This window comes from Oncorhynchus kisutch, linkage group LG11 (genome assembly GCF_002021735.2).
Source record: "Oncorhynchus kisutch isolate 150728-3 linkage group LG11, Okis_V2, whole genome shotgun sequence".
Lineage (NCBI taxonomy): Eukaryota > Metazoa > Chordata > Actinopteri > Salmoniformes > Salmonidae > Oncorhynchus > Oncorhynchus kisutch.
In genome coordinates, this window is record NC_034184.2 from 7430047 (window position 1) to 7574225 (window position 144179).

Consider the following 144179-nt stretch of genomic DNA (forward strand, 5'->3'; position numbering starts at 1 on the left):
GTTAGTACAGTGGTGAAACTAAATGCCTTCAGTGTGTGACAGGTTAGTACAGTGGTGAACCTATAGGCCTTCATTATGTGACACTGAAGACCTACAGGTTCACCACTATGTGACAGTGGTGAACCTATAGGCCTTCACTGTGTGACAGGTTAGTACAGTGGTGAACCTATAGGCCTTCACTGTGTGACAGGTTAGTACAGTGGTGAACCTATAGGCCTTCAGTGCGTGACAGGTTAGTACAGTGGTGAACCTATAGGCCTTCAGTGTGTGACAGTGGTGAACCTATAGGCCTTCAGTGTGTGACAGTGGTGAACCTATAGGCCTTCAGTGTGTGACAGTGGTGAACCTATAGGCCTTCAGTGTGTGACAGGTTAGTACAGTGGTGAACCTATAGGCCTTCAGTGTGTGACAGGTTAGTACAGTGGTGAAAATATAGGCCTTCAGTGTGTGACAGTGGTGAACCTATAGGCTTTCAGTGTGTGACAGTGGTGAACCTATAGGCCTTCAGTGTGTGACAGGTTAGTACAGTGGTGAACCTATAGGCCTTCAGTTTGTGACAGGTTAGTACAGTGGTGAACCCAAAGGTCTTCAGTGTGACAGGTTAGTACAGTGGTGAACCTATAGGCCTTCGGTGTGACAGGTTAGTACAGTGGTGAACCGATAGTCCTTCATTATGTGACAGTGGTGAACCTATAGGTCTTCACTGTGTGACAGGTTAGTACAGTGGTGAACCTATAGGACTTCGGTGTGTGACAGGTTAGTACAGTGGTTAACCTATAGGCCTTCAGTATGTGACAGTGGTGAACCTATAGGTCTTCAGTGTGTGACAGGTTAGTACAGTGGTGAACCTATAGGCCTTCAGTTTGTGACAGGTTAGTACAGTGGTGAACACAAAGGTCTTCAGTGTGACAGGTTAGTACAGTGGTGAACCTATATGCCTTCAGTGTGTGACAGGTTAGTACAGTGGTGAACCTATAGGCCTTCAGTGTGTGACAGGTTAGTACAGTGGTGAACCTATAGGCCTTCAGTGTGTGACAGGTTATTACAGTGGTGAACCTATAGGCCTTCAGTGTGTGACAGGTTAGTACAGTGGTGAACCTATAGGTCTTCAGTGTGTGACAGGTTAGTACAGTGGTGAACCTATAGGCCTTCAGTGTGTGACAGTCGTGAACCTATAGGCCTTCAGTGTGTGACAGTCGTGAACCTATAGGCCTTCAGTGTGTGACAGTGGTGAACCTATAGGTCTTCAGTGTGTGACAGGTTAGTACAGTGGTGAACCTATATGCCTTCAGTGTGTGACAGGTTAGTACAGTGGTGAACCTATATGCCTTCAGTGTGTGACAGGTTAGTACAGTGGTGAACCTATAGGCCTTCATTATGTGACACTGAAGACCTACAGGTTCACCACTATGTGACAGTGGTGAACCTATAGGCCTTCACTGTGTGACAGGTTAGTACAGTGGTGAACCTATAGGCCTTCACTGTGTGACAGGTTAGTACAGTGGTGAACCTATAGGCCTTCAGTGTGTGACAGGTTAGTACAGTGGTGAACCTATAGGCCTTCAGTGTGTGACAGGTTAGTACAGTGGTGAACCTATAGGTCTTCAGTGTGACAGGTTAGTACAGTGGTGAACCTATAGGTCTTCAGTGTGACAGGTTAGTACAGTGGTGAACCTATAGGTCTTCAGTGTGTGACAGGTTAGTACAGTGGTGAACCTATAGGCCTTCAGTGTGTGACAGGTTAGTACAGTGGTGAACCTATAGGCCTTCAGTGTGTGACAGTGGTGAACCTATAGGCCTTCAGTGTGTGACTGTGGTGAACCTATAGGCCTTCAGTGTGTGACAGTGGTGAACCTATAGGCCTTCAGTGTGTGACAGTGGTTAACCTATAGGCCTTCAGTGTGTGACAGGTTAGTACAGTGGTGAACCTATAGGCCTTCAGTGTGTGACAGGTTAGTACAGTGGTGAACCTATAGGCCTTCAGTGTGTGACAGTGGTGAACCTATAGGCTTTCAGTGTGTGACAGTGGTGAACCTATAGGCCTTCAGTGTGTGACAGGTTAGTACAGTGGTGAACCTATAGGTCTTCAGTGTGACAGGTTAGTACAGTGGTGAACCTATAGGTCTTCAGTGTGTGACAGGTTAGTACAGTGGTGAACCTATAGGCCTTCAGTGTGTGACAGGTTAGTACAGTGGTGAACCTATAGGCCTTCAGTGTGTGACAGGTTAGTACAGTGGTGAACCTATTGGCCTTCAGTGTGTGACAGGTTAGTACAGTGGTGAACCTATAGGTCTTCAGTGTGTGACAGGTTAGTACAGTGGTGAACCTATTGGCCTTCAGTGTGTGACAGGTTAGTACAGTGGTGAACCTATTGGCCTTCAGTGTGTGACAGGTTAGTACAGTGGTGAACCTATTGGCCTTCAGTGTGTGACAGGTTAGTACAGTGGTGAACCTATTGGCCTTCAGTGTGTGACAGGTTAGTACAGTGGTGAACCTATAGGCCTTCAGTGTGTGACAGTGGTGAACCTATAGGCCTTCAGTGTGTGACAGTGGTGAACCTATAGGCCTTCAGTGTGTGACAGTGGTGAACCTATAGGCCTTCAGTGTGTGACAGTGGTGAACCTATAGGCCTTCAGTGTGTGACAGTGGTGAACCTATAGGCCTTCAGTGTGTGACAGTGGTGAACCTATAGGCCTTCAGTGTGTGACAGTGGTGAACCTATAGGCCTTCAGTGTGTGACAGTGGTGAACCTATAGGCCTTCAGTGTGTGACAGTGGTGAACCTATAGGCCTTCAGTGTGTGACAGGTTAGTACAGTGGTGAACCTATAGGTCTTCAGTGTGTGACAGGTTAGTACAGTGGTGAACCTATTGGCCTTCAGTGTGTGACAGGTTAGTACAGTGGTGAACCTATTGGCCTTCAGTGTGTGACAGTGGTGAACCTATAGGTCTTCAGTGTGACAGGTTAGTACAGTGGTGAACCTATAGGTCTTCAGTGTGACAGGTTAGTACAGTGGTGAACCTATAGGTCTTCAGTGTGTGACAGGTTAGTACAGTGGTGAACCTATAGGCCTTCAGTGTGTGACAGTGGTGAACCTATAGGCTTTCAGTGTGTGACAGTGGTGAACCTATAGGCCTTCAGTGTGTGACAGGTTAGTACAGTGGTGAACCTATAGGCCTTCAGTGTGTGACAGTGGTGAACCTATAGGCCTTCAGTGTGTGACAGTGGTGAACCTATAGGCCTTCAGTGTGTGACAGTGGTGAACCTATAGGCCTTCAGTGTGTGACAGGTTAGTACAGTGGTGAACCTATAGGTCTTCAGTGTGACAGGTTAGTACAGTGGAGAACCTATAGGTATTCAGTGTGACAGGTTAGTACAGTGGTGAACCTATAGGCCTTCGGTGTGACAGGTTAGTACAGTGGTGAACCTATAGGTCTTCAGTGTGACAGGTTAGTACAGTGGTGAACCTATAGGCCTTCAGTGTGTTACAGGTTAGTACAGTGGTGAACCTACAGGTCTTCAGTGTGACAGGTTAGTACAGTGGTGAACCTATAGGTCTTCAGTGTGTGACAGGTTAGTACAGTGGTGAACCTATAGGTCTTCAGTGTTTGACAGGTTAGTACAGTGGTGAACCTATAGGTCTTCAGAATGTGACAGTGGTGAACCTATAGGCCTTCACTGTGTGACAGGTTAGTACAGTGGTGAACCTATAGGTCTTCAGTGTGACAGGTTAGTACAGTGGTGAACCTATAGGCCTTCAGTGTGTGACAGGTTAGTACAGTGGTGAACCTATAGGCCTTCAGTGTGTGACAGGTTAGTACAGTGGTGAACCTATAGGTCTTCAGTGTGTGACAGGTTAGTACAGTGGTGAACCTATAGGCCTTCAGTGTGTGACAGTGGTGAACCTATAGGCCTTCAGTGTGTGACAGTGGTGAACCTATAGGCCTTCAGTGTGTGACAGTGGTGAACCTATAGGCCTTCAGTGTGTGACAGTGGTGAACCTATAGGCCTTCAGTGTGTGACAGTGGTGAACCTATAGGCCTTCAGTGTGTGACAGTGGTGAACCTATAGGCCTTCTGTGTGTGACAGTGGTGAACCTATAGGCCTTCAGTGTGTGACAGTGGTGAACCTATAGGCCTTCAGTGTGTGACAGTGGTGAACCTATAGGCCTTCAGTGTGTGACAGTGGTGAACCTATAGGCCTTCAGTGTGTGACAGTGGTGAACCTATAGGCCTTCAGTGTGTGACAGTGGTGAACCTATAGGCCTTCAGTGTGTGACAGGTTAGTACAGTGGTGATCCTATAGGCCTTCAGTGTGTGACAGGTTAGTACAGTGGTGAACCTATAGGCCTTCAGTGTGTGACAGGTTAGTACAGTGGTGAACCTATAGGTCTTCAGTGTGACAGGTTAGTACAGTGTTGAACCTATAGGCCTTCGGTGTGACAGGTTAGTACAGTGGTGAACCTATAAGTCTTCAGTGTGACAGGTTAGTACAGTGGTGAACCTAAAGGTCTTCAGTGTGTGACAGGTTAGTACAGTGGTGAACCTATAGGCCTTCAGTGTGTGACAGGTTAGTACAGTGGTGAACCTATAGGCCTTCAGTGTGTGACAGGTTAGTACAGTGGTGAACCTACAGGTCTTCAGTGTGTGACAGGTTAGTACAGTGGTGAACCTATAGGCCTTCAGTGTGTGACAGGTTAGTACAGTGGTGAACCTATAGGCCTTCAGTGTGACAGGTTAGTACAGTGGTGAACCTATAGGCCTTCAGTGTGTGACAGGTTAGTACAGTGGTGAACCTATAGGTCTTCAGAATGTGACAGTGGTGAACCTATAGGCCTTCAATGTGTGACAGGTTAGTACAGTGGTGAACCTATAAGTCTTCAGTGTGACAGGTTAGTACAGTGGTGAACCTATAGGCCTTCGGTGTGACAGGTTAGTACAGTGGTGAACCTATAGGTCTTCAGTGTGACAGGTTAGTACAGTGGTGAACCTATAGGCCTTCAGTGTGTTACAGGTTAGTACAGTGGTGAATCTACAGGTCTTCAGTGTGACAGGTTAGTACAGTGGTGAACCTATAGGTCTTCAGTGTGTGACAGGTTAGTACAGTGGTGAACCTATAGGTCTTCAGTGTTTGACAGGTTAGTACAGTGGTGAACCTATAGGTCTTCAGAATGTGACAGTGGTGAACCTATAGGCCTTCACTGTGTGACAGGTTAGTACAGTGGTGAACCTATAGGTCTTCAGTGTGACAGGTTAGTACAGTGGTGAACCTATAGGCCTTCAGTGTGTGACAGGTTAGTACAGTGGTGAACCTATAGGCCTTCAGTGTGTGACAGGTTAGTACAGTGGTGAACCTATAGGTCTTCAGTGTGTGACAGGTTAGTACAGTGGTGAACCTATAGGCCTTCAGTGTGTGACAGTGGTGAACCTATAGGCCTTCAGTGTGTGACAGTGGTGAACCTATAGGCCTTCAGTGTGTGACAGTGGTGAACCTATAGGCCTTCAGTGTGTGACAGTGGTGAACCTATAGGCCTTCAGTGTGTAACAGTGGTGAACCTATAGGCCTTCAGTGTGTGACAGGTTAGTACAGTGGTGAACCTATAGGCCTTCAGTGTGTGAGAGTGGTGATCCTATAGGCCTTCAGTGTGTGACAGGTTAGTACAGTGGTGAACCTATAGGTCTTCAGTGTGACAGGTTAGTACAGTGTTGAACCTATAGGCCTTCGGTGTGACAGGTTAGTACAGTGGTGAACCTATAAGTCTTCAGTGTGACAGGTTAGTACAGTGGTGAACCTACAGGTCTTCAGTGTGTGACAGGTTAGTACAGTGGTGAACCTATAGGCCTTCAGTGTGTGACAGGTTAGTACAGTGGTGAACCTATAGGCCTTCAGTGTGTGACAGGTTAGTACAGTGGTGAACCTATAGGCTTTCAGTGTGTGACAGGTTAGTACAGTGGTGAACCTATAGGCCTTCAGTGTGTGACAGTGGTGAACCTATAGGCCTTCAGTGTGTGACAGTGGTGAACCTATAGGCCTTCAGTGTGTGACAGTGGTGAACCTATAGGCCTTCAGTGTGTGACAGTGGTGAACCTATAGGCCTTCAGTGTGTGACAGGTTAGTACAGTGGTGAACCTATAGGTCTTCAGTGTGTGACAGGTTAGTACAGTGGTGAACCTATAGGCCTTCAGTATGTGGCAGGTTAGTACAGTGGTGTACCTATAGGCCTTCAGTGTGTGAGAGTGGTGAACCTATAGGCCTTCAGTGTGTGACAGTGGTGAACCTATAGGCCTTCAGTGTGTGACAGTGGTGAACCTATAGACCTTCAGTGTGTGACAGTGGTGAACCTATAGGCCTTCAGTGTGTGACAGTGGTGAACCTATAGGCCTTCAGTGTGTGACAGTGGTGAACCTATAGGCCTTCAGTGTGTGACAGGTTAGTACAGTGGTGAACCTATAGGCCTTCAGTGTGTGACAGGTTAGTACAGTGGTGAACCTATAGGCCTTCAGTGTGACAGGTTAGTACAGTGGTGAACCTATAGGCCTTCAGTGTGTGACAGGTTAGTACAGTGGTGAACCTATAGGTCTTCAGAATGTGACAGTGGTGAACCTATAGGCCTTCAATGTGTGACAGGTTAGTACAGTGGTGAACCTATAAGTCTTCAGTGTGACAGGTTAGTACAGTGGTGAACCTATAGGTCTTCAGTGTGACAGGTTAGTACAGTGGTGAACCTATAGGTCTTCAGTGTGTGACAGGTTAGTACAGTGGTGAACCTATAGGTCTTCAGTGTGACAGGTTAGTACAGTGGTGAACCTGTAGGCCTTCAGTGTGTTACAGGTTAGTACAGTGGTGAACCTACAGGTCTTCAGTGTGACAGGTTAGTACAGTGGTGAACCTATAGGTCTTCAGTGTGTGACAGGTTAGTACAGTGGTGAACCTATAGGTCTTCAGAATGTGACAGTGGTGAACCTATAGGCCTTCACTGTGTGACAGGTTAGTACAGTGGTGAACCTATAGGCCTTCAGTATGTGACAGGTTAGTACAGTGGTGAACCTATAGGCCTTCAGTGTGTGACAGGTTAGTACAGTGGTGAACCTATAGGTCTTCAGTGTGTGACAGGTTAGTACAGTGGTGAACCTATAGGCCTTCAGTGTGTGACAGTGGTGAACCTATAGGCCTTCAGTGTGTGACAGTGGTGAACCTATATGCCTTCAGTGTGTGACAGGTTAGTACAGTGGTGAAGCTATATGTCTTCAGTGTGACAGGTTAGTACAGTGGTGAACCTATAGGTCTTCAGTGTGTGACAGGATAGTACAGTGGTGAAACTATAGGACTTCGGTGTGACAGGTTAGTACAGTGGTGAACCTATAGGCCTTCAGTGTGTGACAGGTTAGTACAGTGGTGAACCTATAGGCCTTCAGTGTGTGACAGGTTAGTACAGTGGTGAACCTATAGGTCTTCAGTGTGTGACAGGTTAGCACAGTGGTGAACCTATAGGCCTTCAGTGTGTGACAGGTTAGTACAGTGGTGAACCTATAGGCCTTCAGTGTGTGACAGTGGTGAACCTATAGGCCTTCACTGTGTGACAGGTTAGTACAGTGGTGAACCTATAGGCCTTCAGTGTGTGACAGGTTAGTACAGTGGTGAACCTATAGGCCTTCAGTGTGTGACAGTGGTGAACCTATAGGTCTTCAGTATGTGACAGTGGTGAACCTATAGGCCTTCACTGTGTGACAGGTTAGTACAGTGGTGAACCTATAGGCCTTCAGTGTGTGACAGGTTAGTACAGTGGTGAACCTATAGGTCTTCAGTGTGTGACAGGTTAGTACAGTGGTGAACCTATAGGCCTTCAGTATGTGGCAGGTTAGTACAGTGGTGAACCTATAGGCCTTCAGTGTGTGACAGGTTAGTACAGTGGTGAACCTATTGGCCTTCAGTGTGTGACAGTTGTGAACCTATAGGCCTTCAGTGTGACAGGTTAGTACAGTGGTGAACCTATAGGCCTTCAGTGTGACAGGTTAGTACAGTGGTGAACCTATAGGTCTTCAGTGTGTGACAGGTTAGTACAGTGGTAAACCTATAGGTTGTCACTGTGTGAAAGGTTGGTGATTTTGAAAAGACAACAATGGTAATACCAGCACACTCATGTAGGAGAGTTCACTTTTTGTACAACCCAATGGGCCAGTCAGGGCCGGCCCTGGACGTTCTGTCGCCCTAGGCGAGACAAATATCTCCCACCCCTCTCCTATCCCTGCTAAACTATGTATAGCAGGGGTCAGCAATAGATTTGGCCATAAGCCAATTTTTTCTCACCTGAAAGTTGGAGAAACAGAACATAATTGCAGTCCAATTCTTAGGCCTACACTGCAAATTAAACACAATTTTTAACACATCTCTTTAGTAGGCTATATAATCAGTTCAATGTCAGTATGTGTACATTGATAAAATCACCAATGTCTCTATTATATTCGTTATTTTTGTTTTTCTTGTGTGCGTTGATTGGGGAAAAACATATTGTAATCAAAAGAAAATGTTGGGCTGAAAAAGTCTCCAAAGAAAGTAGGATGATGAAAATAGAAGATTCAGCGAAGAATGGACAGAGAAATAGGCATTCGTACCATATTTATCCAACATCCAACCAGAGTGTCTTGTTTGAAAATAATTCAATCTTAGGCATCCTTGTAATTCTAAGCATGGTACTTTCAAAAGTTACTTTTCCACCCAGACAGATGCTCTACTGGAGAAGAAAAATGTAAGCTTCAACTGCTGGTTACTCATCTATTGCATAACCCTAAAACAGAAGTGCTTCCCTAAGCTGCCTGGGTTTAACCTGTTATGGCTGCAATCCCGATACCGGGATCGATATGACAACTACCAGTGAAAATAGAGGGCGCCAAATTCAAACCACAGAAATCTCATAATTACAATTCCTAAAACATACATGTGTCTTATATCATTTTAAAGTTATTCTCATTGTTAATTCCACCAAAGTGTCCGATTTCAAATAGGCTTTTCAGCGAAAGCACTACAAACGATTATGTTAGGTCTCCACCAAACCACAATAAGCACAGCCATTTTCCAGCAAAATATAGCATTCACAAAAACCAGAAATAAAGATAAAATTAATCACTAACCTTGAATTATCTTCATCAGATGACACTTATAGGCCTTCATGTTAGACAATACATGCATGTATTGTTTGATAAAGTGTTTGATAAAGTTAATATTTATATCAAAAAATCTGAGTTTACATTGGCGCGTTAGATTCACTAGTTCCAAAAACATCAAGTGATTTTGCATAGCCACATCATTCAACAGAAATACTCATCATAAATGTAGATGATAACACAAGTTATACACATGGAATTATAGATATACCTCTCCTTAATGCAACCGCTGTGTCAGATTTCAAAAAACTTTACAGAAAAAGAAACGCATGCAATAATCTGAGACGGCGCTCCAAAGTAAAAACACCACAGCCGCAAAGATGGCGTCAACATAAACAAGAAATTACATGATAAATATTCCCTTACCTTTGATGATCTACATCAGAAACCACTCCAGGAATCCCAGGTCCACAATAAATGTTTATTTTGTTCGAAAATGTCCGTTATTTATGTCCAAATACCTTCTTTTGTTAGCGCGTTTGGTATACATATCCAAACGCTAATTCTGGTCAGCGTTATATCGGACAAAAACTTCAAAAAGTGATATTACCGGTCGAAGAAACATTTCAAACTAAGTACAGAATCAATCATTAGGATGTTTTTAACATATAGCTTCAATAAAGTTCCAACCGGAGTATTCCTTCTTGTCTACGTGAGCAATGGAACGCAAGTGACTACCATGAGGAAAAAGTGTGATCACAAAATGGCTGCTTGATGGATATCTGATATATTCTGCTCTCATTCACTCCCACAACAACATAGAAGCCTCATTATCATTTCTATTGATGTTTGACATCTAGTGGAACCCCTAGGCAGTGCAACATCATTCATATCTCAAGGGGATTTCATTGGGGACTCTGGTGAATACATACAAGCTCAGATTTCTGATTTCCTGTTTTGATTTCAACTCAGGATTTTGCCTGCCAATATGAGTTCTGTTATAGCATTGAAGCATGCATGAGAGCACCTGCTGCTCCACACGACTATGTGATCGCACTCTACGTAGCCGATGTGAACAAGACCTTTAGACAGGTCAACATTCACAATGCCTCGGGCCAGACGGATTACCAGGACGTGTACTTAAAGCATGCGCGGACCAACTGGCAAGTGTCTTCACTGACATTTTTAACCTCTCCCTGACTGAGTCTGTAATACCTACATGTTTCAAGCAGACCACTATAGGCCCCGTGCCCAAAAAAGCGAAGGTAACCTTCCTAAATGATTACCATCCCATAGCACTCACGTCGGTAACCATGAAGTGCTTTGAAAGGCTGGTCATGGCTCACATCAACACCATTATCCCGGAAAACCTATTCCAGCTCCAATTCGCATACCGCCCCTACAGATCCACAGGTGACGCAATCTCAATCTCACTTCACACTGCCCTTTCCCACCTGGAGAAAAGGAACACCTATGTGAGAATGCTGTTCAATGACTACAGCTCAGCGTACAACACCATAGTGGCCTACAAAGCTCATCACTAAGCTAAAGATCCTGGGACTAAACACCTCCCTCTGCAACTGGATCCTGGACTTCCTGATGGGCCGCCCCCAGGTGGTAAGGGTAGGTAGCAACACATCTGCCACACTGATCCTCAACACTCAGGACCCTTAGGGGTGCGTGCTTAGTCCCCTCCTGTACTCCCTGTACCCAAGCACGACTCCAACATGATCATTAAGTTTGCTGACAACACAACCGTGGTTGGTCTGATCACCGACAACGATGAAACAGCCTATAGGGATGAGGTCAGAGACCTGGCAGTGTAATGCCAGGACAACAACCTCTCCCTCAATGTGAGCAATGAACACATGAACTGCTCTTAAACGCTAGTAAAACTAAATGCATGCTTTTCAACCGTTTGCTGCCCGCACCTGCCCGCCCGACTAGCATCACTAATCTGGACGGTTATGACTTAGAATATGTGGACAACTACAAATACCTAGGTGTTATATTAAACATCTTCAATCCAAAATTAAATCTACAATCGGCTTCCTATTTCGCAAAACAAAGCCTCCTTCACTCATGCTGCCAAACATACTTTCATAAAACTGACTACCCACCACTGCGACCTGTATGCTCTCGTTGGCTGGCCCTCGCTACATATTTGTTGCCAGACCCACTGGCTCCAGGTCATCTATATGTCTTTGCTAGGTAAAGTTCCTCCTTATCTTAGCTCACTGGTCACGATAACAACACCCACCCATAGCACACGCTCCAGCAGGTATATCTCACTGGTCATCCCCAAAGCAAACACCTACTTTGGCCACCTTTCCTTCCAGTTATCTGCTGCCAATGACTGGAACGAATTGCAAAAATTGCTGAAGTTGGAGACTTATATTTCCCTCACTAACTTTAAACATCAGCTATCTGAGCAGCTAAACCATCGCTGCAGCTGTACATAGCCCATCTGTAAATAGCCCATCCAATCTACCTACCTCATCCCCATATTGTTTTTTATTTACTTTTATTCTCTTTTGCACACCAGTATTTCTACTTGCACATCATCATCTGCACATCTTTCACTCCTATGTTCATTTGACAAATTGTAAATATGGACTATTTATTGCCTTTACCTCCTCACGCCATTTGCAAACACTGTATATAGACTTAAATAAATATATATATATTGTGTTATTGACTGAACGCTTGTTTATTTAATGTGTAACTCTGTGTTGTTGTTTGTGTCGCACTGCTTTGCTTTATCCTGGCCAGGTCGCAGTTGTAAATGAGAACTTGTTCTCAACTGGCCTACCTGATTAAATTAAATAAAGGTGAAATTATTTTTTAAATTTTATTTAAAAAATAAATAATGTGTAACTGATAGCATTTTAACTACGTTGCAGATATGAAACAAACAGACAATCATAACATCAGTCAAAAATATCAAATTCCCATTTTATAATAAAAAAACAACTTTATAAGAGGTTTTAAAAATAGGTTCAATTTGACTCAACATTCCATGATGTACACTAAGGCATTGTTGGCAGAATAGTGGGATGCAGTTCAATGCATGATTAATATACTGTAATTCACCAACACATTTCTTGGTAGTCCCAAGAATATTGCTATCAGGTTGTAAATCACACCTGGCCTGCTACATTGTTTGCTGCCCCCATTCTTTACGCACTGTTTCAGTTTCAATTACTCAATATTCTGGACAAACATTTATGAATTTAACTATGGCTGGGAATGTCAATACAAATAAACTAGCAAGGGCAATGATCACAAGTCAGTCATAATGTGGCTAATAGGCTAGCTTATCTAATATAGCAAGCTAAAAACATGGAGCCTAAAGTTCGATAGATAGCTAGCCAGCTAGCTACTAGGAGGATGTCATGCCATTGGAGGAGTGGGTGAGTGACTGACTTTTTCCCCTCATATCGTTTTTCAGTGGCTATACACAGATAGAGATGCAGGTGTCATTCGGTTAGCTAGCATGAACTTGAACGACTGTTATTCAGTTAGCATATCTCTTGCATTTGCAAATTCAGATCAATTGATGAATTTCCGAATGTGTAACACCCGCTGAATATGACCGGTGTCAGTAAACGTAGACAAAAAAAGTCCTAGTTAGTCAAGAACGCTCTAGATAACATGTAAACAGCCTAACCAGCTCTGCTACGGCGAGTACAATGGTCAGAGTGAGGTGTTCTCTCATTTATGTCTGGAAGGAGCTAGCTAGCAAGCTAGCCAACTTTAGCCAGTTATCTTGGGTGCTTGGTTGGGACAAGCATGTATTGGCAGGCAAGCTTCAGAAGAACGTGGAGGCTACAATTCCCCATCGTTTATCAGTGCAATTTTGATGGCCAACTAGCTGAAACATTTTGAGATGGTTTTTCTAACGCCATTCATTAGATTTTAGCTCACCTTGATCTGGCTAGCATTAGTTGTTGATCTTGTTGTTGTTCATGTGCATAACTGAGGGAGAGTGAGTGTACCTTTTCATGGTTTTGATCAATAAGACTGTAAAGTACCCAAATGTAAGAGGACTCCCGTGGTGTTTACATATTTGCAGAAATCCATTCAGGTGTATTTTGTGGCTTTTGGTGAATGCGTTCTAATGATCTAAAGTCATCCAAAGTTCAAAGTGAATGATGGCAGGCCCATGTGGCAAATGGCTTGTTTGTATAAAGGCCTACTGTAGCTCTGATTGGCTATAGTGCACCAGTCTGTGTAGACTCCTGTCCCATATATCTTTATTTGGTTGTATCTATTAATTGTCCAAACTCACGGATGCTTTCCCACTCTATATTGCAATAGAATGTCCACAAATGCCTTAGTATACGTAATTCCCAAACATTCTAAGAATTTATGAAAACGTGAAAATGACCATATCTAAGTGGTCACCTCCTGGGGGTGTATATGAACAGATTTCAATAATATTTAATGTTGCTAAAATGCTATCAGTTCTACTTTAAATGCAACAATGTTTCACACACACAAGTTATTTTCAAAGAGATGGCTAACAACAGCAAGCACGCTGCAATAAAAAACCCAGTTCCACTCATCAGATGATGATCATTTAAAACAACTTCTTGTTGAAAGTTATTCTTGAAAAGGGAGAAGCTAACAAATTAGCAACAACATCCTCTTTGATAACACCTGCTGCAGCCGCTGCAAACTAGCCAACAACAAAGGCTAGCTAGCTAGACCGTCGGAAAAACTACAGCTCGCTATTGCACAGTGACCTGTTGGCCTTCAAAAAGGCAGAAGATTCCATACGTTTTTGTAAGAACGGTCCCACCCATTAAGTGAAAATGTTATTGGTTGATTCCACTGTCACTCCAAAAAATGTCCCTTATTCATTTGAATGACAGATGCCTTTATCTAGCTTCTGATAAAACATTGACATTCTGATTAAGTGTTTTAAACTCAGTGTTCTCATTCCATTCACTTATGTTCCAACTGAAAGCAAGACCTCGCCTATTCCTCTGGTCTTAAAATGATAAACTTAGTAAGTGATTTAAACTAACAACAGCTGCTTGATATCACTGTCCAAGTAATAAACATTTCTCTTCAAATGTAATTTGGTAGTTGAGGCAGACATTGGGCAGTTTGAACAAGCCTGATTTCTACTCAAAGATATTGACCGTAGCACTGCAGTAACTGCATATCCCTATTTTCACTTTACACACATCATTACAGGGCAGACACAAACGACTGGAAAGAAAGAGGGCGAAAATGTGTGACTGCATTTTTAAATTATGTTTATTTTACATGGAATACTACGTTCTGAATGGACACACACACACACACACATTATCCCTAATCCCTTCTCTCTTATCAAAGGAGATTCAGGAAGTGAGTGTTCGTGTGTCGTGGCTTGAAGCCCCTGCCTTAGGGCACCATGAACCATCTTCATGGGTTATTATGTGTTCAACGTAAACAACGGTTTTCTACAGTAGGCCTGGCGGAGTGAATTGTCATGTAGATTTACTTTATTTATTTACATTTTAGTCATTTAGCAGATGCTTGTATCCAGAGCGGCTTACAGTTAGTTATGAATTGAAGTTAAGTTATGTGTCATTACATCGCGTATAAAGATTATTCAAAATAATATAAGGACACAGCAAAAATATTACTTTCTTCACCAACGAGCCTCAATAATATCCAGCACACATGTAAATATATATGACACCTAGCAGCATATAAATATATATAATACCCAGAATATATATATATATATAAAACACCAAGCAGCATATAGATATATATATATAACACCCAGTAAATAGATATATATATATATAACACCAAGCAGCATATAGATATATATATATAACACCCAGTAAATAGATATATATATATATAACACCAAGCAGCATATAGATATATATATATAACACCCAGTAAATAGATATATATATATATAACAATCAGCATATGTAACACCCAACATATACAGTACCAGTCAAAAGTTTGGACCCACCTACTCATTAAAGGGGTTTCTTTTTTAAACTATTTTCTACATTGTAGAATAATAGTGAAGACATCAAAACTATGAAATAACACATATGGAATCATGTAGTAACCAAAAAGGTGTTAAACAAATCAAAATATATTTGATATTTGAGATTCTTTAGTAGCCGCCTTGATGACAGCTTTGCACACTCTTGGCATTCTCTCAACCAGCTTCATGAGGTTGTCACCTGGAATGGATTTCAATTAACAGGTGTGCCTTTTTAAAGGTAAATTTGTGGAATTTGTTTCCTCCTTAATGCGTTGTGACAAGTTAGGGGTGGTATACAGAAGATAGCCCTATTTGGTAAAAGAGAAAGTCCATATTATGGCAACAACAGCTCAAATAAGCAAAGAGAAACGACAGTCCATCATTACTTTAAGACATGAAGGTCAGCCAATACGGAACATTTCAGGAACTTTTAAAGTTTCTTCGAGTGCAGTCGCAAAAACCATCAAGCGCTATGATGAAACTAGCTCTCATGAGGACCGCCACAAGAAAGGAAGACGCAGAGTTATCTCTGCTGCAGAGGATAAGTTCATTAGAGTTACCAGCCTCAGACATTGCATCCCAAATCAATTCTTCACAGAGTTCAAGTAACAGACACATCTCAACATCAACTGTTAAGAGGAGACTGCGTGAATCAGGCCTTCATGGTCGAATTGCTGCAAAGAAACCACTACTAAAGGACACCAATAATAAGAAGAGACTTCCTTGGGTCAAGAAACACGAGCAATAGACATTAGACCGGTGGAAATCTGTCCTTTGGTCTGATGAGTCCAAATTTGAGATTTTTGGTTCCAACCGCCGTGCCTTTGTGAGTCACAGAATAGGTGAACGGATGATCTCCACATGTGTGGTTCCCACCATGAAGCATGGAGGAAGAGGTGTGATGGTGTGGGGGTGCTTTGCTGGTGACACTGTCTGTGATTTATTTAGAATTCAAGGCACACTTAACAAGCATGGCTAACACAGCATTCTGCAGCGATACGCCAACCCAACTGGTTTGCACTTAGTGGGACTATAATTTGTTTTTCAACAGGACAATGACCCAACACACCTACAGACTGTGTAATGCTATTTGACCAAGAAATAGAGTGTTGGAACGCTGCATCAAATGACCTGGCCTCCACAATCACCCGACCTCAACCCAATTGAGATGTTTTGGGATGATTTGGACCGCAGAATGAAGGAAAAGCAGCGAACAAGTGCTCAGCATATGTGGGAACTCCTTCAAGATATATATATATATATATATATATATATATATATATATATATATATATATAGTGGGTGTTATAAATACAGTCTATATATATATATATATATATATATATATAGTGGGTGTTATAAATAGAGTACTAGTCAAAAGTTTGGACATACCTACTCATTTAAGGGTTTTTCTTCTTCTTTTTTTTTTTTTTACAATTTTCTACATTGTAGAATAATAGGGAAGACATCAACAATATGTCTTATATATATATATATATATATATATATCTGCATATATATATATTGCAGATACTGTATGTCAAATAAGCCTAGTTAGGTGATCAAAATGTAAGTAATAGCACAGCTCAACACATTTCAGACAATGTTTAGAAGTGTTGATTGTTATTTGTGATGTCCAGTATGAGAGTGTGTACATGAATTTTCAAGGAAAAATATTGCAGTGTCCTAAGTCATTGAGTCCTCTTTCGTTTTTAAACAGTAGGTCATTTAAAAATATAAATGTGATTTCCTCTCTTAGTGATGCTGGAGATACTGTAATTAACATTTTAAAAGTTGAAATAATAATGCTGCAAAACGTGTAATTGTTGCCTCTGATTATTTTCACTCATTGTAATTAGAAAGTCAAATACATGTTTCTAGGTTGATTGCCTCAGTGGCATACAGTATAAAAAAAAAACGAATTGGAGAAGGAAGGATGTCAGATATGGCTACGTTAATAGAAGCTGCAACGTGTCCTCTCACTGAGAGTGCAATGAGAGTGTTTTGTAATACTGCCACATTTTCCTCTCCAGCATCATCTACACATGGGAGGGGCAACCCAGATTTGGAGAAGCTGCATTATGCATGTCATGTAATTACAATGCATTTCATGCCAGAAGTTATTATTGTGCAGGATTGTATGCACCATTCAATTGTCTTTATGAAAGGTGGGTCAACCAAACACTGTGATGACTGAAACAAAATCACAATGAACAAAATCAATAAAAACAGAATGTTGGATGCACATTGTAGGTATATCATTTTAATTGAAGTTTTGTTTGGATGTTGGTGTCAAGTAAACACTTGAATGAGAGTGTAGCCTATACAAGTAATACATGAATTTCAAAATCATCTCAACAACTATAAACTCATGGCACATATCTGTTCAGAGCTCATTACATCAAGACTATCTTAGCACAATGTTATGTCGTCTTCATTCATAAGTGGGCCACTCCATGCCACGTTTCCAATTATTGTCAAGGGTGATTCATTTCCAAACTATTGTGATAGCATCCATCTGTAGGACCCAATAATGAAACCATTATGGCTATCATTGCTATCAATCAATAAAACGACACGAGACCCCGTAAGAAATGTATCAACTGTAGGCTCCCTTGGCCAGCCTTAAATTGCATCTCTATGTGTAAACAGTTAACATATGTGTGTAAAATTGTGCGTAAACGTCAATCAAAGCTTAATTTCTGAAGCTATTTTCATGATCTGTCAGGATCAGATAATTATTCAGATCCTTGCATTCTGATATTCCATGACACGAAGGTGTCTGCTGGAAAACATCCACATGCAACAGCATCATCTGAAATTGCACAACCTAAACCCAGCTGTTACTATTCCACGTAAAATAAAATACTTAGCTTACAACGCAATTGAAATAATGAAACACTTGATTGCATGTTCCAAAATGTTGATTTAAAAACGTTCCTGACAAGTTGCCTCAAGTTGAATAGGCTACTATCAAGATTTAAGTAGGATTGAAAATAGTTCGTTTGAATAAGCCAAAAATATCCATAGAGTCGGAAGATGACAGCCCCGGTGTTTGAATGTCCACGTTTTAACCGAAATGTGAACTTGTTTGACATGTTTTAAATGCCACCCTTCCCCCCTGAACTATGAAGGAGGGACTCCTTTCACTTGAACATGTACAAGTTATCTTCTGCTCCCAGGACCTCCCCAAAAGTGTGGCATATAAAAGCCCAGTTTACTCATTTGTTTGGGCAGTAGGGTGGTTCTGTCAGGGTCTGGATTGGAGTAACAAAGAACCGGACTCTACGTTTTATGGTTGGAGTCTGAGGAGTAAAACCAGGATTCCCATTGCCGCAAAGAGTCTACATGTCTAATATTTAGACATGTTCAGCTTTGTGGATATTCGGTTAGCGCTGTTGCTGAGCGCAACAGTACTATTGGCGAGAGGTCAAGGAGAGGACGATAGTAAGTATCACTTTATATGAGATTATGGGACAGGGACGCTCGCATGAAGAATTGGATAGCGCGTAAAAGGATGCTGCGCACCTTTCTTTTGTGTTTGGGATGTTACAAATTATGCTTAGCTACCCTGTGGGAAACATGGGGTTAAATTGTCAGCAAAAGCGTATACCATTGCTTTTGGAGCTCCGAAGCTCGATGCATTGAACAAGGATTTTATATTGTTCTGCTTCCATGGCTGAGCGTTTCTCTGGCGTGCAGACACATGTTTAGCGCGCCCCTGCCATCGCTGTTCACGCGCTATTCCATGTCCTCGGGGAAGGGAAATTCTAGCTGCTGCTAAAGCTTGGGTGCGCAATGATGACATGATGTTCAGATGGATTTGGAATTAACTAAACATTTACAAACCACTTGAAAAAATATATATTGCTGATGTAAATTAAATACAAATAAGCGATGAGGAAATATTTTTCTGAAAAAAAGCTCAGAACAAAAGTTGATTTGCATCTGAGGCCTATCACCAAAATCTAGGAATTATATTATGGACAACGCAACAACGAATTCTGCCTGGACTGGAAAAAGCTCCTGAAAGATTAGGCAATAGGAAAGCCACGCCTTATTCCCCATTGGCCTACTAGTACACATGGAAGTTTGTAACCTATTTAACAAACACAAATGGAATATGCAATAAGAAGTTTCCATTGCTTGTTTTAGAATAACTTTAAACCAGGGAGTCAAATTAAGTGAAAATAGTTTAACTATGATGTCTTCAATGGAATTGTCTAGACATCAATTGATCAGATTGGATATAGGGAGGGGCATGTGGCTCTGTAGATATTGTCATTGTACAGGCTGGGAGCGCCACTATGTGGTAGATATTAACAATTACAAGTATAGGGACCCACCGGAGCCCCAATCAGAGAGCCAACAGGCCTGTCTGATGTTGGCTATAGCATCGCTTGTAGTTCAAAGTTCAAGCATAGGCCTTGGTAATTGCATTTGGAAACATTTTATGTTTCGAGGGGGCGGCTCCCCCATTTTCACCAACCACATTACAACTCCCATATTAGACACCCCCATGGTCTTTGGCCAATGCTGGTCTACTGCAAAGGCAACAACCAGTGCAACACAATAGGACATTCAGTTCATTTATGCCTATAGTAGGGAGTAGTAGGGTAGTAGGCTACTTTTTCTTTAAAATTCTATAAATAGGCCTACATCTAATGCATATCTAAAGGATTCTCAAGTTGGGCCTTGAGCCTTTGGGATCTTGGTAGGTCTAGGCCTTGCCAATATTAGGCCTATGTCGATTCATTGAGAGTGGCCTCCTAGGATCCTACATTAGGTCTACAGTACCTGTGGCAGGACATCAGTTTCACAGTCATGACTGGTTTGCTCTTTTCTAGTTTTTCCTGCATTGTCACATTTTTATTCAAAGAGGTTTGGGTTATGCCTACACGTTAGAAGTAGGAGGCCTTCTTTTTAAATTATGTCACTTCTGATTTGTCACTTCTGGTTTATTTATTTGCCATGTGACTTACCTTGCGTCTCCAAAACTCCATCTTCCCAGGTGGATTCGGCAGCTGCTCGTTGGACGGCCAACAGTACAACGATAAGGATGTGTGGAAACCTGAACCCTGCCAGATCTGCGTCTGCGACAGCGGAACCGTTATGTGCGACGAAGTGATTTGTGAGGACACAACCGACTGCGCCGACCCTATCATCCCCGACGGCGAATGCTGTCCTATCTGCCCCGATGACTCCGAGACAGAGGGTAGCCTACCTTTGATGACCTTATATTTATTTTTTTACCTTTTTTTAACTAGTCAAGTCAGTTAAGAACACATTTTTATTTACAATGATGGCCTAAGTACAGTGGGTTAACTGCCTTGTTCAGGGGCAGAATGACAGACTTTTACCTTGTCAGCTCAGGGATTCTATCTAGCAACCTTTCGGTTACTGGCCCAACGCTCTAACCACTAGGCTACCTGCCGCCCATCTGTGCTTTGTGGTAGTTTTCTGGCGCCGCCTAGTGGCACCAGTTGGCTGCAATGTTTCCAGTTATAGACAGAGGGGGACAAACCCGAAAAGGAACTGAGCAGCCCTTAGGCTACACTGCCCAGACTGGGCTGGCCATTACTTAGAATGGACTGTGGATACCTTATTGATGAGAAGCAAATCATCCAGTTGGATATTACTATTGCTTTTCTTTTCCCTCCACCTTAATGAATGGATTAACCCTGTTAAATGCTGGAGATGTGGATGTGCATTTTACACTCACATCTCCTCATGTATAGCCCTAATCAGGATTACGCCTGTGATGCCTTCACATTCCTGTATGGGGTCCAGCCATCATGCATTCATTATCAACACAGTATTATTGTACATTGAGAAACATTGTTTTACAGGATAGTACTATGACACAGTTCATGTTTGATATGAGTTTATAAGGGGTAATAATAATATTCTATTTTCCTCTCAATTGATTTCATAGGTCCCCAAGGGCCAGAAGAGGTATTTATGCACATTTTACTCCCAAGATTGATTTATGTCAGTGAAAATGTATTAGTGCATGACACAGGAGGTTGGTTGCACCTTAATTGGGGAGGACGGGCTTAGTGGTAACGGCTGGAGCGGAATCAGTGGAATGGTATCAAATATATAAAACACATGGTTTGATGCCATTCCATTAGCTCTGTTCCAGCCATTATAACGAGCCATCCTTCCCTCTGCAGCCTCCATTGGTGCATGACTGTTATCATATTATTGAATAATGACAGTTCTGGCCTGCTTATAGGCATCATAAATGAGCCCATTATGTTCATTATGGGTAATATTTGTTGAAATATGTGGTGTATGCTATTAATTTTAGTTCATTCAAACTGTGATATCTTTCGAATGTGCTCTAGGCTTACCATTTGACCCTCCACCAAACAAACGTTCAATGCCTTTATTTGTGCTAAGTATACTGCTACCTCAGTAGGACTACACCTCTCTCGTTGGTGCTTCAGTAGGACTACACCTCTCTCATTGGTGCCTCAGTAGGACCTCACCTCTCATTGGTGCCTCAGTAGGACTATACCTCTCTCATTGGTGCCTCAGTAGGAATACACCTCTCTCATTGGTGCCTCAGTAGGACTACACCTCTCGCATTGGTGCCTCAGTAGGACTACACCTCTCTCATTAGTGCCTCAGTAGGACTACACCTCTCTCATTGGTGCCTCAGTAGGACTACACCTCTCTCATTGGTGCCTCAGTAGGATTACACCTCTCTCTTTTGGTGCCTCAGTAGGACTACACCTCTCTCATTGGTGCCTCAGTAGGACTACACCTCTCTCATTGGAGTGCAGTGAAAGGAGCACTGTAGCACAACTGATTCTCTTCCTCTTGTTGTTCTCCCATAGGGACCAGAGGGAGGAGTTGGCCCCAAGGGTGATGATGTAAGTTTCAAGTTCAACTTAGGACATAAGTTTAACTTAAGTTCAACTTCAAGTTGTTTATTTTCTGTAAGTAAATTGTATAGCTTGCTACATGTCCCATGGTTTAGATGTTCCATGAGAGGCCTAAGGAAAAACATATTCTGGTACGGTGGATTTGTGTCATTGATTCTTCTGACGAATCATGGCTTTGCAGAAGTGGTGCTTGAAGTGGACATTTGGACATTTTGGAAGGGGAGCAGCAGGAGACGGTCTTTGGCTTATCTGCTGCTTCTGTTCAGTACAGAATCAAATGGAGTAACTAGACAATGAAATTAGGTTCTGAGTTTACACACCTATTGAATACACCTATTGAACACACCTATAGAACACACCTATGGAACACACCTATGGAACACACCTATGGAACACACCTATTGAACACAGCTATTAAACACAGCTATTAAACACAGCAAAGCTAATTTGCAGTAGAGTTTTTACAGTACAATGTTATTGTAACTGTTCAACTTACAACTTAGTCTGTAAAAGTAAAGGTTGACATTAGTTTCTATTGACAGATATAGTTTTTTCAAATATTAAACAATAATGACCTTTGTTTGAACGTTGACCTTTGCAACACCTTTGCAACACAGGTCAAATGTATGGATCGTTGTTCATTGTAGGTTTGCAGCCCATACTGCAGCCCCTACTTTTTGAGTGGCTCCATCAGCACTTGCAAACCAACTGGTGTGAATGATTTTAAACATTTTAAAGAAAAAAAATCAACAATTCCAGAATTTCTATTTACAGCATTTACTACTTCACCACTTTTAGGTCTATACCAATTATACCAACTATAATATCATTTATCTAATGAAGTGCATTAGAAGATAGACCTGAATTTGTCACAGAACTGTATTTATCTAAGTAACTCAGCCATGGGTTGTTGAAGGCTGAGCTGTTACTGAGTAGCTGTCTGTCAATATATCTGTCTCTGTTACTGACTAGCTGTCTGTGTATCTGTCTGTCCATCTCTTCAGGGTCCTGAGGGTGTTCCCGGTAACGATGGCATGGACGGCCAGCCTGGCCTTCCCGGCCCCCCGGGCCCCCCTGGACCGCCTGGCCTTGGCGGTGGAGTAAGTAACCTCATGACAAGACAATATCCACTGACTATTTCCTGTGGATATTGTCCAGTTACTACCAGTCTTGTACCAGAGTTATTTACATCCATGCTTTTTACCTGAGAGGAAATATCAACCGATATCTGAGTTAGAGAGCAGTGAGTTTACAGTAGCTCCCTGCTCCCTTCAGAGCCAGTGGTGAGTTTACAGTAGCTCCCTGCTCCCTTCAACACCAATGGTGAGTTTATAGTAGCTCCCTGCTCCCTTCAGCACCAGTGGTGAGTGGACAGCTCCCTGGTTCTCTGATCTAAGACAGTGTTATGGAGGAGAGGAGTTAGAGTAGAGGAGGGCTCTCCAAGCTTGTTTTTGGTGAGCTACCCTCCTGTATGTTTTCACTCTAACCCTGTTCCTGGAGAACTACCCTCCTGTAAGTTTTCACTCCAACCCTGTTCCTGGAGAGCTACCCTCCTGTAGGTTTTCGCTCCAACCCCTGTTGAAACCAACCTGATTAATCTTATCAACAAGCTAATTATTAGAATCAGGTCTGCTAGATTAGAGTTGGAGTGAAACCCTACAGGACGGTAGCTCTCCATGAACAGGGTTGTAGTGAAAACCTACAGGAGGATAGCTCTCCAAGAACAGGGTTGTAGTGAAAACCTACAGGAGGGTAGCTCTCCAAGAACGGGGTTGTAGTGAAAACCTACAGGAGGATAGCTCTCCAAGAACAGGGTTGTAGTGAAAACCTACAGGAGGGTAGCTCTCCAGGAACAGGGTTGTAGTGAAAACCTACAGGAGGATAGCTCTCCAAGAACAGGGTTGTAGTGAAAACCTACAGGAGGATAGCTCTCCAAGAACAGGGTTGGAGTGAAAACCTACAGGAGGATAGCTCTCCAAGAACAGGGTTGGAGTGAAAACCTACAAGAGGGTCGCTCTCCAGAATCAGGGTTAGATTGAAAACCTACAGGATGGTAGCTCTCCACGAACAGGGTTAGAGTGAGAACCTACTGTATGGTAGGGTCCATGAACAGGGTTGGAGAGCCCTGGACTAGAAAGAGAAAACAGAGAGGGACACAAATCTGTAATGATAGTAGATAGAAAAGGTTCCTCCTCGTTAATAGTGATACTAGTAGATACTTGCCCCATTTCCTAATGAATTGTTTGATGTAGCAAGCTGTTATTTCACCCTATATGACTAAAGCTACGTCCCAAATGGCACCCTGTTCCCTATATAGTGCACTACCTTTGACCAGAACCCTGGTCAAATGTAGTGTAATTTGTAGGGAATTGGGTACCATTTTGGAGTTTGAATTACAAACAGTGTTATTAACAATTATAACCAATTATAAAGGTGGCTTACGGACAGTGTTATTAACAGTTCTAATCTATTATAAACATGACTTACAGTACAGATAGTGTTATTAACAGTTATAGCAGTTATAAGCACGACTTACAGACAGTGTTAATAACAATTATAACCAATTATAAACATGACTTACAGACAGTGTTATTAACAATTGTAGCCAGTTATAAACATGACTTACAGTACAGATAGTGTTATTAACAATTGTAGCCCGTTATAAACATGACTTACAGACAGTGTTATTAACAGTTGTAACTAGTTATAAACATATTTTATTGTTTTGTCATCTCTATGTTGTATGTACTTAGAAACATCCAAAGCGAAGTATTTTTAGAAACAAATTGATAATTTCTTTCCTTTCCTCCAGAACTTCTCTCCTCAGATGCACCACGGTTATGACGAGAAATCCAGTGGCGGCCAGGCCCAACAGGGACCAATGGTACAAACTGCTTGTTTTCTTCCTCTGTGCTGTTTAGTGTGGAGAGTGAAGCCACATTTCCAGGATAAATGGAATTGAATTTATTTGCGTAAAAAACATATACAGCAAGATATACATGGACATTGTATTCCCAGAGGATAGCACATACAAGGAGTAATTAAAACACTTTTTTCCAAAATGGTCCTCGCTGAGACAAACCCTTTCAGGAACCCTGATAAGAGACAGTATCAAAACAGTGATGTTAACTATATGAAACACAGATAATGTGGACTGCTGCGATGCAAAACTGTCTTCACAAATGGCCAACCATTGTCTATTACCAAACATCTACAAAATTATTAGTCAGAGTTACGCAATCACATAGCCAGACCCCAGGCAGACCAGATTAGTATTGGTGTTTCTGAAGACGATAATGGTTCCTGTCGACACAGTAGAGTTTATACTAAGCTAGTGCTTAAACAGTACGATGCTTTCAGGTTTGCAGTAGTCCTCTGGTAGTGATCGCTCACAATCATCAGCTATTTTATCCTTTAGATAACAATATCTCACAGAATCACCTTATCTCAATCAAAGGAGGTAAAGTACTGCTGCAAATGGATTCATTGATTCATTGGTTGTTGTGTTTCCAACAGGGGCCAATGGGTCCCCGTGGTCTCGCTGGCCCACCAGGAAACACTGTAAGTATCCTCTCATTAGTCATTTGATGTGTTGTCAACAACACCAACCTCACTCATCTAAAACATTTTTTAACAAATAAACATTTATTTGCATCTGTGTTTATTATAGCAGCTACATTCTCATGTTCCCTCTGACCATAACATGTCTATAGTTTGTTTTAGAGACTCTGCATACATTTCTACAGTATACAATGTAGTATATTTATGTCTTAAAACAGTACGTCTTATAGGGCCGGTTTCCCGGACGGAGATTAAGTCTAGTGTGGGACTAAAAAGCATGCTCAATGGAGAATCTCCTTTGAAAAAGCCTTTTAGTACATAAAGGATTAGGATTCATTTCTTTCTGGAAAATGTCCCATAATTTGTTATAATAATACGTCTTATAGCTTATATACCCTGTGTCATATGGTCTGATCTGTGTTCATGTCCAGGGTCCCCCCGGTCATCATGGTCCCCCTGGCGAGCCCGGTGAGCCTGGCGGTGCTGTGAGTATACAAACATTGCAACTTCCTGTGCCCATCAATATCAATTGACACACATTCTGAACGCATCACTTCCTGTCTATGACCATGTTGTAGTAGCCACCTCCCATGCCCACGCCCCCACACACACACACACACACACACACACACACTGACTATTCACACTTGTGTGTATATTATATTTCAATGAGCCCTGTCATTTGTGATCTATAACAGTCATAATAAATGTATACTATACCCCAGTAACCTTTGACGCAGAGCAACACACACACACACACCTCCCTTCATGCTTTTTTCCCCCCCTGTAGGGTCCCATGGGTCAACGTGGTACAATGGGCCCCCCAGGCAAGAACGGAGATAATGTAAGTTGTGTTTTCATGATCTCAACTTTCCTTCTATCTCATTCAATTTGTCAGATATGATATTCACTTTCCTTCTATCTCATTCCATTAGTCAGATCTGATCTCTACTTTCCTTCTATCTCATTCCATTTGTCAGATCTGATCTCCACTTTCCTTCTATCTCATTCCATTTGTCAGATCTGATCTCCACTTTCCTTCTATCTCATTCCATTTGTCAGATCTGATCTCCACTATCCTTCTATCTCATTCCATTTGTCAGATCTGTAGCTCAGAAACAATGATCATTAGTAAAGACAGTAAACTGAATTTAACGTAGACTTCCTCTAGTTTTCCTCCTTTGCAACTTACACCATAATATTTCCCCCCACTGCATATTGACATGTATGATTACATAATGACATACATACTGTATTCATAATATATACAGGACCAGTCAAAAGTTTGGACAAACCTACTCATTCAATGGTTTTTCTTTATTTTTTACTATTTTCTACATTGTAGGAATTATAGTGAAGACATCAACACTATGAAATAACACATATGGAATCATGTAGTAACCAAAAAAGTATTAAACAAATCAAATTGGGTTGAAGTTGGGTGAATGTGGAGGTCAGGTCATCTGATGCAGCACTCCATCACTCTCCTTCTTGGTCAAATAGCCCTTACACAGTCTAGAGGTGTGTTGGATCATTGTCCTGTTGAAAAACAAATGATAATCTCACTACGCGCAAACCAGATGGGATGGTGTATCGCTGCAGAATTTACAGATTTCCACCGGTCTAATGTCCATTGCTCATGTTTCGTGGACTTAAGCAAGTCTCTTCTTCTTATTGGTGTCCTTTAGTAGTGGTTTCTTTGCAGCAATTCGGCCATGAAGGCCTGATTCACGCAGTCTTCTTTGAACAGTTGATGTTGAGATGTGTCTGTTTCTTGAACTCTGTGAAGCATTTATTTGTGCTGCAATTTCTGAGGCTGGTAACTCTAATGAACTTATCCTCTGCAGCAGAGGTGACTCTGGCTCTTCCTTTCCTGTGACGGTCCTCATGAGAGCCAGTTTCATCACAGCGCTTGATGGTTTTTGCGATTGCACTTGAAGAAACTTTCAAAGTTCTTGAAATGTTCTGCATTGACAGACCTTCATGTCTTAAAGTAATGATGGACTGTCATTTCTCTTTGCTTATTTGAGCTGTTCTTGCCATAATATGCACTTGGTCTTTTACCAAATAGGGCTGTCTTCTGTATACCACCCCTACCTTGTCACAACATAACTGATTGGCTAAAACGCATTTAAGAAGGAAAGAAATTCCACAAATTCACTTTTAACAAGGCACACCTGTTAATTGAAATCCATTCCAGGTGACTACCTCATGAAGCTGGTTGAGAGATTGCCAAAAGTGTGAAAAGCTGTCATCATATTTTTGAAGAATCTAAAATATTAAATATATTTTGATTTGTTTAACACTTTTTGGTTACTACATGATTCCATATGTGTTATTTCATAGTTGTGATATATTCACTATTATTCAACAATCTAGAAAATATTTAAAAAATAAGAAAATCTCTGAATGAGTAGTTGTGTCCAAACTTTTGACTGGTACTATGTAATTTAATCATGATATTTGCAATTTTTTCATCACTTTTTGATGCATTTTTGTATGCCACGTTATTGTCACTGTTTGCCACAGCATTGTTCACAGTGAGAGGACCTCTCTGTCTCTCCATCAACCTCGCTCTCCTCTCTCCTCTGCAGGGTGAGCCTGGCAGGTCTGGTCGTCCCGGTGAGCGTGGTTCCGCCGGCCCTCAGGTGAGTGGCCCTCTAACCCCATAGATCAAGGGTCAGATGCTCCTATCCAAACAGACCTGGCTCTGATACCAAGTATGTGTTCTGAAGGGCTCCCTTTTCCCTATGTAGTGCCCACAGGGCTCTGGTCAAAAGTAGTGCACTATATAGTAAATAGGGTGCTATTTGGGATGCAACCAAATATCAGCAGAGTATCTACAGAGTGAGATTTAATGTAGAGTATCTACAGGGTGGGATTTAAAGTAGAGTATCTACAGGGTGGGATTTAAAGTAGAGTATCAACAGGGTGGGATTTAAAGTAGAGTATCTACAGGGTGGGATTTAAAGTAGAGTATCTACAGGGTGGGATTTAAAGTAGAGTATCTACAGGGTGGGATTTAAAGCAGATTATCTACAGGGTGGGATTTAAAGTAGAATATCTACAGGGTGGGATTTAAAGCAGAATATCTACAGGGTGAGATTTAAAGTAGAATATCTACAGGGTGGGATTTAAAGTAGAATATCTACAGGGTGGGATTTAAAGTAGAGGACCTACAGTGTTGGATTTAAAGTAGAGTGTCTACTGGGTGGGATTTAAAGCACAGTATCTACAGGGTGAGATTTAAAGCAGAGTATCTACAGGGTGGGATTTAAAGTAGAGTATCTACAGGGTGGGATTTAAAGCAGAGTATCTACAGGGTGGGATTTAAAGCAGAGTATCTACAGGGTGGGATTTAAAGTAGAGTATCTACAGGGTGGGATTTAAAGCAGAGGACCTACAGTGTTGGATTTAAAGTAGAGTGTCTACTGGGTGGGATTTAAAGCACAGTATCTACAGGGTGAGATTTAAAGCAGAGTATCTACAGGGTGGGATTTAAAGTAGAGTATCTACAGGGTGGGATTTAAAGCAGAGTATCTACAGGGTGGGATTTAAAGTAGAGTATCTACAGGGTGGGATTTAAAGCAGAGTATCTACAGGGTGGGATTTAAAGCAGAGTATCTACAGGGTGGGATTTAAAGTAGAGTATCTACAGGGTGGGATTTAAAGCAGAGGACCTACAGTGTTGGATTTAAAGTAGAGTGTCTACTGGGTGGGATTTAAAGCACAGTATCTACAGGGTGAGATTTAAAGCAGAGTATCTACAGGGTGGGATTTAAAGTAGAGTATCTACAGGGTGGGATTTAAAGCAGAGTATCTACAGGGTGGGATTTAAAGTAGAGTATCTACAGGGTGGGATTTAAAGCAGAGGACCTACAGTGTTGGATTTAAAGTAGAGTGTCTACTGGGTGGGATTTAAAGCACAGTATCTACAGGGTGAGATTTAAAGCAGAGTATCTACAGGGTGGGATTTAAAGTAGATTATCTACAGGGTGAGATTTAAAGTAGAGTATCTACAGGGTGAGATTTAAAGTAGAGTATCTACAGGGTGAGATTTAAAGTAGAGTGTCTACAGGGTGGGATTTAAAGTAGAGTGTCTACTGGGTGGGATTTAAAGTAGAGTGTCTACTGGGTGGGATTTAAAGCAGAGTATCTACAGGGTGAGATTTAAAGCAGAGTATCTACAGGGTGGGATTTAAAGTAGAGTATCTACAGGGTGAGATTTAAAGCAGAGTATCTACAGGGTGCGATTTAAAGTTGAATTAGAACCATTCTAGTATAAGTACATTAAAGTAAATAACCACTAATCCAAATCAAATTAGTTTCAGCACTGAAAGACATACATTACATGAAGAATGAAAACGGTATTGTTTATGTCTGTTATGAAGACCAGTTCACAACATTCCTTTTTTTGCCCTACAGGGTGCTCGTGGAACCCCTGGAACTCCTGGCCTCCCCGGCATCAAGGGACACAGAGTGAGTAATAGGAGGAGTGACATTAGGATGCTCCAGTGTGAAGTTTCCCCTAGGTACAGATCTAGGATCAGCTGGCTCCCGAAATCCTATCCCTAACCATTGGTAGTGGAAATGTATAACTGATCCAAGAACAGCGACTAGGGGCAACTTCACCCTACTCCCATGATGATATGACAGCCATGACACTACTACATTCCTACATTAAACTCCTAATCATACAGAATGTTACCTAACCTAAAAAATGCTCTTTGATTTCCTTCTCAGGGTTTCAATGGAATGGATGGTGCCAAGGGAGACGGTGGCCCAGCCGGCCCTAAGGTTAGAGGTCAATCTAATGATATCTATCATAATGTACGTCTATCGTTATCTGTTCTGGAGAACTCATCTGTTCCCCCTGACCACAGGGAGAGGGTGGAGCCCCTGGATCCAGCGGTAACCCCGGTGCTATGGTGAGTATCCTGTGCATATGACAAAGACACTTTGATTTGAGTAATGCTCTCGTCTCAATAAACATATATTTTTCCCTCTCTTCGTCCTTCTGCTTCCTCCCTATCTTCCTGCCTCTCTTCCTCTCTCTCTTCCTCCTTCTCTTCCTCCCTCTCTTCCTCCCTCTGTTTCCTCCCTCTCTTCCTCCCTCTGTTTCCTCCCTCTCTTCCTCCCTCTGTTTCCTCCCTCTCTTCCTCCCTCTGTTTCCTCCCTCTCTTCCTCCCTCTGTTTCCTCCCTCTATTTCCTCCCTCTCTTCCTCCCTCCCTTCCTCCCTCTGCTTCCTTCCTCTCTTCATCCCTCTCTTTGTCCCTCTGCTTCCTCTCTCTGCTTCCTCCCTTTGCTTCCTCCCTCTCTTCCTCCCTCTGCTCCCTTCCACTCTTCCTCTTCCTAGGGTGCTCGTGGTCTTCCTGGTGAGAGAGGCCGCCCCGGACCCGCTGGCCCTTCTGTAAGTACTGCACAGCACAACCTTCACTGTTCGTTTGAGAGATTGATTGATTGGTTGATTGGTTGGTTGGTTGGTTGATTGGTTGGTTGATTTAATTTATTAATTGAATGTAATTATAAACTGGGTGGTTTGAGCCCTGAATGCTGTTTGGCTGACAGCCGTGGTATATCAGACCATATACCACGGGTATGACAAAACATGTATTTTTACTAAATAGCAGCAATACCGCAAACATTATCTAGAATGACACAGAAAAGTCAGTGACTTGTTGTCATATAGTATAAAGTATTCTTGCAGTACCCCTACAGATGTTCATGCCCATTTCTGTCTTTAGGAATACTTGTTAAAGAATTGTCATAACAGTGTAATACCCTCTTCCTCTAGGGTGGCCGTGGTAATGATGGTAACTCTGGTCCTGCTGGATCCCCTGTAAGTATCTTTATTACTGGTGACTAATCCTGCCTGTCGTAGCAAGTCAGAGTACACCACTCAGTGCCATGTGTTAGTCCTGACTATGTTAGCTAAATAATGTTTATTTGATCTCTTCAGGGACCCACTGGCCCATCTGGTTCCCCTGGATTCCCCGGAGGCGCTGGAGCTAAGGTATGTCATAGCCCCCACCCAAACCCCTACCCCTAAACCTAATCCACATGTTGCTTCCAAATGTTCTCTCAATTGGATAGCATTGGATAGAGCCAGTTTCACCCATATTTCTTACTCCAGTCCTTTCCTCTCAAATCCATGAAGGGAAGTGAACAAGTACAGATTTAGGGCAGAAGGGTAGAGAATTGGGACACAGATTGAGATCCTGATCTGATACAGGTAGTGGCCGCAGATGGCATATGATGACCTCGTGGAACACCTCCGTCCTGTCTCTTTACTGTAGACTACCGTAATGTACAGACCTCTATTAGAGAGGAAACAGTGAGAGACTACTGTAATGTACAGACCTCTATTAGAGAGGAAACAGTGAGAGACTACTGTAATGTACAGACCTCTATTAGAGAGGAAACAGTGAGAGACTACTGTAATGTACAGACCTCTATTAGAGAGGAAACAGTGAGAGACTACTGTAATGTACAGACCTCTATTAGAGAGGAAACAGTGAGAGACTACTGTAATGTACAGACCTCTATTAGAGAGGAAACAGTGAGAGACTACTGTAATGTACAGACCTCTATTAGAGAGGAAACAGTGAGAGACTACTGTAATGTACAGACCTCTATTAGAGAGGAAACAGTGAGAGACTACTGTAATGTACAGACCTCTATTAGAGAGGAAACAGTGAGAGACTACTGTAATGTACAGACCTATATTAGAGTGGGAACAGTGAGAGACTACTGTAATGTACAGACCTCTATTAGAGAGGAAACAGTGAGAGACTACTGTAATGTACAGACCTCTATTAGAGAGGAAACAGTGAGAGACTACTGTAATGTACAGACCTATATTAGAGTGGGAACAGTGAGAGACTACTGTAATGTACAGACCTCTATTAGAGAGGAAACAGTGAGAGACTACTGTAATGTACAGACCTCTATTAGAGAGGAAACAGTGAGAGACTACTGTAATGTACAGACCTCTATTAGAGAGGAAACAGTGAGAGACTACTGTAATGTACAGACCTCTATTAGAGAGGAAACAGTGAGAGACTACTGTAATGTACAGACCTATATTAGAGTGGGAACAGTGAGAGTGAAAAACTTAAATTGTTCTCAATAGAAATAATATAAACATAACACATAAAAATGAACACACACACACACACACACACATACACAAAACCTCCCCCCTCACACACACACACAGAGATGATAATATCAGTTTCAAAGAATGTGATCATCCAGCACCCTCCTAATGTCCTCTCTGCTGCCCCCTTTAGGGTGAGACCGGTCCTCAGGGAGGCCGTGGCTCAGACGGACCCCAAGGATCTCGTGGAGAGCCCGGTAACCCTGGACCCGCTGGTGCTGCTGGACCCTCTGTGAGTACTGTTGTGCATGGATGCCCTTAAATGCTTATATTATTATTTGTCCTGGTTGCTTGTGCTTGTAAGTCCTAATCTTATATATGCTTATAGATCATTATCTTTATATAGGTCCTTATCTTGATATAGATCATTATCTTGATATAGATCATTATCTTTATATAGGTCCTCATCTTTATATGGGTCATTGTCTTTATGTAGGTCATTATCTTTATATAGGTCATTATCCTTATAGGTCATTATCCTTATATAGGTCATTATCCTTATATATGTGTATATGCTTATGTTTACCCTCATAGTGCACCGTTTAACCTCTGACCCCTGATGTTTACTGTAATATAATGTCCCCGCCTCTCTTTCCCGCTCTTTTTCTGTAACCAAACAGGGTGCCCCCGGAAGTGATGGCCAGTCAGGAGGCAAGGGTGCCACTGTAAGTATGAGCCTTCTGGATACATCTATCTGAAGATCTATGATTGATTATGTTCAAATGAACACTGGTAATACTACACGTAATATACTAATGATAATAAATTCCATTTAGTAGATGCTTCTATGTAAAGTCATTAACCTTTCTGGGAAGGGGGTTCCGCTAGCAGAACACCTGGCCTACAGCCAGTGAAATTGCAGGGCGCCAAATTCAAACAAAATAAATCTCATAATAAAAATTCTTCAAACATACAAGTATTGTACACCATTTTAAAGATAAACTTATTGTTAATCCAACCCCAGTTTCCGATTTCAAAAAGGCTTTATGAAGAAATGTTACATGTTACACAATAAATGTTTTTTTTTTGTTCGATAAAGTTCATCTTTATGTCCAAAAACCTCCTTTTTGTTAGTGCGTTTAGTTCAGTACTCATTATGCACACAGCACGGGCACAACATATGCATATATGCACACATGCATATTCTAGCTTCTGGGCCTGAGTAACAGGCAGTTTACTCTGGGCATGCTTTTCATCCAAACTTCCCAATGCTGCCTCCTATCCCAAAGAGGTTTTAAGACTGTAGTATGTGGAAAGCCATTAAGACTGTAGTATGTGGAAAGCCATTAAGACTGTAATATGTGGAAATCCATTCAGACTGTAATATGTGGAAATCCATTCAGACTGTAATATGTGGAAAGCCATTAAGACTGTAGTATGTGGAAAGCCATTAAGACTGTAATATGTGGAAATCCATTCAGACTGTAATATGTGGAAAGCCATTAAGACTGTAATATGTGGAAATCCATTCAGACTGTAATATGTGGAAAGCCATTAAGACTGTAGTATGTGGAAAGCCATTAAGACTGTAATATGTGGAAATCCATTCAGACTGTAATATGTGGAAATCCATTCAGACTGTAATATGTGGAAAGCCATTCAGACTGTAATATGTGGAAAGCCATTAAGACTGTAGTATGTGGAAAGCCATTAAGACTGTAGTATGTGGAAAGCCATTAAGACTGTAGTATGTGGAAAGCCATTAAGACTGTAGTATGTGGAAAGCCATTCAGACTGTAATATGTGGAAAGCCATTAAGACTGTAGTATGTGGAAAGCCATTCAGACTGTAATATGTGGAAAGCCATTAAGACTGTAGTATGTGGAAAGCCATTCAGACTGTAATATGTGGAAAGCCATTCAGACTGTAATATGTGGAAAGCCATTAAGACTGTAGTATGTGGAAAGCCATTAAGACTGTAGTATGTGGAAATCCATTCAGACTGTAATATGTGGAAAGCCATTCAGACTGTAATATGTGGAAATCCATTCAGACTGTAATATGTGGAAATCCATTCAGACTGTAATATGTGGAAATCCATTCAGACTGTAATATGTGGAAATCCATTCAGACTGTAATATGTGGAAATCCATTCAGACTGTAATATGTGGAAAGCCATTCAGACTGTAATATGTGGAAATCCATTCAGACTGTAATATGTGGAAATCCATTCAGACTGTAATATGTGGAAATCCATTCAGACTGTAATATGTGGAAATCCATTCAGACTGTAATATGTGGAAAGCCATTAAGACTGTAGTATGTGGAAAGCCATTCAGACTGTAGTATGTGGAAAGCCATTCAGACTGTAGTATGTGGAAAGCCATTAAGACTGTAGTATGTGGAAAGCCATTCAGACTGTAGTATGTGGAAAGCCATTAAGACTGTAGTATGTGGAAAGCCATTAAGACTGTAGAATGTGCATGCATACATACGGGTGTTGGTGCGTTAACGTGTGTGTTCTCTTGTCCATCCCATAGGGTGCTGTTGGTATCTCTGGTGCTCCTGGTTTCCCAGGATCCCGTGGCCCTGCTGGACCTCCCGGAGCTGGTGGTGGCCCCGGCCCCAAGGGTAACCATGTGAGTACCACTGTAACGTCACTATTTAGTAAATTAATCAAATAGCATTTAGTGAATAAGTTTGCAGTACTAGTCCATTTTGTGATGTGCTTTGGCTGTTTTGATCAAGCAGTGGTGGTGAGCATTGCTTTGTAAATTGATACTACACAGAAATCAATAGAACACAGTCATTTAATGCATATCTATGGATGTATAAAAACAATTAAATGTTTGTAGCACTACACTCTAGTTTGTGATGTGTAATATGGACCAGGAATTAGTGGTGAGTGTTACCTGATGTGCAGTGGAGGCTGCTGAGGGGAGGACGGCTCATAATAATGGCTGGAATGGAGCGAATGGAATGGCATCAAACACATGGAAACCATGTTTGATGTATTTGATACCATTCCACCTATTCCTCTCCAGCCATTACCATGAGCCCTTCCTCCCCAATTAAGGTGCCACCAACCTCCAGTGCTGATGTGATTTGTTTGTTTTCCCTACAGGGTGAGCAAGGAGCCCAAGGCTCCAAGGGAGAGCCCGGTGTAAAGGGAGAGCCTGTAAGTTGGACCGCCATTATATATAACCTATGGAAATATTTATTTAACAAGCAGCTGACCATGTCTCAAAACATTTAGTGCTGATTTCCGGGACACAGATTAAGCAAGAAGCCCAGTTGAGGACCAAAAAGCATGTTCACTGGAGAATCTCCAATGACATAGGTTTTTTGTCCAGGATTATGCTTAATCTGTGTCTGGGAAACCGGACCACAAGTCTCTAACCCAGGGATAGACACCTGTTTCTTCTGAAGGTATTGTTAGAGGGTTGTCTTTACTACAGGTCTAATGTCTGACCCCGCCATCCTTTCCTCCTCTTTATCAAACCAGGGTTCCTCTGGTCCTGGCGGCCCCCCCGGCCCATCTGGGGAGGAGGGAAAGAGAGGTGCCCGTGGTGAGCCTGGTGGAGCTGGTGGTGCTGGACCCCCTGGGGAGCGTGTACGTTACCCCCCCCCCCTCTCCCGCGACCCCTTCTTCCATGTCAGATACCCCTTCTCTGATGTGCCCCTACTCATAAGAACTATGTCCCTACACAGACAGATTAGTTTTAAAGTTGTGTTTTGTTATCTCCATATGATTCCAGTAAATGACCATATAGATTTTGGAATCAGAAAAAGCAACAACCAACCATCAGAGCCTCAGTCACCAGTCTTTACTAGACCATGTGCATCTTATACCTTTCATTCCCAGGGGACACTGATTGTCAGTCAAGCCTTGACTTTGTGAAATGGTGTGACTGTGCCATGGTCCACTGTGTAATACAGTGTGTCGGTCCTGTTTCTTCCAACAGGGTATGCCTGGTATGCGTGGTTTCCCCGGCTCTGATGGAGCTGCCGGTGGCAAGGTGAGTCAATTGTCAAAATATAATAATAGTAATAATAATAATAATAATGACAGTAATAGTAATAGTTGAACAGTAAACTATAAAGTCCATGTGAAGAAACATGACGTCTGGTGTTAAATTCAGCCAATAAGCAAAAACATCCTTATCCTTGAAGCTAGGAAACAACAACAATCCGGCACACAGCCTTTGTTTTGGTAAAAAGCTGAGGGATGGGCCTGGAGAAATATAACCACTTTCCAATTCATAGACATGGATGCATGGGCTGACTATCCATGATATTAGATCATAGTTTTAACAATGTTTTGAGGCTATACAGTGTTTGTTTACATTTACATTGTTTACAAACATTGGAATATTTTGCGTTCTGTTGAACTAAGCGCATGAGGCAAGTTATATTCAAGTTATATTCTTCAAGAATCAATGGGTATATATCATTCATTTCTAAATCCAAAAATGGATGTAACAGCTGCAGATTGTAGCTTTAAATATGCTCACTGAATGTGTCTTGGTGGCTTACCCTCACAGAGCACTATTTAATCTCTAAGCCCTGAAGCTGACCATAATGCTTGCCTATCAAAACTTGACACAGACATCACCAATTAACCTTCCCATGTGATAGGGTGGCCCTGGTGAGCGTGGAGCCAATGGACCAATGGGAGCCCAAGGTGCCACTGGTGAGGCTGGTCGCCCCGGGGAGCCTGGCATGCCTGGATCCAAGGTGAGTGTCACCTGTTCACATCTCTCTCTCTCTCTCTCTCTCTCTCTCTCTCTTTCTCTCTCTCTGTCTCTCTCTCTCTCTCTCTCTCTCTCTCTCTTTCTCTCGCTCTCTCTCTCTTTCTCTCGCTCTCTCTCTCTCTCTCTCTTTCTCTCTCGCTTTCACTCTCTCTCTCTTTCTCTCTCTCTCTCTGTCTTTCTCTCGCTCTCTCTCTCTTTCTCTTGCTCACTCTCTCTCTCTCTTTCTCTCACTCTCTCTTTCTCTCACTATCTCTTTCTTACTCTCTTGCTGTTTCTAGTTTTTGATTATTATTTGTGTTCATTATCATTTAGCTGCACCCGCTATAACACCCGCTATAACACCCGCTATAACACCCGCTATAACACCCGCTATAACACCTAACACCCGCTATAACACCCGCTATAACACCCGCTATAACACCCGCTATAACACCCACTATAACACCCGCTATAACACCCGCTATAACACCCGCTATAACACCCGCTATAACACCCGCTATAACACCCACTATAACACCCGCTATAACACCCGCTATAACACCCGCTATAACACCCGCTATAACACCCGCTATAACACCCGCTATAACACCCGCTATAACACCCGCTATAACACCCGCTATAACACCCGCTATAACACCCGCTATAACACCCGCTATAACACCCACTATAACACCCGCTATAACACCCGCTATAACACCCACTATAACACCCGCTATAACACCCGCTATAACACCCGCTATAACACCCGCTATAACACCCGCTATAACACCCGCTATAACACCCGCTATAACACCCGCTATAACACCCGCTATAACACCCGCTATAACACCCACTATAACACCCGCTATAACACCCGCTATAACACCCACTATAACATCTGCTATAACACCTGCTATAACACCCGCTATAACACCCGCTATAACACCCGCTATAACACCCGCTATAACACCCGCTATAACACCCGCTATAACACCCACTATAACACCCGCTATAACACCCGCTATAACACCCGCTATAACACCCGCTATAACACCCGCTATAACATTTTCTAAAATGTGTACGTGACCAATAAACTATGGTTTGGTTTGATCTAATGTGTGCTCTTCTCTCCCTGCTTGCTGTAGGGTATGACTGGTAGCCCTGGCAGCCCTGGCCCCGATGGGAAAGTTGGCCCTGCTGTAAGTACTACTGATCTATTCACCACAAACTCAATGCATACCGAATTACTATATTATTACTATGTATATAATAAACTATATTGGCAAGAGGACATTATCGAGAGGATTTAACATGTTTTGACCTCCATGTTCCTTGGTCTAAAGTAGAAAGTAGAACAATAATTGTGTTGGTTCAGTCAGGAGAGCACCATACCCTTTGATAGCCTGTGTGATCCTCCTCTCATGTAGGGTATCACTGGAAACGATGGTCGTTCCGGACCCCCAGGCTCCTCTGGATCCAGAGGTCAGCCTGGAGTTATGGGATTCCCTGGGCCCAAAGGACCTGCTGTGAGTAAACAAACAAAGCATTCATTTCATTCCTAAATGGTGGCTACAAATGTATTATTTTCACCACTCCACAAGTCAGTCTAGTTCATATACTGAACACATTTAAATGTAGGGGTGGTGTATTCAGTGTGTTTCTTACTGAGTAGAATATGAATGTACAGTAAGAGTAATCATCGTCTGTCTCTTCCGTACAGGGTGACAGCGGCAAGCCCGGTGAGAGAGGAGAAGCCGGAGCTGTTGGGGGTGTTGTAAGTGAAGCTATACTAAAACCTGAAGCAGATAGGATCAATCATTCAAACTGTAACATACTGTATGCTGTATCAACATTGGTTGACTTGTCCACGTTAAATCAACATATCTCAAGTCTGTGTCAATAGATCAGTGTGTGTGTTTTTGGATTTGTAATAGATGGCATCTTCTTGTTTCTAGGGTGCCCCTGGCAAAGATGGTGACTCTGGTGCTCCCGGACCACAAGGCCCTGCTGTAAGTTTAGACACCTCTCCTTCTTAGAATGAATGGCACATTTAGCCACACACATCTTCAGTACATTGACACATTCTGTACAGTCCCTTTTAATGAAACAGTGAAACACATACTGTATGATTTCATTCATGAGCCACCCAAACACCGTTGTGTTCCAGGGAGGTCAAGGAGAGAAAGGAGAGGGCGGCCCCGCTGGTCCTAACGGATTCCAGGTAGATTACCAGCCACAATTCTTACCTCTGCTATCATTACTTGTCTAGATATTCACATTGTAACCAATAATGTTACATGTTGACCTGAAATCTCAACCACACCTCTCCCATCATCCCTATAGGGTCTGCCTGGAACTCAGGGAGCTACTGGTGAGCCTGGCAAGGCTGGTGATCAGGTAAGTGGTGCCCTCCCATCACAGAGATTAGGTATAGGTTCTAGATAGGTTCTAGATGTAATGCTATGCCCTCCATGACATGTTGAATTGAATTGATGAACAATTAGACCCCTGTAAGTTCCGAATGCAGTTGTTGAAGTGTAATCAGACATTATCTAGCAATACATTTAATTATGTGGCAAATGTTGCTGTAAAAAGGGCTATAAATATATTTGATTGATTGGTTGGTTGTCTACATTATCTAGCAAATGTTGCTGTAAAAAGGGCTATAAATATATTTGATTGATTGATTGATTGATTGGTTGGTTGGTTGGTTGATTGCTCCCCTCCTCTGTTGCTCCACAGGGTGTGCCTGGTGAGGTTGGAGGTCCCGGCCCCAGTGGATCCAGAGTAAGTACAGCATCACAGCAGATGGATCTGAACCCCCGGATCTGTCTCTAAGCTGCCTGCTTCAGTAGCTGTTGCATTACAGACATGATGTTCACAGATCTTCTCCTCTTCCCCTCCTCCTCTCCTCCACTCCTCTCCCCTCTTCTCCTCCTCTTCTCCTCCTCTCCCCCCTCTTCTCCTCCTCCTCTCCTCCTCTCCTTCCCACTTCTCCTCCTCATCTCCTCCCCTCTTCTCCTCCTTGTCTCCTCCCCTCTTCTCCTCCTCCTCCTCCTCTCCTTCCCTCATCTCCTCCCCTCATCTCCTTCCCCCTTCTCCTCCTCCTCTCCTCCTCTCCTTCCCACTTCTCCTCATCTCCTTCCCTCTTCTCCTCATTATCTCCTCCCCTCTTCTCCTCCTCCTCTCCTCCCATCTTCTCCTTCTCCTCTCCTCCCCTTTTTTTCTATGTCCTAAGGGTGACAGAGGTTTCCCAGGTGAGCGTGGTGGCATCGGCTCTGTCGGCCCCTCTGGACCCCGTGGACCTAATGGTTCTCCTGGTAACGATGGTGCTAGGGTAAGAGAACACTGGAGAACACAGATACAAGTTGGTCCTTATGTTGATTCTAGGACTGAGAATTACATTAGGCCCTATACAACCATATCATTTGTCCTTTTCTTATTTATTTTTGCACCGCAACAAATATTTTTGTACATATATTATTTTGGCACAGAGCAAAGGAGGTTTAATGTGTGTGTCTCTCTGTCTACCATCTCTGTTCCTTTTTGTAAATGTATTATTTTGGTACAATGCGATAGGAGGTTTAATGTGTGTCTGTCTACCATCTCTATTAGTTTAATGTTTCTCTGTCTACCATCTCTGTCCAGGGTGAGACTGGAGTTGCTGGTGCCCCTGGCGGTATGGGAGCCCCAGGTCTGCAAGGAATGCCCGGAGAGCGTGGCTCAGGTGGCAACTCCGGTGCCAAGGGAGAACGAGGTGATGGTGGCCCCAAGGGAGCCGACGGTGGCCCAGGAAAAGACGGCATGCGTGGTATGACTGGACCCATCGGACCCCCTGGACCCACTGGTGCTCATGGAGAGAAGGTAAGAGCAAAAAGCTGTTTGGATTTAAACAGTTTGATTACACAGTAAACGGTAAAATATCATGTGTTGAAACAACTACTGTGTAGCTACATGCTTGATGTATAGGATTGTTTTGGTAAATCTTCATTCAAATATGAGATAGTTCTCCCCTCCTCTTTCTCCTCTCCCTGTTCTCCCTCCTCTCTCCTCTCCCCTCCTCTCTCTCCTCTCTCTCCTTCCCCTCCTCTCTCTCCTCTCCCCTCCTCTCCCTCCTCTTTTTCTCTCTGTGTTAGGGTGAGGGTGGTCTTGGCGGCCCCCCTGGTCCCGCTGGAGGTCGCGGTTCCCCTGTGAGTAACTTCCAATGACATACTACATGTTCACCTGCTTATGACAGCGGTGTAATGCATATATTGATGGCCCGCCATTTCTCTTCATCACACTGAACAAAGCACATTGATGGCCCGCCATTTCTCTTCATCACACTGAACAAAGCAAATTGATGGCCCGCCATTTCTCTTCCTCACACTGAACAAAGCACATTGATGGCCCGCCATTTCTCTTCATCACACTGAACAAGGCACATTGATGGCCCGCCATTTCTCTTCATCACACTGAACAAAGCACATTGATGGCCCGCCATTTCTCTTCATCACACTGAACAAAGCACATTGATGGCCCGCCATTTCTCTTCATCACACTGAACAAAGCACATTGATGGTCCGCCATTTCTCTTCATCACACTGAACAAAGCACATTCTGCTTGTTTATGTATCAGTTTTTCATTCCCAACCTCTGACCCTATGTGTTTTCTACCCATAATCCTCCAGGGTGAGCGCGGTGAGCATGGTGCCCCTGGACCTGCTGGATTCGCTGGACCCCCTGTGAGTAACATCATCACCCAGCCTGGTCCAGTCCAGACCACTCTGAAGCTGGTCACAGTTCTATTTCCAGGTGGAATCCTATAACCCAGCCCTGACCAGTCCTCTCTTCTTCTCCCTCCTTGCTTCAGGGTGCTGATGGTCAGCCTGGCAACAAGGGAGAGACTGGTAACAACGGCCCCAAAGGTGATGCTGGTGCTCCTGGGCCCGGTGGACCGCTTGGTGCTCCTGGACCTCAGGTATGGATGTCTGAGGCTGTCCTATCAGCTTTAACTCCTGAACCGACAGATTTGTTAGAACTACAAGCTATAATCTCAAATCTCCAAGAAAGAAAGAAATATACAGTTTGCTTTTTGCTGTTTGTTCCTGAATCAACCAATTCAGGAATAGTTTGCAGACATATAGCACAAGTTACTTTTGGCTAACAGGCCACCCTTATATATCCTTATTGTACTGTAATCCAGTGACCGGTTGAAATTGTCTCTCACCATTAGAAGGTGTTGAGGACTGACTTGGTGACGTGACCATCAGTGTTCAGGACATGTATATATTGCCATGTGTCCTTTATAGATGTTTTATGGCCTAACTGCTGTTTGTGTCCTCAGGGTCCTGCTGGTAATGCTGGTACTAAAGGAACTCGTGGTGCCGCTGGGCCCCCTGTAAGAACTCTAAACTCTAATCATTCATAACAGCACTAGTTTTCATTTATTTTAACTGAAGAAAAATGTAAAGTATGTTTTTTAAGAAAGCTGTTCTGTATTCCTCTGTGTGTGTGTGTGTGTCCGTGTGTGTGTGTGTGTGTGTGTGTGTGTGTGTGTGTGTGTGTGTGTGTGTGTGTGTGTGCGTGCGTGCGTGCATGTGTGCGTGCGTGTGTGTGTGTGTGTAGGGTGCTTCTGGTATGCCTGGTCCTGGTGGAAGAGTTGGCCCTCCTGGTGGAAGTGTAAGGTCACCTTTGTAGCACTTCATCTATCACCAATCTATCATTCATCCACACTGAAACATATCAAGTTAGAATTCCTTAACTCACATACTGTAATTGTTAAAAGATTTGCTCTAAACAAACTACCCTCATCTCCTAAATGTTTTCAGGGAGCCCCCGGACCCCCAGGCCCCCCCGGCCCCTCTGGTAAAGAGGGACAGAGGGGTGGACGTGGTGAAACTGGTCACGCTGGTCGCCCCGGTGAGGCTGGAGCCGCCGGACCCCCAGGACCCTCAGGACAATCTGGAGCCAAGGGTAATGATGGCCCAATGGTAAGTACAGAGCAATAAACATATAAACATATAAACATATAAGCAAAAACAGTAATAAACAAATAAACAACAACAATACACATATAAACAACAATCATAAACAAATTAACAACAACAATAAACAAATAAACAACAACAACAGCAATAAACAAAGTAGTAAACAGAGCAACACATCAAGGATGAAGTGCTGAAGGATGAAGTGCTGAAGGATGAAGTGCTGAAGGATGAAGGGATGAAGGATGAAGTGCTGAAGGATGAAGGGATGAAGGATGAAGTGCTGAAGGATGAAGTGCTGAAGGATGAAGTGCTGAAGGATGAAGTGCTGAAGGATGAAGGGATGAAGGATGAAGTGCTGAAGGATGAAGTGCTGAAGGATGAAGTGCTGAAGGATGAAGGGATGAAGGATGAAGTGCTGAAGGATGAAGTGCTGAAGGATGAAGTGCTGAAGGATGAAGTGCTGAAGGATGAAGGGATGAAGGATGAAGTGCTGAAGGATGAAGTGCTGAAGGATGAAGTGCTGAAGGATGAAGTGCTGAAGGATGAAGGGATGAAGGATGAAGTGCTGAAGGATGAAGGGATGAAGGACTGTTATATTATAATTATATTATTATATGTTTATATGTTTCTCAGCATTACGAAACAAATATGAAAAAAGACAGATAATTTAAAGAACTAGATGGAATGTTTAACAAAATAATACAAATGAAATAATACAAATATATAAAATAATACATCCAAATATGTAATGCTACATAAACGTTATGCATGTAGTGAAGTTTAAACCATGGTGATGAATCCCTTTATATAGGCTTGTTCGGGTTCTCCGTGCTGCATTGAAGAATATGTCATCTTTGCCTCGATCTGTTCTCTTTCTCCAGGGAGCCCCAGGAACCCCCGGACCCGGAGGTATTGCTGGACAGCGTGGTATTGTGGGAGGCCCAGGAGGAAGGGGAGCCAGTGGTAGCCCAGGAGTTCCAGGACAAGCTGTGAGTGTTCCAATCAACAGCACCCCCACCCTACTCAACATATGACTATTTAAGGGCATCAAGTAGCTATGTAAGAGCGGCAGGTAGCCTAGCGGTTAAGAATGTTGGGCCAGTAACCGAAAGGTCACTTGATGTTGATGTGTCCTTTTTTAAATTAAAATTGTATATAACTATGCAAGTCAGTTAAAAACAAATTCTTATTTACAATGACGGCCTACCCCCCCGGCCAAACCCTCCCCTAACCCGGACGATGCTGGGCCAATTGTGCGCCTCCCCATGGGACTCCCGATCATGGCCGGTTGTGGCACAGCCTGGGAACGAACCAGGGTCTGTAGTGACGCCTCTCGGACTGTAATACAGTGCCTTAGACCGCTGCACCACTCAGGGGACCAAAAGCAAGGCACTTCAAGCTAATTGCTCCTGTAAGACGCTCTGGATAAGAGTGTCTGCCAAATGACTAAACATGTATTTAACTTTTAACTTCTATCAAAAGTGTTACCTCACAACTCAAATCAGCTTCATTATTTTTCACACAAAAAGCCCATCAGATCCTTCATTCTTAAGTTTTCTCAATGCTTTCTTTGTCTCTACTTCCAAATCTTAAGAGTCTTAACCCTTGAGCTGTCCATTGTCCTCTCTCAGGGGGAGCCTGGTAAGCAGGGACCTGGCGGCCCCGTCGGTGAGCGTGGATCCCCTGGCCCCATGGGACCACCTGGCCTGTCTGGTGCACCCGGTGAGGCTGGTCGTGAAGGTTCCACTGGTCACGATGGTGTTGCCGGTCGCGATGGACCTCCCGGTCCCAAGGTAAGCCTCTACTATCAAACCACGTCTTACTATTCCATGACACTGTTGTTATAAACAACATTGCTGCTGGATAATAGAACCAGCCTACTTGTCTTGAAATTACACACTCAGGGCTCTATTCATTCCGCATCGATGATGTTCAACGGAAATTTAAAGGCAATGTTCCCGCTGTAGCATTCACGGTATCAGCTCAAATCAGCTCAAATGGGAATTACTATATATTTCTATTGCGCATTCTGTAACACTTCAGCTTGACTTATTGAATAGAACCCTTACTGTTGGTTTATGTAGAGCTCTTTCGGGTGCTCTTTTCCAGAACTTTACAATGTAAGGAAGGAAACTCCAACACTTGTCCCCATTACTGGGGCTGTTACCCTCATGGCTCTTTGTTCCTGTGTGTGTGTTCATTGCAGGGTGACCGTGGTGAGAATGGTAATGCTGGTTCCCCTGGTGCTCCTGGACCTCCCGGTGCCCCCGGTCCATCTGGTGCTTCTGGCAAGACTGGTAGCCGTGGAGAGTCTGTAAGTACCTCTTCTCATCAATTTAGGGGTCAACTATAGTATCTCTGTCACTTTCAGGCCAAAGACGTTTGACGTTTTGGACATTTGTTGGACTAGCTTACAATGTTACCCTGAATTAACCCTGAGATTCATCAATGTTACCTTGACATACCCTGAGATTCATCAATGTCACCTTGATATACCCTGAGATTCATCAATGTTACCTTGACATACCCTGAGATTCATCGATGTTACCTTGACATACCCTGAGATTCATCAATGTTACCCTGACATACCCTGAGATTCATCAATGTCACCCTGACATACCCTGAGATTCATCAATGTTACCCTGAGATTCATCAATGTTACTTTGACATACCCTGAGATCCATCAATGTTACCCTGACATACCCTGAGATTCATCAATGTTACCCTGACATACCCTGAGATTCATCAATGTTACTCTGACATACCCTGAGATTCATCAATGTTACTCTGACATACCCTGATATTCATCAATGTTACCCTGACATACCCTGAGATACATCAATGTTACCCTGAGATTCATCAACGTTACCCTGACATACCCTAAGATATATAAACGTTACCCTGACATACCCTGAGATTCATCAATGTTACCCTGACTTACCCTGAGATACATCAATGTTACCCTGACATACCCAGACATACATCAATGTTACCCTGACATACCCTGAGTTATATTAACGTTACCCTGACATACCCTGAGATTCATCAATGTTACCCTGACATACCCTGAGATACATCAATGTTACCCTGACATACCCTGAGATACATCAATGTTACCCTGACATACCCTGAGATATATCAACGTTACCCTGACATACCCTGAGATATATATCAATGTTACCCTGACACAACGTTACCCTGAGTTCCATCAATGTACACACATAATTATCCTTGACTCTCTCTCTCTCTCTCTCTCTCTCTCTCTCTCTCTCTCTCTCTCTCTCTCTCTCTCTCTCTCAGGGTCCTGCTGGTCCTGCTGGCCCTAACGGTCCTGCTGGTGGTCGTGGGGGTCTTGTAAGTTTTCTGTCAGCATTTTGTCATCCTTTCTCCTCAACCTAATGTATTGTAAGGATGTCCACTGTCTTTGCTGAGTACATGTTTGACCTTTGACCTGTGTCTGTAGGGCCCTGCTGGTGCTCGTGGAGACAAGGGAGAGGCTGGTGAGGGTGGAGAGAGAGGCCACAAGGGACACAGAGGTTTGAGCGGCATGCCCGGACTTCCTGGACCTGCTGTGAGTATATCATACAACTCATGCTGTTACATTTAGCTTCTTCTCTTTACGATAATTTACTGCCCTTTTAAAACTTGTTTTTAGTGATTTGTGGCATTAAGGAATTATGCACATTGTGTCTGGGTTGAAGATCTGTTGTTCTCTTTGCTTTAACATATATAATGTGTGATTAATGTGATATAATGTGTGATTAATGTGATATAATGTGTGATTAATGTGATATAATGTGTGATTAATGTGATATAATGTGTGATTATTATGATATAATGTGTGAATAATGTGATGTATCTGGTTCCAGGGATCCCCTGGAGAGTCTGGGCCTGCTGGACTTAACGGGCCTTCTGGACCCCGAGTGAGTATGGCTCTGACTCCCAGTTCATCAATAGAACATGGTTGATAATGTAATATAAGTTACACATTGGCCCTGCCCTCCACAACACTTTTCAGTTGGATAACATTGTCCCTGCCCTCCACAACAGTCTTCAGTTGGATAACATTGGCCCTGCCCTCCACAACAGTCTTCAGTTGGATAACATTGGGCCTGCCCTCCACAACACTTTTCAGTTGGATAACATTGTCCCTGCCCTCCACAACAGTCTTCAGTTGGATAACATTGTCCCTGCCCTCCACAACAGTCTTCAGTTGGATAACATTGGCCCTGCCCTCCACAACACTTTTCAGTTGGATAACATTGTCCCTGCCCTCCACAACAGTCTTCAGTTGGATAACATTGTTCATAGAATGATCCTGTATGTGATGTTGTGTTCTTAACCTTAACAAGAAGATTCCTCACATCAGATTACGCAGGGATATCCTATCTAGTCATTTATTAGTGATGTTGTCGCTGGAATGGAAGGAATAGGACCTCTGATGAAGGCCATTGATGAAGGCTGAGAGGTCAAGTTGTTAATAGTTAAATAATGGTGAGTGAGAGCTGTGACTTCCCTGTTCAAGGTTTATGACTTCTAATGGAGTTTTTGTTGTGTGTCCTACAGGGACCCCATGGTTCTTCTGGCTCCACTGGTAAAGATGGCATGAACGGTCTGCCTGGACCCATCGGACCTCCCGGACCCCGTGGTCGCAATGGAGAGATGGGACCTGCTGTAAGTCTCACACTGACCTCCACATGTACCGTGCATACGCACAAGCACACACACAGATCCTCACACACATAGCACAAGCCTTCGATGCCAGATTTGACCCCTTTCTGTCTTCTTCTTCCCTACCCAGGGTGCTCCTGGTTCTCCTGGCCTGCCCGGACCTCCAGGTCCCGCTGGCGGCGGTTTCCATGTCGCACCGATCTACAACCAGGAGAAGGGACCTGACCCCATGCGAGGAGGAGGAGGATACCACTACCGTGCTGACGAGCCTGACATGATGAACGACCGTGACATGGAGGTGGACACCACCCTGAAGAGCCTCAGCCAGAAGGTGGAGAACATCCGCAGCCCTGAGGGAACCCAGAAGAACCCCGCCCGCATGTGCCGTGACATCAGGATGTGCCACCCTGAGTGGAAGAGCGGTAAGGTCCAGGCTCAGTCCAGCGCACGCCGCAGACAAACATTGGTTATATAGTATGTAGGCATGCTGTGATCAGTGATTGGTTGGTTGGTTGGTTGGTTGGTTGGTTGGTTGGTTGGTTGGTTGGTTGGTTGGTTGGTTGGTTGGTTGGTTGGTTGGTTGGTTGGTTGATTGGTTGATTGGTTGGTTGGTTGAATGAATGATTGAATTATTTAATTTATTCAATATTTAAAAAGGAAACATCAAAGAGCTAGCAACCTCCATTAATAACTCTATCAATATAATAACTTCTACTTTATTGGACCTCTATGGTCACCTGAAGCACCTTGATGGCTTATATTCTGTTCTCTCTTAAACCCACAGGCCAATACTGGGTGGACCCCAACCAGGGCTCTCCTCTGGATGCTGTCCAGGTCTTCTGCAACATGGAGACTGGAGAGACCTGCATCTATCCATCCCAGGACACTGTCCCCATGAAGAACTGGTATACCAGCAAGAACATCAGGGAGAAGAAGCACATCTGGTTCTCAGAGTCTATGGACAACGGCTTCCAGGTAAGGACCATTCAGCGTAACCATGTGACAAGGACTACAATCAGAGCTCGGGTAGAAATGACTCAGATTTACACTCAAACTTGGATTACTGGAGACATGGGTCTTGACTTGGACTAAAGTTTTAGTGACCTGCCTTCACTACAAATCTGCCTTCATGATACTAACCCCCCTCCTCTCCTCTCCAGTTCCAGTACGGTAGCGAGGGCTCCAACCCAGAGGACGTCAACATCCAGCTGACCTTCATGCGCCTGATGTCCAACGAGGCATCCCAGAATGTCACGTACCACTGCAAGAACAGCGTGGCCTACATGGACAAGGGCACGGGCAACCTGAAGAAGGCTGTGCTGCTCCAGGGATCTAACGAGATCGAGATCAGAGCTGAGGGCAACAGCCGCTTCACATACACTGTCAGCGAGGACGGCTGCACGGTGAGACACCTACTACTATTGTCCACTTGTACTGTCCTCTACTCTTTTCTCTTATCTTTCAACTCCCTTCTGCTGTCTGTTATTCTATTCTCTCTTCTACCCTCGTCTTTTACTGTTTTCTGTCTTCTACCTCTCTTCTACTCTCCTCCATTCTTTTCTTCTACTCTCCTCTAGTCTCTTCATCTACTATCATGTATTCTCTTATTCTACTCCCCTCTATTCTCTTCTTCTACTCTCCTCTATTCTCTTCTTCTACTCTCCTCTATTCTCTTCTACTCTCCACCATTCTCTTCTTCTACTCTCCTCTATTCTCTTCTTCTACTCTCCTCTATTCTCTTCATCTACTATCATATATTCTCTTCATCTACTCTCCTCTATTCTCTTAATCTACTCTCCTCTATTCTCTTCTTCTACTCTCCTCTATTCTCTTCATCTACTCTCCTCTATTCTCTTCTTCTACTCTCCTCTATTCTCTTCTTCTACTCTCCTCTATTCTCTTCTTCTACTCTCCTCTATTCTCTTCTTCTACTCTCCTCTATTCTCTTAATCTACTCTCCTCTATTCTCTTCTTCTACTCTCCTCTATTCTCTTCTTCTACTCTCCTCTATTCTCTTCATCTACTATCATATATTCTCTTCTTCTACTCTCCACCATTCTCTTCTTCTACTCTCCTCTATTCTCTTAATCTACTCTCCTCTATTCTCTTCTTCTACTCTCCTCTATTCTCTTCATCTACTCTCCTCTATTCTCTTCTTCTACTCTCCTCTATTCTCTTCATCTACTATCATATATTCTCTTCTTCTACTCTCCACCATTCTCTTCTTCTACTCTCCTCTATTCTCTTAATCTACTCTCCTCTATTCTCTTCTTCTACTCTCCTCTATTCTCTTAATCTACTCTCCTCTATTCTCTTCTTCTACTCTCCTCTATTCTCTTCTTCTACTGTCCTCATTTTGAATTAAAAATTGTGTGAAATCCATGTTATGAAACTAAAGATGAAGGAAGTAACTAAATAAAACAGAGGTTATATAGAGGTTAGTGTGTCATCAATCATCTTTACTAGGACTGGTTTCTGATTCTGACCTATGCTCTCTATCTCTCTCTCTCTCTCTCTCTCTCTCTCTCTCTCTCTCGCTCTCACTCTCTCTCCACAGTCACATACTGGCACATGGGGCAAGACAGTCATCGACTACAAGACATCAAAAACATCTCGCCTGCCCATCATTGACATCGCTCCTATGGACGTTGGTGCACCTGATCAGGAGTTTGGCGTCGAAGTTGGCCCTGTCTGCTTTGTATAAAACCAAAAAGAAATATGGACATGAAATTGTTTGCAGTCATCTCTAATTCTATTTTCTATGCATTACCTACAAACTCATTCGGCTGCCACTGGTCCACGAGCTTAAAACTACTCTGCTGAAGACGTCGTTTGCATGTTTTTGATTCTGAAGAAAATACATTTGGGGGACTGCTACTTCAACCGAAACTTACAACAATCAAGGACACTTAAAAAATCATATTTTGTTTCCACTGGCAACAAGAAAACAAGTGTAATATGAAGTGTAAAATCCCCATGGAGAAACACAATGAGATACAGGTGACTTTTTTGCCGTTTTTTACCACTGCGGAAGGACAATGAAAGCAACAAATGCTATGTACCATTTTCTGGTATTAAATACATCTTAAAAACGACAGTGAAGTGTCTTCTTGTTCTAAATTTATGACAGAAAAACACCTGAACATTCACATTAATTTTGAATACATTAATGGCTACCTCAGAGAAGAACTCCATGTTACCCAAAATGTTTCACAAACCCTAGGGCCGATTTTACACTACAGGAATATTATTGGATAGAAAACAAATGTCGAAGGTGCTATAATATCAACTCATGAGGTCCAGTTATTGGTCTTTGTTAGAACAATCTTTCCTGTCATAATTAGCTAACAACCATCGGATCTTTGGTGCTAACAAATCAACACGCTGTCTTCCTTGTTGTCAGGCTAGTACAATTGTTTTCTTTGCCAAGTGTTGGTTAATTAACAGTTCTGAAATATGTTTTACTGTGGATATAATGCATGCCAATGGTGTCTGGTGTGGATTTAGGGAAGTGGTTATGTTTTCAGTTGTATTTCATTTCCCCAGCTGATGTTTGTGTCCACCCTCTATGCTACCCTTGTGATTGTCCCTATCACTGCATCACTAAAGCACCACTCAAACCCTCCTGATGTTTGTGTTTTGTTTGTTGAAGAAAAACGTTTTAGGTTTCTAAAAAAGGAAAAGAGTTTGACAAAATCTGAGAAGCAGACACACCTTCATGGTTTTGAAAAAAGCAAATCTGTACTGATGTTGTACATGTATAATAAATCAAGATGTTTTTAATTATTTGGATGCTGAATAAAGCATGTGAAGTGGTCTACACAATGTTTGACATGTCCCCTTGGCTTTCTCCATTCGGCTCACATCAAACCGACAGACAATTCAGCGACCGTGACTGATTATACATACAGGGCAACTGATAAAATAATCTCCCAAATAACGTAAAAGTTTAACTTTCATTAAAATCTAATCTTGTAGGTTTATAGTCAAACACAAACTTCAAATAAGCCGATGTTGGTCTTGTTCTTGGGAAACATAATGTTGAGGCATTAACCAACATAGCCCTAGTTATTACAACTGACTCAAACCCTGACGAGTGGGACTTGTAGGACATAGAACACATTGGTAAGGAGTATTTGGGATAACAAGGGATGTTTATTTAACATTTATTTAACTAGGCAAGTCAGTTAAGAACACATTCTTATTTACAATGATGGCCTACCAAAAGGCAATAGGCCTCCTGCGGGACGGGGGCTGGGATTGAAAATAAAATCTAGGACAAAACACACATCGTGACAAGAGAGACACCACAACACTACATGAAGAGAGACCTATAAGACAACAACACAGCATGGCAGCAACACATAAAAACAGAGCATGGTAGCAAGACAATATGGCAGCAACACAACATGGCAGCAACACATAAAAACAGAGCATGGTAGCAACACAACATGGCAGCAACACAACATTGTAGCAGCTCAAAACATAGTACAAACTTTCTAGTTGGTTTGGTTGAAAAAAACGTATCATTTTCTAAATGTCCAGTGCTCCTAATTTCCAATGACACAGTAATTGCGCAATAATAAATATGAGTTGACTTCTGAGCCAAATCACCATTTTGTTGGGATCCAAGAATTAGTAATGTAGCCTTGTACTGAACTCTGGAGGTTTTCGGTGGAACAGTTCTGAATTAGACTAGGCTACAGTGAGGGCTACAGTCTATCTACCTCACACGGGTCTGTGAGGTCTACCCACTGCAGGTCTACGTGTTTTTGTTTCCGGCCAGTTCCATTCCAGAAGGATATCCTCCAAACCAGGCTTGGCGCTACACATCCACAAATGCAGTCACAAAAAGAAGACATGCTGAAACTTGTGGATTATGTGGATGCAATTCTACTAAATTTGCAATGTCCTTTTATAGATCTTCCGTATTTTTCATTTGAAAATGAAGCGCAGATGGCACGCGGAGTTTTTATCCTGTTATTTTACTTTTTTTTAAAGAGGATTTGTCTTCCTGAAGACGACGTGGATGAAGTGGATAAAAGTCAATGATGCCTCTGTGTGGTTACCCTGTAATTAGTAGTTTATTTGTTGTGCTTTTTAAAAATGGTGTTCCTAAATTGCTTCTATTTGATAGTAGTATGTTAAGTACTAGGCACGTTATTGGCAGCGCTCCTCTGATTAATAAGACATCTCTGGACAAATGTTATTGCCTGGTAATTACAGAATTATTACACAGGCTATTTGGGGATCGAGATTACCATTAAAACAACAATGGAGTCAGTTAGGGGTTTTATTTAGAAAAAACATGGATTATATATATATATATATAAATAAGAAAAATTCTACCACTACGTGTAGGCTATTTGCCTACCAATGATTAGGTTTAGGAAAGTATTTATGGTAACAGGTATTTAGGAAAGTAACAGGTCTGGAGAGCCTTTACACACCAAAGGAAAAAAAACGGTGGTTTGATTCATTCTGAAAATTGCCACATTCAGTTCTTTAACCCATGTTAATGTTGGAAGATAAGTGTAAAATAATTATTATGGGAGAATAGTGTACAATAGTAGGCTATACCCTGGTCTATTGCCTGCACTATTCATGGGACTGTGTGATGACACAGACAAGTAGTACGCCATTCGTCGGGTCGGTTAAGGCTTGGTCTCCACTCTGCTTTATAACATTCAGTTAGACTACATGTCATTTTTTAAATTATCATGTGTTACTAATGGTCCTCAGCAACAACCACATGGCCGTGACGGCGTTTACAGAGGATGCAAATGAAGGTAAAAATCACAATGTAATTAAATGGAATGATAATGTAGGCTACATCATCTGACGGGAACGAACAGTGAATTGGTAGTTGAGTATGTGTGGTCATTAAGTCTACTGACAGTCGATAATGATAGTGGCTAATATTTAACATGATAGAAACAGGAAACGGAGAAAGTAGGGGTAGCTTATAATTAAGACGCTCGAGAGTGCCCAACACTGCAAGTTAAAGCGCTGTACAATTGAAATCATACACAATGGCACAGCATTTCATCAACTTTACGATGGGAAAGTTGATATGTTGATATGCTTCAGTTTTGTTACCATATGACTGGTTTCACATTTGTCTCCAGCGATTATAAGGTAAAATAGATTTTAAAAATAATTGTCATTTATATTTACAATTCCCTACTCATTTACCTAGCTCTTATCAATAGCTCTAAACAAGTTGTAAATTACAGTGCATGGAGAATTGTGTTATTTCTATAGGAAAAAGTAAAGTAGATGATTTTCCCTCTTGGAACCGGCAGGTTCGCATGACTTTATTCATCGTTTCATTGCGTTAGAATATGCATAGAGAGAAAAGTGCATAAAATGGGGATTAATTCCCTCATAAGAATGTTGAGGTCAAGGATCAACCTCAGCTGTTTGGTGCCATGACTACCACGCTGAAGCGAACGCATTCACATGCGCAGACACTGTTTGTGACCATGTGAGAGGGAATAGTGGAGCCTAACAGCCTTATTCTAATATTGATTCAATTAAATGTTTTCCTCATCAATCTACACACAAAACCCTATAATTGCAAAGCGAAAACAGTTTTTTTTTAAAATGTCTGTATGGAGCTGCTGCTCCAGTTTCAACTTCCACCTGACTGTGCTGCTGCTCCAGTTTCAACTGTTCTGCCTTATTATTATTCGACCATGCTGGTCATTTATGAACATTTGAACATCTTGGCCATGTTCTGTTATAATCTCCACCCGGCACAGCCAGAAGAGGACTGGCCACCCCACATAGCCTGGTTCCTCTCTAGGTTTCTTCCTAGGTATTGGCCTTTCTAGAGAGTTTTTCCTAGCCACCGTGCTTCTACACCTGCATTGCTTGCTGTTTGGGGTTTTAGGCTGGGTTTCTGTACAGCACTTTGAGATATCAGCTGATGTACGAATTTGGAAAGGCACACACCTGTTTATATAAGGTCCCACAGTTGATAATGCATGTCAGAACAAAAACCAAGCCATGAGATTGAAGGAATTGTCTGAGGACGCAGAGACAGGATTGTGTCATGGCACAGAGTTGGGGAAGGGTACCAATATATTTATGCAGCATTGAAGGTCCCCAAGAACACAGTGGCCCACATCATTCTTAAATGGAGGAATGGTGCAAAGTACAGAGATCCTTGATGAAAACCTGCTCAGGACCTCAGACTGGGGCGACGGTTCACCTTCCAACAGGACAACAACCCTAAGCACACTGCCAAGACAACGCAGGAGTTGCTTCAGGACAAGTCTGAATGTTCTTGAGTGGCCCAGCCAGAGTCTGGACTTGAACATCTCTGGAGAGACCTGCAAATATCTGTGTAGCGACCCTCCCCATCCAACATGACAGAGCTTGAGAGGATCTGCAGAGAATGGGAGAAACTCCTGAAATACAGGTGAGCCAAGCTTGTAGCGCCATACCCAACAAGACTCGAGCCTGTAATCACTGCCAAAGGTGTTTCAACAAAGTACTGAGTAAAGGGTCTGAATAAATTTGATTTTCAGTTGTATTTATTTTAAATAAATGTGTAAGTTTTTGCTTTGTTATGATGGGTTATTGTGTATAGATGAGGGAAAATATATTATATATAGTAGTATATGTGTCGGGGGGCTGGGGTCAGTTTGTTATATCTGGAGTACTTCTCCTGTCCTATTCGGTGTCCTGTGTGAATCTAAGTGTGCGTTCTCTAATTCTCTCCTTCTCTCTTTCTTTCTCTCTCTCGGAGGACCTGAGCCCTAGGACCATGCCCCAGGACTACCTGACATGATGACTCCTTGCTGTCCCCAGTCCACCTGGCCATGCTGCTGTTCCAGTTTCAACTGACCTGAGCCCTAGGACCATGCCCCAGGACTACCTGACATGATGACTCCTTGCTGTCCCCAGTCCACCTGGCCATGCTGCTGCTCCAGTTTCAACTTCCACCTGACTATGCTGCTGCTCCAGTTTCAACTGTTCTGCCTTATTGTTATTCGACCATGCTGGTCATTTATGAACATTTGAACATCTTGGCCATGTTCTGTTATAATCTCCACCCGGCACAGCCAGAAGAGGACTGGCCACCCCACATAGCCTGGTTCCTCTCTAGGTTTCTTCCTAGGTATTGGCCTTTCTAGGGAGTTTTTCCTAGCCACCGTGCTTCTACACCTGCATTGCTTGCTGTTTGGGGTTTTAGGCTGGGTTTCTGTACAGCACTTTGACATATCAGCTGATGTACGAAGGGCTATATAAATAAATTTGATTTGATATATTTAATCTATTTTAGAATAAGGATGTAACGTAGCAAAATGTGAAAGTCCGGGGGTCTGAATGCACTGTATACCTGACTTGGAATTTACTGGTACACTTTGAAGTTGATCCACTAGGTGGTGGTATAGACCAAATATCATAATCCAAGTTGAATATTATTATCTATTTCGCTCTCTCTCTCAATGGCTTTATTGGCATGGGAAACACATGTTAACATGTCATATGTCTATATAGTGTTGTAACAATGTGCAAAAACGGAAAATAAATAAACATGGGTTGTATTTAAAATGTAGTTCTTCACTGTTTGCTCTTTTTCTTGTGGCAAAAGGTCACATGTTGCTGCTGTGATGGCACTGATATTTCACCCAGTAGATATGGGAGTTTTTCAAAATTGGGTTTGTTTTCTAATTCTTTGTGGATCTGTGTAATCTGAGGGAAACGTGTCTCTGGTCATACATTGGGCAGGAGGTTAGGAAGTGCAGTTTAGTTTCCACCTTAGGCTATGTGCACACTGCCACCAATCTTCTCTTGAGAGCCAGGTCCGCCTACGGCGGCCTCTCTCAATAGCAAGGCTATGCTCACCTGAGTCTGTACATAGTCAAAGCTTTCCTTAAGTTTGGGTCAGTCACAGTGGTCCGGTATTCATTATTTGGTGTTTTACGTTGTACAGAGTCTCAATTTGGTGTTTGTCCTATTTTATAAATTCTTGGTTGGTGAGCGGACCCCAGACCTCACAAACATGAAGGGCAATGGGTTCTATATCTGATTCAATCATTTTTAGCCAGAATGTTTGTTTGCCAGATCTCTCCCTCGCTCTCATAAGCAGTATGTGTTCTATGTGGAGTTGCGCTAGCCGGGTCCCATATGTGCTGTAGCAACATATTTTGACAAACGAGTTGGCTAAAGCCCAAACAAACCAGACCACCAGTTTAGGGCCAGGTTGAGCTACTGTATTGAGTCTCTACTAGTAGTAACAGTAGACTACTCCCTGCTGGGCCACCAGGTTGATCTACTGTATTGGGTCTCTACTAGTAGTAACAGTAGACTACTCCCTGCTGGGCCACCAGGTTGGTCTACTGTATTGGGTCTCTACTAGTAGTAACAGTAGACTACTCCCTGCTGGGCCACCAGGTTGGTCTACTGTATTGAGTCTCTACTAGTAGTAACAGTAGACTACTCCCTGCTGGGCCACCAGGTTGATCTACTGTATTGAGTCTCTACTAGTAGTAACAGTAGACTACTCCCTCCTGGGCCACCAGGTTGGTCTACTGTATTGAGTCTCTACTAGTAGTAACAGTAGACTACTCCCTGCTGGGCCACCAGGTTGAGCTACTGTAGTGAGTCTCCACTAGTAGTAACAGTAGACTACTCCCTGCTGGGCCACCAGGTTGAGCTACTGTAGTGAGTCTCAGCCTGGTAGGGCTTTCTTTTTTCTGAAATCAAGGCCAGTGGGAGAAATAAATAAACAAATATTCACTACTGTCACTGAGTGAATCTGAAATGTCACTACTTTAATGCCTTACTTTTGACTCGAGCCCATAGGGCTCTGATCAAAAGCAGTGCACTATAAAGGGAATAGGGTGCCATTTGGCACCTTGTTCAAAGGTAGTGCCAATTTCGATGCAGCCACTATTTACATGGTTTAGACGCAATACTCTCCCATTACCGAATTCATACCGCTACCTAAATAGTAAAGACCCATTTATTGGCTCATAGCCTCATCAGCCTGTTACCAACCCTTAGTAGTTTTAGAAAAAATGGTTTGACCAGTTACAATGCTATTTTACAGTAAACAAAATTGACAACTGACTTTCAGCACGCTTCTAGGGAAGGACATTCAAGAAGCACAACACTTACACAAATGACTGATTGTCTGAGCGAAATTGATAAAAAGATGTTGGTCTGTTTTGTTAGACTTCAGTGCGGCTTTTGACATAGTCTGCTGTTGGAAAATTGTGTTATGGCTGCTATGTTGTGGATAAAGAGTTACCTGTCTAACAGAACACAGAGGTTGTTATTTAATGGAAGCCTCTCCAACATCCAGGTAGAATCAGGAATTCCCCTAGCCAACTGTGTAGGCCTCTTTTAATCTTTACTAACAACATGCCACTAGCTTTGAGTAAAGCCAGTGTGTCTGTATGCGGATGACTCCACTATACACATCAGCAACTACAGCGATTGAAATGGTGGCAACATTCAAAGAGCTGCAGTTTCATAATGGGTGGCAAGGAATAAGATCGTCCTAAATTTTACAAACTAAAAGCATTTGTATTTGGGAGAAATCATTCACAAAACCCTAAACCTCAACTAAATATTGTAATAAATACTGTGCAAGTTGAGGTGACTAAACTGCTTGGAGTAACCCTGGATTGTAAACTTTCATGGTCAAAACATATTGATGCAGTAGTAGCTAAGATGGGGAGCAGTCTGTCCATAAAGCACTGCTCTACCTTAACAGCACTATCAACAAGGCAGGTCCTACAGGCCCTAGTTTAGTCGCACCTGGACTACTGTTCAGTCGTGTGGTCAGGTGCCACAAAGTGACTAAATTGCAACTGGCCCAGAACAGGGCTGCACGTTTGGCCCTTGGATGTACACAGCAACCATTAACAATATGCATGTCAATCTCTCCTGGCTCAAAGTGGAGGAGAGTGACTTCATCACTACTTGTATTTGTGAGAGGTATTGACATGTTAACACCAAGCTGTCTGTTTAAACAACTAGCACACAGCTCAGACACCCATGTATACCCCACAAGACATACCACCAGAGGTGTCTTCACAGTCCCCAAGTCTAGAACAGACTATGGGAGGTGCACAGTACTACATGGAACTCTATTCCACATCAAGAAAACTAATGCAAGCAGTAGAATCAGATATATTTTTTATGGAACAGCGGAAACTGTGAAGCAACACAAACATAGGCGCATACACACATGATAACATACGCACTATACACACACGTACACATGGATTTTGTGATGTAGCTATGTGGTACTGCTGTAGGGGCCTGGGGGCACACACTTAGTGTGTTGTGAAATCTGTTATGAATATATTGTAATGTTTTTAAAATTGTATAACTGCCTTCATTTTGCTGGACCCCAGGAAGAGTAGCTGCAGGAAGAGTAGCTGCAGGAAGAGTAGCTGCAGGAAGAGTAGCTGCAGGAAGAGGAGCTGCAGGAAGAGGAGCTGCAGGAAGAGGAGCTGCAGGAAAAGTAGCTGCAGGAAGAGTAGCTGCAGGAAGAGTCGCTGCAGGAAGAGGAGCTGCAGGAAGAGTAGCTGCAGGAAGAGGAGCTGCAGGAAGAGGAGCTGCAGGAAGAGTAGCTGCAGGAAGAGTAGCTGCAGGAAGAGGAGCTACTGCCCTGGCAGGAACTAATGGGGATCCATAATAAATACAAATACCTGGAAGGTCAATCATTATGAACCGTCTGCCTCTGAATGTGTCATAGCTCTGTTTGTTAGTCACTGTGATCTGAAATGGAGAGATGTTTTACCCTTACACTGTTACAGGCTCCAAACTGTGCCCAGAAATATCCTTTATGCAATTCATGCTTCAAATATGTTTCAGTGCAGAATCATATTTCAACTGAGTTAAGTTTTAAATTAAATCCTCATGACAGCGTCTGTGTCCCAAATGGCACCCTATTCCTCAGCTTGGCTACGGTCAAAAGTAGTGCACTATGTAGGGAATAAGGTGCTAAATGGGGCCCCTAGTTGATGAGTTGGTACTGTGTACTGCTATCATACTCTCTCCCTGGACCAGTAGAGGAAGCCGTTATCATGGAGTGCGTCTGGGTAAAATGAAGCCAGCTGGGAAGGACTGCATGTTGCACATAAACAGCATGGGATCATTGTAGACCCACTCTGCTTTTCAGAATGGGAGAGTGAGAGTTTAGACACTTACCAATGTGCTGTAAATTGTTCTAGATGCAAGTGTCTGCTAAATGATTCAAATGTTATGTAAATGATGATCACTGCAGACTGCTGCATGAATGTCATTTGTGACACACCTATGCATGTAATGATGCTTTAAATGAAAAAATGTGAAGAAATTACAATTAACATTTATCTGTTCATTTGGAATGCATTACGCTGTTGCTATTGGTCAATCACAAACTTCAGGTTCTGCTGTTTTTAAAGGTGACTTAATCTCCGCCTTACCATAGTGTTTCAGGAAGGGTTCAAATTCATTCTGGACTGTCTTTCTCTGCAACTGGAACACAAACCGCTGCCACATGGGCATAATACTGTGTACAAGTAGATAGGAACACAAGCACCAAAGGATATCACTAGGTTACATTTACATGAGGTTACAAATAACATGGAACTTGGGCAGTGAACTGATTTGCACTTGAACACCGTGTCCACACCACTACTCAGCCTCATGGCATACAACAATACACTTGACATAGCTGCTGAAATTATATTTACAGTGATTTCACAAACTGCTGTCATCCGACATCAGCATATATACTGGCAGCACTATTGTTCTTACCAGTGATTAAATAGTTTTATAGTAAGTTCTCTAAAATATCTATTGTAAAAGACGAATCATAATTTGATATATATATATATATATATATAGGATAAATGATCAATGTAAGTAAAAATCAACTTGTTGTCATTGACTAAAATAAATCAGCCTGCCCCGTCTGCCATCTTGTTTTGAGCTGTGATTACATCTAAACATTAACAATAACAAGGGAGGTTAGCATTTTTGCAGGGGTATGACATTTGTGCATCTAACCTTCTCACTCATTAGCATCCACATGAATGTATTAGTGTTTAGAAACATATATTCTTATTTACAATAAAAGTCACTTCAAAATGTCTCAAATGATTTACCATGTCATTATCTAATGGGAACAAAATAATCTGAAACACAAGCAAAGCATACTCCAAGAAAGGTTCAAATCTCACTTTGAGAGAGAAAATCTCATATTTTAGGACCCAAACTCAGGTACTCATGTCTTTCCTATTCAACTAAACTGCATGAATAAGGCTTGAAATGACTTCTATTTTTTGTAAATATATTATAATCAATTTATAAAACGACTAAGAATTCACCTTCCTTTATAACTGTAAAATACATATTTGTATGTTTAATGTTAGAAAAAGTGCATATTTTCTAAAGGTTTCTCTTGATCAAAATGTCTGCCCCATCACTGTGATTTTATATTGTTATATTTTTTTCCGATCGTTATGTTAAACCTTAACTGCCTACATATTCTGAGATATAGCTCATTTAGTCTTTATTCGTAGCTAGAGAACGCATTGGACGGACACGGTATGGAGCGCATGAGATGCAGAACCAGACTAGGCGACAGCCTACAATTGAAGAGCCTACAAACCAACATGGTAGGTTTTATAGTGAAGCTGAGGAAATATTCTACCCTACACCCTCACAAGAATGTCACAATGTCTCTCACTGCTAAAACATTGTATAACATTGTATTATCAAACTTGTAGGCCAGACAGGTAGTGGTTGCAGGATGCGACGATATTAAACGGACACCGTAATCTGACGCACTCGGGTTCTTCAGAGTCCTAAAGTGCCCTAATTTTTAGAATAAAGTAGATTTGTTTATTTGGCTCGTCTACTTGATATCACAATTGTAATGATATAAAAAGTGTGCATGAAGTAGGCCTCACAAATATGTTGATTATCACTAGGTTTATATTCCAGGTGTAGGAATTAATACGTAGAGGACCTGCGAACACGACCGGCGCTATGACCCCGTTGCGCCCGATCCCCAGCAGCGTTAACGTGGGTAAGTGATATACGGGATCCTTGAGACGTCCATACCCTAAACCATAATTTAACCATAACCCTTACCTAACCATTTAAAATGTCAACGGGGTAATTCCAGAGGTGGGACGTCCCAAGGAACCCGGATAGCACGGACCGTTTAACGCGAGCGAAGAGGACACAGTGGCATAAATCAGCAGCTCAGAAAATCAAGAGATCAAAATGATGCTGCTGCTGGTGAAAAGGGATTAAACGGAATAAATCTTTCGTCAGTGGAAAATCCAGCGTTCATGAGGTTACTGTTCCAGTTTTCTGTTTTTGTAACCAGTGCATTTTATCCGGGTTTTTGGTCAGGTTGGCGTTTTAATGACGAATGTATCGTTTTCAATTTCCATAGGAAAACACTGGATGCACGCAGCCTAAAACAATACCGTCGTTTTAAAAATTCTCTTCTGCTATTCAATTCTAGTCGGCACGGCACACAGGCTCACCGTCTCCCCAACATAATTGACTGTCAGTGAGAACGGATCAATTTGTGCTGACAACCGAGGAAAGGAAAGAAAAATATGTCGTTGCTGAGCAGCGGTTGTGATGCTTGACTGATCATGATGAAGACCGATTCCTCATCTTCCAAAAGCACCGGCTCCGGTTCGACGTTGAGGAGCCCATCCCCGCACCGGAACGCATACGAGGCGGGGATGCAGGCGCTGAGGCCTGCCAAGGACAATGCTGCAAAAGGCGATCATATGCAGGAAGGCCCCCGCGGCCGCAGGAGTTATGGCTCCAATGTGCACCGTATCAAGAACATGTTTCAGCAGATGCAAGGCCCAGGGAGCACATCTCCCTGCCTGGAGGGAGGGGAGGACCCAGAGAAGACTACTGAGAGAGTGCGTCTCTCCCTCCCCAGAGCCGGTAGCCTGAATGAGAATGTGGACCACAGCGCCTTGCTGAAGCTGGGATCCACTGTTTCAGAGCGGGTTAACCGGTTTGACCCTAATGCCAAAGCGGAGAATGGGCAGGCTCTCCAAGCTTCTTCACCCAGCTACTCCAAGTTGCAGGGGACACGGAAGATTTTGGAACAACAGAAGGCGGCCCAGCAGCTGGAGCGGGAGAAGCAGGCTGCTGCCACCAACCGGGTCCTGCTGAAGACAGAGCAGAGCTCGGGCCTGGGCATCCAGGATGGCAGGCTGGACATGGTGGCGCGGTTCAATGGCAGCACAGAGTCCCTGGACAGCCTGGACACCACCGAGGCCGTGTCCCCCACCGTCTCCCAGCTCAGCGCTGTCTTCGAACGGGCCTCAGAGCTCCGCAACAACCTGCATCGCCTCTCCTCCACACCTCCGCTGCCCTCCCGGGGGGTCAGCACCAAGGTGGGGGTGCAGCTCAACTCTAAAATCATCTCTAAGAGGGCGAACCGGGCTTCTGCCCTCCCACCAACCAGCCAGGAGGAGGAAGGTGGTTGGGGCCGCAGCCAGAGGGACCAGGATGGTCCTCCCAGAAGCCTCAGGGCCTCATCCTCCTCCACCTCCGATGGCCAAAGCGGAGGGCAGAATGGAGGCCACAGTGGCCCCACACTCCCTGAGCCCAGAGAAGGCCGGGATAAGACTGGGCCAGACTCTGGGTCCCAGGCCAAAATGGAGGGCCAATCTGAGGATCGTTCTGGCGACCTGGAGCCCAGCAGCACCATAGTTAAATCTGACATCCACCACTCCTCTCTGGAGAATGGTGAGAACAGTACAGAGAGAGAGGCCCAGGTAAGGGAGACCTCTCCCAAGGGCACTAGCAGTGAGAGGGGGAGACAGGGTGGAGATGGAGAAATTGGCCAGGGGGTACAGCAGAGGAGGGGGAAGAGAAGACTGTAAAGGAGGATCAGTCAGGGGGTGAACAGGTGACTATCAGAATTTACAGCGCAGTGGGGGAGGACTCTGGAGGGAGCCAGCAGGAAGAGGAGGAGGATGAAGATGAGCCATACGAGCCCGAGTCCAGCTGTCATGAGAAACCTGGGCTGCCTGAAGAGGAGGACCCTCCACCCAGCCGGAAGATCTGCTTCAGCACGGGGCCTATCAAGGTGAGTTCACACTTACCTTATTGTAGAATAAACACCCACACATACACACACATACATACATACATACATACATACATACATACATACATACATACATACATACATACATATACACACGCATACATACATACACACACATACATACATACATACATACATACATACATACATACATACATACATACATACATACATACATACATACATACATACATATATACATACATACATATACACACGCATACATACATACACATATACATGCATACATACATACATACATACATACATACATACATACATACATACATACATATACACATACATACATACATATACACATACATATACACATACATATACACATACATACATACATATACACATACATACATACATATACACACACATACATACATACATATACACACACATACATATACACACACATACATACATACATACATACATATACACACATACATATACACACACACATACATACACATACATACATACATACATACATACATACATACATACATACATATATATACATACATACATACATACATACATACATACATACATACATACATACATACATACATACATACATACATACATACATACATACATACATACATACATACATATACATGCATACATACACACACACACACACACACACACACACACACACACACACACACACACACACACACACACACACACACACACACACATACATACACACACACACACACACACACATACATACACCCACCCACCCACACACATACATACACCCACCCACCCACCCACACGCACACACACACCCATACATACACACACACACACAACCACTCACTCGCACACATCCACACACGCACGTGCGCACACAAACAAACACACACACACACAAACACACACACAAACACACACACACATACATACACAACCACTCACTCACTCCCACACACTCACACACACCCACACACCTATGCATTTACACACACAAACACACAGTACACAACTTTGCGCTGTATTCAAATATATTTAGTACTTCATATGTCTCCATCTTTACAACCAGTCCTTATGTAGTGTGGCCCTACCACATATTTCATGTCTCCATCTTTACAACCAGTCCTTATGTAGTGTGGCCCTACCACAGATTTCATGTCTCCATCTTTACAACCAGTCCTTATGTAGTGTGGCCCTACCACAGATTTCATGTCTCCATCTTTACAACCAGTCCTTATGTAGTGTGGCCCTACCACAGATTTCATGTCTCCATCTTTACAACCAGTCCTTATGTAGTGTGGCCCTACCACAGATTTCATGTCTCCATCTTTACAACCAGTCCTTATGTAGTGTGGCCCTACCACATATTTCATATGTCTCCATCTTTACAACCAGTCCTTATGTAGTGTGGCCCTACCACAGATTTCATGTCTCCATCTTTACAACCAGTCCTTATGTAGTGTGGCCCTACCACATATTTCATGTCTCCATCTTTACAACCAGTCCTTATGTAGTGTGGCCCTACCACATATTTCATGTCTCCATCTTTACAACCAGTCCTTATGTAGTGTGGCCCTACCACATATTTCATATGTCTCCATCTTTACAACCAGTCCTTATGTAGTGTGGCCCTACCACATATTTCATGTCTCCATCTTTACAACCAGTCCTTATGTAGTGTGGCCCTACCACATATTTCATGTCTCCATCTTTACAACCAGTCCTTATGTAGTGTGGCCCTACCACATATTTCATGTCTCCATCTTTACAACCAGTCCTTATGTAGTGTGGCCCTACCACATATTTCATATGTCTCCATCTTTACAACCAGTCCTTATGTAGTGTGGCCCTACCACATATTTCATGTCTCCATCTTTACAACCAGTCCTTATGTAGTGTGGCCCTACCACATATTTCCTTCAAGCCATAGATTATTATATGCCTGGTCATTTCCCCTCCCTCTGCCAGTAAACATTACACTCAAAAGTTCCAAAATAATAATAATAATAATAAAATAATTATGTCTATATACAGTGTTGTAACGATGTGCAAGTAGTTCAAGTGCAAAAGGCAAAATAAATAAACATAAATATGGGTTGTTTTTACAATGGTGTTTGTTCTTTACTGGTTGCCCTTTTCTTGTGGCAACAGGTCACACAACTGGCTGCTGTGATGGCACACTGTGGTATTTCATCCAGTAGATATGAGAGTTTATCATTATTGGATTTGATTTTGAATTCTTTGTGGGTCCAAGTAATCTGAGGGAAAAATGTGTCTCTAATATGGTCATACATTTAGTGGTTAGAACGTTGGGCCAGTAACCGAAAGGTTGCTGGATCGAATCCCAGAGTTAACAAGGTAAAAATCTGTCGTTCTGCCTGAGCAAAGTAGTTAACCCACTGTTCCCCGGGCGCCGAAGACGTGGATGTCGATTAAGGCAGCCCCCCCCGCACCTCTCTGATTCAGAGGGGTTGGGTTAAATGCGGAAGACACATTTCAGTTGAAGGCATTCATTTGTACAACTGACTAGGTATCCCCTATTTCCCTATTGGGCAGGAGGTTAGGAAGTGCAGCTCAGTTTCCACCTCATTTTGTGCGCAGTGTGCACATAGCCTGTCTTCTCTTGAGAGCCAGGTCTGCCTACGGCAGCCTCTCTTAATAGAAATTCTCACATGAGTCTGTACATAGTCAAAGCTTTCCTTAAGTTTGGGTCAGTCACAGTGGTCAGGTATTCTGCCACTGTGTTCTCTCTGTTAAGGGCCAAATATCATTCTAGTTTTCTCTGTTTTTTTGTTAATTCTTTCCAAAGTGTCAAATAATTATATTTTTGTTTTCTCATAATTTTGTTGGGTCTAATTGTGTTGCTGTTCTGGGGCTCTGTGGGGTCTGTTTGTTTTTGTGAACAGACCCCCCAGGACCAGCTTGTCACGCCTTGGTCATTGTATTTTGTGTTTTCGTTATATATTTGGTCAGGCCAGGGTGTGACAGGGGTTTATGTTATTGTATTTCGTATTGGGTTGTAGTATTTGGGATCGCGGCTGATTAGGGGTGTTGTATAGGCTTGGCTGCCTGAGGCGGTTCTCAATCAGCTGTCAGGTGATTCTCGTTGCCTCTGATTGGGAACCGTATTTAGGTAGCCTGAGTTTCGCTTTGTCTTTCGTGGGTGATTGTTCCTGTCTCTGTGTAGTTTCACCAGATAGGCTGTAATTAGGTTTCACGTTCCGTTTGTTTTTGTATTTATCGTTATTTCATGTACCGTCACGATTTTCTTCATTAAAGACATGACTAACCACCACGCTGCATTTCGGTCCGACTCTCTTTCTACAAACGAAGAACGCCGTTACACAGCTTGCTTAGGGGGCTCTTCTCCAAGTTCATCTCTCTAAGTGAGGCTTTGATATGGATGGTTTGTGATTCGCTTCCTTTTAGGTGGTTGTAGAATTTAACGGCTCTTCTGGATTTTGATAATTAGCGGGTATCATCCCAATTCTACTCTGCATGTATTATTTTGTGTTTTATGTTGTACACCGAGGATATTTTTGAAGAATTCTTCATGCAGAGTTTCATTTGAATGTTTTTCCCATTTTGTGAATTCTTGGTTGGTGAGCGGACCCCAGACCTCACAACCATAAAGGGATTATATAAGTAATTCAAGTATTTTTTGCCAGATCCTAATCGGTATGTCAAATTTTATGTTCCTTTTGATGGCATAGAAGGCCCTTCTTGCATTGACTCTCAGATCGTTCACTGCTTTGTGGAAGTTACCTGTGGCACTGATGTTTAGGCCGAGGTATGTATCGATTTTTGTGTGCTCAAGGGCAAAGGTGACTAGATGGAATTTGTATTTGTGGTCCTAACAACTGAACCTTTTTTGGAACACCATTATTTTGTCTTACTGAGATTTACTGTCAGGACATAGGCCCTACTCTCACTCTTACTCTCTCTACGCTCTCTCCCTCTCTATCTAATGTCTATTTACTCTCTCTCGCTCTCTCTCTACTCTCTCTACTCTCTCTTACTATCTCTACTCTCTCTCCCTCTCTATCTAATCTCTATTTACTCTCTCGCTCTCTCTCTTACTCTCTACTCTCTCTCCCTCTCTATCTAATCTCTATTTACTCTCACTCTCTTACTCTCTCCCTCTCTTACTCTCTCTCTCCCTCTCTATCTAATCTCTATTTACTCTCTCTACTCTCTCCCTCTCTCTCTCTACTCTCTCTCCCTCTCTATCTAATCTCTATTTACTCTCACTCTCACACTCGCTCTCTCTCTCACTCTCTCTTACTCTCTCCCTCTCTTACTCTCTCTCTCCCTCTCTATCTAATCTCTATTTACTCTCTACTTTCTCTCCCTCTCTATCTAATCTCTATTTACTCTCACTCTCTCTCTCTCTCTCTCTCACTCTCTCTCACTCTCTCTTACTCTCTCTTACTCTCTCTCCCTCTCTATCTAATCTCTATTTACTCTCTCTCTCTGTCTTTCTTCTCTCCTCTCTCTCTCTTTCTTCTCTATCTAATCTCTATTTACTCTCTCTCTCTCCCCCTCTCCCTCGCTATCTACTCTCTCATTCTCCCTCTCTACTATTTCTTTCTCTCTCTCTACTCTCTCTATTTACACTCTCTCTCTACTCTGTAAATAATTGTTAGGGAGGAACAAAGAGGCAGAATAATTAGCGTAGCTTCTCATTGTGTGTCGGGATATTCTGACTGGCTGGGTTTATAAAAGGTCAACAGTAATGCAGTGGTTGGTTTTATATGGGTGGCAGTAATGTACCTACAAACATGTTTTGCAAACTGCCATTAAACTCCAAAGAAGAATAAGTGGTTGGTTTATATGGGGTGGTTGGTTCATGCTCATGTGCTTTAAGTAAGTCACGGTACATCACTAGATGAGGAAAAGTCATATTAAGGATTTCTCTCTCAGCATGGTAGAAAAGTAGCCCTGATATGGCTGTAGCCTCCATTATCCAGAATTAGCATGCTTCATTTCCTGCTGATGGGCTATCAACTGTGGATGGGGTTCCCATTGAATACAATCTGGTTAGCTAGGCATATGCGAGAACATTCACACCTGGCATAATTACCTTTTATTTACCAATGACATTTATACTCATGTCAGACAGAAGGTGTGGTATGTTACCTGTAAAAAATCTAAGGCAATCTTTACATGACCAACTTAAAAAAAAAAAACTTAGTTACCACTTATGTGCAGGTAGACCCGTTTCTACATATCAGTGGGTAACTTGAACATTTGGAGGGGTGGTGGGTGTTGTTAAACCATGGGGGCTGTTTACAGTTCAACATAGGGAGGTGTTAAACAATGGAAGTGTTAATGATTTACCTGCAAAAAAACTGAGAATGATTCACACTGACCTGATACCTATGGAGAAGATGACCATTCACACAGACCTGGCACCTATAGAAAAGAAGATGACCATTCCCACAGACCTGATACCTATAGAGAAGAATATGACCATTCACACAGACCTGATACCTATAGAGAAGAAGATGACCATTCACACAGACCTGATACCTATAGAGAAGAAGATGGCCATTCCCACAGACCTGATACCTATAGAGAAGAAGATGACCATTCACACAGACCTGATACCTATAGAGAAGAAGATGACCATTCACACAGACCTGACACCTATAGAGAAGAAGATGACCATTCACACAGACCTGATACCTATAGAGAAGAAGATGACCATTCACACAGACCTGATACCTATAGAGAAGATGACCATTCCCACAGATGTGATACCTATAGAGAAGATGACCATTCACACAGACCTGATACCTGTATTTTGGTTACAAGGTCTGTGAAAATGCAGGAATCAAGACAGTCTTTAGGTGGCTTTTATTTTTCCATGTTTTTCTTCTTTTCTTTTTAACCTCCAACCGCTTTCAGATATACCAAAACCTTGGTATAAAAATGCAGGCATGATAATTTAGTGGGATTTTGGTATGTGTATGAAAGGGATAATGCATTTACCCAGAATTTGATTAGGTGAAATGGTGCTGCCAAAGTAAACAGAATCCACAGTAAGCAGAATCCACAGTAAGCAGAATCAAATCAAATCAAATCAAATTTATTTATATAGCCCTTCGTACATCAGCTGATATCTCAAAGTGCTGTACAGAAACCCAGCCTAAAACCCCAAACAGCAAGCAATGCAGGTGTAGAAGCACGGTGGCTAGGAAAAACTCCCTAGAAAGGCCAATACCTAGGAAGAAACCTAGAGAGGAACCAGGCTATGTGGGGTGGCCAGTCCTCTTCTGGCTGTGCCGGGTGGAGATCATAACAGAACATGGTCAAGATGTTCAATGTTCATAAATGACCAGCATGGTCGAATAATAATAAGGCAGAACAGTTGAAACTAGAGCAGCAGCACAGTCAGGTGGAAGTTGAAACTGGAGCAGCAGCATGGCCAGGTAGACTGGGGACAGCAAGGAGTCATCATGTCAGGTAGTCCTGGGGCATGGTCCTAGGGCTCAGGTCAGTTGAAACTGGAACAGCAGCATGGCCAGGTGGACTGGGGACAGCAAGGAGTCATCATGTCAGGTAGTCCTGGGGCATGGTCCTAGGGCTCAGGTCCTCCGAGAGAGAGAAAGAAAGAGAGAAGGAGAGAATTAGAGAACGCACACTTAGATTCACACAGGGCACCGAATAGGACAGGAGAAGTACTCCAGATATAACAAACTGACCCCAGCCCCCCGACACATAAACTACTGCAGCATAAATACTGGAGGCTGAGACAGGAGGGGTCAGGAGACACTGTGGCCCCATCCGAGGACACCCCCGGACAGGGCCAAACAGGAAGGATATAACCCCACCCACTTTGCCAAAGCACAGCCCCCACACCACTAGAGAGATATCTTCAACCACCAACTTACCATCCTGAGACAAGGCTGAGTATAGCCCACAAAGATCTCCGCCACGGCACAACCCAAGGGGGGGGGGCGCCAACCCAGACAGGATGACCACAACAGTGAATCAACCCACAGTAAGCAGAATCCACAGTAAGCAGAATCCACAGTAAGCAGAATCCACAGTAAACAGAATCCACAGTAAACAGAATCCACAGTAAGCAGAATCCACTGTAAACAGAATCCACAGTAAACCGATCAATAATATATAGAAATCTGAAGTGGGATTATTATTATTTTTAAATAGATCTTGCCTCTCCCTAAATAGCAGGAAGCAGATTGTACAGTCAACTTTCCAGACAGTGACTGGAACGAATTGCAAAAATCGCTGAAGTTGGAGACTTTTATCTCCCTCACCAACTTCAAACATCAGCTATCTGAGCAGCTAACCGATCGCTGCAGCTGTACATAGTCTATTGGTAAATAGCCCACCCTTTTCACCTACCTCATCCCCATACTGTTTTTATTTATTTACTTTTCTGCTCTTCTGCACACCAATATCTCTACCTGTACATGACCATCTGATCATTTATCACTCCAGAGTTAATCTGCAAAATTGTAATTATTTGCCTACCTCCTCATGCCTTTTGCACACATTGTATATAGACCCCCCCTTTGTTTTCTACTGTGTTATTGACTTGTTCATTGTTTACTCCATGTGTAACTCTTTGTTGTATGCTCACACTGCTATGCTTTATCTTGGCCAGGTCGCAGTTGTAAATGAGAACTTGTTCTCAACTAGCCTACCTGGTTAAATAAAGGTGTTCTCAACTAGCCTACCTGGTTAAATAAAGGTGTTCTCAACTAGCCTACCTGGTTAAATAAAGGTGTTCTCAACTAGCCTACCTGGTTAAATAAAGGTGTTCTCAACTAGCCTACCTGGTTAAATAAAGGTGTTCTCAACTAGCCTACCTGGTTAAATAAAGGTGTTCTCAACTAGCCTACCTGGTTAAATAAAGGTGTTCTCAACTAGCCTACCTGGTTAAATAAAGGTGTTCTCAACTAGCCTACCTGGTTAAATAAAGGTGAAATAAAAGAATAAATAAAAAACAGTTCTTGACTATGATGACACCGTTGACCAGATTGCAGAAGCCACTGCTCTTAAACCATTGGATGCTGTCTACCATAGTGCCCTTTGCTTTATCACAGATTACCGTTTTAATACTCAACACTGCATCCTTGGGGCTCCCAAGTGGTGCAGTGGTCTAAGGCACTGCATCTCAGTGCTAGAGTTGTCACTACAGACCCTGGTTTGATCCCGGGCTGTATCACAACCAGCCGTGATCGGGAGTCCCATAGGGTGGGGTACAATTGGCCCAGCGTCGTCCGGGTTTGGCCAGGGTAGGCCGTCATTGTAAAATAAGAATTTGTTGGCTGGTCCTCATTAAAATCATGTCGTTACTCCCTTTTTGTTTTTCAAAGCTTTACTACACAAACTCCCAACTTCCCTAACTTTGTTGTTAAAGTGTAAAAAATAATGAGCTCTCAAGATTGGTTAACTCTTTTTATTTTATTTTTTATTTATTTTTATTTTACCTTTTATTTAACCAGGTAGGCAAGTTCTCATTTACAATTGCGACCTGGCCAAGATAAAGCAAAGCAGTTCGACAGATACAACGACACAGAGTTACACATGGAGTAAAACAAACATACAGTCAATAATGCAGTATAAACAAGTCTATATACAATGTGAGAAAATGAGGTGAGAAGAGAGGTAAAGGCAAAAAAAGGACATGGTGGCAAAGTAAATACAATATAGCAAGTAAAACACTGGAATGGTAGTTTTGCAATGGAAGAATGTGCAAAGTAGAAATAAAAATAATGGGGTGCAAAGGAGCAAAATAAATAAATAAATTAAATACAGTTGGGAAAGAGGTAGTTGTTTGGGCTAAATTATAGGTGGGCTATGTACAGGTGCAGTAATCTGTGAGCTGCTCTGACATTTGGTGCTTAAAGCTAGTGAGGGAGATAAGTGTTTCCAGTTTCAGAGATTTTTGTAGTTCGTTCCAGTCATTGGCAGCAGAGAACTGGAAGGAGAGGCGGCCAAAGAAAGAGTTGGTTTTGGGGGTGACTAGAGAGATATACCTGCTGGAGCGTGTGCTACAGGTGGGAGATGCTATGGTGACCAGCGAGCTGAGATAAGGGGGGACTTTACCTAGCAGTGGGTTTGGCGACGAGTATGAAGCGAGGGCCAGCCAACGAGAGCGTACAGGTCGCAATGGTGGGTAGTATATGGGGCTTTGGTGACAAAACGGATTGCACTGTGATAGACTGCATCCAATTTGTTGAGTAGGGTATTGGAGGCTATTTTGTAAATGACATCGCCAAAGTCGAGGATTGGTAGGATGGTCAGTTTTACAAGGGTACGTTTGGCAGCATGAGTGAAGGATGCTTTGTTGCATCAATTCTAGATTTAACTTTGGATTGGAGATGTTTGATATGGGTCTGGAAGGAGAGTTTACAGTCTAACCAGACACCTAAGTATTTGTAGTTGTCCACGTATTCTAAGTCAGAGCCGTCCAGAGTAGTGATGTTGGACAGGCTGGTAGGTGCAGGTAGCGATCGGTTGAAGAGCATGCATTTAGTTTTACTTGTATTTAAGAGCAATTGGAGGCCACGGAAGGAGAGTTGTATGGCATTGAAGCTTGCCTGGAGGGTTGTTAACACAGTGTCCAAAGAAGGGCCGGAAGTATACAGAATGGTGTCGTCTGCGTAGAGGTGGATCAGAGACTCACCAGCAGCAAGAGCGACCTCATTGATGTATACAGAGAAGAGAGTCGGTCCAAGAATTGAACCCTGTGGCACCCCCATAGAGACTGCCAGAGGTCCGGACAGCAGACCCTCTGATTTGACACACTGAACTCTATCAGAGAAGTAGTTGGTGAACCAGGCGAGGCAATCATTTGAGAAACCAAGGCTGTCGAGTCTGCCGATGAGGATGTGGTGATTGACAGAGTCGAAAGCCTTGGCCAGATCAATGAATACGGCTGCACAGTAATGTTTCTTATCGATGGCGGTTAAGATATCGTTTAGGACCTTGAGCGTGGCTGAGGTGCACCCATGACCAGCTCTGAAACCAGATTGCATAGCAGAGAAGGTATGGTGAGATTCGAAATGGTCGGTAATCTGTTTGTTGACTTGGCTTTCGAAGACCTTAGAAAGGCATGGTAGGATAGATATAGGTCTGTAGCAGTTTGGGTCAAGAGTGTCCCCCCCTTTGAAGAGGGGGATGACCGCAGCTGCTTTCCAATCTTTGGGAATCTCAGACGACACGAAAGAGAGGTTGAACAGGCTTGTAATAGGGGTGGCAACAATTTCGGCAGATAATTTTAGAAAGAAAGGGTCCAGATTGTCTAGCCCGGCTGATTTGTAGGGGTCCAGATTTTGCAGCTCTTTCAGAACATCAGCTGAATGGATTTGGGAGAAGGAGAAATGGGGAAGGCTTGGGCGAGTTGCTCTTCAGGTCTCTCTGGTCTCCACCAATTTAGGTAAATTCTCCTTTAGTGTTAGTGCACCCCATTGTTGGAGTAACCTGCAAAATTCCTTGCAACTTGATTCCCTGGTGCCGCTAGGGCAGTTTAGGACTTTGGTGTTAAATTAATTCATTGAGGATTGCAGTTGTTTCAATTGATCATAGTAGTTTATTTGTTGAAATTGTAGTATTTTCTTTTTATTATTATTGTTTTATTTGGAATGTTCGTTTTATTGATTGTGAAAATATTTGTACTCAGGGCACCATTGTGAATGAGACCCTGGTCTTAATTGGGTTCCGAATAAATACAAGTAAAAAAAGATCCGTATTTATTATAGACATACACCATACGCTATTGGAGACAGCATAATAAGACGGAGGTTACAGCCAAGCCGTAACCAGGCAAGGAGGAGAGAAGTTGATTCAGAGTGTCTCTACTGACTGGGAAGTGTAAGGATCTGAAAAGCAGTGTACGATTCTCTGCTACCCCATCTCAGTCTCCCTGTTCTGTCATGGCATGCGTCCCAAATGGTAACCTATTCCCTATAGGGAGCACTACTTTTGACCAGGGCCCATAGTCCAAAAGTAGCGCACTGTGTAGGGAATGGGCTCTGGTCAAAAGTAGTGCACTATGTAGGGAATAGGGTGCCATTTGGGATTTAGCCCTGTTCTTTGCAATCCCAGCTCAGTCTCACTGCATTGCCCTGAGGTCTCCAGAATTCACAAGGAGAGAGAGAAGCCCTGCCTTGATACTATTAGGTCACACATGTCTCTCCACTCACTCACTCACTCACTCACTCACTCACTGAACTAAAGAGTAAACATTACACAGTATTGTAACAATGTGCAAATAATTGAAGTACAAAACAGAAAATAAATATAGGTTGTATTTACAATGGTGTTTGTTCTTCACTTGTTACCGTTTTCTTGTGGCAACAGGTCACACATCTTGATGCTGTGATGGCACGCTGTGTTATTTCACTCAATAGATGTGAGTTTATCAAAAATGGATTTGTGCAATCTGAGGGAAATACTGTATGTGTCTCTGATATGGTCATACATTTGGCTGGAGGTAAGGAAGTGATGCTCAGATTCCACCTCATTTCATGGGCAGTGTGCACATAACCTGTCTTCTCTTAAGAGCCAGGTCTGCCTACAGCGGCCTCTCTCTCAATAGCAATGCTCTCAATGCTCACTGAGTCTGACCATAGTCAAAGCGTTCCTTAGGTTTGGGTATTCTGCCACTTTGTACTCTCGGTTTGAGGCCGAATAACATTCCAGCAGTTATCTTTTTGTTTTTCTCATGATTTGGTTGGGTCTAATTGTGTTGATTCCAGTGAATCTCTATCTCTGTGTACCATTCTCTCTCTTTCTGTCTCTCTGTGGTAAAGGAAGTGCTCGTGCTTGGCCATTTTTGTGAATATTTCCCCCTCATTGTAACCATGCTCTCCCACTCACCCAGACGCCCACACACAGGGGTTGTTGTGGTGACAACCGTTGGGGTCTGTGTTAAATGTATATATTTTTTCTCTTCTAAAACTGGCACAAACAGCATCACTGGTAGAGTTCAGTTCACACTACCTGCTTTGTTCACTCTTTCTAACACCCTGCTTTCTTTCTCTCACTCCCTCTCTCTATCTGCCACCATTCTCCTGTTTGTTTTTTACAAGTGGATAAAAATAGCAGCATTGTGATCACCCCAGACAGGCCTCTCCTTTGGGCTGTCTGCTTGTTTTAAACACAGGAAGCTGCTCTCCAGCTCCTCATTTCTTATTGATTGATTTATTTGGTTGTACATACTCTATATTTCCTGTTTATACATAGCTGCATTTATGAACTGTTCTCTCCTGTTCTCCCGGTACAATGTGCTTTTGAATTATTGAGCCTGATATTGATTGGGAGAATTTTTGTTGTTGTTGAGATAATCTCATTTGAATTTGTATCACTATGTCAACCAGTGGCAGAATTCACCTGGCTTGCTCCCTCTCCAACTATCGTCCCAACTCGACCATCCTTCCCCAGTCCTCTCTCTCTGATGAATATCTGCAGCCTATACAGTGACAGCACATAATAATCATAGTCAGTGCTGCTTCAGTCACGAACAAGCATCCCTTTTTTTACGCTCTCTGCAATTCAAGCAAATAACCAATACAAAAATAGTATTTGATGCAATTATAGCCCAGTAGACTTTGTTGATTAGATGTTGAAATGTGTTAAAAACCCATTTAGCAGGTAGAAATTGTAGTATATTTGCAGCATTAGTAAAATGGAGGGTCTTTACTTGGACCACCAGGGAAGCCAGGATGATGTAATGCAGCACAATGTGGCCAGCTATCCTAAAACTGTCCATACCATGAATCTATTGGCCAGTCATATCTAACACACTGTATCCAGTGGACCTTTTGACCAGTCATATTTAACACACTGTATCCAGTGGATCTATTGGCCAGTCATATCTAACACACTGTATCCAGTGGATATATTGGCCAGTCATATCTAACACACTGTATCCAGTGGATCTATTGGCCAGTCATATCTTAGACACTGTCCACGAGAAGAGGGGGGGGGGGGGTCCAGGCAGATAATCAACAAGGTCTGTTCCTCTTTTCTGGCTGGGCTGCACCGTGTAATACAGTCTATGGGCTGCACCGTGTAATACAGTCTATGGGCTGCACCGTGTAATACAGTCTATGGGCTGCACCGTGTTATACAGTCTATGGGCTGCACCGTGTTATACAGTCTATGGGCTGTACCGTGTAATACAGTCTATGGGCTGCACCGTGTAATACAGTCTATGGGCTGCACCGTGTTATACAGTCTATGGGCTGCACCGTGTAATACAGTTTATGGGCTGCACTGTGTTATACAGTCTATGGGCTGCACCGTGTAATACAGTCTATGGGCTGCACCGTGTTATACAGTCTATGGGCTGCACTGTGTTATACAGTCTATGGGCTGCACCGCGTAACACAGTCTATGAGCTGCACCGTGTAATACAGTCTATGGGCTGCACCGTGTTATACAGTCTATGGGCTGCACCGTGGGCTGCACCGTGTAATACAGTCTATGGGCTGCACCGTGTAATACAGTCTATGGGCTGCACCGTGTTATACAGTCTATGGGCTGCACCGTGGGCTGCACCGTGTAATACAGTCTATGGGCTGCACCGTGTTATACAGTCTATGGGCTGCACCGTGGTATACAGTTTCTGGGCTGCACCATATTAGACTGTCTATTCCTCTATGGGCTGCGTCACACAGCTCAATGCACACTACAGTACAGTCCTGCTGCATGCAGCCTCTGTGTGGTTTCTGTATGTGAAGAGCACCACCTCAGATTAGTGCATCTACAGACCTTGTTACGTAACGCTGCACACTAGTGCTTTCTGGTGGTTTCTGGGGATGAGTCACTAATAGATGACTTCTCTTTTCTGACAACTTTCTTTAGCCCATGACAAAGTACAATACCAATATAGTACAGCAGGAATAGTTTATGTAAGCACAACAGGCTGGCTACATCCTCATTTGGTCTTCTTCATACAGTTCTCCAATGCCTGTGTTGTCCTTTCTTACCCATATGGAGTTGAGTCTCAAATGGCACCCTATTCCCTATGCCATTTCAGACTCACACGTAGTGTCATTCAGCTCTGTGGCTGACCTTGTTCTCGTGCTGTGTTAATGCCCACCCAGGGTCACCTCGGCTTGGCTAAGCTCAATGTGACACAGTGCTGACCAAGCCTGCCCTGCCAGCAAAAACACACGCTCTGCTCCTCACCGTTACCATGACAAAGGCATTCACTTTCTTGGATGGAATAGGGATGGCTGGATGGAGAGGTGACAGGATAGAGGGGTGGAATAATGGAGGGATGGCAGGATGGATGGGTGGAATAATGGAGGGGTGGCGGAATGGAGGTATGACAGGATGGAGGGGTGGAATAATGGGAGGGGTGGCAGGATGGATGGGTGGAATAATGGAGGGGTGGCAGGATGGATGGGTGGAATAATGGAGGGGTGGCAGAATGGAGGGATGACAGGATGGAGGGGTGAAATAATGGGAGGGGTGGCAGGATGGAGGGGTGGAATAATGGGAAGGGTGGCAGAATGGAGGGATGACTGGATGGAGGGGTGGAATAATGTAGGGTTGTGGCATAATGGGAGGGGTGGCATAATGGGAGGGGTGGAATAATGGGAGGGGTGGAATAATGGGAGGGGTGGCATAATGGGAGGGGTGGCATAATGGAGGGGTGGCATAATGGAGGGGTGGCATAATGGGAGGGGTGGCATAATGGAGGGGTGGCATATTGGAGGGGTGCCATAATGGAGGGGTGGCATCATGGAGGGGTGCCATAATGGAGGGGTGGCATAATGGGAGGGGTGACATAATGGAGGGGTGGCATATTGGAGGGGTGCCATAATGGAGGGGTGGCATCATGGAGGGGTGCCATAATGGAGGGGTGGCAGGAGTGATGGTAGGGTAGAGGGATGGTAGGATGGCTGGATGGACAGATGGAGGGATAGTATGGTGGAGGGATGGTAGGATGCATGGTAGGATGGATGGATGGATAGTAGGGGAGCATAGTGGTTAGAGCGTTGGGCCAGTAGCCGAAAGGTTGCTAGATCAAATCCCCGAGCTGACAGGGTAAGAATCTGTTGTCCTGCCCCTGAACAAGGCAGTTAACCCACTGTTCCTAGGCCATCAGTGTAATTAAGAATTTGTTCTTAACTGACTTGCCTAGTTAAATAAAGGTAAAATAAATGGGTGGAGGGATGGAGGGTTGGTAGGATGGAAGGGTGGTAGGACAGAGGGAGGGATGGATAGTGGAGCGATGGTAGGGTGGAGAGATGGTTGGTTTGATGGTCGGTGCTCAAGACAGCATGGTATCAACACAACATGGTACAAACATTATTGGGCAAAGACAACAGCACGAAGGGCAAGCAGGTAGAGACAACAATACATCACACAAAGCAGCCACAACTGTCAGTAAGAGTGTCCTTGATTGAGTCTTTGAATGAAGATAAGCAGGCAATGAAAGTTCTTAAAATATTTGATGATGACATTTCTGATGACATGCATGTGCACCACCAAGTCAGAACAGTAGGCTACGGCACATGGCACATGGGCTACTAACAGCTTATTTCACAACATACACCCAGTATTACTTTCTGAGCTAAAGTATACTGTACATACAGTTGAAGTCGGAAGTTTACATACACTTAGGTTGGAGTCATTAAAAATGGTTTTTCAACCACTCCACAAATTTCTTGTTAACAAACTATAGATTTGGCAAGTCGGTTAAGACAACTACTTTGTGCATGACACAAGTCATTTTTCCAACAATTGTTTACAGACAGATTATTTCACTTATAATTCACTGTTCCAGTGGGTCAGAAGTCTACATACACTAAGTTGACTCTGCCTTTAAACAGCTTTAAAAATTCCAGAAAATTATGTCATGGCTTTAGAAGCTTCTGATAGGTTAATTGACATAATTTGAGTCAATTGGAGGTGTACCTGTAGATCTATTTCAAGGCCTACCTTCAAACAGACCCCAGGGATACTTCCAAAGTTGTGGTGAAATGGCTTAAGGACAACAAAGCTAAGGTATTGGAGTGACCATCACAAAGCCCTGACCTCAATCCTAATGAACATTTGTGGGCAGAACTGAAAAAGCGTGTGCGAGCAAGGAGGCCTACACACCTGAATCAGTTACACCAGCTCTGTCAGGAGGAATGGGCCAAAATTCAACCAACTTATTGTGGGAAGCTGTGCTTGCTTGAAAAGGAAGGTGGTGTGGTGGTCATTCTTGTGGGCAAATTTAGTCATGAAACTCTGTCATCAAAGTCCAGCATTCTCTGGATTTATGGTGCTGTCAAGAAAACTGGGTACTCTGAAAAAAACAAGGCTAAATCATGATGTCAGTGATCTTCAGGTTGAGGCTATAAAAAGAGTCCCGAGTTCCCGACTTGGAATTCCAATTTGGATGACCATTCAAAATGTATTTTCCCCAGTCGGAGCTAGTTTTTCTTCCGAGTTCCCAGTTGACTTGAACTCACTGAAGTCTGAGATTTCCCAATTCAGAGTTTCCAGTTTTTGTGAATGCAGCAGAAGTCATGCTGGATTGACAGCATGCCAATGTATTCAACCATTTCTGGCCCATGGTGTTACATGTGAATGTTTATCCTTTTAAACTTGGAAAAGAGATCCTTAAACCCAGACTTGGACCACACACTCTCTCTACTGAATAGCAGGCTAGTGATGGCTTTGCAAAGCTTGCAGTTAGCCACCGATTCCTTCCAAACCACTCCTAGTTGAATTTGCGATTTCCAACTTGTTGTCTAATGTTTATATCCAATGGTCGAGGAGCCCCGATACGTTTTATATCTAATTCATTTTCATATGACAAGAATTGAAAAAGATTTGCCAGTAGATTGTCGACTTGATTCATAATGATGACTGCTTGTCTAGCTTGCTAGCTAAGACTTTGAAAGTTTGATGTTGACATGATCAGTCCATTATAATTGTATCTGTGGCCAATGATTTGGATATGATTTGGATTTTTGGATATTCACGTCTAATGTAAAGCTATTGCAGCTCCCAAGGAGCAAATTTTTGAGCTCTCCCTGTAGATTTTGCGTTGACGTAGTGTCCACATGAGTGACAGAACACTGAGCCAATCACAGTGCAGCTAGAGAACATTATCAACCACTATAGTCTGTATTTTCTGCTGGCTGCCCCACCACCGCAAAAAGCACTGAGCTAGGCTGAAACACCTGCATTTTGGAGCTGCCTTACTTAAGAAAGCAAAAAAGAGACCATGTTTGTATGCAGCTTTATTGACTTACTTTTTTTAAACATTGTTTGTAAACTGATATGTGACATGTATTAAAGCCGAAATAACATTCAAAAATAAAATAAAAATTGTTAAGAAGGTGTGGCTCAAAATAGGTTGACGGGATGCCACTGGTGCATGCATCCCAGGGTTCTGTCTCCATCCATCATGGCTGCACGACCAGACAGGACAGGACTCTCTTCTGGAACTGGGATTCATTTTCATTAAGAAGATTTGGAATAATTATCCACCTCCCCCTTTGGCCTGAGACCAGTCAATCTAACCTGATTACACTGTAGTCTGGAGCCTTGTGGTTGTCCAGTCCCAATTCACTCCTACCCATTTCTTTTGGCCTTTCAATGTGTGCAGATCTACAGTTGAAGTCGGAAGTTTACATACCACCTTAGCCAAATACATTTAAAAAACAAATTTCGCAATTCCTGACTTTTAATCGTAGGATCATCACTTTATTTTAAGAATTTGAAATGTTAGAATAATTGTAGAGAGTGATTTATTTCACCTTTTTCATCACATTCCCAGTGGGTCAGAAGTTAACATGCACTCAATTAGTATTTACATTGTTTAACTTCGGTCAAATGTTTCGAGTAGCCTTCCACAAGCTTCCCACAATAAGTTGGGTGATTTTTGGCCCATTCCTCCTGACAGCTGGGGTAACTGAGTCAGGTTTGTAGGCCTCCTTGCTCGCCCACACTTTTTCAGTTCTGCCCACAAATGTTCTATAGGATTGAGGTCAGGGCTTTGTTATGGCCACTCTAATACCTCGACAGTGTTGTCCTTAAGCCAATTTGCCACACCTTCGGAAGTATGCTTGGGGTTATTGTCCATTTGGAAGACCCATTTGCGACCAAGCTTTAACTTCCTGACTGAGGTTTTGCTTCAATATAGCCACATCATTTTCCTCCCTCATGATGCCATCTATTTTGTGAAGTGCACCAGTCCCTCCTGCAGTAAAGCCCCCCACAACATGATACTGCCACCTCTGTGCTTCACGGTTGGGATGGTGTTCTTCGGCTTGCAAGTCTCCCCCTTTTTCCTCCAAGCATAACGATGGCCATTATTTATTTATTTTTTATTTTACCTTTATTTAACTAGGCAAGTCAGTTAAGAACAAATTCTTATTTTCAATGACGGCCTAGGAACAGTGGGTTAACTGCCTGTTCAGGGGCAGAACGACAGATTTGTACCTTGTCAGCTCGGGGGTTTGAACTTGCAACCTTCCGGTTACTAGTCCAACGCTCTAACCACTAGGCTACCCTGGTCTAACACTTCTATTTTTGTTTCATCAGACCAGAGGACATTTCTCCAAAAAGTATGATCTTTGTCCCCATGTGCAGTTGCAAACTGTAGTCTGGCTTTTTTATAGCGGTTTTTGAGCAGTGGCTTCTTCCTTGCTGAGCAGCCTTTCAGGTTATGTCGATATAGGACTCGTTTTACTGTGTATATAGATACTTTTGTATCTGTTTCCTCCAGCATCTTCACAAGGTCCTTTGCTGCTGTTCTGGGATTGATTTGCACTTTTCACACCAAAGTATGTGTCTCTAGGAGACAGAACGAGTCTCCTTCCTGAGCGGTATGACGGCTGTGTGGTCCCATGGTGTTTATGCTTACGTACTATTGTTTGTACAGATGAACGTGGTACCTTCAGGCATTTGGAAATTGCTCCCAAGGATGAACTAGACTTGTGGAGGTCTACAATTGTATTTCTGAGGTCTTGGCTTTCTTTTGATTTTCCCATGATGTCAAGCAAAGAAGCACTGAGTTTGAAGATAGGCCTTGAAATACATCCACAGGTACACCTCCATTTGACTCCAATGATGTAAATTAACCTATCAGAAGCTTCTAAAACCATTACATAATTTTCCGGAATATTCCAAGTTGTTTAAAGGCACAGTCAACTTAGTGTATTTAAACATCTGACCCACTGGAATTGTGATACAGTGAATTATATGTTAAATAATCTGTCTGTAAACAGTTGTTGGAAAAATGACTTGTGTCATGCACAAAGTAGATGTCCTAACCGACTTGGGTTCTATATCCTCAGAGGGACTGTTTACATAATTCCCAGAGGGACATTAAATCTCTGTTATACATGCTGAGTTTGTTGTTGAAGTTTGATTATGGTTTAATTGTCGTCAAGACAGTTAGTGGGAGATTGAGTGTTTGTTGGTGGTAGGCCAGCCTGAGTAATTTTCGGAGGGACGTTAAGTCTCTGTTTTTGTGGTATGCTTGTTGCTGCTGCAGTTTCATTATGCCAGCTCTCTAAAACCAATTTAGCCCACATAGAGTGGGTTAATTGCAACAGATGACATGAAACGCTCTGAGACTGAGAGTAGCAGATTGTTCAGAACAGGCAGTCTAGAGCGAAGATGGCAATGGGACAACCACCTCACCAATGGGGATTCACTTTCCACCCCATATCACCAATGGGGATTCACTTTCCACCCCATATCACCAATGGGGATTCACTTTCCACCCCATCTCACCAATGGGGTACCACTTTCCACCCCATCTCACCAATGGGGTACCACTTTCTACACCATCTCACCAATGGGGTACCACTTTCCACCCCATCTCACCAATGGGGTACCATATCCACCCCCATCTCACCAATGGGGTACCACTTTCCACCCCATCTCACCAGTGGGGTACCACTTTCCACCCCATAATTCTAGTTCAGTCAGAGCTTTCTTCAACTACCAAAGTGCCATTTCAATTTGACATGGGGAGAATCTCCGTTGCATTGCGTTGATTCCTTGTGACCTCTCGCCTCCTTTTCAAAACCCATTGGAGGAGAAGGTCAAAGGGGAGGAAGCTCTGGATCAGGAAGTCAGGACCGTTGATTCTCCCATGCGGGAGAGCAAATAGTATAGAGAGTGAAGACTTTTAAAAATGGAACAAAATCAATATAATAGGAAGAGAGTGAGAGTGTTATAAAAGTGTGTGAAACGCCACTGTGGTTATGTTAACAGGTTAGCAGCAGAGCTTGTGGAGAGACTGTGTGGAGAGGAGCATGCTATTTCGGTGGTGTGAAACCATAGAACCTCAACCGTCACCACCACCTCCACACCTCCTGTTGTGTGAAACAATAGAACCCATCACCACCACCTCTACACCTCCTGTTGTGTGAAACCATAGAACCTCACCCGTCACCAACATCTCCACACCTCCTGTTGTGTGAAACCATAGAACCTGTCACCACCACCTCCACACCTCCTGTTGTGTGAAACCATAGAACCTCACCCATCACCACCACCTCCACATCTCCTGTTGTGTGAAACCATAGAACCTCACCCATCACCACCACCTCCACACCTCCTGTTGTGTGAAACCATAAAACCTCACACATCACCACCAACTCCACACCTCCTGTTGTGTGAAACCATAGAACCTCACCCATCACCACCACCTCCACACCTCCTGTTGTGTGAAACCATAGAATCTCACCCATCACCACCACCTCCACACCTCCTGTTGTGTGAAACCATAGAACCTCACCCATCACCACCACCTCTACACCTCCTGTTGTTTGAAACCATAGAACCCATCACCACCACCTCCACATCTCCTGTTGTGTGAAACCATAGAACCTCACTCATCACCACCTCCACATCTCCTGTTGTGTGAAACCATAGAAACTCACTCATCACCACCACCTCCACACCTCCTGTTGTGTGAAACCATAGAACCTCACTCATCACCACCACCTCCACACCTCCTGTTGTTTGAAACCATAGAACCCATCACCACCACCTCTACACCTCCTGTTGTTTGAAACCATAGAACCCATCACCACCACCTCTACACCTCCTTTGGTGTGAAACCGTGAACTCGTCACCACCACCTCCACCCAGCCTAACTCTGACTTTAGCCAAATTTAGATTTGTTTTTTGGGAAAGCAAGAAGAGGAGGAACTTTCTACTGCTTTCTACTGGGAGGATGTAACCACTTGACCACACTGTTATCCAACCACATCCCTCCCAGCCGAGGCCTGTGACCCAAATGCCACCCTATCCCTTAGATAGTTCTCTATTTTTGACCAGGGCCCATAGGGAATAGGGTGCCATTTGGGGTGCTGCCAAGGAGCAATTGTGGTAATTGTTGGGAAAAAATAGCAGAAGGCATGCCTCTATATATCTCTATAGTGCCAACCTAGTCATTAGTGTGTTTTTGTCAGTAACTCACGATAGGCAAACTACATTGTAAAAAAAGGTGGTTGTCACTTGCTGGGGAATTTGAATATGTGGTTTCCCGTTTAGCTACTAGCTACACAGAGCTTTTGTAGGGCATCCCAGTCAGTCAGCTGGTGGCAGAGAGGGAGGGATAGAGGGATGGGTGTTCCTGGCCATCTGTTAGCCACTGTGACCTACTATCTGTCACAACTGAAGCACCAGGAGAGTGCAGTGCTGCATGTATCCTCCCCCAGTGCCAGCCTCCCTAGCCTGCCCCAGCCTCCCTCAGCACTGTCCCAGCCCTGCCACAGCCTCCCCAGTCCCAGACTCCCCTAGCCGCCCTCAGCCCTGCCCCAGCTTTCCCTGCCTCTCCTAGCCTCCCACAGCCCTGCCCCAGGCTACCTTAGTCAACCGTAAGTTTCTGCAGTTTTTCTTGGTTGATTGAATGGAGGTAGGAAGAGAGAGAGGGCAGGATGGATGAATGGAGGGAGATGGAGGGAGGCAGGGATGATATGAGGGCATCATGTTAGATAATCAGTGTGAGTCTGACTCTTAGTGGGATAATCCATATAAGGAAGAAGTAAATCTCTTGATTCTGGAGGAGAAAGTATTGTCCGTGTGTGTGTGTGTGTGTGTGTGTGTGTGTTTGCCTTGTCAGTCAGTGTGTGTTTTTGACTTGTCAGTCAGTGTGTGTGTTTGCCTTGTCAGTCCGTGTGTTTGTGTGTGTTTGCCTTGTCAGTCAGTGTGTGTGTTTTTGCCTTGTCAGTCAGTGTGTTTGTGTGTGTTTGCCTTGTCAGTCAGTGTGTGTGTGTGTGTGTGTTTGCCTTGTCCATCCGTGTGTTTGTGTGTTTGCCTTGTCAGTCAGTGTGTGTGTTTGCCTTGTCAGTCAGTGTGTGTGTGTGTTTGCCTTGTCAGTCAGTGTATGTATGTGTGTGTGTGTGTTTGCCTTGTCAGTCCGTGTGTTTGTGTGTGTTTGCCTTGTCCGTCCGTGTGCTTGTGTGTGTTTGCCTTGTCAGTCAGTGTGTGTGTTTGCCTTGTCAGTCAGTGTGTGTGTGTTTGCCTTGTCAGTCAGTGTATGTATGTGTGTGTGTGTGTGTTTGCCTTGTCAGTCCGTGTGTTTGTGTGTGTTTGCCTTGTCCGTTCGTGTGTTTGTGTGTGTTTGCTTTGTCAGTCAGTGTGTGTGTTTGCCTTGTCAGTCAGTGTGTGTGTGTTTGCCTTGTCAGTCAGTGTATGTATGTGTGTGTGTGTGTGTTTGCCTTGTCAGTCCGTGTGTTTGTGTGTGTTTGCCTCGTCAGTCCGTGTGTTTGTGTGTGTTTTTGCCTTGTCAGTAAGTGTGTGTGTGTGTATGCGTGTGTGTTTGCCTTGTCAGTCCGTGTGTTTGTGTGTTTTTGCCTCGTCAGTCCGTGTGTGTGTTTTTGCCTTGTCAGTCAGTGTGTGTGTGTGTATGCGTGTGTGTTTGCCTTGTCAGTCTGTGTGTTTGTGTGTGTTTGCCTTGTCAGTCAGTGTGTGTGTGTGTTTGCTTTGTCAGTCCGTGTGTTTGTGTGTGTTTGCCTTGTCAGTCCGTGTGTTTGTGTGTGTTTGCCTTGTCAGTCCGTGTGTTTGTGTGTGTTTGCCTTGTCAGTCCGTGTGTTTGTGTGTGTTTGCCTCATCAGTCAGTGTGTGTGTGTGTTTGCCTTGTCAGTCCGTGTGTTTGTGTGTGTTTGCCTTGTCAGTCCGTGTGTTTGTGTGTGTTTCCCTCGTCAGTCAGTGTGTGTGTTTTTGCCTTCTCAGTCAGTGTGTGTGTGTGTGTGTATGCGTGTGTTTGCCTTGTCAGTCAGTGTGTGTGTGTGTGTGCTTGCCTTGTCAGTCCGTGTGTTTGTGTGTGTTTGCCTTGTCAGTCAGTGTGTGTGTGTTTGCCTTGTCAGTCAGTGTGTGTGTGTTTGCCTTGTCAGTCAGTGTATGTATGTGTGTGTGTGTGTGTTTGCCTTGTCAGTCCGTGTGTTTGTGTGTGTATGCCTTGTCCGTCCGTGTGTTTGTGTGTGTTTGCCTTGTCAGTCAGTGTGTGTGTTTGCCTTGTCAGTCAGTGTGTGTGTGTTTGCCTTGTCAGTCAGTGTATGTATGTGTGTGTGTGTGTGTTTGCCTTGTCAGTCCGTGTGTTTGTGTGTGTTTGCCTCGTCAGTCCGTGTGTTTGTGTGTGTTTTTGCCTTGTAAGTCAGTGTGTGTGTGTATGCGTGTGTGTTTGCCTTGTCAGTCCGTGTGTTTGTGTGTTTTTGCCTCGTCAGTCCGTGTGTGTGTGTTTTTGCCTTGTCAGTGTGTGTGTGTGTATGCGTGTGTGTTTGCCTTGTCAGTCCGTGTGTTTGTGTGTGTTTGCCTTGTCAGTCAGTGTGTGTGTTTGCCTTGTCAGTTTGTGTGTGTTTGCCTTGTCAGTCCGTGTGTTTGTGTGTGTTTGCCTTGTCAGTCCGTGTGTTTGTGTGTGTTTGCCTTGTCAGTCCGTGTGTTTGTGTGTGTTTGCCTTGTCAGTCCGTGTGTTTGTGTGTGTTTGTCTTGTCAGTCCGTGTGTTTGTGTGTGTTTGCCTTGTCAGTCAGTGTGTGTGTTTTTGCCTTGTCAGTCAGTGTGTTTGTGTGTGTTTGCCTTGTCAGTCAGTGTGTGTGTGTGTGTGTGTTTGCCTTGTCCATCCGTGTGTTTGTGTGTTTGCCTTGTCAGTCAGTGTGTGTGTTTGCCTTGTCAGTCAGTGTGTGTGTGTTTGCCTTGTCAGTCAGTGTATGTATGTGTGTGTGTGTGTTTGCCTTGTCAGTCCGTGTGTTTGTGTGTGTTTGCCTTGTCCGTCCATGTGCTTGTGTGTGTTTGCCTTGTCAGTCCGTGTGTGTGTTTGCCTTGTCAGTCAGTGTGTGTGTGTTTGCCTTGTCAGTCAGTGTATGTATGTGTGTGTGTGTGTGTTTGCCTTGTCAGTCCGTGTGTTTGTGTGTGTTTGCCTTGTCCGTCCGTGTGTTTGTGTGTGTTTGCTTTGTCAGTCAGTGTGTGTGTTTGCCTTGTCAGTCAGTGTGTGTGTGTTTGCCTTGTCAGTCAGTGTATGTATGTGTGTGTGTGTGTGTGTTTGCCTTGTCAGTCCGTGTGTTTGTGTGTGTTTGCCTCGTCAGTACGTGTGTTTGTGTGTGTTTTTGCCTTGTCAGTAAGTGTGTGTGTGTATGCGTGTGTGTTTGCCTTGTCAGTCCGTGTGTTTGTGTGTTTTTGCCTCGTCAGTCCGTGTGTGTGTTTTTGCCTTGTCAGTCAGTGTGTGTGTGTGTATGCGTGTGTGTTTGCCTTGTCAGTCTGTGTGTTTGTGTGTGTTTGCCTTGTCAGTCAGTGTGTGTGTGTGTTTGCTTTGTCAGTCCGTGTGTTTGTGTGTGTTTGCCTTGTCAGTCCGTGTGTTTGTGTGTGTTTGCCTTGTCAGTCCGTGTGTTTGTGTGTGTTTGCCTTGTCAGTCCGTGTGTTTGTGTGTGTTTGCCTCATCAGTCAGTGTGTGTGTGTGTTTGCCTTGTCAGTCCGTGTGTTTGTGTGTGTTTGCCTTGTCAGTCCGTGTGTTTGTGTGTGTTTCCCTCGTCAGTCAGTGTGTGTGTTTTTGCCTTCTCAGTCAGTGTGTGTGTGTGTGTATGCGTGTGTTTGCCTTGTCAGTCAGTGTGTGTGTGTGTGTGCTTGCCTTGTCAGTCCGTGTGTTTGTGTGTGTTTGCCTTGTCAGTCAGTGTGTGTGTTTTTGCCTTGTCAGTCAGTGTGTGTGTTTTTGCCTTGTCAGTCAGTGTGTTTGTGTGTGTTTGCCTTGTCAGTCAGTGTGTGTGTGTGTGTGTTTGCCTTGTCCGTCCGTGTGTTTGTGTGTGTTTGCCTTGTCAGTCAGTGTGTGTGTTTGCCTTGTCAGTCAGTGTGTGTGTGTTTGCCTTGTCAGTCAGTGTGTGTGTGTTTGCCTTGTCAGTCAGTGTATGTATGTGTGTGTGTGTGTGTGTTTGCCTTGTCAGTCCGTGTGTTTGTGTGTGTTTGCCTTGTCCGTCCGTGTGTTTGTGTGTGTTTGCCTTGTCAGTCAGTGTGTGTGTTTGCCTTGTCAGTCAGTGTGTGTGTGTTTGCCTTGTCAGTCAGTGTATGTATGTGTGTGTGTGTGTGTGTTTGCCTTGTCAGTCCGTGTGTTTGTGTGTGTTTGCCTCGTCAGTCCGTGTGTTTATGTGTGTTTTTGCCTTGTAAGTCAGTGTGTGTGTGTATGCGTGTGTGTTTGCCTTGTCAGTCCGTGTGTTTGTGTGTTTTTGCCTCGTCAGTCCGTGTGTGTGTGTTTTTGCCTTGTCAGTGTGTGTGTGTGTATGCGTGTGTGTTTGCCTTGTCAGTCCGTGTGTTTGTGTGTGTTTGCCTTGTCAGTCAGTGTGTGTGTTTGCCTTGTCAGTTTGTGTGTGTTTGCCTTGTCAGTCCGTGTGTTTGTGTGTGTTTGCCTTGTCAGTCCGTGTGTTTGTGTGTGTTTGCCTTGTCAGTCCGTGTGTTTGTGTGTGTTTGCCTTGTCAGTCCGTGTGTTTGTGTGTTTTTGCCTTGTCAGTCCGTGTGTTTGTGTGTGTTTGCCTCGTCAGTCAGTGTGTGTGTTTTTGCCTTCTCAGTCAGTGTGTGTGTGTGTGTATGCGTGTGTTTGCCTTGTCAGTCAATGTGTTTGTGTGTGTTTGCCTCGTCAGTCAGTGTGTTTGCCTTGTCAGTCAGTGTGTTTGCCTTGTAAGTCAATGTGTTTGTGTGTGTTTGCCTCATCAGTCAGTGTGTGTGTTTTTGCCTTGTCAGTCCGTGTGTTTGTATGTGTTTGCCTTGTCAGTCAGTGTGTTTGTGTGTTTTTGCCTTGTCAGTCAGTGTGTTTGTGTGTGTGTTTGCCGTGTCAGTCTGTGTGTTTGTGTGTGTTTGCCTTGTCAGTCAGTGTGTTTGTGTGTGTGTTTGCCTTGTCTGTCAGTGTGTGTGTTTACCTTGTCAGTCCGTGTATTTGTGTGTGTTTGCCTTGTCAGTCAATGTGTGTGTGTGTGTGTATGTTTGCCTTGTCAGTCAGTGTGTTTGTGTGTGTTTGCCTTGTCAGTCCGTGTGTTTGTGTGTTTTTGCCTTGTCCGTCCGTGTGTTTGTGTGTGTTTGCCTTGTCAGTCAGTGTGTGTGTTTGCCTTGTCAGTCAGTGTGTGTGTGTTTGCCTTGTCAGTCAGTGTATGTATGTGTGTGTGTGTGTGTTTGCCTTGTCAGTCCGTGTGTTTGTGTGTGTTTGCCTCGTCAGTCCGTGTGTTTGTGTGTGTTTTTGCCTTGTCAGTGTGTGTGTGTGTATGCGTGTGTTTTTGCCTTGTCAGTCCGTGTGTTTGTGTGTGTTTGCCTTGTCAGTCAGTGTGTGTGTTTGCCTTGTCAGTTTGTGTGTGTTTGCCTTGTCAGTCCGTGTGTTTGTGTGTGTTTGCCTTGTCAGTCCGTGTGTTTGTGTGTGTTTGCCTTGTCAGTCCGTGTGTTTGTGTGTGTTTGTCTTGTCAGTCCGTGTGTTTGTGTGTATTTGCCTCGTCAGTCCGTGTGTTTGTGTGTTTTTGCCTTGTCAGTCCGTGTGTTTGTGTGTGTTTGCCTCGTCAGTCAGTGTGTGTGTTTTTGACTTCTCAGTCAGTGTGTGTGTGTGTGTATGCGTGTGTTTGCCTTGTCAGTCAATGTGTTTGTGTGTGTTTGCCTCGTCAGTCAGTGTGTTTGCCTTGTCAGTCAGTGTGTTTGCCTTGTAAGTCAGTGTGTTTGTGTGTGTTTGCCTCATCAGTCAGTGTGTGTGTTTTTGCCTTGTCAGTCCGTGTGTTTGTATGTGTTTGCGTTGTCAGTCAGTGTGTTTGTGTGTGTTTGCCTTGTCAGTCCGTGTGTTTGTGTGTGTTTGCCTTGTCAGTCCGTGTGTTTGTGTGTGTTTGCCTTGTCAGTCAGTGTTTGTGTGTTTTTGCCTTGTCAGTCAGTGTGAGTGTGTGTGTTTGCCTTGTCAGTCAGTATGTGTGTGTGTGTTTGCCTTGTCAGTCAGTGTGAGTGTGTGTGTTTGCCTTGTCAGTCAGTATGTGTGTGTGTGTTTGCCTTGTCAGTCAGTGTGAGTGTGTGTGTTTGCCTTGTCAGTCAGTGTGAGTGTGTGTGTTTGCCTTGTCAGTCAGTGTGTGTGTGTGTGTTTGCCTTGTCTGTCAGTGTGTGTGTTTACCTTGTCAGTCCGTGTATTTGTGTGTGTTTGCCTTGTCAGTCAATGTGTGTGTGTGTGTTTGCCTTGTCAGTCAGTGTGTTTGTGTGTGTGTTTGCCTTGTCAGTCAGTGTGTGTGTGTGTGTTTGCCTTGTCTGTCAGTGTGTGTGTTTACCTTGTCAGTCCGTGTATTTGTGTGTTTTTGCCTTGTCAGTCAGTGTGTGTGTTTTTGCCTTCTCAGTCAGTGTGTGTGTGTGTATGTATGTGTGTGTTTGCCTTGTCAGTCCGTGTGTTTGTGTGTGTTTGCCTCGTCAGTCAATGTGTGTGTTTTTGCCTTGTCAGACAGTGTGTGTGTGTATGCGTGTGTGTTTGCCTTGTCAGTCTGTGTGTTTGTGTGTGTTTTCCTTGTCAGTCCGTGTGTGTGTGTGTGTTTGCCTTGTCATTCCGTGTGTTTGTGTGTGTTTGCCTTGTCAGTCAGTGTGTGTGTGTGTGTGTTTGCCTTGTCAGTCCGTGTGTTTGTGTGTGTTTGCCTTGTCAGTCAGTGTGTTTGTGTGTGTTTGCCTTGTCAGTCACTGTGTGTGTGTTTGCCTTGTCAGTCCGTGTGTGTTTGCCTTGTCAGTCCGTGTGTTTGTGTGTTTGCCTTGTCAGTCCGTGTGTTTGTGTGTTTGCCTTGTCAGTCAGTGTGTGTGTATGCGTGTGTGTTTGCCTTGTCAGTCCGTGTGTTTGTGTGTGTTTGCCTTGTCAGCATAGTGTTTGTGTGTGTTTGCCTCATCAGTCAGTGTGTGTGTTTTTGCCTTGTCAGTCCGTGTGTTTGTATGTGTTTGCCTTGTCAGTCAGTGTGTTTGTGTGTTTTTGCCTTGTCAGTCAGTGTGTTTGTGTGTGTGTTTGCCGTGTCAGTCTGTGTGTTTGTGTGTGTTTACCTTGTCAGTCAGTGTGTGTGTTTGCCTTGTCAGTCAGTGTGTTTGTGTGTGTTTGCCTTGTCAGTCAGTGTGTTTGTGTGTGTTTACCTTGTCAGTCAGTGTGTTTGTGTGTGTTTGCCTTGTCAGTCAGTGTGCAGAGTTGAAGCCCAACACAGACAGGTAGTACAGACACATATGGATGTAGGGTTTCCTACATGTTTTAATACATTGGTATCTGTTCACAAGGCCATGAAATGGGGGTAGGAAGGCCCACCAGCTGTGGCCTCTTGATCATTAAACTTAAGGAGCGAACTTCCATGTGAGACAGTCCCAAATTACAACCTATTTATGTAGTGCACTACTTTTGAAAAGCAATTGAGAACTCTATTTGTGCCGTTAGGCCAAGTCTACTAGTGCTATGGTGGCGCTTCAGACACAAACAGACAGGGCTCTGGTTAAAGGTTGTGCACTATATAGGGAATAGGGTGCTATTTTGGACACAGAGTAACAGAGAGTAAGACAGATTTGTATGACCACTTTCAGTTGTTTTAACTGTTGATGTGCTAATGCCCTCAAACTCAGCTCTGGACCTCGAAGCCAGTTCCACTAGTTTATTTTATTTTCCCCCTCTAATCAGGGATTTAGACCTGGGAAACCAGCTGGGTGCAATTAATTATTAGGTAGAACAGAATACCAGTCTGTACCTCATAGGGTAAGATTTGAATACCCCTCTGTTAATGCCAGGCTACATCCATTCATGCAAAACATATTTTTTTGTCTGCCTATAATCCATATTATCCTAATCCGCCTAAATACAAAGGCAACCTAAATCACACAACCCATTAAGACCATATGCCAAACCCACGCCATTGGTCTACACCAGTCAGAGGTTTACCGGTTTAGGCCGTGTGTGTGTGTGTGTGTGTGCAGGACTGTATAGTTCTGAGCTGGCATTTATATGGCCATGGGAAGTGTCATCAACAGTGTATGTACTGTACGATGGCTGCTTTGATGCAAGGCCTTCTCTTCCTAGTGTTCTATTGGAAAATGTTTGATCCAACTGCACAGACCTAGATACAGTTTGACCCAGTCAAAGAAATGTGTCTCACCTCAAACTTCCTAGTATTCAATCGTGTATGAAAACCCAGATAATACTCTTATCTACTTCTCTCAGGGGGAGGTTGATTGAATCATAGGGGCAATGTCAAATTTGACAAGCACTTCACTGTGCGGTTGCTACGGAGACAGAGACCATGTGATTTAGAGAGCACTGATCAAGCAAAGAGATATTGTGTATGTCTGAACTGACTACTCTGAGGCACAAATAGATCTAGAGTAAGAAAATGAGAAAGGTTCGCAAACATAAAGACAGGTTAATATGGAGGAAGAGGGATATTAACGTAAAGACAGTTTAACATAGAGGGATATTAACGTAAAGACAGTTTAACATAGAGGGATATTAACGTAAAGACAGTTTAACATGGAGGAAGAGGGATATTAACGTAAAGACAGTTTAACATGGAGGAAGAGGGATATTAACGTAAAGACAGTTTAACATGGAGGAAGAGGGATATTAACGTAAAGACAGTTTAACATGGAGGAAGAGGGATATTAACGTAAAGACAGTTTAACATGGAGGAAGAGGGATATTAACGTAAAGACAGTTTAACATGGAGGAAGAGGGATATTAACGTAAAGACAGTTTAACATGGAGGAAGAGGAATATTAACGTAAAGACAGTTTAACATGGAGGAAGAGGGATATTAACATAAAGACAGTTTAACATGGAGGAAGAGGGATATTAACATAAAGACAGTTTAACATGGAGGAAGAGGGATATTAACATAAAGACAGTTTAACATGGAGGAAGAGGGATATTAACGTAAAGACAGTTTAACATGGAGGAAGAGGGATATTAACGTAAAGACAGTTTAACATGGAGGAAGAGGGATATTAACGTAAAGACAATTTAACATGGAGGAAGAGGAATATTAACGTAAAGACAGTTTAACATGGAGGAAGAGGGATATTAACATAAAGACAGTTTAACATGGAGGAAGAGGGATATTAACATAAAGACAGTTTAACATGGAGGAAGAGGGATATTAACATAAAGACAGTTTAACATGGAGGAAGACGGATATTAACGTAAAGACAGTTTAACATGGAGGAAGAGGGATATTAACCCTCCCTGGAAGACCAAAGAGGAGAGTGGCTGTGGTTGAGAAGGCTTTTACAGTTAAGCCATGTTGGCAGCTCCATCTCTCCTTGTGTGTGTGTAGCAGCTGCAGTGGCCAGGCCTGCATTAGCATGCTGAAGGTGCTTATGTAAACTGTCATGGTCCACGTCCCAAATAGCACCGCATTCCCTATAAAGTGTACCACCCATAGGCCTCTGGTCAAAAGCAGTGCACTATGTAGGGAATAGTGTGTCATTTGGGATGGACCTATGCTGTTGGAGCTGGGCCAATGTGGGAATCTCTGCTCTGAAATGGGCCACTATCTATTCTATGAGAGGTGCTTTGTTTTATACGGGGGTTTATTTGAGGCCTGTTACTAAAATATAGTAGCACTTTGGTAGTTAAAGCAAGCTCTGACTGAGGCAAATTTGGTGATGGAAATGGTTTGTATTCATTATTAGAGGTGAATGACGTGTCAGTGTAATGCACTAAAGACAACACTATGTTGTCACCTCTGTCCTACCTCCACCCACCCATCTGAACATATTGGATCTAAGGCCTTCTTCCCACATGGACAGAGACATCCTGAATTATAAACATGCAACTACTTCTCAATCAATCAGTCAATCAATCAGACACCTAGCCTAAGTAAAATCAGTCTGAATAAACTGTTTTGTAATAAACTTCATTGTGACCGGTCCATCTCTCAGGTGTTTGCCACCTACCCCAACGAGGACTATGACCGTCGGAACGAGGACGTCGACCCCATGGCTGCATCTGCCGAGTACGAGCTGGAGAAGAGGGTGGAGAGGCTCGATATGTTCCCCGTTGCGCTGGAGAAAGGTACACCTAAGCCAAATTACCCCCATAACCTTAATGTGGCATCTGGGATTCAGTTATCCCCATAACCTTAATGTGGCAATCTGGGATTCAGTAATCCCCATAACCTTAATGTGGCAATCTGGGATTCGAACAACAAAGATCATTCCCAGATTGCCCATTTAAGAAAACTCCTCTTCACCATACTTATATTTCACAGTACTCTAAAGAAGAGTGTCTCAAGAGAATGGAGATACAAATCATACAATCAATCCCCATTAGCACGAATCCATCATTTCTCCATCATCCCTCCAGTTATCCCTCCTCCCAAGAGGGAATTCTCAATCACTCCATCTTCCCTCCAGTTATCCCTCCTCCCAAGAGGGAATTCTCAATCACTCCATCTTCCCTCCAGTTATCCCTCCTCCCATGTGGGGAATTCTCAATCACTCCATCCTCCCTCCAGTTATCCCTCCTTCCAAGTGGGGAATTCTCAATCACTCCATCTTCCCTCCAGTTATCCCTCCTCCCAAGTGGGGAATACTCAATCACTCCATCTTCCCTCCAGTTATCCCTCCTCCCAAGAGGGAATTCTCAATCACTCCATCTGCCCACAAGTTATCGCTCCTCCTAAATGGGAATTCTCAATCACTCCATCTTCACATTGACAGGATGTTAACATAGGGTAAAATGACTGTAACAGGAAAACATTGATTTGAAAAGCAATTATGAAACAAAACGGCATTTCATTTTCATCATGGATTAAGATAACTATGATTGTATTTTCTTCATACAGTATTTCTCCTATATCCACTGTGTCTTCAGATGGTGATGGGCTTGGTATCAGTATCATTGGGATGGGGGCGGGGGCAGACATGGGCCTGGAGAAACTGGGCATCTTTGTCAAGACGGTCACCGATAAAGGAGCAGCGCACAGGGACGGCAGGTATGTCACAAAATGGTGGCCTCTCCATCTACGGCTTGTTCTTCTATACTCCTGGCAGATTACCTGAACAAGTTCTGCATGAGTTCATCATCTTTTTTTGTGACCAACTTTTAATTTAGTTTGTCATTCAGAAGGGGGTTACAGGTACATGTTTAACATTCAAAGTCATTCTAATTCAGTGATATCCATATATTCAGTTATCATATTTGCATTTCATATATTCACAAACTGTATTTCTTGTACCTGTGGGCTGCCACAAAAACAAAAAACACACAAAAATAATGCATACACAGATAAAGAATATAAAGTCTCCCCCTCCCCAACCCATTCCCTCAACCCCCTCAGTCCCCCTCCTCAACCCATTCCCTCAACCCCCTCAGTCCCCCTCCTCAACCCATTCCCTCAACCCCCTCAGTCCCCCTCCCCAACCCATTCCCTCAACCCCCTCAGTCCCCATCCCCAACCCATTCCCTCAACCCCCTCAGTCCCCCTCCTCAACCCATTCCCTCAACCCCCTCAGTCCCCCTCCCCAACCCATTCCCTCAACCCCCTCAGTCCCCATCCCCAACCCATTCCCTCAACCCCCTCAGTCCCCCTCCTCAACCCATTCCCTCAACCCCCTCAGTCCCCCTCCTCAACCCATTCCCTCAACCCCCTCAGTCCCCCTCCTCAACCCATTCCCTCAACCCCCTCAGTCCCCCTCCCCAACCCATTCCCTCAACCCCCTCAGTCCCCCTCCTCAACCCATTCCCTCAACCCCCTCAGTCCCCCTCCTCAACCCATTCCCTCAACCCCCTCAGTCCCCCTCAGTCCCCCTCCCCAACCCATTCCCTCAACCCCCTCAGTCCCCCTCCTCAACCCATTCCCTCAACCCCCCCAGTCCCCCTCCTCAACCCATTCCCTCAACCCCCTCAGTCCCCCTCCTCAACCCATTCCCTCAACCCTCTCAGTCCCCCTCCCCAACCCATTCCCTCAACCCCCTCATTCCCCCTCCCCAACCCATTCCCTCAACCCCCTCAGTCCCCCTCCTCAACCCATTCCCTCAACCCCCTCAGTCCCCCTCCTCAACCCATTCCCTCAACCCTCTCAGTCCCCCTCCCCAACCCATTCCCTCAACCCCCTCAGTCCCCCTCCTCAACCCATTCCCTCAACCCTCTGTCCCCCTCCCCAACCCATTCCCTCAACCCCCTCAGTCCCCCTCCTCAACCCATTCCCTCAACCCTCTCAGTCCCCCTCCCCAACCCATTCCCTCAACCCCCTCAGTCCCGCTCCCCAACCCATTCCCTCAACACCCTCAGTCCCCCTCCCCAACCCATTCCCTCAAACCCCTCAGTCCCCATTCCCTCAACTCCCTCAGTCCCCCTCCCCAACCCATTCCCTCAACCCCCTCAGTCCCCACTCCCTCAGTCCCCCTCCCCAACCCATTCCCTCAACCCCCTCAGTCCCCATCCACACGCCTGCATCCTCCCTACCCACTGGAAACCATGTTTCCGAGCCCTTTCCACACCGCCAAGCCCCCCTCCTCCGGCATCTTCATCTACCCTACCCCACCTCCCTGACCCGAAGAAAGCATGCCTCCCACTCCTTCCCATCCCGCCCAGCAACTGAGGTTGCTTATCAGTCCCCCTCCCACCCACTTGACTAATTGGATCAGGTGAGCCAATGTAGGAAAGATTGGTAAACCCTGGTTTAAGAGATAAATGAATACCACTTCTTCCAGGGAAATGGGGGCCATAATATTCATCTCTTTTCTCAGCCAGCAGAATTGTCATGTCTAAACCAATTTGTAATTGCGCGAAATGCTAGTCCTTGAATTTAATGATTAATGATAATTTAATAATGTAAGAAGCTATCAAGCATGTGAGATGAGCCATACTAGTGTATCTAGTAGTAGTATTCACATCTTGGTCTAGCTAGCTGATTTGATATGGTTCCTTGTGTGAGCATGTCTCGCTTGCAAGATAGATTTCTATCTCAATGAGACAAACCTGTATATAATAAAAGTTGAATAAAAGATGGCTGAAAAAGTAAGCATGTTATACGAGTCCTGAGGCTGTTGTGCTGCTTTGTGTTTCTCCACCCAGGATCCAGGTGAATGACCTGATAGTGGAGGTGGATGGGACCAGTCTGGTGGGGGTTACCCAGACCTTCGCTGCCTCCGTCCTCAGGAACACCACAGGCACCGTCAAGTGAGGATACGGTTTTGGGGATTCATCCCAAATGACCCTATTCCCTTTATAGTGCACTACTTTTGACTAGGGCCCAACTACAGCACCTTTTTAAAGCAATTTTAAAACAATGAGCTACTGAGAAAGAATAGAGTTGCTTTGATGGACGTCACTCTCAAACACTTGAAAATAGACAGGCAGGTTAAATTGCTTGGCCCTGTATGAAGTTGGGCCCATCAAGTCTGATCTCTTCTTTGTGTTGTACAACGTGATGTCAGACACCATTAAGGTTTTCTGGAGACATGTTCTTCTTAGTTTGCAGCAGCTTTAGACTCAAAATGACTCATTATATGCTCTGAGAGAGATGTTTTTCCAGCTATGTAAGAATTTGCAGTTCAGAATATATATTTTTTTACCTTTATTTAACTAGGCAAGTCAGTTAAGAACACATTTTTATTTACAATGACGGCAGTTAACAGTTGGTTAACAGTTGGTTAACTGCCTTGTTCAGGGACAGAACAACGTATTTTTACCTTGTCAGCTCGAGCATTCGATCTAGCAACCGATCTAGTACCCATAGTCTAGTACCCATAGTCAGTCAGTTATCACATCCTCCCACATACATACTGCATAGATCAGGTCACGCAGAGTGTTCATCATTAGCCAAATAGGGCCATGATGATAGTATGATGAAGAGCCAACACTTCCCTTCATAGATATAGCAACAGAACCACAGACAAAGCTGAAACTCTACATTTGGACCACAGCAGAGCATAAAAACATCACCATCATCCTCACAGCAGGCATCAACACAATTATCATTCCGAAATGCCAGAGGGGTCTATTTGTGGCTGACTGAATGGGGCACCAGAGTTCCCCAATCCCCAACACTCCTTTGTCGTCCTATAGGCTCATTCATTCATTATTCAGGAACTAGTCGTCAGTGGAGCTATGGGGGTAATTGTTGGTGTGTGTGTGTGTGTGTGTGTGTGTGTTGTGTGACTTGTCGAAGATCAGAGCCCTCTTCAGAGATTGCTCATGAATTATAGAACAGGGTAGACGTGGAAGGAAGGGCTGAGGCAGGCGGTCAGGCGGTCAGGCGGTCAGTCCTATTCATAAAAATGTCAGCCAGAGGAATGGATGGATGGCTGAGGATGGGAACTGTGTTGGTTAGCATTTAATTACATGATAGTTAGCAGAGGGAATTGTTATGGTGGTCTTGATAACTGACTGACTTATGGGTACTCATTCTGAACTGCACTGCTCCGATTCTTTTTACATAGCTGAGGAGGGTATTACACTGAAAAACAGAACATATGTTGAGTCAAAATAATTTAAATGTTGAAACGGGCTATAAAATTATTTCACCTCTTGCTAAGGAACCATATCATAGAGGTTCCTCTTATTGCAGTCCACATAGGAAGACCTTTTATAAAGCTGTGTAATGTTATGCAGGTTTCTGATTGGTCGAGAGAAGCCGGGCGAACAGAGTGAGGTTGCCCAGCTGATCCAACAGACCCTGGAACAGGAGCGCTGGCAGAGAGAGGTGATGGAACAACGCTACAGCCAGTACATGGAGGACCACGAGGTAAGTCTCCAACCAGTCTACAATCAGTCTACATCCAGCATAGGTAGGTCTACAACCAAATTAGCCGGTGAACGGGCAACCAAGAGGTACAGTACAGATGGACAGAAAGACTAGTCCAATAAGAAAACAGATGTTTTCTTTATGTTGAAAAAGGTTTTGCTACTGTGTGCCCAAAAGAACACGAGCCTGAACACAGCCAGCTTAGAGACAGAAATAGAAGCCTGATCACTATTTGAATTTTTCAAATGACTATGAAGCTTTTTAGGTCAATCGTTGCCTTTGTGTGTTCTCTTTTCCCCTCAGCTTTAGGATTAAGATATGTGTGCCAATCGCATCTTTGTCAGAATGGACCAAAAGCCGGTGCCTGTATTGAGTGAGCTGAATGGGCGTGTGTCCATAGGTACGCTGTTACTGTTCAGTGTAGCCTGCAGACAGTATAAACACAAGTCTGCTTCCCAAAATATACTATTCTTCCTATGGACTAGTCAAAAGTAGTACACTACATAGACAATAGGGTTCCCTTTGATGCACGCCAACAGGTCAGTTCAGAGAGCCTAGGCCAAATAAGATCAATTAAATTATGTCCCCCTAGGACTCCTTTTTTTATTATGTTTATGATGTTCTGGCCACTTCCTCTCTGGGTTGTTGGGGTAGACATTATATAGGACTTCCAACCCACAATTGATTCAGGTCATCAGCACAGTCCAAGCTCTTGTCTGTCCTGGTACCCCAATGGTGGAACCAGGTTCCCCCTAAAGTCAAGCTGTTCTCTGTCCTGGTACCCCAATAACAGGTTCCCCCTAAAGTCAAGCTGTTCTCTGTCCTGGCACCTTACCTTATTGAAGAGTATCTTATATAACTTTCACAGCTCCCCAGATGCCCACTTCCCCCTCAAAAAGGCAGTTGTCTTTTCCTACTAGCTCTGACTTTGCTGATTAATACTTTGTTGAGGGAAAATGTACTTGATACGCTTGTGATGTGTTGATGTCTCACCTAGCTATCTTAAAAAATGAATCACTAACTGTAAGTTTCTCTGGATAAGAGTGTCTGCTAAATGACTCAAATGTAAATGTCATCACCTACCACAACGAGGATGACCTCTATGCAATCAAAATCCTATGAGGATGCAGGACATTCTTATATTCTCCATCTTATTACAATGACATGCAGAATGATAGCATAATGGCTGAGGTTTAGTTCTGATGTGTTCTCACTCCCTATCTAGGGACCTGCTTCACTGGTGTTATATGCCATCTAGTGGCCAGTCTCCGTACCAATAGAGAAACAACCATGAAGCTCTTGTAGAGGCAGCAGTCACAGGCAATTATAAAAATGCTGTGGGATGGATGGACAGATGGAACTATATTGAACCTTTTCAAATATGCAGACACTTTGGCCGTCTCAGTTAAGACCTGGAGGCATTGTGGAAAACCCCAGACCCAATCGAGACTTCAGGCTCACCTGTCCGTTCTTCCCCCAGGGTGGTGAATATGGTACTGACGAGGAGGAGGATGATGAGGAGGAGGTCAGCCCCACACATCCCTCTGCCATCGAGGTGTTTGACCTGGCTGAGAACGAGGACATCTCTCCACTGGAGACGGACCCTGAGAAGCTGGCCCATAAGTACCAGGAAGTGAGAGAAGACAAAGTTAAAGACAAAGGCCTGCGTCACTCTATTCCTTATGCAGTGCACTACTTACTCACTCACTCACTCACTCTCTCTCTCCACCTCTCTCTGTCTCTCTGTCTCTCTCTCCCTGTGTCTCTCTCCCTGTGTCTCTCTCCCTGTGTCTCTCTCCCTGTGTCTCTCTCCCTGTGTCTCTCCTCCTGTGTCTCTGTCTCTGTCTCTGTCTCTCTCTCTCTCTCTCTCTCTCTCTCTCTCTCTCTCTCTCTCTCTCCTCAGCTTCACATAAAGCACGCTGTAACACAGGCAGAGATCCAACAGCTGAAAAGAAAGGTTATATTATGTCATTCTTATTATGTCCTAATGTTTCTTTGTAAATATGGCAAGTTGATATACAGTGGCCTTTACAGTTTTCATCCCCTGCCTGTCTGTGTACATGTGCATGTGTGTGCTTCTCCACACTCCCAGCTGAACCATGCAAAGCAGGACAAGCAGCGCTGGCGTGTGGACAAGACCCAGCTGGAGCAGACCCTGCAGGAGAACAAGGAGCGCATGGAGAAGCTGGAGGGTTACTGGATGGAGGCCCAGAGTCTGTGTCAGGCTGTGGACGAGCACCTGAAGGAGACCCAGGCCCAGTACCAGGCTCTGGAGCGCAAGTACAGCAAGGCCAAACGCCTCATCAAGGAGTACCAGCAGAAGTAAGGCCGGGACACACACACACAATGCATTGAGAGTGTGGTAAGGTTGTACATAACAGGTCAATATAAAATTATGTTAATTACAGTGATTCATAGAAAATAAAGTAGAACTTGTTCAGTCTGCGGCAATGTTTCCAATGTTTCAGCCCCAAGGCTTTTCTCAGAGCTCATTCATTACAGTGGAAATACACGTGGTTTTAGATTGGTGTCTCTGTGATGGCTCTTCTCCAGGGAGATTGAGTACCTGAAGAAGGAGACTCAGCGCTGTCTTCAGGACGGGGCCGAGGCATCACTGAGGGAGGAGTCAGGACAGCTCCATGAACAGGTAATAGTGTAGACTGATGGTTGGATGTGTGGTCCCGCTGCGGTCACCAATATGATAAATAAATGCACGCATGACTGTAAGTCAGTTTGGATAAAACTGTTTGTTAAATGGCATATATTATTATATTATAAATGTCATCGTGTGCAGCCATCAGGGAGACCATTGATTACACAGAACGTTGGCAGTTGCAGACAACTTTGTGATTGAGAAACTTGATTGAATGTATTATGGTAACAATTGAAAGTTTCTAGTAGTCCATCATCTATAATACACAAACGTAACCATAACTTTCTGTGTTTGTTTGCAGGTAGCAGACCTGGAATGCAGGGTTGAGGAACTGAAATCTGAACCTTTATAAAAGCCTTGTTTTCTAAGAGAGTCTCTTCAAGGATTGCCAGAAGTGAATAGAGGATAGTGTTATTGTACTTGCAGTGGACCCAGGGTATTTCTTGTCTCAAACTTTAGCCTGGTTTGCGGTCGAATACAGGTACCCTCAGGCTTTGTTTTTCTTTATGTAGTCTCTTTATGTAACAACTCTTTCAATCCTGTTTTGTTTTTAGATTTCCCAGCTGGTAATATTGCCAATAACTACTGGTTTGACACACAGTTTAATCAACCTTTTTCTTAATATTCCAAAATACTGACAAGAACGTCCATGGAGCTCTAATTGTTGCTGTTCCTAATTTTTCATTCCTAATGTTCAGTATTTTACAATTTGATCCCAAATTGTGTTTTTGGGCGAATTAGAAGACCGGGCTTTTGATTTCAATTGCCAAAACAAATCAAATGTCTTTATTTTATTTGCCTATTTTGTAAGTGCCATTTCATTTTCTGGGTTGTCATTGTACAGCTGTAATACTGTATGTGGTTTATAAAACTAACGTTTGCTTTGTATTCTTATGAATATATGTATAACATTTAACATATACAGTACGGCATAATGGACTCAACAGTTGGTGCTTATGTGACTGAGGAAGATGTGTAACTAGTCAAATGTCCACACTGAAGAAGATATACACTACCGTTCAAAAGTTTGTGGTCACTTAAAAATATCCTTGTTTTTGAAAGAAAAGCACATTTTTTGTCCATTAAAATAACATCATATTGATCAGAAATACAGTGTAGACATTGTTAATGCTGTAAATGACTATTGTAGCTGGAAACGGCTGATTTTGAATGGAATATCTACATAGGCGTACAGAGGTCCATTATCAGCAACCATCACTCCTGTGTTCCAATGGCACAATGTGTTCGCTAATACAGGTTAATTGATCATTAGAAAACCCTTTTGCAATAATGTTAGCACAGCTGAAAACTGTTGTTCTGATTAAAGAAGCAATAAAACTGGCCTCCTTTAGAGTAGTTGAGTATCTGGAGCATCAGCATTTGTGGATTCGATTACAGGCTCAAAATGGCCAGAAACAAAGAACGGTCTTCTGAAACTCGTCAGTCTATTCTTGTTCTGAGAAATGAATGCGAGAAATTGCCAAGAAACTGAATATCTCGTACAACACTGAGTACTACTGCCTTCACAGAACAGCACAAACTGTCTCTAACCAGAATAGAAAGAGGAGTGGGAGGCCCCGGTGCACAACTGAGCAAGAGGACAAGTACATTAGTGTCAAGTTTGAGAAACAGACGCCTCACAAGTCCTCAACTGGCAGCTTCATTAAATAGTACCCACAAAACACCAGTCTCAACGTCAACAGTGAAGAGGCGACTCCGGGATGCTGGCCTTCTAGGCAGAGTTCCTCTGACCAGTGTCTGTGTTCTTTTGCCCATCTTAATCTTTTATTTTTATTGGCCAGTCTGAGATGTGGCTTTTTCTTTGCAACTCTGCCTAGCAAACACAACGTGCCATTGGAACACAGGAGTGATGGTTGCTGATAATGGGCCTCTGTGCGCCTATGTAAATATTCCATAAAAACATCAGCTGTTTCCAGCTACAATAGTAATTTACAACATTAACAATGTATACACTGTATTTCTGATCAAGTTGATGTTATTGTAATGGTCAAAACATTTAGTTTTTCTTTCAAAAACAAGGACATTTCTAAGTGACCCCAAATGTTTTGAAGGGTAGTGTAGCTTGATTGAATGTTTGGCGCGTCACTGGAATGAAAGGGGCAAGAAGAGGCTATTTCCTACAATTACATCAGGAATCCAACTTATGCAGGAGTTTGACACTTCAAGCAGTCAACTGCTGCCACAGCCATACAGTATGTGTATTGTTAGTCAACTCCACTATCCAGTAATGGCTACTGATGGGATTCAGTAAGAGTATACTAAACCTTCAGTAATAACACCTTATTTAACTAACTCAACTTCCATAACTCCTTATAAAAAGGAGAGAATCCTCCATATGTGCTGTACCACAAAGGGACATGACATGATTGGAATCTTAGCGTTTTTTTTATGTGAATGTTATCAAAGATGTGTTCAACACCGGCTGAATGGCAGACACAAGAACTGGTGACTGATGGACTGAAAGAGGGACTAGGCATAACTGAACTTGTCCATCGTGAACACAACCATGGACTTTGAAGGTGATGAAACCTTCCTCCCCATAAACATCATATGTGAGGTATTGGAGAAAAGCAATGCGAAGAAACAAGTGTTGATGATTTTTTTATTTTACCTTTATTTAAAGGAGGAATGGAAAGGAGGAATGGATTTCAGAGAGGCTAGACCTGGGGGATTTCATGAAGACAGTGTTAGATAATGTTATCAAATTAACACATACTGTATCTCATGAGTGTTTTCATCAGATTTTAGGCTTGGACAGGGCACATGCTTTGCATTGTTTTGTGCAATAAATGGTGAACTGTGATACTGAAGTCAGTTATTTTTTTATAACTTCTTCCATCATCTTCAGATCACAAGCTGAATTATACTCCAGGGACAATAGAGATATATTCTACTCTAAATTGGAAATGGCATATTATGAATAATAAACACAATGGTCATCAAAAAGAAAGGAAGACCAAGGCACTCCTCATATAATTCATTAAAAAGCCTTTATTTGTATGACATGTTCAATGGAAAAACATTGAAAACAGAGTTTAAAAACTCTGACGCCTTTCGGCTGTATGGCCTTCGTCAGGGAGTACAAAGATATGACAATACAATGTCCTCTTTTGAACAGCTTTTTCCAATCAACCCTGATTTGAAGAGGGAGTGGTTACAGAATTCATTGGACAACACCTAGTAAACAATACTATACACATTCAAAAGTGAAATACTGTAGATATGCTATCAAAAATGCATCTCAAGGCTAGAATTATCAGAATCCCTAGAAAGGTAGTTCTAACCTTGAATATGACTGGGCTAGGTATTAAGAATGGGAGAGCCATCTATTTTATAGTACACTAGAACACAGCAAAAATGAACCACAACAGTCTAAACATAGCTAATTGAGGCTGGAACATGATCAATACCCATAGCTTGTAGGGAGGCAGGGTTGCCATGGTGTAAGGACTTGTGCCTTTAACACATTATTTTCTTAGAAAACCAAAGTATGAACAAAAATCACATTATTTTACATGAATTGTTGTAGAATGTACTGGTATTCTCAGCCGTGAATGTTGCAATGGGTATGTATCAACTTAACCAAGTGCTTTCAAAGAAACACAATAGTCAATAGTGTATGTGTGGTACAACTAAATTATGAGTGTGTCTTTTCATGGTGTCTCGTCATGTGATAATTTCGTGAAAAGCTTTTCCCACACTGATCACACTTGTACTGTCTCTCTCCGTTGTGCAGCATCAGGTGAGCTTTCAGACTCTGAGGTCGACTGAAGCTTTTCCCACATTCAGGGCAGGTACATGGTTTCACCCCAGTGTGTTTTCTCTCATGGCGCTTCAGATCCCCAGACTGACGGAAACTCTCTCCACACTCAGTACACAGGAAAGATTTCTCCCCTGTGTGTATCCTCACATGCACATTCAGATGTCCAGAGTGGCTAAAACACTTCTCACAGTAAGAGCAGCGGTATGGCTTCTCTCCTGTGTGAATCCGCTGATGCTGCTTAAGGCTGTAGAAACAAGAGAAACCTTTCCCACAGTCATTGCACAAGTGCAGTTTGGCTGCGTCTGACTGGAAACACCGGTGTGCTTTGAAGCTTTGAGCGTGCTCGTAGCTCTGTCCACACTGCAAGCACAGGTGGACTTCTCCTGCCTTCTGCTCCGACTGAATTAGCCCTGAGCCCAGGCCTGTGGCCTGAGAGACATGCTCATCAGGGTGGTGTCTCTTAACGTGCTTCCGGAGGTACCTCTCCTCGGTGAAGGAGAACTGGCAGTAGGAGCAAGGAACAGCTTTAGAGCTCAGCTGTATGTCCTTACATACTTCTGCATCCAGGTGGTGCTGTAGACCGGCAGCCTGACTGAAGAACCTCCCACAGTGGGTACAGCAATAAAGCATATTTTCCTTCGGGTGCTTGTTGACCTTGTGCTTCTTCAGGGTGGTGTACCGTTTGAAGGTAACCCTGCATGTAGAACAAGAGTACAGCGGGGGCCCCACCACGACCCGGATGCACTGATGGGCTTTAAGGGACTCTGGGTTGCCGAAGGTTCTCTGACAATCACTGCAGCTGTACTGTGCCTCTCCTACAGCCTCTATCCTCTCCTCCTCCATGTCCAGAGCATCTGGATTGGGATCTGAATGGAACCTCTTCTTGGTACTGGTTTCTCTTTGTTTTGGTGTGTTTGCCTTAGTTTTGGCTTTAGAGTTCCTGGTGGACTTTACCCTGAGGTTCCTCAGTCTCTGTGAGGAAGCTCTCCCTGTCTGGGTCTCTGTAGGTTGATCATTGGACGGAGGCTCGGGTTCCCAGGCGCTGTCAGGAGGCGGGAGCGAACTCTCACCTCTGACCTCCTTACCTCTGACCTCTACCACTCCAGGCTTCTTCTTCCTTCCGTGAACTCGTAGCTGTTGACTTGCCAGGTCGTACCCCTGAGCGAAACACTTCCTACACAGGGGGCAGCAGTAGGGTCTGACGTTGGAGTGGACAGCTCGCATGGTTCTCTGGACGTGGCCCTTCTTAAAGCTCTTAGGATGCTGATGGCACCGGTAGCTCAACTTACAGACAGAGCACGACATAGGGTCTGGGTTCATGTTACTTTTAGAAAGGTGATTTTCAAGCTCACTCAGTGCAGATGCTGGTGATAGGTCCAGAGGGTGTAATTGCTCTTTATGTCTTTGGATGTAGGTCTCAGTGGTGAAAGAAAGCTGGCACTGACAGCAGAGGAAAACCTGAGACGATAAATCTGTATTAACCTCTAAAACGGAGAGAAAGAAGAAAAGGTTAGGTCTTATTAAACTAAAATGACTTTCTTTAAACTTTTTGGAGAAATGTATTATTATTATTGTTATCTCTTATACACCCTCACAGAACCTTCTAGATGCCTAATGCCAGAGCAAGGTTGTGAAAAGAGACTGGGGATGATAAGTACCTGAAGGGGTGCTCTTTCGGAGCCAGATTTGGTCAGAGGGGTCCCTAAACCTGTCGATGAATCGCCCCCCAGGCCAAAACAGGAGCTCATCTCCTGGGTGGATGGAGCGGCAGCAGTGGAAGAAAACAATCCCCCTGTACTGGAGTGCTATGAGATTACCCTCCTCTTCATTACGAGCACAGTTAACATACCTAAAAGAGAGAGAGTGCACTGGGACTAAGCACTCCATAACAGACAGACAGGTGCCGTGTAAAATATGATACGTTCTACAACACAAGTTACCTCATCCAGTTGGAATGAGTGTCTCTTGCAGAATCAATGTACTCAGATTCACCCTTACTGTTCCAGACCTGAAAATAGACAAGTGCTTTATAAAGAATACGGACACATTTTTTATTTGATGTTTTTACCTTTATTTAACTACAGTAGGCAAGTCAGTTAAGAACCAATTCTTATTTTCAATGACGGCCTAGGAACAGTGCTGACTGTTCAGGGGCAAATAACAAATTTGCACCTTGTCCGCATGGGGATTTGAATTTGGAACCTTTCAGTTCCTTGTCCAACGCTCTAACCACTAGGCTACCCTGCCGCCCATAATGTCAGCTGACCATGCTCAGATAGACAGAGCATAGAGACAATGCTCCAGAAAAAAAAATGTAGTAAGCTACATTTTTTTATGTTTTTCTTAAAAGTTAATCTTGCATTTTATCAGAGAAATGTAAGCTGGCTAGACTGCGAAAAGCACGGGAGAAAAGTAGATATACATCAGTCAGAGCATGGTCATGAACTCTCATCTGAGTGGAGAAGTGCAACTTAAGCACAAAATTAGTCTGATGCTGAGGAGAAATTACAATAGAAGTATTTTACATCTGCGTTTACAAAACACAGCAAGATATTTGTTATGCATTGAATCTTTATCCTCCGTAAAAAATGTATAATTGTGCATTAACGCAACCCCTAAGTTTCTTTACAAACGCATCCAATCGCCTTGGTCCTGGTCCCTTACTAAACCAATCACAAGCTTCAATCTGCTGTGGTTCACAGTGCTGTGGCAGAGAGATGATGGATGTCCCGGGTGAAGCTGCCGCAATTCCAATGTTTGTGATGTAGAATTGCAGGCACATATGCGCCGATTTTCAAAAAAGATTTGGAGGCACAGTTGAAGTTAACTCACTCAATATACTTAAGCAATAAGGCCAGAGGGGGTGTGGTATTTGGCCTATATACACAGCTAAGGGTGGTTCTTAAGCACGACTCAACCCTTCATGTAGTGTTGTGGTGTCTCTCTTGTCCTGGATGTGTGTTTTGTCCTATATTTGTATTTTATTTTTTAATTCTAGCCCTTGTCCCCACAGGAGGCCTTTTGCCTATTGGTGGGCCCCCATTGTAAATAAGAATTTGTTCTTAACTGACTTGCCTGGTTAAATAAAGCTTAAATAAATGCAATTTGAAAAAAGCATCCATCAGTACTCACCTCCCAGGAGTAGTCACTTGTTACTGCTCTGTCCCTGGTGGTCACCTCCCCCTCATAGGGGCCAAAGTGCATTCCTGGGGCCACAATTGCTCCTTGGTTTAGAACCCCCAGGCCTGCCCCAGGGATACTGGACCTGCCCACCACCAGCCCGTGTGGTAGGGTGAGGAGGGCCCTCTGGGGTAAGCCCACTGGAGTGGGAGAGTCCAGCATGAAGGACAAACTATCTTGGATATCACACTGGTCTTTGTAGGAGGAATGACACTCCTCACAATCTGTAAAAATAAAAATACAAAGTGATAGACCAGTGTGATATCCAAGGAAGTCTGTCCTTCATGCTGGACTCTCCCACTCCAGTAAGATGACACAATCATGTGGTAAACTAAACTGGACATAACAAGGCCTTACACTTACTAACCGTAGATCTAAGCAACTATGATTTGAAAGATGCATGGAAAAACCATTGACAGCCTCTGAATTCAAGATAGTCAGAGTACACAGAATCTGTTGTCACTCACAGAGGTCATTGCTGTTGTCATCTAGTAGTTCATGATCCTCCTCTTGGCCTTGTACCACAGTGTTCACCAATATATTCTGGACCAGGCTGTCGGGAAACACTGTGACAACACAGATCCAGTGAGAAACAGGAGTACATGACAAACATTCCTGACATAGGAGTACATGTCAAACAGAATATGAAACTCTGATTGAATTAGGCTACTGTAGCCAGAGTACCGCACCTGCAGAGGCGTTGTCTGTAATGAGTTGGGCTTGACATCCCTCTTCTGATGCACCAATCTCTGCACACTCCACGATGATCACTTCTTCAGACATGACTGCAGGATCTGTAGTCGGTTAGTAGGGTAGCAAAATTACAGTGTAGGCAAGCACAACACAACAGCCATGTATTCGGACAAAACCGTCACCCTGTGTGTTAAACTATGGCAACAGCCATTTTGTCCTGATTCTATACCAATTTGACGAATGAATTTAACTGTGCAATGAACATTAGCTACTAACGAAAACAAAACATATCTGAATGTCATAATACACAATGTTGTTAGCTAGCTAGCTACAGAAAAACATGCTAGCTGGCAATGTGTAATTAGCATTTTCTCGCTAGCCAGTTAATGCTAATTCCACATTGCTAGCTAGCAATTTTATCATAATATTGTGTTTACAATGATGTTAGGACAAACCTGTATAAATGAATCCACCTGAAACCTGTATCTAATTACTTGGTAATAGTCTTAGTTGTCGTTAAGGTACTAGTGTGTTTGTTACTTTTGGAAAACTGATTTGACTTTTGTGGTAAAAGTTCATGGGTAGCTTGTAACAATGTTCGGATTATGGCTGTTGCCCTTTTCATGAACCGGAAGTGAAAACCTTGCAAACGATCGATTCTAAATGTGGACTTTTTACAATTATATATATTTTTTTAAACTATCGATGATGCTTTAATGACCAGAGTATTATTCATACGCTCTAAAACATGCATACTTTGTCTAAAGTGATTTATACATTCTTTATATAGGCTAAAATATATCTCATACCTAACTGCGCCGCTGGTGTAATGGTATCATGGAAGATTCCCATTCTTTCGACCCGGGTTCGATTCCCGGGCGGCGCACTGTTTTTGCTATCTTGAAACAAAACATGATTAACCCATTAATGTTCTCTGTTTTCGAGTTTCCTTTTCAGCAGCCAAGTAGGCAACATTTTACCTCTGAAGCTGTCGCTTGTGTCTCATGGAAACAACCAAGCAACAGAGACACACTGAAGTTCCAGACAGGTTGCAGTGGAGCCAGTCGGAAACAACTTTATCCTCACTGGCATTCTGTGCGGTTCCATAGTGTTGAGACTCTCGAAACTATCCAAAAAGTACTGCAAGAGACATTTGGAAAGATGTCACCTATACCAGGTCATGACAGAAGCCAAGTGTTCCAGAAGATATGACCACTTGACACCAAACTTGCGATGGAGATGGTTGACACTTGGGACTGTTCAGTCGCAGCCACCACTGGCCACAAATCCAACTATCTTTTAGGAATTCAATTCAATTCAATTCAAGGGCTTTATTGGCATGGGAAACATGTGTTAACATTGCCAAAGCAAGTGAGGTAGATAATATATAAAGTGAATATATAAAGTGAAATAAACAATAAAAATTAACAGTAAACATTACACATACAGAAGTTTCAAAACAATAAAGACATTACAAATGTCATATTATATATATACAGTGTTTTAACAATGTACAAATGGTAAAGGACACAAGATAAAATAAATAAGCATAAATATGGGTTGTATTTACAATGGTGTGTGTTCTTCACTGGTTGCCCTTTTCTAGTGGCAACAGGTCACAAATCTTGCTGCTGTGATGGCACACTGTGGAATTTCACCCAGTAGATATGGGAGTTTATCAAAATTGGATTTGTTTTCGAATTCTTTGTGGATCTGTGTAATCTGAGGGAAATATGTCTCTCTGATATGGTCATACAATGGGCAGGAGGTTAGGAAGTGCAGCTCAGTTTCCACCTCATTTTGTGGGCAGTGAGCACATAGCCTGTCTTCTCTTGAGAGCCATGTCTGCCTACGGCGGCCTTTCTCAATAGCAAGGCTATGCTCACTGAGTCTGTACATAGTCAAAGCTTTCCTTAATTTTGGGTCAGTCACAGTGGTCAGGTATTCTGCCGCTGTGTACTCTCTGTGTAGGGCCAAATAGCATTCTAGTTTGCTCTGTTTTTTTGTTAATTCTTTCCAATGTGTCAAGTAATTATCTTTTTGTTTTCTCATGATTTGGTTGGGTCTAATTGTGCTGCTGTCCTGGGGCTCTGTAGGGTGTGTTTGTGTTTGTGAACAGAGCCCCAGGACCAGCTTGCTTAGGGGACTCTTCTCCAGGTTCATCTCTCTGTAGGTGATGGCTTTGTTGTGGAAGGTTTGGGAATCGCTTCCTTTTAGGTGGTTATAGAATTTAATGGTTATTTTCTGGATTTTGATAATTAGTGGGTATCGGCCTAATTCTGCTCTGCATGCATTATTTGGTTTTCTACGTTGTACACTGAGGATATTTTTGCAGAATTCCGCGTGCAGAGTCTCAATTTGGTGTTTGTCCCATTTTGTGAAGTCTTGGTTGGTGAGCGGACCCCAGAATTCTTTGTCTATGCAATGCAGAGCCTCTTCACATCCTTGGTAACTTGAAAAGACAAGTGTCCCCCGTAATATATAGAGCTTGAAGGTCAAAGGGAAATGTAAATGAGCAGTTTTGCAGTTTGATGTGTGCATGCATCCACTGTGTTAGATTTTACCATGCTAATAGTAATAGCACTTCGGTCTCCATTTTCAAGTTAATCATACCGCGCCATCTAGAGCCCCCCCCCACACACCGTAAAATCATATTCCATGCAAAACTATAAAAGGTTATGGAATTGTTATTTGAAAAACTGATGTTGTTTTAGAGTTTATTATAGTTTATCTTCAGTGCTGGAGAATGATGATCCTGAGGTTGACACCTCTATTCCAGAATCAACCTACTCTTTCAACTCTCAGGAGGATCATCCGGACCTGGACCTTCTCATCCAGGCCAGCTGCTTCTTTGAGGCTGTCAACATGCACAATGAGACTGACATCTAGTGGTGAAAAAGGTACCTAAATGTCATACTTGAGTAAAAGTAAATATAAGCAGTAAAATACTACTTGAGTAAAAGTCTTGAAGTATTTGGTTTTAAATAGACATAAATGTAAATGTAACTGCAAAAATATACTTAAGTAAAAAAAGGAAAAGTATAAATCATTTCAAATTGCTTATGTTAAGCAAACCAAATGACACCATATATATATATATTTTTTTAAATCTATGGATAGCCAGGAGCACATAATTTACAAATGAAGCGTTTGTGTTTAGTGAGTCCACCAGATCAGAGGCAGTAGAGATGACCAGGCATGTTCTCTTGATAAGTGTGTCAATTAGACCATTTTCCTGTCCTACTAAGCATTCAAAAGGTAACGAGTACATTTGGGTGTCAGGGAAAATGTATGGAGTATAAAGTACATTATTTCCTTTAGGAATGTAGTGAACTAAAAGTTGTCAAAAAAGATAAATAGTAAAGTACAGATACCCCAGTACTTTACACCCTTGCTGACATCGACTCCATAGATGGAGGCCAGGAGACATGCCATGATCCAAAGCTCTGTGAGTGTTCCTGTTGGAAATGTTTTTGCCATCAGGAATTAATATCAGTATAGGCATAGGTCAACCTGTAAAGGCAGTGGTCAGTGGTTACCTGTGTTGCTGAATGGTTAAGATAAGAATGTCACGTTTGATTAAGGATCGGACAATTTATTTCAATGTTCGCCTAAAATGACATACCCAAATGTAATGAAATGATCATTGACATTTTGGTTGGTCTTAGCTTTGTGCACTTTTCAAAGTTCACCATTTCCAATCCGCTCCTTTTTCAGCCAATAGCTGCCAACTCCATGCAGCTCCATGGGTAGCGGTGGATCCCAGCCCTAGGTTTGCAGCCATGCAGATGGAAGAGCGGAATGTCTACTGTGGAATGTACAACGTTTTGCTGCTGCTGGATAGGTCAGTAACAGTAACAACAGTGTTTTTGTAACGTTGGAGCACCCGCTGCTAGCAATTAATACAGTAACAAGGCCTATAGTGTAAAGTCTGGGTGTTCATCCCAAATGGCACCCTATTCCCTACATATTTTCTTGACCACCTGGTTTAACGTGTGCATTAATGTGAGAAGGATGCGTATGTGACCAGGTGTTGAATGAGCATGTACCCAGGAGACACCTTACCTTAGGTCCAGGGCCAGCTCAGTTGTGACTCCCATGGTGAGCCAGTCCAAGCAGGTTGTTCATATGTTCATGGTGACCAAATAAATATGTACATAAACCACACTAGAAAAAGGCCCAACTAAAGGTAATCCAAAACAAACAAAGACAAGCTGAGCGGCTTCCTGCCATCTCTCTCACACTGAGTCACAATCATCTTGATCGCTCGCAATGTTTCCTGCCATCTCTCTCACACTGAGTCACAATCATCTTGATCGCTCGCAATGTTTCCTGCCATCTCTCTCACACTGAGTCACAATCATCTTGATCGCTCGCAATGCTTCCTGTCAATTTGTTTTTTATTTACATTGATCACTTATCTTGTAGAAAATTGTCATTTTAGTTTTACAATAAATACTTTAGAGAACTTGCCAGTGATTAAATAGTTTTATAGTAAGAGGAGGATTATTGTGCTGCCAGTCATATATGCTATTTTGATGTCTGATAACAGTATGTGAAATGACTGTAAATATAATTTCAGCAGCTATGTCAAGTGTATTGTTGTATGCCATGAGGCTGAGTAGTGGTGTGGACACGGTGTTCAAGTGCAAATCAGTTCACTGCCCAAGTTCCATGTTATTTGTAACCTCATGTAAATGTAACCTAGTGATATCCTTTGGTGCTTGTGTTCCTATCTACTTGTACACAGTATTATGCCCATGTGGCAGCGGTTTGTGTTCCAGTTGCAGAGAAAGACAGTCCAGAATGAATTTGAACCCTTCCTGAAACACTATGGTAAGGTGAAGATTAAGTCACCTTTAAAAACAGCAGAACCTGAAGTTTGTGATTATACCTTTAATGATTGACCAATAGCAACAACGTAATGCATACCGAATGAACAGATAAATGTTGATTTTATTTTCTTCACATTATTTAATTTAAAGCTTAATTACATGTACAGGTGTGTCACAACTGACATTCATGCAGCAGTCTGCAGTGATCATCATTTACATAACTTTTACATTTGAATCATTCATTTGAATCATTAAGCTTCTGATAGGCTAATTGACATCATTCGAGTCAATTGGATGTGTACATGTGGATGTATTTCAAGGCCTACCTTCAAACTCAGTGCCTCTTTGCTTGACATCATGGGAAAATCAAAATAAATCAGCCAAGACCTCAGATAAAACATTGTAAACCTCCACAAATCTGGTTCATCCATGGGAGCAATTTCTAAATACCTGAAGGCACCACGTTCATCTGAACAAACAAAAGTTTGCAAGTATAAACACCATGGGACCACGCATCCGTCATACCGCTCAGGAGGGAGACGCGTTTTGTCTCCTAGAGATGAACGTACTTTGGTGAGAAAAGTGCAAGTCAATCCCAGAACAACAACAAAGGACCTTGTGGAGATGCTGGAGGAAACAGGTACAAAAGTATCGATATCCACAGTAAAACGAGTCCTATATCGACATAACCTGAAAGGCCGCACAGCAAGGAAGAAGCCAGTGCTCCAAAACCACCATAAAAAAAGCCAGACTACGGTTTGCAACTGCTCATGGGGACAAAGTTCGTACTTTTTGGAGAAATGTCCTCTGGTCTGATGAAACAAAAATAGAACTGTTTCGCCAAAATGACCATCGTTATGTTTGGAGGAAAAAGGGGGAGGCTTGCAAGCCGAAGAACACCATCCCAACTGTGAAGCACGGGGGTGGCAGCATCATGTTGTGGGGGTGCTTTGCTGCAGGAGGGACTGGTGCACTTCACAAAATAGATGGCATCATGAGGGAAGAGAATTATGTGGATATATTGAAGCAACATCTGAAGACATCAGTTAGGAAGTTAAAGCTTGGTCGCAAATGGGTCTTCCAAATGGGCAATGAACCCAAGCATACTTCCAAAGTTGTGGCAAAATGGCTTAAGGACATCAAAGTCAAGGTATTGGAGTGGTCATCACAAAGCCTTGAACTCAATCCCATAGAAAATGTTTGGGCAGAACTGAAAAAGCATGTGTGAGCAAGGAGGCCTACAAACCTGACTCAGTTACACCAGCTCTATCAGGAGGAATGGGCCAAAATTCCCCCAACTTATTGTGGGAAACTTGTGAAAGGCTACCCGAAACGTTTGACCCAAGTAATAAAATGTAAAGGCAATGCTACCGAATACTATTTGAATGTATGTAAACTTCTGACCCACTGGGAATGTGACGGAAGAAACAAAAGCTGAAATAAATCACTATCTACTATTATTCTGACATTTCACATCATTAAAATAAAGTGGTGATCCTAACTGACCTAAGATAAGGAATTTTTACTTGGATTAAATGTCAGGAATTGTTAAAAAAACTGAGTTTAAATATATTTGGCTAAGGTGTTTGTAAACTTCCGACTTCAACTGTATCAACACATCAATTACACTAAACATATCTATATACACATCAATTACACATTACACAAAAAGCTAAACACAATCATATGAAATAAATCCATTCTTCAGTAAAAAATACCCTCTAACATCTGCCTGAATTGCCCTAGAAGCACCAAGTCCAGAAACTTTGAGTTTTAGAAATCTTTGCACCAAAAAGTTTCAAATATAATTACAGTAAGGTACCTGTATTCCTAAAGCAGCTGATTGGTCGGCCCCATCGCTGATTGGAGCGTTGATCCCTCCCTTTCGTCAGGGGACACAGCTGTTTCTTCAATTACCAACTCCTTCTACAGCTTGGTAAAAGCCTGTGTTCCTTCGCCAGAAAGGAGAGTTTTTTTATGTCCTGTGTTGGTTGCTGTGGCGGTCAGTGAAAGTTTTGATATTATTTTGTAGCCACCCCCTCAGAGGGAGGGAAGGGGAACGCACCTTGGGAGTGTTTAGGCAAGAGTCCTGTGGGCTTACATAACCTGTAGTATTTAATCTGTCTATACACAATAGGTAAGACCTAGGCGGACAAGCTCCTGTATTTTGGTTAGCACACCAGGTGGTGCTAAAGTTTAAGATAGAAGTGGGAAGACAGGTAAGGTAGGAGAGGGGATTCCTTAACTTTAACTTTCTTTGCTTTGGTTCCGTCCATACCCTTTCTCCCACATTACCATGTGTTAGGAATAATACATTCCCTGTAAACTGTATTTTTCTCTGCCTCTGTCGTCCTTCCCTAGACCTACGATCACATACTTTTTTCACTCCACAGGGAGATGAGATGTAGCGGGGTGTTGCGTTCCCTCCTCAAAGAAGTGTACGTAACTGTTACGGTTTTCTAGTAGTGAAGGAGAGTCGGACCAAAATGCAGCGTGTAGATTGCGATCCATGTTTAATGAACAAAGAAACACGAACTTACAAAAACAATAAACGTAATCGAAACAGCCTATACTTGTCAACTAACACAGCGACAGGAACAAAGACACTAAGGACAATCACCCACACCAAACTCAATGAATATGGCTGCCTAAATATGGTTCCCAATCAGAGACAACGATAAACACCTGCCTCTGATTGAGAACCACTCCAGACAGCCATAGACTTAGCTAGATACCCCACTAAGCTACAATCCCAATACCAACACCAAAACCCCAAGACAAAACACACCACAATACAAAAACCCCATGCCACACCCTGGCCTGACCAAATACATAAAGATAAACACAAAATACTTCGACCAGGGCGTGACAGTAACACAGGGTGAGGTGAAAGTGAAACCACTGTGCCATAAATTAGGATTGCATCCGAAATGGCACCCTATTCCATACATCAGGGTTCAACCAACGGGCATCCCACGGGCTGAATTTGGCCCAGGGGTGGTTTAATTTGCCCCCCCCCCCCCCCCCCCAGGTTTTCTCAGCAAAATCATTATACAGTTGAAGTCAGATGTTTGCATACACTTAGGTTGGAGTCATTAAAACTTGTTTTTAAACCACTCCACAAATTTCTTGTTAACAAACTATAGTTTTGGAAGTCAGTTAGGACATCTACTTTGTGCATGACACAAGTCATTTTTCCAACAATTGTTTACAGACAGATTTATTCACTTAAAATTCACTGTATCACAATTCCAGTGGGTCAGAAGTTTACATACACTAAGTTGACTGTGCCTTTAAAACAGCTTTGAAAATTCCAGAAAATTATGTCATGGCTTTAAAAGCTTCTGATAGGCTATTTGACATCATTTGAATCAATTGGAGGTGTACATGTGGATGTATTTCAAGGCCTACCTTCAAACGCAGTGCCTTTTCGTCTGACATCATGGGAAAATCAAAAGAAATCAGCCAACACCTCAGAATTGCAGACCTCCACAAGTCTGGTTCATCCTTGGGAGCAATTTCCAAACGCATGAAGGTACCACGTTCATCTGTACAAACAGTAGTTCGCAAATATAAACTCCATGGGACAACGCAGCCATCATACCACTCATGAAGGAGACGCGTTCTGTCTCCTAGAGATGAATGCACTGGTGCGCGGCACGGCTCCAGCAGCGCGCCGACACCGGCCTTGGGGGACGAGACACAGGGCGATCCGGATGGAGTCGGTGAAATCCCTGGAGTAACAATAGGTCCAGGATGTCCCACACCAGTACCCAGCATCTCTCCTCCGGGCCGTACCCCTCCCACTCCACGACGTACTGAAGGCCTCTCGCCCGACGTCTTGAGTCCATGATGGCTCGCACTGTATACGCCGGGGCCCCCTCGATGTCCAGAGGGGGTGGAGGAACCTCCCGCATCTCGGACTGCTGGAGCAGACCAGCCACCACCGGCCTGAGGAGAAACACATGGAACGAGGGGTTAATACTGTAATCAGGTGACCACGGTCGTTTTGGAATGGGAAGGGGTTGTAATTTCCCTCTGGGCAGGTGTCTAGGTGCCTTGCACTGTGCGCACACCGAACAGGAGGACACATAAACCCTCACGTCCTTGGCTAACGTGGGCCACCAGTGCTTCCCAGCAAGACAGCGCACAGTCCGACCGATGCCAGGATGACCAGAGGAGGGTGAAGTGTGGGCCCAACAGATCAAACGATCGCGGACATCGAACAGAAACATACCGGACACTAGGTAGGAGTGGGCTCTGAACGTGATGCCCGTTTGATGTCCATGTCCACCGCCCACACCCCTGGTGCCACCAGGCTAGAAGCTGGAATAATGGGAGTGGGATCTGCGGACCACTCCTCTGTGTCATACATCCGGAACAGTGCGTCTGCCTTAACGTTCTGGGAACCTAGTCTGTAGGAGAGGGTGAAAGAATAGCAGGTGAAAAACATGGCCCACCTTGCCTGGTGAGGGTTCAGTCTCCTCGCTGCTCGAATGTACTCCAGATTGCGGTGGTCAGTCCAAATGAGAAAAGGGTGTCTGTCCCCCTCAAGCCAATGTCTCCATGCTTTCAGAGCCTTGACAACAGCCAACAACTCCCGGTCTCCCACATCATAGTTTCGCTCCGCCAGGCTGAGCTTCTTCGAAAAGAATGCACAGGGGCGGCGCTTTAGTGGCGTACCCGAGCGCTGAGACAGCACAGCCCCTATCCCTGCCTCGGACGCGTCCACCTCAACTATGAAAGCTAAGGAGGGATCAGGATGAGCCAGCACGGGAGCCGAGGTAAACAGAGCCTTCAGGTGACCAAAGCCCTGTCGCCCCAGCTGACCACTGCAGTCCCCCCAGGTCCCCCCTTCAGCAGTCAGGTAATGGGAGCCACTACCTGACCAAAACCCCGGATAAACCTCCGATAGTAGTTGGCAAACGCTAAAAACTGCTGCACCTCCTTTACCATGGTTGGAGTTGGCTAATTACTCACGGCTGAAATGCGGTCATTCTCCATCTCTACCCCTGACGTGGAAAAGCGGTCAGAAAAGCGGTACCCTAGGAAGGAGACGGACTGCTGGAAGAACAGACATTTCTCAGCCTGGACTGTTGGAAGAACAGACATTTCTCAGCCTTGACGTACAGGTCATGTTCCAACAGTCGACCAAGCACCCTGCGTACCAGGGACACATGCTCGGCGCGTGTAGCGGAGTATATTAGAATGTCATCTATATACACCACTACACCCTGCCCGTGCAGGTCCCTGAAAATGTCATCTACAAATGACGAGGTACTCATAATGCCCAGATGGGTTGCTAAATGCTGTCTTCCACTCATCTCCCGCCCAGATACGCACCAGGTTGTAAGCGCTCCTGAGGTCCAATTTTGTGAAGAAGCGCGCCCCTTGAACTTGAGGAGACAGGTGAGATGGAAGGCTGAATGTATCCCTGTCCCAGAGATTCGGTAACATATGTCTCCATAGCCGCCGTCTCCTCCTGTGACAGAGGATACACGTGACTACTGGGAAGTGCAGCTTCTACCAAGAGATCTATCGCACAATCCCCCTGTCTATGGGGTGGTAATTCAGTCAAATCTGCATATTCGGGGGGAATGTGCATGGTAGAGACCTGGTTTGGACTTTCCACCGTAGTGGCACCTAAGGAAACACCTACACACCTCCCTGAGCACTGACGGGACCATCCCTTGAGAGCCCTCTGTTACCACTAAATAGTGGGATCATGCAAAGCCAACCAGGGAATCCCCAACACAACAGGGAACGCAGGAGAGTCGATTAGGAAGAGACTAATTTGCTCCCTATGACTCTCCTGCGTTTTCATAGTGAGCGGAGCTGTGACCTCCCTAATTAGCCCCGACCCCAAAGGACGACTGTCTAAGGCATGTATAGGGAAGGGAACATCAACAGACACAATAGGGATCCATAATCTCATAGCAAAGGAACGGTCGATAAAGTTCCCAGCTGCGCCTGAATCTAATAGTGCTTTATGCTGGGAACGCGGGAAAAACTTGGGAAATTCAATCGATAACCACATGTGTGCAACAGGGAGCTCTGGGTGAGTGGTGTGCCTACTCACCTGGGATGACCCACCAGCACTCCGCCTGCTACCTCTACCTCCTGGGGAATCCCCCCAGAACGACCAGCAGTGTGCTCTCTGCGGCCACAGTTGGTGCAGGGAATGGTCCCCCTTCCGGTCCCCCTCGTTGCAGCGCCTCCCAACTCCATAGGCGTTGGATCAGGAGCGCTGGGGGATGGAACTGACGGACCCCGATCAGGAAGTCCGCGGGAGGCCAACAGGTTGTCCAACCGGATCCATAAGTCCATCAGCCGGTCCAGTGTAAGGGTGGTGTCCCTGCAGGCTAGCTCCCGACGAACATCCTCTCGTAAGCTACACCTGTAGTGATCGTTTGCAGATGACACAAGAGTGGAAGGCCTAATCACCGACAATGACGAGACAGGCTATAAGGAGGAGGTCCGAGACCTGGCCGGGTGGTGCCAGAAAAACAACCTATCCCTCAATGTAACCAAGACTAAGGAGATGATTGTGGACTACAGGAAAAGGAGGACCGAGCACGCCCCCATTCTCATTAACGGGGGTTGTAGTGGAGCAGGTTGAGAGCTTCAAGTTCCTTGGTACCCACATTAAATCAAATCAAATTTTATTTGTCACATACACATGGTTAGCAGATGTGCGAGTGTAGCGAAATGCTTGTGCTTCTAGTTCCGACAATGCAGTAATAACCAACAAGTAATCTAACTAACAATTCCAAAACTACTGTCTTATACACAGTGTAAGGGGATAAAGAATATGTACATAAGGATATATGAATGAGTGATGGTACAGAGCAGCATAGGCAAGATACAGTAGATGGTATCGAGTACAGTATATACATATGAGATGAGTATGTAAACAAAGTGGCATAGTTAAAGTGGCTAGTGATACATGTATTACATAAGGATGCAGTCGATGATATAGAGTACAGTATATACGTATGCATATGAGATTAATAATGTAGGGTAAGTAACATTATATAAGGTAGCATTGTTTAAAGTGGCTAGTGATATATTTACATAATTTCCCATTATTAAAGTGGCTGGAGTTGAGTCAGTGTCAGTGTCAGTGTGTTGGCAGCAGCCACTCAATGTTAGTGGTGGCTGTTTACCAGTCTGATGGCCTTGAGATAGAAGCTGTTTTTCAGTCTCTCGGTCCCAGCTTTGATGCACCTGTACTGACCTCGCCTTCTGGATGATAGCGGGGTGAACAGGCAGTGGCTCGGGTGGTTGATGGCCTTGATGATCTTTATGGCCTTCCTGTAACATCGGGTGGTGTAGGTGTCCTGGAGGGCAGGTAGTTTGCCCCCGGTGATGCGTTGTGCAGACCTCACTACCCTCTGGAGAGCCTTATGGTTGAGGGTGGAGCAGTTGCCGTACTAACAAACTAGAATGGTCCAAACACACCAAGACAGTCGCGAAGAGGGCACAACAAAGCCTATTCCCCCTCAGTAAACTAAAAAGATTTGGCATGGGTCCTAAGATCCTCAAAAGGTTTTACAGCTGCAAAATCGAGAGCATCACGACTGGTTGCATCACTGCCTGGTACGGCAAATGCCCGGCCTCCGACAACAAGGCACTACAGAGGGTAGTGCATACGGCCCAGTACATCACTGGGGCTAAGCTACCAGCCATCCAGGACCTCTACACCAGGCAGTGTCAGAGGAAGACCCTAAAAATTGTCAAAGACCCCAGCCACTCCAGTCATAGGCTGTTCTCCCTGCTACCGCATGGCAAGCGGTACCGGAGCGCCAAGTCTTGGACCAGGTGGCTTCTCAACATTTTTTACCCCAAAGCCATAAGGCTCCTGAACAGGTAATCAAATGGCTACCCAGACTATTTGCATTATGTGCCCTCCCCAACCCCTATTTTTACGTTGCTGCTACTCTCTTTTTATCATATATGCATAGTCACTATTCATTCTTGTACATACTACCTCAATTAGCCCGACTAACCGGTGCCCTCGCACATTGGCTACCCGGACTATCTGCATTGTGTCCTGCCACCACCACCCGCCAACCCCTCTTTTACGCTACTGCTACTCTCTGTTTATCATATAGGCATAGTCACTTTAACCATACTTACATGTACATACTACCTTAATCAGGCTGACTAACTGGTGCCTGTACATAGCCTCGCAACTATTATAGCCTCGCTACTGTATATAGCTTCGCTATTGTTACTTTTCACTGTCTGTTTTGTTGTTTTTATTTCTTTACTTATCCATTGTTCACCTAATACTTTTTTTACTTAAACATTTCACTGTTGGTTAAAGACTGTATTTAAGCATGTTACTGTAAGGTCTACTACACCTGTTGTATTCGGCATACGTGACAGATACACTTTGATTTGATTTCACCCGGAGTTTTTTGTTTTTAGAATTCTTTCTTGGGGCTGTGTAATCTCAGGGAAATATGTGTCTCTAACATGATCATACATTTGGCAGGAGGTTAGGAATTGCACCTCAGTTTCCACCTCATTTTGTGGGCTGTGTGCACATAACCTGTCTTCTATTGAGAGCCAGGTCTGCCTTCGCCGGCACCTCTCAATAGCAAGGCTATGCTCACTGAGTCTGTTCATAGTCAAAGATTTCCTTAAGTTTGGGTCAGTCACAGTGGTCAGGTATTCTGCCAATGTATACTCAGCTGTTTCGGGCCAAATACAATCGATGTCGGAAGTTTACATACACCTTTGCCAAATACGTTTAAACTCAGTTTTTCACAATTCCTGACATTTAATCATTTTAATCCCTGTCTTAGGTCAGTTAGGATCATCACTTCATTTTAAGAATGTGAAATATCAGAATAATAGTAGAGAGAATCAGTTATTTCAGCTTTTATTTCTTTCATCACATTCCAAGTGGGTCAGAAGTTTACATATACTCAATTAGTATTTGGTAGCAATGCCTTTAAATTGTTTAACTTGGGTCAAACGTTTCAGGTAGCCTTCCACAAGCTTCCCACAATAAATTGGGTGAATTCTGGCCCATTACTCCTGACAGAGCTGGTGTAACTGAGTCAGGTTTGTAGGCCTCTTTGCTCGCACACGCTTTTTAAGTTCTGCCCACAATTTTTTATGGGATTGAGGGCAGGGCTTTGTGGTGGCCACTCCAATACCTCGACTTTGTTGTCCTTAAGGCATTTTACTACAAATTTGGAAGTATGCTTGGGGTCATTGTCCATTTGGAAGACCCATTTGCAACCAAGGTTTAACTTCCTAACTGATGTCTTATCAAGATGTTGCCACATAATTTTACTTCGTCATGATGCCATCTATGTTGTGAAGTGCACCAGTCCCTCCTGCAGCAAAGCACCCCCACAACATGATGCTGCCACCCCCGTGCATCACGGTTGGAATGGTGTTTTTCGGCTTGCAAGCTTCCCCCTTTTCCTCCAAACATAACGATGGTCATTATGGCCAAACAGTTCTATTTTTGTCTCATCAGACCAGACCAGAGAGTAAGATCTATTGTCCCCATGTGCAGTTGCAAACCGTAGTCTGTTTTTTTTATGGCGGTTTTGGAGCAATGACTTCTTCCTTGCTGAGTGGCCTTCCAGCTTATGTCAATATAGGACTTGTTTTACTTTGGAATTTGTCACAACTTCCACCGAAGTCAGGTCCTCTCCTTGTTCGGGCGGCACTCGGCGGTTGGCGTCGCCGATCTTCTAGCTGTCAAGATCGTTTGTAGAAACGGACCAAGGCGCAGCGAATGTTGAGTTCCACATAATTATTAATAGTGAAACTTAGCAAAAACAATAAACAATAAACTTATTTTTTTATTCATTTTTTATTTCACCTTTATTTAACCAGGTAGGCTAGTTGAGAACAAGTTCTCATTTGCAACTGCGACCTGGCCAAGATAAAGCATGGCAGTGTGAGCAGACAACAAAGAGTTACACATGGAGTAAACAATTAACAAGTCAATAACACAGTAGAAAACAAAGGGGGAGTCTATATACAATGTGTGCAAAAGGCATGAGGTAGGCAAATAATTACAATTTTGCAGATTAACACTGGAGTGATGAATGATCAGATGGTCATGTACAGGTAGAGATATTGGTGTGCAAAAGAGCAGAAAAGTAAATAAATAAAAACTGTATGGGGATGAGGTAGGTGAAAAAGGGTGGGCTATTTACCAATAGACTATGTATAGCTGCAGCGATCGGTTAGCTGCTCAGATAGCTGATGTTTGAAGTTGGTGAGGGAGATAAAAGTCTCCAACTTCAGCGATTTTTGCAATTCGTTCCAGTCACAGGCAGCAGAGTACTGGAACGAAAGGCGGCCAAATGAGGTGTTGGCTTTAGGGATGATCAGTGAGATACACCTGCTGGAGCGCGTGCTACGGATGGGTGTTGCCATCGTGACCAGTGAGCTGAGATAAGGCGGAGCTTTACCTAGCATGGACTTGTAGATGACCTAGAGCCAGTGGGTCTGGCGACGAATATGTAGCGAGGGCCAGCCGACTAGAGCATACAAGTCGCAGTGGTGGGTGGTATAAGGTGCTTTAGTGACAAAACGGATGGCACTGTGATAGACTGCATCCAGTTTGCTGAGTAGAGTGTTGGAAGCCATTTTGTAGATGACATCGCCGAAGTCGAGGATCGGTAGGATAGTCAGTTTTACTAGGGTAAGCTTGGCGGCGTGAGTGAAGGAGGCTTTGTTGCGGAATAGAAAGCCGACTCTTGATTTGATTTTCGATTGGAGATGTTTGATATGAGTCTGGAAGGAGAGTTTGCAGTCTAGCCAGACACCTAGGTACTTATAGACGTCCACATATTCTAGGTCGGAACCATCCAGGGTGGTGATGCTAGTCGGGCATGCGGGTGCAGGCAGCGACCGGTTGAAAAGCATGCATTTGGTTTTACTAGCGTTTAAGAGCAGTTGGAGGCCACGGAAGGAGTGTTGTATGGCATTGAAGCTTGTTTGGAGGTTAGATAGCACAGTGTCCAAAGACGGGCCGAAAGTATATAGAATGGTGTCGTCTGCGTAGAGGTGGATCAGGGAATCGCCCGCAGCAAGAGCAACATCATTGATATACACAGAGAAAAGAGTCGGCCCGAGAATTGAACCCTGTGGCACCCCCATAGAGACTGCCAGAGGACCGGACAGCATGCCCTCCGATTTGACACACTGAACTCTGTCTGCAAAGTAATTGGTGAACCAGGCAAGGCAGTCATCCGAAAAACCGAGGCTACTGAGTCTGCCGATAAGAATATGGTGATTGACAGAGTCGAAAGCCTTGGCAAGGTCGATGAAGACGGCTGCACAGTACTGTCTTTTATCGATGGCGGTTATGATATCGTTTAGTACCTTGAGTGTGGCTGAGGTGCACCCATGACCGGCTCGGAAACCAGATTGCACAGCGGAGAAGGTACGGTGGGATTCGAGATGGTCAGTGACCTGTTTGTTGACTTGGCTTTCGAAGACCTTAGATAGGCAGGGCAGGATGGATATAGGTCTGTAACAGTTTGGGTCCAGGGTGTCTCCCCCTTTGAAGAGGGGGATGACTGCGGCAGCTTTCCAATCCTTGGGGATCTCAGACGATATGAAAGAGTGGTTGAACAGGCTGGTAATAGGGGTTGCGACAATGGTGGCAGATAGTTTCAGAAATAGAGGGTCCAGATTGTCAAGCCCAGCTGATTTGTACGGGTCCAGGTTTTGCAGCTCTTTCAGAACATCTGCTATCTGGATTTGGGTAAAGGAGAACCTGGAGAGGCTTGGGCGAGGAGCTGCGGGGGGGCGGAGCTGTTGGCCGAGGTTGAAGTAGCCAGGCGGAAGGCATGGCCAGCCGTTGAGAAATGCTTATTGAAGTTTTCGATAATCATGGATTTATCAGTGGTGACCGTGTTACCTAGCCTCAGTGCAGTGGGCAGCTGGGAGTAGGTGCTCTTGTTCTCCATGGACTTCACAGTGTCCCAGAACCTTTTGGAGTTGGAGCTACAGGATGCAAACTTCTGCCTGAAGAAGCTGGCCTTAGCTTTCCTGACTGACTGCGTGTATTGGTTCCGGACTTCCCTGAACAGTTGCATATCACAGGGACTATTCGATGCTATTGCAGTCCGCCACAGGATGTTTTTGTGCTGGTCGAGGGCAGTCAGGTCTGGGGTGAACCAAGGGCTGTATCTGTTCTTAGTTCTGCATTTTTTGAACGGAGCATGCTTATCTAAAATGGTGAGGAAGTTACTTTTAAAGAATGACCAGGCATCCTCAACTGAAGGGATGAGGTCAATGTCCTTCCAGGATACCCGGGCCAGGTCGATTAGAAAGGCCTGCTCACAGAAGTGTTTTAGGGAGCGTTTGACAGTGATGAGGGGTGGTCGTTTGACTGCGGCTCCGTAGCGGATACAGGCAATGAGGCAGTGATCGCTGAGATCCTGGTTGAAGACAGCGGAGGTGTATTTGGAGGGCCAGTTGGTCAGGATGACGTCTATGAGGGTGCCCTTGTTAACAGAGTTAGGGTTGTACCTGGTGGGTTCCTTGATGATTTGTGTGAGATTGAGGGCATCTAGCTTAGATTGTAGGACTGGCGGGGTGTTAAGCATATCCCAGTTTAGGTCACCTAACAGAACAAACTCTGAAGCTAGATGGGGGGCGATCAATTCACAAATGGTGTCCAGGGCACAGCTGGGAGCTGAGGGGGGTCGGTAGCAGGCGGCAACCGTGAGTGACTTATTTCTGGAGAGAGTAATTTTCAAAATTAGTAGTTCGAACTGTTTGGGTTTGGACCTGGAAAGTATGACATTACTTTGCAGGCTATCTCTGCAGTACACTGCAACTCCTCCCCCTTTGGCAGTTCTATCTTGACGGAAGATGTTATAGTTGGGTATGGAAATCTCTGAATTTTTGGTGGCCTTCCTGAGCCAGGATTCAGACACAGCAAGGACATCAGGGTTAGCAGAGTGTGCTAAAGCAGTGAGTAAAACAAACTTAGGGAGGAGGCTTCTGATGTTGACATGCATGAAACCAAGGCTTTTTCGATCACAGAAGTCAACAAATGAGGGTGCCTGGGGACATGCAGGGCCTGGGTTTACTTCCACATCACCCGCGGAACAGAGAAGGAGTAGTATGAGGGTGCGGCTAAAGGCTATCAAAACTGGTCGCCTAGAGCGTTGGGGATAGAGAATAAGAGGAGCAGGTTTCTGGGCATGGTAGAATATATTCAGGGCATAATGGGCAGACAGGGGTATGGTGGGGTGCGGGTACAGCGGAGGTAAGCCCAGGCACTGGGTGATGATGAGAGAGGTTGTATCTCTGGACATGCTGGTAGTAATGGGTGAGGTCACCGCATGTGTGGGAGGTGGGACAAAGGAGTTATCAGGGGTATGAAGAGTGGAACTAGGGGCTCCATTGTGAACTAAAACAATGATAACTAACCTGAACAACAGTATACAAGGCATATTGACATTTGAGAGAGACATACAGCGAGGCATACAGTAATCACAGGTGTTGAATTGGGAAAGCTAGCTAAAACAGTAGGTGAGACAACAGCTAATCAGCTAGCACAACAACAGCAGGTAAAATGGCGTAGACTAGGCAATGGGGCCAACAGATAAAACAAACAAGCAGAATGGAGTACCGTGATTAATGGACAGTCCAGCGTGCATCAGCTATGTAGCCAAGAGGTCAGTGTCCAGGGGGCAGCGGTGGATGGGGCAGGGAAGCTGGACTGGCGAGTGTTATCCAGGTTTAAAAAAACTAACAATGACTAAATAGCTTGTAGCTAGTTAGCTGGTTAGCTTCTGGAGGTTCTTGAGTGTGTTCTAAAAATAAATAAAAAATAATAGCGATTCCGTATCACATTGGGTGAGGCAGGTTTTCGGAAGGTATAAACAAATTAAAAGTCAAAAGAGATAGAAAGTAAATATGGGTCCAGTGAAAGTTTTGGGACGCGGCGATTCAGGCGGTTAGCAGGCCTGTGCTAACAAGCTAACAGTTTGTAGGCCCGGGCTAGACAAGGTAGCAGTTAGCGGACCGGAGCTGGACAAGCTAGCAGTTAGCAGGCCGAATTAGCAAGCAGGGAGATAGCGAGGGCTAGAGAGTTAGCCTTTGGGGGACGTTGCGATGGGGTGAGTCTGTTTATTCCTCTTCATGCGGTGACATCGATAGACCGGTCGTGGGCCCGGGTATTGTAGCTCAGGAGTATGCTACGGTGGTAGCACAGGTGCGCAGGCCGGGCTAGCTTCAAGCTAAGTGGGTGGAAACGCTAGCCAGGAGTTATCATCCGGGGTTGCGGTTTAGCTAGATGGCTAGTTATGAAGATCCAATAACGAAACGTGACGACAATTGAGTGCTGACATAAACTACTCAAAAATACAATATCCCACAAACACAGGTGGGAACAAACAGTACTTAAATATGATACCCAATTAGAGACAAAGACTACCAGCTGCCTCTAATTGGGAATCATACAAATCACCAACATAGAAACATGAAAACTAGAACACCCACATAGAAATAATAAACTAGACTAACCCCTCAGTCACACCCTGACCTACTCCACCATAGAAAATAAGGACTCTCTATGGTCAGGATGTGACACAGCCATCGTTGATCCACTTTCATTTTCCATTTGTTTTGTCCTGTTTTTCTACACACCTGGTTTCCATTCCCTCATTCACTTGTTGTGTATTTAACCCTCTGTTCCCCTCATGTCTTTGTGTGGGATTGTTTATTGTAGTGCTTGTGCACGTTCCCCGTGAGCGCACAACGGGTTATTTTTGTGCCCATTTATCTTGTTCTGGATGCAGTTGGTTTTGCTTAATAAATCTCCGGTTATTACCCAGTTCTGCTCTCCTGCGCCTGACTTCTCTGCCACCAATTACGCACCGCGCTACAGATATAGATACTTTTGTACCAGTTTCTTCCAGCATATTCACAAGGTCCTTTGCTGTTGTTCTGGGATTGATTTGCACTTTTTGCACCAAAGCACGTTAATCTCTAGGAGACAGAATGCTTCTTTTTTCTGAGGTCTTGGCTGATTTATTTTGCTTTTCCCATGATGTCAAGCAAAAAGGCACTGAGTTTGAAGTTGGTCTTGAAATTCATCCACAGGTACACCTCCAATTGACTCAAATGATGTCAATTAGCCTATCAGAAGCTTCTAAAGCCATGCCATAGTTTTCTGGAATTTTCCAAGCTGTTTAAAGGCACAGTAAACTTAATGTATGTAAACTTCTGACCCAATGGAATTATGACCCAGTGAAATAATTTGCCTGTAAACAATTGTTGGACAAATTACTTGTGTCATGCAGAAAGTAAATGTCCTAACGGACTTGCCAAAACTATAGTTAACAAAACATTTGTGGAGTGGTTGAAAAACAAGTTTTAATGTCTCCAACCTGAGTGTATGTAAACTTCCGACTTCAACTGTAGCATCTAGTTTGCTCTCTTTTATAAATTCTTTCCAATGTGTCAAGTAATTATGTTGTTGTTTTCTCATGAATTGGTTGGGTTTAATTGTGTTGCTCTCCTGGGGCTCTTTGGGGTCTGTTGGTGTTTGTGAACAAAGCACCAGGACCAGCTTGCTTAGGGGGCTCTTCTCCATGTTAATTTCTCTGTAGGCAAAGGCTTTGTTATGGAATGTTTGGGAATCGCTTCCTTTAAGGTGGTTGTAGAATTTATCATCCTAATTCTGTCCAGCATGCATTATTTGATGTTTTACTTTATAAACGGACGATAGTTTTGGTTGTTTGTCCCATTTTGTGAATTCTTGGTTGGTTAACAGACCCCAGAGCTCACAACCATAAAGTGCAATGGTTTCTTTAACTGATTCAAATATTTCTTGCCAGATCCTAATTGGTATGTCAAATTTGATGTTCCTTTTGATGGCATAGAAGGCCTTTCTTGCTTTTTCTCACAGATACTTCACAGCTTTGTGGAAGTTACCTGTGGCTTTGATGTTAATCCCGAGGTATTTACAGTGGGGAGAACAAGTATTTGATACACTGCCAATTTTGCAGGTTTTCCTACTTACAACACATGTAGAGGTCTGTAATTTTTATCATAGGTAGTACTCTTCAACGGTAAGAGACGGAATCTAAAACAAAAATCCAGAAAATCACATTGTATGATTTTTAAGTAATTAATTTGCATTTTATTGCATGACATAAGTATTTGATACATCAGAAAAGCAGAACTTAATATTTGGTACAGAAACCTTTGTTTGCAATTACAGAGATCATACGTTTCCTGTAGTTCTTGACCAGGTTTGCACACACTGCAGCAGGGATCTTGGCCCACTCCTCCATACAGACCTTCTCCAGATCCTTCAGGTTTCGGGGCTGTAGCTGGGCAATACAGACTTTCAGCTCCCTCCAAAGATTTTCTATTGGGTTCAGGTCTGGAGACTGGCTAGGCCACTCCAGGACCTTGAAATGCTTCTTACGGAGCCACTCCTTAGTTGCCCTGGCTGTGTGTTTCGGGTCGTTGTCATGCTGGAAGACCCAGCCACGACACATCTTCAATGCTCTTACTGAGGGAAGGAGGTTGTTGGCCAAGATCTCGCGATACATGGCCCCATCCATCCTCCCCTCAATACGGTGCAGTCGTCCTGTCCCCTTTGCAGAGAAGCATCCCCAAAGAATGATGTTTCCACCTCCATGCTTCATGGTTGGGATGGTGTTCTTGAGGTTGTACTCATCGTTCTTCTTCCTCCAAACACGGCGAGTGTAGTTTAGACCAAAAAGCTCTATTTTTGCGTCATCAGATCACATGACCTTCTCCCATTCCTCCTCTGGATCATGCAGATGGTCATGGGCAAACTTCAGACGGGCCTGGACATGTGCTGGCTTGAGCAGGGGGACCTTGCATGCGCTGCAGGATTTTAATCCATGACGGCGTAGTGTGTTACTAATGGTTTTCTTTGAGACTGTAGTCCCAGCTCTCTTCAGGTCATTGACCAGGTCCTGCCGTGAAGTTCTGGGCTGATCCCTCACCTTCCTCATGATCATTGATGCCCCATGAGGTGAGATCTTGCATGGAGCCCCAGACCGAGGGTGATTGACCGTCATCTTGAACTTCTTCACATTTTCTAATAATTGCGCCAACAGTTGTTGCCTTCTCACCAAGTTGCTTGCCTATTGTCCTGTAGCCCATCCCAGCCTTGTGCAGGTCTACAATTGTATCCCTGATGTCCTTACAGCTCTCTGGTCTTGGCCATTGTGGAGAGGTTGGAGTCTGTTTGATTGAGTGTGTGGATAGGTGTCTTTTATACAGGTAACGAGTTCAAACAGGTGCAGTTAATACAGGTAATGAGTGGAGAACAGGAGGGCTTCTTAAAGAAATACTAACAGGTCTGTGAGAGCTGGAATTCTTACTGGTTGGTAGGTGATCAAATACTTATGTTATGCAATAAAATGCAAATGAATTACTTAAAAATCATACAATGTGATTTTCTGGATTTTTGTTTTAGATTCGTCTCTCACAGTTGAGAGATAAAAATTACAGACCTCTACATGCTTTGTAAGTAGGAAAACCTGTTAAATCGGTAGTGTATCAAATACTTGTTCTCCCCACTGTATCTTTTTTGTGTGCTCTAGTGCAATGGTGTCTAGATGGAATTTTTATGCGTGGTCCTGGCAACTGGGCCTTTTTTGGATCACCATTATTTTTGTCTTACTGAGATTTAATGTTAGGGTCCAGGTCTAACAGAATCTGTGTAGAAGATCTAGGTGCTGCTGTAGGCCCTCCTTTCAAATCAAATCAAATCAAAGTGTATTTGTCACGTGCGCCGAATACAAAAGATGTAGACCTTACAGTGAAATGCTTACTTACAGGCTCTAACCAATGGTGTGAAAAAAAGGTATGTGTGTGTGTGTGTAGGTAAGTAAAGAAATAAAACAACAGTTAAAAGACATTTGAAAAAAGAGTAGCATGGCTATATACAGACACCGGTTAGTCAGGCTTATTGAGGTAGTATGTACATGTAGGTATTGTTAAAGTGACTATGCATATATGATGAACAGAGAGTATCAGGAGCGTAAAAAGAGGGGTTGGCGGGTGGTGGGACACAATGCAGATAGCCCGGTTAGCCAATGTGCGGGAGCACTGGTTGGTCGGGCCGATTGAGGTAGTATGTACAGTAATGAATTGTTAAAGTGACTATGCATATAAGATAAACAGAGAGTAGCAGCAGCGTAAAAGAGGGGTTGGGGGGGCACACAATGCAAATAGTCCGGGTAACCATTTGGTTACCTGTTCAGGAGTCTTATGGCTTCGGGGTAAAAACTTTTGAGAAGCCTTTTTCCCCTAGACTTGGCACTCTGGTATCGCTTGCCATGCGGCAGTAGAGAGAACAGTCTATGACTGGGGTGGACAGAAGCACCAGATCATCAGCAAATAGTAGACATTTGACTTAAGATTCTTGTAGGGTGAGGCTGGGTGCCTGTTCTAATGCCCTCGCCCATTGGTTGATATATGTGTTGAAGAGGATGGGGCATAAGTTGCATCCCTTTCTCACCTCCTGGCCCTGTGGAAAGAAATGTGTGTTTTCTTTGCCAATTTTAACCACACGCTTGTTGTTTGTGTACGTGAATTTTATTATGTTTCATGTTTTTCCCCCAACACCACTTTCCATCCATTTGTATAGCAGACCCTCATGCCAAATTGAGTTAAAATATTTTTTGAAATCAACAAAGCATGAGAAGACTTTGCCTTTGTTGTGTTTGTTTGTCATTTAGGGTCTGCAGGGTGAATACGTGGTCTGTCATACGGTAATTTGGTAAAAAGCCAATTTGACATTTGCTCAATACATTGTTTTCGCTGAGTAAATGTATGAGTCTGCTGTTAATGATAATGCAGAAGATTTTCCCAAAGTCGCTGTTGACGCAATAGTTATTGGGGTCAAATTTGTCTCCAAATTGGGGTGATCAGTCCTTGGTTCCAAATATTGGAGAAGATACCAGAGCTGAGGATGATGTTAAAGAGTTTAAGTATACCCAATTGGAATTTTTGGGTTGGAGGGTTTGTATTTTGTCCTGTAGTTCATTCAATGTAATTGGAGAATCCAATGTGTTTTGGTAGTCTTTAATTGTTGATATTCTCTCTCTCTCTCTCTCTCTCTCTCTCTCTCATATATATATATATATATATATATATATATATATATATATATATATATATATATATATATATATATATATATATATACAGTGCCTTGCGAAAGTATTCGGCCCCCTTGAACTTTGCGACCTTTTGCCACATTTCAGGCTTCAAACATAAAGATATAAAACTGTATTTTTTTGTGAAGAATCAACAACAAGTGGGACACAATCATAAAGTGGAACGACATTTATTGGATATTTCAAACTTTTTTAACCAATCAAAAACTGAAAAATTGGGCCTGCAAAATTATTCAGCCCCTTTACTTTCAGTGCAGCAAACTATCTCCAGAAGTTCAGTGAGGATCTCTGAATGATCCAATGTTGACCTAAATGACTAATGATGATAAATACAATCCACCTGTGTGTAATCAAGTCTCCGTATAAATGCACCTGCACTGTGATAGTATCAGAGGTCCGTTAAAAGCGCAGAGAGCATCATGAAGAACAAGGAACACACCAGGCAGGTCCGAGATACTGTTGTGAAGAAGTTTAAAGGCACTGTATATATATATATATATATATATGTGTGTATATGTATATATATATATATATATATATATATATATATATATGTGTATATGTCTCTGTCTCTGTCTCTCTCTTTATGGCATATTTCTAATTTTCCAAGACCACATCTGTTTTACCTGTAGATGGTGCCCTTGCTTCACATTCACGGCTGTGTGGAGAATTGATATCAAAGCAGCTTTAATGTACATACCAGATATACATGATTTACCAGGAGCAGAACAACACTGCACCATGTCATTAGTTTCACGTGTTTTCACTGTCAACTTACTGTCTACTCTAAACACAGTACCTCCACTCAGCAGTTTGCTGTCTATCTTTGAGTTTTGTATTGAAACAGAGGAACAGGACAGCATGACTCTTCATCCACTCTGTACCGTGCTTATCCTGGTCCCAGATCTGTTTGTGCTACATACCCAACTCTAAGGTCATTGTCATTTCAAACAGTACAAACAGATCTGGTGCCAAGTTATATACTCTGTTATATACTATGCTCCAGTTGTAATCTTTTGAGGGCTGTCGATACACCGTAAAAACAAAAACATTATTTCCAATCCGAGTGTAACCAAAACAAAAAGTCACAAATGCAACGGCAAGGGAATTACAATAGCATTATTCATAATTCATTAATCATGCTTTTTATTCATTATTCATGCTTTCAAGATGCTGCTGACAGTTGAGAAAACATATGTTTTACAAACTATTTAAAATAGTTATTTTCTGTTACATTTTCATGAAATGTGAATGTGTTTTAATGTCTGCCACTACTGAGAAAGAACCTGCCATCCCAGCGATTGAGCTGTGGTCTCAATAGCTCCCAGTCACAGCCAAGCCACCCTAGACATCTGCAGGCGACAGACAGTGTTAAGTGTCATAATTCCACTATTTTCTGAGAGGTAAATAGGAAGACACGAGGTGCGTCCCAAAATGTATTTCCATTGACAGTACGCTACATAGTTAGTGTGCTATATGGGGAATAGGGGTTCCATTTTGGACACGGTGGTGAAGGTTAAAGGTCACCTGCATAAAATGTCCCTATTTGAGACCGGTTGGTTTGGCGGCTGGGGGGGATGCAACCAGAAACCTGAAACAAGTGGCCAATTCACACAGGAAAGGTTTTGGGAAAGCAGCCTCTGACTCGGTTTCCTGGCCCCTAACAGAAACAAGACATGTATTGTAACACTACAGGGGCTCTTCAAGCACCAGAGGAGCAGAACAAAACTAACCAAGTGGCCCAGAGCTGCAGCCTGGGGAACTGACAAAGGATTAGAGGTTTGATGCTTTCAATGTTGAACAAGATTGTATCATGGTAGCTAACTCTGAATAGGAATCAGATAAGGTGAGTAATTGCCAGAAAAAATGGAAACTTTATGGAGGTGAAAGCAGCATTAACTGAATTAATCTATTTACTTAGCACTGTATATTCTTGGCACTGTATATTCTTGACACTGGTGTGTCAAGATATTCAAAGGCCCTGTTATACATTAAGCAACAAATGCTATGCACCTTTTCACATTTTAAAATGCTGCTGGAAGTCAAACAGCTTTTGTCAGATTAACAAAACAAGGCTAGATGCTTTGTTTAGAGACAATTGATGTAAAACTCCTTCACATGCGAGACAGTGGGAAGCAGATGACCTCTTGGGGGCCAAGTGGATGTTCCACATCAATCACACATATCATCATTCAGTTTAAAGTTAGGGGTTGGATCTCTGTTGAGTCTTTGCCAAGTCTTCTACAATCAGTTACTACTACGCTCCTACTTCAGGTCGATGGAAGTTCACTCACTAGGTTCCCATCGTTAGGCTATCTGCTGCCCTGCCCAACCCAAGCTCAAGGATTCATCCACTTACCCTAAAGACAAGAGTGAAGCAATACTGTTGACTCCATATGTTTAGACAAGGAATGCAGAAATGGTGCATAGTTTTTAAAGGAGTCTGCTGTGGAATGCCCACTCTAGAAACATATCCTACATCCCAAATGACACTCTATTCCCTATATAGTGTACGTTTTTTAATGATCCCCTTAAAATTAGCACACTATATAGGGATAGGGTGCCATTTAGGGAGCAATTTTAGAAATAAGTGTGTAACGTGTAAGTGTGTAGGACACAAGGCCAGGCTGTACTGTCTTCTGTCTTATCAGGCTCTGCCTCTCCTCTCCAGCCCTGGCCCCAGCCCACCACAGACAGAGACCCCGGTCCTAGCCCCTGCCCACCATAGACAGAGACCCCGGCCCCTGGCCCACCACAGACAGAGAACCTGACCCTCCGCAGACAGTGACCCCGGCCCACCACAGACAGAGACCCCAGCCCGGCACAGACAGAGATCCTGGTGGTATCAGCCCTCCACAGACAGAGACCCCAGCCACCCACAGACAGATAACCTGGCCTGCCACAGACAGAGACCCTAGACCCCACAGACAGAGATCCTGGTGGTATGAGGGGCTGAGATCCTGGTGGTATCAGGGCTGAGATCCTGGTGGTATCAGGGGCTGCAGACAGAGATCCTGGTGGTATCAGGGCTGAGATCCTGGTGGTATCAGGGCTGAGATCCTGGTGGTATCAGGGGCTGAGATCCTGGTGGTATCAGGGGCTGAGATCCTGGTGGTATCAGGGGCTGAGATCCTGGTGGTATCAGGGGCTGAGATCCTGGTGGTATCAGGGGCTGAGATCCTGGTGGTATCAGGGGCTGATATCCTGGTGGTATCAGGGGCTGAGATCCTGGTGGTATCAGGGGCTGCAGACAGGGGCTGCAGACAGAGATCCTGGTGGTATCAGGGGCTGAGATCCTGGTGGCATCAGGGGCTGAGATCCTGGTGGTATCAAGGGCTGAGATCCTGGTGGTATAAGGGGCTGAGTGTGTGGGCATGTCTGAGGCTCGAGGTAGTGATAATTTAGAAATAAAACTACAGCTACATCCTGGTTTGTTGTTTGGGACAAGGTTAGGTGGATTGGACGTTTTAAGACGTAACCAGCAGTAGGGTGCCATTTGAGACGCAGATCCTGTTTCTGGAGGCCCAACGGGTAGGCAGGCTCAGATCCTGTTTTTGGAGCCCCAACGGGTAGGCAGGCTCAGATCCTGTTTCTGGAGGCCCAACGGGTAGGCAGGCTCAGATCCTGTTTCTGGAGGCCCAACGGGTAGGCAGGCTCAGATCCTGTTTCTGGAGGCCCAACGGGTAGGCAGGCTCAGATCCTGTTTCTGGAGGCCCAATGGGTAGGCAGGCTCAGATCCTGTTTCTGGAGGCCCAACGGGTAGGCAGGCTCAGATCCTGTTTTTGGAGCCCCAACGGGTAGGCAGGCTCAGATCCTGTTTCTGGAGGCCCAACGGGTAAGCAGGCTCAGATCCTGTTTCTGGAGGCCCAACGGGTAGGCAGGCTCAGATCCTGTTTCTGGAGGCCCAACGGGTAGGCAGGCTCAGATCCTGTTTCTGGAGGCCCAATGGGTAGGCAGGCTCAGATCCTGTTTCTGGAGGCCCAACGGGTAGGCAGGCTCAGATCCTGTTTTTGGAGCCCCAACGGGTAGGCAGGCTCAGATCCTGTTTCTGGAGGCCCAATGGGTAGGCAGGCTCAGATCCTGTTTCTGGAGGCCCAATGGGTAGGCAGGCTCAGATCCTGTTTCTGGAGGCCCAACGGGTAGGCAGGCTCAGATCCTGTTTCTGGAGACCCAACGGGTAGGCAGGCTCAGATCCTGTTTTTGAAGCCCCAACAGGTAGGCAGGCTCAGATCCTGTTTCTGGAGGACCAACAGGTAGGCAGGCTCAGATCCTGTCTCTGGAGGCCCAACAGGTAGGAAGGCTCAGATCCTGTTTCTGGAGGCCCAACGGGTAGGCAGGCTCAGATCCTGTTTCTGAGGCCCAACGAGTCACCAGGATCAGATATTTCACAGCTCTCTGTCTGTGATTTACATCATGTTGACACAAGTGCTGTATAAAAAAAAACAAAGCATATGTATAAGACCTGTAGTGTTTCTCATGTAGTTGTCCTAGGGAGTATTGACGGGAAAGAATGATGACCCATTTCAGAAGCAGATGTTTGAGGTCACCATCAGACTCAGTCAATTCATTTTCCCGCATTGGTAGAGCTCCTGCAATTGGATGGTTGACCAATTAAACGCTCAACTGTTTTTTCTTAAAAATCCACATACAGTGTACATGGCCATGTTTCCTGACTGTTGAAAGCCTACAGCATTGTCAGTCACAGGGGATAAAACAGCTGCATAGATTAAAACAGAACCCAAAGCCAACAATGACACAATAAGCCGCTCTTAGAGCCCCTGATCCATTTTAGATTCTGAGAAATGGTCCTCGATCACTCTCATCAGTGAGTGGTATTACACCGCTGAGGCAGTCACACACGGCTGGTCTAGTTTCTCTCGTCATTTCCTGATTCATCCAACCTTTCCATCCCTCCACCCCCATCTTCAGCTGTTTACAGAGCAGAAATGATGTCTGTAATTGTTTCAGTGTGTAGCCTGTTATTTTAATGTGCCAAGCTGGATGACAAAAAAAATGAATCAATCAACGATTGCGGTAAACGGCAAGTATTTTACTGACATTCTTAAAGTTTTACCACCTCTAGACTTACTTTTTGGAATAGTTTGACTAATTATCAGGTGTTTCCAATTTCTCCTCAGTGATATGAAATGGATACCACCACAGTGAAGGAGACTTAGGGACAGGGCATGGGTTGTCTTTTCACTGTGACTGACCTGCAACGTTCTCTACAGATTTGACAGAAAGCCTAGGGCTGGATAAATATGGCTCCTCCAGGCTTGTGGGACTTCTCTCTCTGTTTCTTAATACTCTACTATTTATTCAAATCAAATCAAATTGTATATGTCACATACACCGAATACAACAGGTGTAGACCTTACCGTGAAATGCTTACTTCTTAACATCATTTTGGAAAAGCCCATGCTGAGATGCATTTATTTGACTATAGTGAGGATGGCTGAGGTAACAGTTACCAGTATTAGGACAGTGGACGAGGAGAACACACCGTCTGACAGAGCATCATTAGGCTACTGGGTTATTCCTTACAAAACTAGAGCAAAACAAGACCAGGATTGTGGGGATTTTAGTTAAATTAAATCTATAGAAGGGTCCTTTGGAGGAACTATTGTTGACGTATACTTGACATTTGTATGTTAAAGCATAATTGAGACATCAATAATTTCCTTTGGAATATTTGTGACCTTTTCCTTTAATTCTCCATAATGTTTCATCTGTAGGTTCTATAAAGTAAAGTTTGTGTCATGTGAAGCTTTACAGTGTGTACTGTAAAATGAGTAGCATTTTGATTTCAATAACAATTTTCTAACTAAGGATCCAACCCTTTTTTTAAAAATTTCCACCTAAAATGACATACACAAATTGACTACCTGTAGCTCAAGACCTGAAGCAAGGATATGCATATTCTTGATACCATTGAACTTCTTATGACTGGGGGCAGTATTGAGTAGCTTGGATGAATAAGATGCCCAGAGGTGCCCAGAGTAAACAGTCTCAGTTGCTAATGTATGCATATTATTAGTATATTTGGATAGAAAACACTCTGAAGTTTCTAAAACTGTTTGAATGATGTCTGTGAGTATAACAGAACTCATATGGCAGGCATAAACCTGAGAAAAAATCCAACCAGGAAGTGGGAAATCTGAGGTTGGTTGTTTTTCAACTCATTACCTATTGAAGATACAGTGGGATATTGGTCATGTAGCGCTTCCTAGGGCTTCCACTAGATGTCAACAGTCTTTAGAACCTTGTTTGATGCTTCTACTGTGAAGTGGGGGCGAATGAGAGGGGAATGAGTCCGAGGTCTGGCAGAATGCCTTGAGCTCGTGACGCTCGTTCATGTGAGGGCGAGCTCTGTTCCATTGCAATTCTACAGACAAAGGAATTCCCCGGTTGGAACATTATTGAAGATTTATTTTAAAAACATCCTAAAGATTGATTCTATACTTCGTTTGACATGTTTCTACGGACTGTAACGGAACTTTTTGACATTTTGTCTGTGCATTTCTTGAATTTGGATTTGTTTACCAAACGTGCTAACAAAAGGAGCTATTTGGACATAAATGATGGACATTATCGAACAAAACAAACATTTATTGTGGAACTGGGATGCCTGGGAGTGCATTCTGATGAAGCTCATCAAACGTAAGTGAATATTTATAATGTTATTTCTGACTTATGTTGACTGCACAATATGGCGGATATCTTTTTGGCTTGTTTGGGCTCTGAGCACCGTACTCAGATTATTGCATGGTTTGCTTTTTCCATAAAGGTTTTTTGAAATCTGACACAGCGGTTGCATTAAGGAGAAGTGTATCTAAAGTTCCATGCATAACACTTGAATTTTCATCAACATTTATGATGAGTATTTCTGTAAATTGATGTGGCTCTCTGCAAAATCACCAGATGTTTTTGGAACTATTGAACATAACGTGCCAATGTTTACAGAATTTTTTTCATATAAATATTGACTTTATCGAACAAAACATACATGTATTGTGTAACATGAAGTCCTAAGAGTGTCATCTGATGAAGATCATCAAAGGTTAGTGATGAATTCTATCTCTATTTCTGATTTTTGTGACTCCTCTCTTTGGTTGGAAAAATGGCTGTGTTTTTCTGTGACTTGGCTCTGACCTAACATAATAGTTTGTGGTGTTTTCGCCATAAAGCCTATTTGAAATCGAACACTGTGGTGGGATTAACAAGAATTTATCTTTAAAATGATTTGAAATACTTGTATGTTTGAGGAATTTTGTAGGACAATACATTAGATCTGGTTAAAGATAATATTGTTCCAGCCCAGGTGAAATTTAGATTTTGGCCGCTATATGGCAGCAGTGTATGTGTAAAATTTCAGACTGAACCAATGAGCCATTGCACATCTGTTCAAAATGTTGTATCAAGACTGCCCAAATGTGCCTAATTGGTTTATTAATACATTTTCAAGTTCATAATTCTGCACTCTCCTCAAACAATAGCATGGTATTATTTCACTGTAATAGCTACTGTAAATTGGACAGTGCAGTTAGAGTAACAAGAATTTAAGTTTCCTGTCCATATCAGATATGTATATGTCTTGGGAATTATCTTTGTTACTTACAACCTCATGCTAATCACATTAGCCTACGTTAGCTTAACTGTCCCACAGGGGGGGACACACCATTCCCGTAGAGGTTAACAGTCTGATAGAAGCTGTTTTCCAGCTTTGATGTACCTGTACTGACCTCACCTTCTAGATGATAACAGGGTGAACAGACCGTCGCTTGGGTGGTTGACCTCCTTGATGATCTTTTGGCCTTCCTGTGACATCGGGTGCAACAGGTAGTTTGCCCCCAGTGATGCGTTGGGCAGACCACACCACCGCCTGGAGAGCCCTGCAGTTGCGGGTGGTGCAGTTGCCAAACAAGGTGATGATACAGCCTGATGGGATACTCTCAATTGTGAATCTGTAAACGTTTTGAGAATTTTAGGGGCCAAGACAAATTTCTTCAGCCTCCTGAGGTTGAAGAGGCACTGTTGCGCCTTCCTCACCACAGTGTCTGAGTGGGTGGACCATTTCAGATCGTCAGTGATGTGAACGCTGAGGAACTTGAAGCTTTACACCTTCTCCACTGCGGTCCTGTCGATGTGGTAGGGGCATGCTCCCTCTGCTGTTTCCTGAAGTTCACGATCGCCTCCTTTGTTTTGTTGTTGTTGAGTGAGTGGTTATTTTTCTGGCACCACTCTCCCAGGGCCTTCACCTCCTCCCTGTAGGTGATCTCATCATTGTTGTAATCAGGCATACTATAGTTGTGTCGTCTGCAAACTTGATGATTGAGTTGGAGGCGTGCGTGTCCACACAGTCATGGTTGAACAGGGAGTAAAGGAGGGGGCTGTTGTTTCCTACCTTCACCACCTGGGCGTGTCCCTTCATGTAGTACAGGACCCAGTTGCACAGGGCAGTGTTCAGACCCTGGGCCCCGAGCTTATTGATGAGCCTGGAGGGTACTATGGTGTTGAATTCTGAGCTATAGTCAATGAATAGCATTTTTACATAGGTATCCCTCTTGTCCAGATGGGATAGGGCAGTGTGTAGTGCGATGGCGACTGCATCGTCTGTAGATCTATTGGGGTGGTAAGCAAAGTGGATCTAGGGTGTCAGGTAAGGTAGAGGTGATATTATCCTTGACTAGCCTCTCAAAGCACTTCATGATGACAGAAGTGAGTCCTACGGGGTGATAGTCATTTAGTTCAGTTACCTTTGCTTTTTTGGGTACAGGAACAATGGTGGGCACCTTAAAGCAAGTGAGGACATCAGACTGGGATAGGGAGAGATGGAATATGTCCGTAAACACTCCAGCCAGCTGGTCTGCGCATGCTTTGAGGATGCGGCTAGGGATGCCATCTGGGCTGGCAGCCTTGTGAGGGTTGACATTTAAATGTCTTACTCACATCAGCCACGGAGAAGTACAGTCCACAGTCCTTGGTAGCAGGCCACAGTCCTTGGTAGCAGGCGAAGAAGGTGTTTAGCTTGTCCGGAAGCAAGACGTCGAGTAGCAGTGGTCCAAGGTTTTACCAGCGCAAGTACTACAGTCACTGTGTTGGTAGAACTTCGGTTGTGTTTTCCTCAAATTCTCTTTGCTAAAATCCCCAGCTACAATAAATGTTGCCTCAAGATATGTGGTTTTCTGTTTGCATAAAGTCCAGTGTAGTTCTTTGAGGGCCGTTGTGGTATCGGCTTGATGGGGAATATACACGGCTGTGACAATAACTAAAGAGAATACTCTTAGGAGGTAATACAGTCTGCATTTGATTGTGAGGTATTCTAGTTCGGCTGAATAAAAGGACTTGAGTTTCTGTATGTTATCAATCACCCCACGAGTGGTCAAACATACACCACCACCTTTCTTCTTCACGGAGAGTTCTTTATTCCTGTCTGCATGATGTACTGAGTACCCAGATGACTGTATGGATGGGAACAGTATATCCAGAGAGAGCCATGTTTCTGTGAAAGAGTATGATACAATCCCTGATATCTCTCTGGCAGGAGATCCTCACCCTGAGCTCGTC

At 43.7% G+C, this 144179-nt stretch overlaps 3 protein-coding genes and 1 non-coding gene across 4 annotated transcripts; 3 read left to right on the forward strand and 1 right to left on the reverse strand.

Moving 5' to 3' along the window:
* The first annotated feature begins 18340 nt into the window (after positions 1-18340).
* LOC109879686 (collagen alpha-1(I) chain-like) lies at positions 18341-51862 on the forward strand. Its single transcript, XM_020471849.2, has 49 exons — positions 18341-18557; positions 20122-20325; positions 21046-21065; positions 21956-21991; positions 23008-23103; positions 24816-24887; positions 25520-25564; positions 25996-26049; positions 26355-26408; positions 28159-28212; positions 29990-30043; positions 30308-30361; positions 30448-30492; positions 30922-30975; positions 31360-31404; positions 31525-31578; positions 32858-32956; positions 33345-33389; positions 35205-35303; positions 35789-35842; positions 36170-36277; positions 36630-36683; positions 37303-37401; positions 38543-38596; positions 38825-38923; positions 39118-39171; positions 39353-39406; positions 39565-39618; positions 39741-39794; positions 40140-40184; positions 40636-40734; positions 41046-41261; positions 41534-41587; positions 42068-42121; positions 42250-42357; positions 42724-42777; positions 43005-43058; positions 43208-43369; positions 44248-44355; positions 44998-45159; positions 45573-45680; positions 46667-46720; positions 46830-46937; positions 47236-47289; positions 47933-48040; positions 48168-48459; positions 48822-49012; positions 49198-49440; positions 50595-51862. The coding sequence occupies exons 1-49, from the start codon at positions 18476-18478 to the stop codon at positions 50739-50741; spliced, it is 4371 nt and encodes a 1456-aa protein (XP_020327438.1). The 5' UTR covers positions 18341-18475; the 3' UTR covers positions 50742-51862.
* Positions 51863-62047: 10185 nt separating this feature from the next.
* On the forward strand, positions 62048-105772 carry LOC109879687 (neurabin-2-like). The gene is made up of 11 exons (XM_031835229.1): positions 62048-63865; positions 63898-64130; positions 95485-95617; positions 96419-96539; positions 98624-98728; positions 100163-100295; positions 101776-101928; positions 102199-102252; positions 102388-102617; positions 102849-102942; positions 103250-105772. The coding sequence occupies exons 1-11, from the start codon at positions 62668-62670 to the stop codon at positions 103298-103300; spliced, it is 2505 nt and encodes an 834-aa protein (XP_031691089.1). The 5' UTR covers positions 62048-62667; the 3' UTR covers positions 103301-105772.
* A 162-nt stretch (positions 105773-105934) lies between these two features.
* On the reverse strand, positions 105935-111234 carry LOC109879688 (histone-lysine N-methyltransferase PRDM9). Its single transcript, XM_020471852.2, has 7 exons — positions 111061-111234; positions 110602-110706; positions 110380-110478; positions 109865-110136; positions 108673-108740; positions 108391-108581; positions 105935-108216 (listed from the first exon to the last, which is right to left on the reverse strand). The coding sequence occupies exons 2-7, from the start codon at positions 110693-110695 to the stop codon at positions 106607-106609; spliced, it is 2334 nt and encodes a 777-aa protein (XP_020327441.1). The 5' UTR covers positions 110696-110706; positions 111061-111234; the 3' UTR covers positions 105935-106606.
* Positions 111235-111420: 186 nt separating this feature from the next.
* trnag-ccc (transfer RNA glycine (anticodon CCC)) lies at positions 111421-111491 on the forward strand. Its single transcript has one exon. It is a non-coding gene; the product is annotated as a tRNA-Gly (tRNA).
* The last annotated feature ends 32688 nt before the right edge of the window (positions 111492-144179 follow it).

Coding starts and splice junctions, on each gene's coding strand:
- LOC109879686 (XM_020471849.2), top strand. CDS start 18,476: ATGTTCAGCTTTGTGGATATTCGGTTAGCGCTGTTGCTGAGCGCAACA. Junction 41,588..42,067: donor CTGGAGGTCGCGGTTCCCCT/GTGAGTAACTTC, acceptor ATAATCCTCCAG/GGTGAGCGCGGTGAGCATGG. Junction 48,460..48,821: donor CCACCCTGAGTGGAAGAGCG/GTAAGGTCCAGG, acceptor TTAAACCCACAG/GCCAATACTGGGTGGACCCC.
- LOC109879687 (XM_031835229.1), top strand. CDS start 62,668: ATGATGAAGACCGATTCCTCATCTTCCAAAAGCACCGGCTCCGGTTCG. Junction 96,540..98,623: donor GCAGCGCACAGGGACGGCAG/GTATGTCACAAA, acceptor TTCTCCACCCAG/GATCCAGGTGAATGACCTGA. Junction 102,253..102,387: donor TCCAACAGCTGAAAAGAAAG/GTTATATTATGT, acceptor CCACACTCCCAG/CTGAACCATGCAAAGCAGGA.
- LOC109879688 (XM_020471852.2), bottom strand. CDS start 110,695: ATGTCTGAAGAAGTGATCATCGTGGAGTGTGCAGAGATTGGTGCATCA. Junction 110,479..110,601: donor TACAGACAACGCCTCTGCAG/GTGCGGTACTCT, acceptor GTGTTGTCACAG/TGTTTCCCGACAGCCTGGTC. Junction 110,137..110,379: donor TGACAACAGCAATGACCTCT/GTGAGTGACAAC, acceptor TTATTTTTACAG/ATTGTGAGGAGTGTCATTCC.